Source organism: Nelumbo nucifera, chromosome 3 (assembly GCF_055504915.1).
Source record: "Nelumbo nucifera cultivar China Antique chromosome 3, China Antique-T2T, whole genome shotgun sequence".
Lineage (NCBI taxonomy): Eukaryota > Viridiplantae > Streptophyta > Magnoliopsida > Proteales > Nelumbonaceae > Nelumbo > Nelumbo nucifera.
This window is the reverse complement of record NC_142651.1, coordinates 93,597,149-93,741,327: the sequence shown is the minus strand read 5'-3', so window position 1 is coordinate 93,741,327 and position 144,179 is coordinate 93,597,149. Positions and strand designations below refer to the sequence as shown.

Here is a 144,179-nt window from a genome sequence, read left to right as displayed (position 1 = left end):
AGAGAAATACATCAGATTTCGAATCTAGAAAAAAGCAAGAAAACTCATTGCGAATTGAGATTAGATCTCATACAAAACTTCAGAGAGAAGAGAAGCAGTTCAGCCCTCTTCGTCCCAGGAGTTCTTCTCTAGCCGCCGCCATTCCCTCTTGCAAGATTTGATCTTTGCAGCAATAGGGAGTCAAGAAATCAGTTCTTGGCATTAGTCTTGCGAAAAAGACTGAGAAAGATTCAGTGTTCAGAGTTTCCAGAGGATTCTTGTGAAGGATCCAGTGTGTAGGACGCACCCTGCTGGTTCCGTAACATCCACAGCTGTGTCATCTTCAGTAGGAGCGGATCTTGGTTTCTTCTTTGGGCGTGAACACCAACTTTGGGAGATACTGCTTCTCCGGATCAGGTATATTCCTCCCTTTTTCTTTTTGGTTCAGATCTGGTTCGATTATGGTTCAAGTAAGATCCTTGAATAGGGTATTCTAAATTTAGGGAATATGATTTCTAGTTGGAAGAAAGTAGGAAAATTTTTGAAATTCGCCCATCCATTCCGCACCCTTATTGGCGTCCATTAGATGGATCCTACCATTCTTCAGTGGTATCAGAGCCACAGGTTCGAATTTTGAACCAAAAGAAAATCATATCTGACCCTGCGCAGATGGATAGAAGTTGTTCTGCCAAGATTTGCGCAGATTGCTTTCTTTTTTTTTTCAAGAAATGGTTTCTTGTTAAGGGCGATTGATCTAAAATTAATCCAAAATTTATTTAGAATTGTTCTTTATTTATTGTGATTTAATGGACTATTCGAACCTGGAGATCGCAGTGCAGATTTGGCGTAAATAGTCTGCGCACCTTTTTTCATTTATTTCATTCAATTCGGTCTGTAAATAATTTTTTTTTTATTTTCTAGACTGAATGTATAGAATTTGATCAAGAATGTAATTATTTAATAGAAATAGGAATTCTGTTATTTATTTTCTTGATTAAAGAAGAAGGAAGAAGATGGCGGCGCTGGAGATTTGCAGATGGAGAAATCGCTTCCTGCGATTTGCAGTTTGTGAAACTGCAACATTAGTGATTAACCTCTGTTTTGCAGGTGGTGCAAACAGTCCATAGTTGATTTGTGATTGTTTAAAATCAAGATTATTAATTTCAGATCTTTCATGAATTAATTCTTGAATTAAAAATCAGTTTTGGACCATTTCGGACTAGATTGGACCAAAACTGTTTGGACTGAATCTAGGGTTCGAATGGGACTGTTTTTCAGTCCATATTTCTCACACTTGCTGTTCCAAATCTGATGTTCAATTACAATGATTAAGTCGGCCCACCTGTAAAGCCCAGTTTTAAAGGGTTAAAACTGCAAGAGCCCATTATTGTGAGAAAAGCTGTATGCGCCGAACTGCTTACTGCGATTCAGCCCATACACCTAGTAGACATTAATTGTTAATGATTTAGATTTTAAATGGGCTATTTGATGGGCTTTACAATAGTTAATTGATTGAATCAATTCCTCCTTTACATGTGATGTTTGGACGTTTGATGTGCTGCGACCATGGGCCATAAACACTTGGCCCATGATGACTCGTTAGTGGCTCTTGCACACACCATGGCTGAATGCACATCATTGCTATGGTGTCCCTTAAGGTCATTGGATGACCCCTCCTTGCTTGGTGGGCCCCACAACCCTGCAAAGAGATGCGTATGGAACCCCTAGCTGATTAAGGCCCACCAGAAATCTGACTTTATGAAAGTTAGTGGGAGCCACTCTAGTTTGACCTAAATTAGAACTAGGGTGTAATCTCATTCCCTCCAGCAAATATGAACATGTGATAGGGAGATCCATATGATGGACTCTCTAAAGGCCTTCCGTCATTAGCACAATGATGGGTCCTTCAGTAATGAAGAAACACACCATAAAATTGGGCTATCTATTTGCTGTTGGATCTGTCAGAGTGTTTCATAAGATGATAGGGGCATCATAGACCGATGTGGGAGGGGCTTCACCAGAAATTGGGAACTCTCTCACGGTACCTTGGCGTAACCTGAATGTGATGGGTGAGCACTCACTGGACAGAAAGGTTTACTTGAAAATGGCTCTGAACCTTGTCTGACAGAGGCCAAAGGGATACTCATTTGATGAGTGGATATGATCCGTCACAGAAGGGTGGTGGGGTTTTGCAGCTGAAACAGTTGGCTTCACGCACCCCATGTGATTTCCCACTTTTCCAAAGACATTTCGTCATCTTCATCACTGAGAAAGGAGGGAAATCTCAGAGATGAATAAATGGGAATAGAACATAGATTTAAAACCATATCTATGTAGGTAACATGAATCAAACTAAGGATGTGAACTAACATCTTTGCTGATTTATCAGAAAATGGCAAACGATCAATTTGCAAAGCTTTTAGACGATAACAAGCTTAAGGGCCCAAACTATGCCGACTTGTACAGAAATCTTATGCTGGTCCTAACTTCCGAAAAGTTAGATAAGGTGGTGAAAAATCCTGCCCCGGAGCGTTTGGGTGATAGAGCTTCTGAGGCTCGTAGGAGGGACTACCAAGATTGGTAGGATAAGAACTCCCTAGCCCGCTGCTTTGTCATTGCCTCATTAGAAAACTCAATACAGAGGCAGTTTGATCAAATCGAACTAGCCAAGGACATATTGGACAGTCTAAGAACAATGTATGAAGAGCAGAACTGTTATACTCGATAGAAGGTCCTGAAATTGTTCATGACCGCGCAGATGTTCAAGGGGCAGAAAGTTTATGACCATTGTCTTCGTATGGTGGGATACATTAACAAACTAGAAGCTCTTGGATCCGGGCTAGATCTTGGCACGCAAGTGGATGTCATCTTGAACTCTTTGCCCTCTTCCTTCAATGCGTTCACAATGAATTACAACATGAATAAGCTGAATGTCAGCGTCTAGGAACTCAGCAATATGTTGCAGAGGGCCGAGGATCTACTCAAGAAGGATGAGCATGCGGTTATGTTTGCTGAAGCTAACAAATGGGGCAAGAAAAAGAGAAAGGCAAAGAAGCCCCAGAAGAAGACTACCAAATCCAAGAAGCAGAAGAAGAACAAGGCATCTAATGTCTGTCACTTCTGCAAGCAGACCGGCCACTGGAAGAGAAATTGTCCTGCCTACCTAGAATCTAAGAAAGGTAACATTGAAACTTGTGTCATAGAAACTAATATGTTAGTTATTTCTATGTCCTGGTGTGTTGACTCCGGGGCTTCAACTCATGCATGTAACTCACTGCAGGGGTTCAAAGTTAGCAGAAGATTGAGTAAAGGCAAAGTGACACTATTCTTGGGAACGACTACAAGTGTTGCAGCTGCGACAATAGGAACCGTAGAATTAGTTTTTAGAGAAGAAGTCCTTGTACTTAAAGATTGTCTTTATGTACAGAACTTGAGAAGAAATTTAATTTCTGTTTCTAAACTGTGTGCTGATGGATATACTGTTTATTTTAGTAATATGATTACTGTTAAATGGAATAACAAATTCATCGCATGCGGGGAACTGGAGAATGGTCTCTATGATCTACATCCGTCTTTGGAAACTAACTTAACCGAAACTACGTCGGTCAAAAATCCCAAGAAAAGGAATCGTGATACAGTAAATCCCACGTGCCTCTGGCATTACTGACTTGGCTATATCGGTGTTGACCGAATCACAAGGCTGGTAAAGGATGGTCCTTTGGATTTTCTAACCGTAGAAAATCTTCCCACTTGTGAACCTTGCCTACAAGGTAAGATGACTAAGCGGCCATTTGACGGTAAGCCTGAAAGATCTGCTGTCACACTTGACCTAATACATACTGATGTATGTGGTCCCCTAAGTGTTAGGACACAAAATCAACACGTGTATTTCATCACCTTTACAGATGATTTTTCACGATATGGTTACGTGTACCTAAGTTTGAATCCTTTGAAAAGTTCAAATAGTTCAGACAGGAAGTCAAGAAACAGTTAGGGAGAGATGTTAAGGCCCTTCGATCGGATCTAGGTAGCGAGTATCTCCCTGACGAATTCAGGGACTACTTTAAGGACAATGGGATAGTGTCACAACTAGCTCCTCCTGTTACACCTGAACTCAACGGTGTTTCAGAGAGGAGGAACAGGACCTTGTTGGACATGGTCCGGTCACTTCTTATACGCTCAGAATTGAAAGAATGGTAGGATCCATCTAATGGACGCCATAAAGGTTGCGGAATGGGTGGGGCGAATTTCAAAAATTTCCTACCTTCTCCCAACTGGGAATCATATTCCCTGAATTTAGAATACAATATTCAAGGATCTACTTGAACCCTAATCAAACCAGATCTGTACCAAAATAAATGGGAGGATTATACCTGATCCGGAGAAGCAGTATCTCCCAAAGTTGGTGTTCACGCCCAAAGAATGCTCCAAGATCTGTCCCTGCTGAAGATGACGCAGCTGTGGATGGGACAGAACCAGCAGGGCGCGTCCTACACACTGGATCCTTCGCAAGAATCCCCTGGATGTACTAAACACTGAATTCTTTCAGTCTTTCTTGCAAGACTGATGTCAAGAACTGGTTTCTTGACTTTCTTTTCTGCAAAGATCAAATCTTGCAATAATGCAGATGGCGGCGGCAGGAGGAGATCTCTAGAAACGAAAAGGCTGAACTGTTTTTTTTTTTTTTTTTTTTTTTGGAGAGTATGAGATCTAATCTCAAATCGCAGGAACCCCTTCTTGCTTACCAAAACCCCTTGGATCGAAATCTGATTTCTCTCCCTCTTGGTTCATTCGAAAATCTCCTCCTTTCTTCTTGATTAAGAAATCTCCTAATTAGGAGTTATCCCAATCCAAATCAGTATTTGGATAGGGGATAATCTTAATCCCTTTCCCAGATAGAGTTAGCTTACTCCTGATCTTATCAGGAGGTTACCAGATTCAAATCTGATTTGAATTTGGTCTCTAAGAGTGGATAAGGCTAAGAGCCCAATCCTTTTTGCTAACTGCAATCTCAAATTCGCCCCATTGATGGGTGATCATATCAGCCCACTTCGAAATGGGCTTTTGGCCCATTAAGTATTCAGTGTTTAATTAGTTTCCAATCTGCTGCCCAGTTGGGCTTCTTTGTATGGCGTGGGACCCAAGCATTGATCTACACACCAGCCACATGGGTTCGGCCCAGCCTTTAATACAAGGCCCAGCCAAATTCACTGAAAATCTCAATGAACCCCTTGAGTCCATCGTATGAACCCTATGGGCCCAACACTTACATTAAGTGGTCCCTGGGCCAAGCCATCTTATAAAAACCCAGGGACTGTGGGTAGGTGCAAGATTAGCCCATCAGGTATTATCCTAAATGGTCTTACACTTAACCTCTCAGCCCTTAATGATCAAGCACTGCCCGACAAGAGAGGACCTCTCCCTCGGCTGCAAGGAACAGTGCCGCACTCTCCTCTCACATGGATCCCGGGAATTAAAACCATTTGCAAACATTTTGAAACCGTACATATATATGTAAATATATTAATTTTGCAAAAACAAAATTCCAACGATTGAAATCAACTGCCGGCAGTTTGGTTTCCATCAGAGAGAGTGCATTCCCGATCATTACCCTTTGTCCGACAAAGTGGCTGATTCTGTCACTATGACCACCCACTCAGATGAATTCTCAAACTGCCCCAACATACCCAGGTTTTGATCCCCACTAAGGATCTCACTGATTGGCATATCAAAGGCAGCCTGATCCAGCACCTAGTGAAGTGTCATAATCGAGTCTAGGGGTCAGGTGTAACTTTCCAGTTTTGCCCATCTATCTCCAAGGTCCAGGGCAAGACTGGAAATCTGGTCCGGTTCAAGGATTCAAGTAATCCCATGCTGTATGTGCCTCGGGTCTTACCCTGATGGCTGAGACAGGCCATCCCAACACTTGGTGGCACACCAGTATCAGCCTTGGCAGGATAAATCTCCCCAGACTTAACCAACGGCTGTGAACATTTAAAACTAACATGAGTCTCTACAAATGTCCAGTTTTAGGGTTTTACACAGAATTAAACCAAACAACATGAATCAAACATGCACTTTATTTATTTCCACTAAATAACAAAAGTACATCAAAATGATTGAAGCTAAGGGCATACAAAACTGTCTAACAGCTCCCACTTGCACTTAGGTCCAATCTGGTACAAGCCGGAGTCCCATACTTTCCACGTGTTTCTCAAACACCTTCTGTGTCAGTGGCTTAGTCAATGGGTCTGCCACATTATCCGCTGATGCTACCTTTTGAATTAGGACGTCCCCTCTACCAACGATCTCCCGCAGTACATGGTACTTCCTCTCGATGTGCTTTGACTTCGAGTGGGCCCGAGGCTCTTTAGCCTGGGCGATCGCTCCATTGTTGTCACACAACAACGGGATGGGTGATGTGCTGGATGGAATCGCTCCCAATTCGTGTATGAATTTCTTCATCCACACGGCTTCCTTGGCAGCTTCACTTGCGGCAATGTACTCGGCCTCGGTTGTGGAGTCTGCAGTGGACCCCTGTTTGCTGCTTTTCCAGCAAACAGCACACGATCCTATCGTGAAAACATACCCAGATGTAGACTTTCTATCATCTGGATCCGACTGGAAATCGGCATCGAAATACCCTAGAACTTGCAGTGAACTACCATCGAATACCAGACAAAACTCTTTCGTCCTTCGAAGGTATTTGAGTATGTTCTTCACAGCAGTCCAGTGCTCCTGTCCTGGGTTTGCCTGGAATCTGCTTACCACACTCACCGCCTGAGCTATGTCCGGGCGAGTGCACAACATGGCATACATGATGCTCCCCACAGCTGAGGCATAGGGAACGTCTCTCATGCTCTCAATCTCCTCAGAAGTCTTGGGAGACATCTTCTTGGAGAGAGTGACTCCGTGCCTGAAAGGAACGTTTCCTTTCTTGGAGTTTTCCATGCTGTATCTTTTGACAATTTTGTCAATGTAAGCAGCCTGGGATAATCCAATTATCCGCTTCGATCTATCTCTATAGAGTCGAAGACCCAGTATGTATGAAGCTTCTCCAAGATCTTTCATGGAGAACTGCTGTGATAGCCATACCTTGACCGAAGTCAACATTCCTACATCATTCCCAATGAGTAGGATATCGTCCACATACAAGACCAAAAAGGTGATCTTATCCCCACTGGATTTCCTGTAAACACAGGGCTCATCCGGATTCTGCTCAAAGTCAAACGTTTTGACTGCAGAATCAAAACGGATGTTCCAACTCCTAGAAGCCTGCTTAAGTCCATATATGGATCTATTAAGTTTACATACCATGTGTTCCTGACCAGCAGCAATGAAGCCTTGCGGCTGCTGCATGTAGATATCTTCACTAAGATCTCCATTCAGGAACGCTGTTTTGACATCCATTTGCCAAATCTCGTAATCATGGTACGCTGCTACAGCTAGCAGGATCCTAATGGATTTAAGCATGGCCACCGGTGAAAAGGTTTCCTCATAGTCGATGCCTTCTTTCTGAGTATACCCTTTCGCCACCAAACGAGCTTTAAAGGTCTCAATCCTGCCATCGGGGCCCTTCTTCCTCTTGTAGATCCATTTGCAACCAATTGCTTTTACCCCGGAGGACGGATCCACTAGAGTCCAGACTCCATTGGTCTCCATTGAGTCCATCTCGGCTCTCATGGCCTCCACCCACTTCTGGGAGTCTATGTCTAACATAGCTTCCGCGTAAGTCACGGGATCCTCTTCACTAGTCAAGGCTTCCACCAGGTAACTATCCTGGTCATAACCATATCGGACTGGTGGTCTGGATACCCGGGTGGACCTTCTAGGTTGGTCATTACCTGGAACTTGTGGGACATCTCCCACTGCTCCTGAGCTCTCCTCATCAAGAACTATTTCCTGACGATGGGTGTCCAGGATGTAATCGGATTCTAAGAATCGGGCGTTTCGACTGCAGAACACTTTCTGCTCACTTGGGTCATAGAATAGATATCCCACCGAATCCTTTGGGTAGCCTATAAACAGGCAACGGCTGGTTTTAGATTCCAACTTGTCCGCACTTGTTCTTTTAACGTGTGCAGGACAACCCCAAATCTTCAAGTGTCTCACACTTGGCTTCCTTCCGGTCCAAAGCTCATATGGAGTTTTCGGAACTGATTTGGTTGGAACCCTATTCAGCACGTAGATAGCAGTCTCTAATGCGTATCCCCAAAAGGATGTGGGTAATTCTGAGCGTACGAGAAGTGACCGGACCATGTCCAACAAGGTCCTATTTCTCCTCTCTGAAACACCGTTGAGTTGAGGTGTAGCAGGAGGAGCTAGTTGTGACACTATCCCATTGGCCTTTAAGTAGTCCCTGAATTCGTCAGAGAGATACTCGCCACCTCGATCTGATCGAAGGGCCTTAATTTCTCTCCCTAACTGTTTCTCGACTTCCTGTCTGAACTCTTTGAACTTTTCAAATGATTCAGACTTATGTCTCATTAGGTACACATAACCATATCGTGAAAAATCATCTGTAAAGGTGATGAAGTACACGTGTTGATTCCGTGTCCTAACACTCAGGGGACCACATACATCAGTATGTATTAGGTCAAGTGTGCCTGCACATCTTTCAGGCTTACCGTCAAATGGCCGCTTAGTCATCTTACCTTGGAGGCAAGGTTCACAAGTGGGAAGATTTTCTACGGTTAGAAAATCCAAAGGACCATCCTTTACCAGTCTTGTGATTCGGTCGACACCGATGTGGCCAAGTCGGTAATGCCAGAGGCACGTGGGATTTACTGTATCATTAGTCCTTTTCTTGGGATTTTCGACCGACGTAGTTTCGGTTAAGTTAGTTTCCAAAGAAGGATGCAGAACATAGAGACCGTTCTCTAGTTCCCCGCATGCGATGAATTTATTATTCCGTTTAACAGTAATCATATTACTAAAGTAAACAGTATATCCATCAGCACACAATTTTGAAACAGAAATTAAATTCCTTCTCAAGTTCTGTACATAAAGACAATCTTTAAGTACAAGGACTCCTTCTTTAAAAACTAATTCTACGGTTCCTATTGCCGCAGCTGCAACACTTGCAGTTGTTCCCAAGAACAGTGTCACTTCACCTTCACTCAGCCTTCTGCTAACTTTGAACCCCTGCAGTGAGTTACACGCATGAGTTGAAGCCCCGGAGTCAACACACCAGGACACAGAAGTAACTAACATATTAGTTTCTATGACACAAGTTTCGATATTACCTTTCTTAGATTCCAGGTAGGTAGGACAGTTCCTCTTCCAGTGGCCGGTCTGCTTGCAGAAGTGACAGACATCAGATGCCTTGTTCTTCTTCTGCTTCTTGGGTTTGGTAGTCTTCTTCTGGGGCTTCTTTGCCTTTCTCTTTCTCTTGCCCGATTTGTTCGCTTCAGCAAGCATAACCACAGGCTCATCCTTCTTGAGTAAATCCTCGGCCCTCTGCAACATATTGCTGAGTTCCTGGACGCTGACATTCAGCTTATTCATATTGTAGTTCATGGTGAACGCATTGAAGGAAGAGGGCAAAGAATTTAGGATGGCATCCACTTGCGTGCCAAGATCTAGCCCGGATCCAAGAGCTTCAAGTTCGTTGATGTATCCCATCATCCGAAGACAATGGTCATGAACTTTCTGCCCTTTGGTCATCTGCGCGGTCATGAACAATTTCAGGACCTTCTGTCGAGTAGAACGGTTCTGCTCCTCATACATTGTCCTTAGACTGTCCAATATGTCCTTGGCAAGTTCGATCTGATCGAACTGCCTCTGTATTGAGTTGTCTAATGAGGCAATGACAAAGCAGCGGGCTAGGGAGTTTTTATCCTCCCAATCTTGGTAGTCCCTCCTACGGGCCTCAGAAGCCCTATCACCCGGACGTTCCGGGGCAGGATTTTTCACTACCTTGTCTAACTTTTCAGAAGTTAGGACCAGCATAAGATTTCTGTACCAGTCGGCATAGTTTGGGCCCTTAAGCTTGTTATCGTCTAGAAGCTTTGCAAATTGACCGTTTGCCATTTTCTGATAAAACAGCAAAAACATTAGTCCACAACCTTAGTTTGATTCATGTTTACCTACATAGATATGGCTTTTAATCTATGTTCCGTTCCCATTTGTTCATCTCTGAGATTTCCCTCCTATCTCAGTGACGGAGACGACGAAATGTCTCTGGAAATGTGGGAAATCATATGGGGTGCGTGAAGCCAACTGTTTCAGCTGCATAACCCCACCACCTTTCTGTGACGGATCATATCCACTCATCAAATGAGTTTCCCTTTGGCCTCTGTCAGACAAGGTTCAGAGCCGTTTTCAGGTAAACCCTTCTGTCAGTGAGTGCACACCCATCATATTCAGGTTACGCCAAGGTACCGTGAGAGAGTTCCCATTTTCTGGTGAAGCCCTTCCCACATCGGTCTATGACGCCCTTATCATCTTATGAAACACTCTAACAGATCCAACAGCAAATGGATAGCCCAATTTTATGGTGCGTTTCCTCATTACTGATGGACCCATCATTGTGCTAATGACGGAAGGCCTTTAGAGAGTCCATCATATGGATCTCCCTATCACTTGCATTCATATTTGCTGGAGGGAACAAAATCACGGCCTAGTTCTAATTTAGATCAAACCAAAGTGGCTCCCACTGACTTTCATAAAGTCAGATTTCTGGTGGGCCTTAATCGGCTAGGGGTTCCGTACGCATCCCTTTTCAGGGTTGTGGGGCCCACCAGGAAAAGAGGGGGTCATCCAATGACCTTCAGGGACACCATGGCAATGATGTGCATTCAGCCATGGTGTGCGCAAGAGCCACTAACGAGTCATCACGGGCCAAGTACTTATGGCCCATGGTCGCAGCACATCAAACATCCAAACATCACATGTAAAGGAGGAATTGATCCAATCAATTAATTGCTGTAAAGCCCATTCAACAGCCCATTTAAAAACCAAGTCATTAACGATTAATGCCCACTAGGTGTATGGGCTGAATCGCAGATAGCAGTTCGGCCCATACAGCTTATCTCACAATAATGGGCTTTTGCAGTTTTAACCCTTTAAAACTGGGCTTTACAGGTGGGCCGAATTAATCCCTGTAATTGAACATCAGATTTGGAACAAAAGTGTGAGACAATTGGACTGAGAACAGCCCCTTTCGAAACCCAGATTCGGTCCAAACAGTTTTTGGTCCAATCTAGTCCGAAATGGTCCAAAACTGATTTTCAATTCAAGAATTAATTATTGAATGATCTGAAATTAATAGTTTTGATTTCTAGCAAACACAAAACAATTATGGACTGTTCGCACCACCTGCAAAACAGAGGTTAATCACAAGGGTTGCAGTTTCATAAACTGCAAATCGCAGAGAACGATTTCTCCATCTGCAAATCTCCAGCGCCGCCATCTTCTTCCATCTTCTTTAATCAAGAAAAAATAACAGAAATCCTATTTCTATTAATTACATTCTTGATCAAATCCTATACATTCAGTCTAAAAATAAAAAAAAATTATTTACAGACCGAATTGAATGAAATAAATAAATAGAAAAGAAAAAGGGTGCGCAGACCATCTGCGCTAAAACTGCACTGCGATCTCCAGGTTTGAACAGTCCATTAAATCAAAATAAATAAAGAACAATTCCAAATAAATTTTGGATCTAATAGAAATTAATTTCAGATCAATCGCCCTTAACAAGAAACAGTTTCTTGAAAAAAAGAAGACAATCTGCGCAATCTTGAAAGAGCACCTTCTATCCATCTGCGCAGGGTCAGATCTGATTTTCTTTTGGTTCAAGATTCGAACCTGTGGCTCTCATACCACTGAAAGAATGGTAGGATCCATCTAATGGACGCCATAAAGGTTGCGGAATGGGTGGGGCGAATTTCAAAAATTTCCTACCTTCTCCCAACTGGGAATCATATTCCCTGAATTTAGAATACAATATTCAAGGATCTACTTGAACCCTAATCAAACCAGATCTGTACCAAAATAAATGGGAGGATTATACCTGATCCGGAGAAGCAGTATCTCCCAAAGTTGGTGTTCACGCCCAAAGAATGCTCCACGATCTGTCCCTGCTGAAGATGACGCAGCTGTGGATGGGACAGAACCAGCAGGGTGCGTCCTACACACTGGATCCTTCGCAAGAATCCCCTGGATGTACTAAACACTGAATTCTTTCAGTCTTTCTTGCATGACTGATGTCAAGAACTGGTTTCTTGACTTTCTTTTCTGCAAAGATCAAATCTTGCAATAATGCAGATGGCGGCGGCAGGAGGAGATCTCTAGAAACGAAAAGGCTGAACTGTTTTTTTTTTTTTTTTTTTTTTGGAGAGTATGAGATCTAATCTCAAATCGCAGGAACCCCTTCTTGCTTACCAAAACCCCTTGGATCGAAATCTGATTTCTCTCCCTCTTGGTTCATTCGAAAATCTCCTCCTTTCTTCTTGATTAAGAAATCTCCTAATTAGGAGTTATCCCAATCCAAATCAGTATTTGGATAGGGGATAATCTTAATCCCTTTCCCAGATAGAGTTAGCTTACTCCTGATCTTATCAGGAGGTTACCAGATTCAAATCTGATTTGAATTTGGTCTAAGAGTGGATAAGGCTAAGAGCCCAATCCTTTTTGCTAACTGCAATCTCAAATTCGCCCCATTGATGGGTGATCATATCAGCCCACTTCGAAATGGGCTTTTGGCCCATTAAGTATTCAGTGTTTAATTAGTTTCCAATCTGCTGCCCAGTTGGGCTTCTTTGTATGGCGTGGGACCCAAGCATTGATCTACACACCAGCCACATGGGTTCGGCCCAGCCTTTAATACAAGGCCCAGCCAAATTCACTGAAAATCTCAGTGAACCCCTTGAGTCCATCGTATGAACCCTATGGGCCCAACACTTACATTAAGTGGTCCCTGGGCCAAGCCATCTTATAAAAACCCAGGGACTGTGGGCAGGTGCAAGACTAGCCCATCAGGTATTATCCTAAATGGTCTTACACTTAACCTCTCAGCCCTTAATGATCAAGCACTGCCCGACAAGAGAGGACCTCTCCCTCGGCTGCAAGGAACAGTGCCGCACTCTCCTCTCACATGGATCCCGGGAATTAAAACCATTTGCAAACATTTTGAAACCGTACATATATATGTAAATATATTAATTTTGCAAAAACAAAATTCCAACGATTGAAATCAACTGCCGGCAGTTTGGTTTCCATCAGAGAGAGTGCATTCCCGATCATTACCCTTTGTCCGACAAAGTGGCTGATTCTGTCACTATGACCACCCACTCAGATGAATTCTCAAACTGCCCCAACATACCCAGGTTTTGATCCCCACTAAGGATCTCACTGATTGGCATATCAAAGGCAGCTTGATCCAGCACCTAGTGAAGTGTCATAATCGAGTCTAGGGGTCAGGTGTAACTTTCCAGTTTTGCCCATCTATCTCCAAGGTCCAGAGCAAGACTGGAAATCTGGTCCGGTTCAAGGATTCAAGTAATCCCATGCTGTATGTGCCTCGGGTCTTACCCTGATGGCTGAGACAGGCCATCCCAACACTTGGTGGCACACCAGTATCAGCCTTGGCAGGATAAATCTCCCCAGACTTATCCAACGGCTGTGAACATTTAAAACTAACATGAGTCTCTACAAATGTCCAGTTTTAGGGTTTTACACAGAATTAAACCAAACAACATGAATCAAACATGCACTTTATTTATTTCCACTAAATAACAAAAGTACATCAAAATGATTGAAGCTAAGGGCATACAAAACTGTCTAACAAGAATTACCCACATCCTTTTGGGGATACGCATTAGAGACTGCTATCTACGTGCTGAATCGGGTTCCAACCAAATCAGTTCCGAAAACTCCATATGAACTTTGAACCGGAAGGAAGCCAAGTGTAAGACACTTAAAGATTTGGGGTTGTTCTGCACACGTTAAAAGAACAAGTGGGTTATCTATTCTATGACCCAAGTGAGCAGAAAGTGTTCTGCAGTTGAAACATGCAATTCTTAGAATCCGAATACATCATGGACACCCACCGTCAGGAAATAGTTCTTGATGAGGAGAGCTCAGGAGTAGTGGGAGATGTCCCACAAGTTCCAGGTAGTGACCAACCTAGAAGGTCCACCCGGGTATCCAGACCACCAGTCCGATATGGTTATGACCAGGATAGTTACCTGGTGGAAGCCTTGACTAGTGAAGAAGATCCCGTGACTTACGCAGAAGCTATGTTAGACATAGATTCCCAGAAGTGGGTGAAGTCCATGAGAGCTGAGATGGACTCGATGGAGACCAATGGAGTCTGGACTCTAGTAGATCCGCCCTCCGAGGAAAAAGCAATTGGTTGCAAATGAATCTACAAGAGGAAGAAGAGCCCCAATGGCAGGATTGAGACCTACAAAGCTCACTTGGTGAAGAAAGGGTATACTCAGAAAGAAGGCATCGATTATGAGGAAACCTTTTCGCCCGTGGCCATGCTTAAATCCATTAGGATCCTGCTAGCTATAGCAGCGTACCATAACTACGAGATTTGGCAAATGGATGTCAAAACTGCGTTCCTGAATGGAGATCTTAGTAAATATATCGACATGCAGCAGCCACAAGGCTTCATTGCTGCTGGTCAGGAACACATGGTATGTAAACTCAATAGATTCATATATGGACTTAAGCAGGCTTCTAGGAGTTGGAACATCCGTTTTGATTCAGCAGTCAAAACGTTTGATTTTGAGCAGAATCCGGATGAGCCCAGTGTTTACAGGAAGTCCAGTGGTGATAAGATCACCTTTTTGGTGTTGTACGTGGACGATATCCTACTCATTGGGAATGATGTAGGAATGTTGACTTCGGTCAAAGTATGACTGTCACAGCAGTTCTCCATGAAAGATCTTGGAGAAGCTTCATATATACTGGGTCTTTGACTCTATAGAGATAGATCGAAGTAGATAATTGGATTATCCCAAGCTGCTTATATTGACAAAATAGTTAAAAGATACAGCATGGAGAACTCCAAGAAAGGAAACGTTCCTTTCAGGCACGGAGTCACTCTCTCCAAGTAGATGTCTCCCAAGACTTCTGAGGAGATTGAGGGCATGAGAGACGTTCCCTATGCCTCAGCCATAGGGAGCATCATGTATGCCATGCTGTGCACTTGCCCGAACATTGCTCAGGCGGTGAGTGTGGTAAGCAGATTCCAAGCCAACCCAGGGCAGGAGCATTGGACTACTGTGAAGAACATATTCAAATACCTTTGAAGGACAAAAGAGTTTTGTCTGGTATTTGATGGTAGTTCACTGCAAGATCTAGGGTATACCGATGCCGATTTCCAGTCAAATCTAGATGATAGAAAGTCTACATCTGGGTATGTTTTCATGATAGGATCGTATGTTGTTTGCTGGAAAAGCAGCAAACAGGGGTCCACTGCACATTCCACAACCGAGGCTGAGTACATTGCCGCAAGTGAAGCTGCCAAGGAAGCCCTGTGGATGAAGAAATTCATACACAAATTGGGAGCGGTTCCGTCCAGCGCATCACCCATCCCGTTGTTGTGCGACAACAATGGAGCGATCGCCCAAGCTAAAGAGCCTCGGGCCCACTTGAGCTCAAAGCACATCGAGAGGAAGTACCACGTACTACGGGAGATCGTTGGTAGAGGGGACGTCCTAATTCAGAAGGAAGCATCAGCGGATAATGTAGCAGACCCATTGACTAAGCCACTGACGTAGAAGGTGTTTGAGAAACCCGTGGAAAGTATGGGACTCCGGCTTGTACCAGATTGGACCTAAGTGCAAGTGGGAGCTGTTAGACAGTTTTGTATGCCCTTAGCTTCAATCTGATTTGATGTACTTTTGTTATTTAGTGGAAATAAATAAAGTGCATGTTTGATTCATGTTGTTTGGTATGATTCTGTGTAAGACCCTAAAACTGGACATTTATAGAAACTCGTGTTAGTTTTAAATGTTCACAACCATTGGATAAGTCTGGGGAGATTTATCCTGCCAAGGCTGATACTGTTGGGCTACCAAGAGTTGGGATGGCCTGTCTCGGCCACTAGGGTAAGACCCAAGGCACATGCAGTATGGGATTACTCGAATCCTTGAACCGGACCAGATTTCCAGCATTATCCTGGACCTTGGAGATAGATGGGCAAAACTGGAAAGTTACACCTGACCCCTAGACTCGATTATGACACTCCACTAGGTGTCAGATCGGGCTGTCTTTGATATGCCAATCAGTGAGATCCTTAGATGGGGATCAAAACCTGGGTATGTTGGGACAGCCTGAGAATTCATCTGAGTGGGTGATCATAGTGACAGGATCAGCCCCTTTGTTGGACAAAGGGTAATGATCGGGAATGCACTCTCTCTGATGGAAACCAAACTACCGGCAGTTGATTTCAATCGTTGGAATTTTGTTTTGCAAAATTAATATATATATATATATATGTATGTATGGTTCCGAAATGTTTACAAATGGTTTTAATTCCCGGGATCCATGTGAGTGGAGAGTGCGGCACTGTTCCTTGCAACCGAGGGAGAGGTCCTCTCTTGTTGGGCAGTGCTTGATCATTATGGGCTAAGAGATTGAGTGTAAGACCATTTATGATAGTACCTGATGGGCTAATCTTGCACCTGCCCACAGTCCCTGGGCTTTTATAAGATGGCTTGGCCTAGGGACCATTTAATGTAAGTGTTGGGCCCATAGGGTCCATGTGATGGACTTAGGGGTTCACTGAGTTTTTCAGTGAATTCGGCTGGGCCTTATAATAAAGGTTGGGCCGAACCCATGTGGCTGGTGTGTAGATCAATGCTTGGGTCCCACGCCATAGAAAGAAGCCCAACTAGGTAGCAAATTAGAAACTAATTATACACTGAACACTTAATGTGCCAAAAGCCTATTTCGAGCTGGGCTGATATGATCACCTATGTATGGGGCGAATATAAGATTAATGCTAGTAAAAGGATCGGGCATTTAACCTTATCCACTCTGGGAGACCAAATTCAAAACAAATTTGAATCTGGTAACCTCCTGATAAGATTAGGAGTAAGCTAACTTAATCTGCAGATACGATTAAGATAATCCCCTATCCAAATACAGATTTGGATTGGGATAACTCCTAATTAGGAGGTTTCTTAATCAAGAAGAAAGGAGGAGAAACCTAAGAGAATTACATCAGATTTCGAATCTAAAAAAAAAAGCAAGAAAACTCCTTACGAATTGAGATTAGATCTCATACAAAACTTCAGAGAGAAGAGAAACAGTTCAGCCCTCTTCGTCCCAGGAGTTTTTCTCCAGCCGCCGCCATTCCCTCTTGCAAGATTTGATCTTTGCAGCAATAGGGAGTCAAGAAATCAGTTCTTGACATTAGTCTTGCGAAAAAGATTGAGAAAGATTCAATGTTCAGAGTTTACAGAGGATTCTTGTGAAGGATCTAGTGTGTAGGACGCACCCTGCTGGTTCCATTCCATCCACAGCTGTGTCATCTTCAGAAGGAGCGGATCTTGGTTTTTTATTTGGGCATGAACACCAACTTTGGGAGATACTGCTGAAAGAATGGTAGGATCCATCTAATGGACGCCATAAAGGTTGCGGAATGGGTGGGGCGAATTTCAAAAATTTCCTACCTTCTCCCAACTGGGAATCATATTCCCTGAATTTAGAATACAATATTCAAGGAACTACTTGAACCCTAATCAAACCAGATCTGTACCAAAAGATAAATGGGAGGATTATACCTGATCCGGAGAAGCAGTATCTCCCAAAGTTGGTGTTCACGCCCAAAGAATGCTCCAAGATCTGTCCCTGCTGAAGATGACACAGCTGTGGATGGAACAGAACCAGCAGGGTGCGTCCTACACACTGGATCCTTCACAAGAATCCCCTGGATGTACTAAACACTGAATTCTTTCAGTCTTTCTTGCAAGACTGATGTCAAGAACTGGTTTCTTGACTTTCTTTTCTGCAAGGATCAAATCTTGCAACAATGCAGATGGCGGCGGCAGGAGGAGATTTCCAGAAACGAAAAGGCTGAACTGTTTTCTTTTCTGGAGAGAATGAGATCTAATCTCAATTCGTAGGAACCTTTCTTGCTTACCAGAACCTCTTGAGTCGAAATCTTATTTCTCTCTCTTGGTTCATTCGAAATCTCCTCTCTTTTCTTCTTGATTAAGAAATCTCCTAATTAGGAGTTATCCCAATCCAAATCAGTATTTGGATAGGGGATAATCTTAATCCCTTTCCCAGATAGAGTTAGCTTACTCCTGATCTTATCAGGAGGTTACCAGATTCAAATCTGATTTGAATTTGGTCTCTAAGAGTGGATAAGGCTAAGAGCCCAATCCTTTTTGCTAACTGCAATCTCAAATTCGCCCCATTGATGGGTGATCATATCAGCCCACTTCGAAATGGGCTTTTGGCCCATTAAGTATTCAGTGTTTAATTAGTTTCCAATCTGCTGTCCAGTTGGGCTTCTTTGTATGGCGTGGGACCCAAGCATTGATCTACACACCAGCCACATGGGTTCGGCCCAGCCTTTAATACAAGGCCCAGCCGAATTCACTGAAAATCTCAATGAACCCCTTGAGTCCATCGTATGAACCCTATGGGCCCAAAACTTACATTAAGTGGTCCCTGGGCCAAGCCATCTTATAAAAACCCAGGGACTGTGGGCAGGTGCAAGATTAGCCCATCAGGTATTATCCTAAATGGTCTTACACTTAACCTCTCAGCCCTTAATGATCAAGCACTGCCCGACAAGAGAGGACCTCTCCCTCGGCTGCAAGGAACAGTGCCGCACTCTCCTCTCATATGGATCCCGGGAATTAAAACCATTTGCAAACATTTTGAAACCGTACATATATATGTAAATATATTAATTTTGCAAAAACAAAATTCCAACGATTGAAATCAACTGCCGACAGTTTGGTTTCCATCAGAGAGAGTGCATTCCCGATCATTATCCTTTGTCCGACAAAGTGGCTGATTCTGTCACTATGACCACCCACTCAGATGAATTCTCAAACTGCCCCAACATACCCAGGTTTTGATCTCCACTAAGGATCTCACTGATTGGCATATCAAAGGCAGCCTGATCCAACACCTAGTGAAGTGTCATAATCGAGTCTAGGGGTCAGGTGTAACTTTCCAGTTTTGCCCATCTATCTCCAAGGTCCAGGGCAAGACTGGAAATCTGGTCCGGTTCAAGGATTCAAGTAATCCCATGCTGTATGTGCCTCGGGTCTTACCCTGATGGCTGAGACAGGCCATCCCAACACTTGGTGGCACACCAGTATCAGCCTTGGCAGGATAAATCTCCCCAGACTTATCCAGCGGCTGTGAACATTTAAAACTAACATGAGTCTCTACAAATGTCCAGTTTTAGGGTTTTACACAGAATTAAACCAAACAACATGAATCAAACATGCACTTTATCTATTTCCACTAAATAACAAAAGTACATCAAAATGATTGAAGCTAAGGGCATACAAAACTGTCTAACAGCTCCCACTTGCACTTAGGTCCAATCTGGTACAAGCCGGAGTCCCATACTTTCCACGTGTTTCTCAAACACCTTCTGTGTCAGTGGCTTAGTCAATGGGTCTGCCACATTATCCGCTGATGCTACCTTTTGAATTAGGACGTCCCCTCTACCAACGATCTCCCGCAGTACATGGTACTTCCTCTCGATGTGCTTTGACTTCGAGTGGGCCCGAGGCTCTTTAGCCTGGGCGATCGCTCCATTGTTGTCACACAACAACGGGATGGGTGATGTGCTGGATGGAATCGCTCCCAATTCGTGTATGAATTTCTTCATCCACACGGCTTCCTTGGCAGCTTCACTTGCGGCAATGTACTCGGCCTCGGTTGTGGAGTCTGCAGTGGACCCCTGTTTGCTGCTTTTCCAGCAAACAGCACACGATCCTATCGTGAAAACATACCCAGATGTAGACTTTCTATCATCTGGATCCGACTGGAAATCGACATCGGTATACCCTAGAACTTGCAGTGAACTACCATCGAATACCAGACAAAACTCTTTCGTCCTTCGAAGGCATTTGAGTATGTTCTTCACAGCAGTCCAATGCTCCTGTCCTGGGTTTGCCTGGAATCTGCTTACCACACTCACCGCCTGAGCTATGTCCGGGCGAGTGCACAACATGGCATACATGATGCTCCCCACAGCTGAGGCATAGGGAACGTCTCTCATGCTCTCAATCTCCTCAGAAGTCTTGGGAGACATCTTCTTGGAGAGAGTGACTCCGTGCCTGAAAGGAACGTTTCCTTTCTTGGAGTTTTCCATGCTGTATCTTTTGACAATTTTGTCAATGTAAGCAGCCTGGGATAATCCAATTATCCTCTTCGATCTATCTCTATAGAGTCGAAGACCCAGTATGTATGAAGCTTCTCCAAGATCTTTCATGGAGAACTGCTGTGATAGCCATACCTTGACCGAAGTCAACATTCCTACATCATTCCCAATGAGTAGGATATCGTCCACATACAAGACCAAAAAGGTGATCTTATCCCCACTGGATTTCCTGTAAACACAGGGCTCATCCGGATTCTGCTCAAAGTCAAACGTTTTGACTGCAGAATCAAAACGGATGTTCCAACTCCTAGAAGCCTGCTTAAGTCCATATATGGATCTATTAAGTTTACATACCATGTGTTCCTGACCAGCAGCAATGAAGCCTTGCGGCTGCTGCATGTAGATATCTTCACTAAGATCTCCATTCAGGAACGTTGTTTTGACATCCATTTGCCAAATCTCGTAATCATGGTACGCTGCTACAGCTAGCAGGATCCTAATGGATTTAAGCATGGCCACCGGTGAAAAGGTTTCCTCATAGTCGATGCCTTCTTTCTGAGTATACCCTTTCGCCACCAAACGAGCTTTAAAGGTCTCAATCCTGCCATCGGGGCCCTTCTTCCTCTTGTAGATCCATTTGCAACCAATTGCTTTTACCCCGGAGGGCAGATCCACTAGAGTCCAGACTCCATTGGTCTCCATTGAGTCCATCTCGGCTCTCATGGCCTCCACCCACTTCTGGGAGTCTATGTCTAACATAGCTTCCGCGTAAGACACGGGATCCTCTTCACTAGTCAAGGCTTCCACCAGGTAACTATCTTGGTCATAACCATATCAGACTGGTGGTCTGGATACCTTGGTGGACCTTCTAGGTTGGTCATTACCTGGAACTTGTGGGTCATCTCCCACTGCTCCTGAGCTCTCCTCATTAAGAACTATTTCCTGACGATGGGTGTCCAGGATGTAATCGGATTCTAAGAATCGGGCGTTTCGACTGCAGAACACTTTCTGCTCACTTGGGTCATAGAATAGATAACCCACCGAATCCTTTGGGTAGCCTATAAACAGGCAACGGCTGGTTTTAGATTCCAACTTGTCCGCACTTGTTCTTTTAACGTGTGCAGGACAACCCCAAATCTTCAAGTGTCTCACACTTGGCTTCCTTCTGGTCCAAAGCTCATATGGAGTTTTCGGAACTGATTTGGTTGGAACCCTATTCAGCACGTAGATAGTAGTCTCTAATGCGTATCCCCAAAAGGATGTGGGTAATTCTGAGCGTACGAGAAGTGACCGGACCATGTCCAACAAGGTCCTATTTCTCCTCTCTGAAACACCGTTGAGTTGAGGTGTAGCAGGAGGAGCTAGTTGTGACACTATCCCATTGGCCTTTAAGTAGTCCCTGAATTCGTCAGAGAGATATTCGCCACCTCGATCTGATCGAAGGGCCTTAATTTCTCTCCCTAACTGTTTCTCGACTTCCTGTCTAAACTCTTTGAACTTTTCATATGATTCAGACTTATGTCTCATTAGGTACACGTAACCATATCGTGAAAAAATCATCTGTAAAGGTGATGAAGTACACGTGTTGATTCCGTGTCCTAACACTCAGGGGACCACATACATCAGTATGTATTAGGTCAAGTGTGCCTGCACATCTTTCAGGCTTACCGTCAAATGGCCGCTTAGTCATCTTACCTTGGAGGCAAGGTTCACAAGTGGGAAGATTTTCTACGGTTAGAAAATCCAAAGGACCATCCTTTACCAGTCTTGTGATTCGGTCGACACCGATGTGGCCAAGTCGGTAATGCCAGAGGCACGTGAGATTTACTGTATCACGAGTCCTTTTCTTGGGATTTTCGACCGACGTAGTTTCGGTTAAGTTAGTTTCCAAAGAAGGATGCAGAACATAGAGACCGTTCTCTAGCTCCCCGCATGCGATGAATTTATTATTCCGTTTAACAGTAATCATATTACTAAAGTAAACAGTATATCCATCAGCACACAATTTTGAAACAGAAATTAAATTCCTTCTCAAGTTCTGTACATAAAGACAATCTTTAAGTACAAGGACTCCTTCTTTAAAAACTAATTCTACGGTTCCTATTGCCGCAGCTGCAACACTTGCAGTTTTTCCCAAGAACAGTGTCACTTCACCTTCACTCAGCCTTCTGCTAACTTTGAACCCCTGCAGTGAGTTACACGCATGAGTTGAAGCCCCGGAGTCAACACACCAGGACACAGAAGTAACTAACATATTAGTTTCTATGACACAAGTTTCGATATTACCTTTCTTAGATTCCAGGTAGGTAGGACAGTTCCTCTTCCAGTGGCCGGTCTGCTTGCAGAAGTGACAGACATCAGATGCCTTGTTCTTCTTCTGCTTCTTGGGTTTGGTAGTCTTCTTCTGAGGCTTCTTTGCCTTTCTCTTTCTCTTGCCCGATTTGTTAGCTTCAGCAAGCATAACCACAGGCTCATCCTTCTTGAGTAAATCCTCGGCCCTTTGCAACATATTGCTGAGTTCCTGGACGCTGACATTCAGCTTATTCATATTGTAGTTCATAGTGAACGCATTGAAGGAAGAGGGCAAAGAATTTAGGATGGCATCCACTTGCGTGCCAAGATCTAGCCCGGATCCAAGAGCTTCAAGTTCGTTGATGTATCCCATCATCCGAAGACAATGGTCATGAACTTTCTGCCCTTTGGTCATCTGCGCGGTCATGAACAATTTCAGGACCTTCTGTCGAGTAGAACGGTTCTGCTCCTCATACATTGTCCTTAGACTGTCCAATATGTCATGGGCAAGTTCGATCTGATCGAACTGCCTCTGTATTGAGTTGTCTAATGAGGCAATGACAAAGCAGCGGGCTAGGGAGTTCTTATCCTCCCAATCTTGGTAGTCCCTCCTACGGGCCTCAGAAGCCCTATCACCCGGACGTTCCGGGGCAGGATTTTTCACTACCTTGTCTAACTTTTCAGAAGTTAGGACCAGCATAAGATTTCTGTACCAGTCGGCATAGTTTGGGCCCTTAAGCTTGTTATCGTCTAGAAGCTTTGCAAATTGACCGTTTGCCATTTTCTGATAAAACAGCAAAATCATTAGTCCACAACCTTAGTTTGATTCATGTTTACCTACATAGATATGGCTTTTAATCTATGTTCCATTCCCATTTGTTCATCTCTGAGATTTCCCTCCTATCTCAGTGACGGAGACGACGAAATGTCTCTGGAAATGTGGGAAATCACATGGGGTGCGTGAAGCCAACTGTTTCAGCTGCATAACCCCACCACCTTTCTGTGACGGATCATATCCACTCATCAAATGAGTTTCCCTTTTGGCCTCTGTCAGACAAGGTTCAGAGCCGTTTTCAGGTAAACCCTTCTGTCAGTGAGTGCACACCCATCATATTCAGGTTACGCCAAGGTACCGTGAGAGAGTTCCCATTTTCTGGTGAAGCCCCTCCCACATCGGTCTATGACGCCCCTATCATCTTATGAAACACTCTAACAGATCCAACAGCAAATGGATAGCCCAATTTTATGGTGCGTTTCCTCATTACTGATGGACCCATCATTGTGCTAATGACGGAAGGCCTTTAGAGAGTCCATCATATGGATCTCTCTATCACTTGCATTCATATTTGCTGGAGGGAACAAAATCACGGCCTAGTTCTAATTTAGGTCAAACCAAAGTGGCTCCCACTGACTTTCATAAAGTCAGATTTCTGGTGGGCCTTAATCGGCTAGGGGTTCCGTACGCATCCCTTTTCAGGGTTGTGGGGCCCACCAGGCAAAGAGGGGGGTCATCCAATGACCTTCAGGGACACCATGGCAATGATGTGCATTCAGCCATGGTGTGCGCAAGAGCCACTAACGAGTCATCACGGGCCAAGTACTTATGGCCCATGGTCGCAGCACATCAAACATCCAAACATCACATGTAAAGGAGGAATTGATCCAATCAATTAATTGCTGTAAAGCCCATTCAACGGCCCATTTAAAAACCAAGTCATTAACGATTAATGTCCACTAGGTGTATGGGCTGAATCGCAGATAGCAGTTCGGCCCATACAGCTTATCTCACAATAATGGGCTTTTGTAGTTTTAACCCTTTAAAACTGGGCTTTACAGGTGGGCCGAATTAATCCCTGTAATTGAACATCAGATTTGGAACAAAAGTGTGAGACAATTGGACTGAGAACAGCCCCTTTCGAAACCCAGATTCGGTCCAAACAGTTTTGGTCCAATCTAGTCCGAAATGGTCCAAAACTGATTTTCAATTCAAGAATTAATTATTGAATGATCTGAAATTAATAGTTTTGATTTCTAGCAAACACAAAACAATTATGGACTGTTCGCACCACCTGCAAAACAGAGGTTAATCACAAGGGTTGCAGTTTCATAAACTGCAAATCGCAGAAAACGATTTCTCCATCTGCAAATCTCCTGCGCCGCCATCTTCTTCCATCTTCTTTAATCAAGAAAAATAACAGAAATCCTATTTCTATTAATTACATTCTTGATCAAATCCTATACATTCAGTCTAAAAAATAAAAAAAATTATTTACAGACCGAATTGAATGAAATAAATAAATAGAAAAGAAAAAGGGTGCGCAGACCATCTGCGCAAAAACTGCACTGCGATCTCCAGGTTTGAACAGTCCATTAAATCAAAATAAATAAAGAACAATTCCAAATAAATTTTGGATTTAATAGAAATTAATTTCAGATCAATCGCCCTTAACAAGAAACAGTTTCTTGAAAAAAAAGAAAACAATCTGCGCAAATCTTGAAAGAACATCTTCTATCCATCTGCGCAGGGTCAGATCTGATTTTCTTTTGGTTCAAGATTCGAACCTGTGGCTCTGATACCACTGAAAGAATGGTAGGATCCATCTAATGGACGCCATAAAGGTTGCGGAATGGGTGGGGCGAATTTCAAAAATTTCCTACCTTCTCCCAACTGGGAATCATATTCCCTGAATTTAGAATACAATATTCAAGGATCTACTTGAACCCTAATCAAACCAGATCTGTACCAAAAGATAAATGGGAGGATTATACCTGATCCGGAGAAGCAGTATCTCCCAAAGTTGGTGTTCACGCCCAAAGAATGCTCCAAGATCTGTCCCTGCTGAAGATGACACAGCTGTGGATGGAACAGAACCAGCAGGGTGCGTCCTACACACTGGATCCTTCACAAGAATCCCCTAGATGTACTAAACACTGAATTCTTTCAGTCTTTCTTGCAAGACTGATGTCAAGAACTGGTTTCTTGACTTTCTTTTCTGCAAGGATCAAATCTTGCAACAATGCAGATGGCGGCGGCAGGAGGAGATTTCCAGAAACGAAAAGGCTGAACTGTTTTCTTTTCTGGAGAGAATGAGATCTAATCTCAATTCGCAGGAACCTTTCTTGCTTACCAGAACCTCTTGAGTCGAAATCTTATTTCTCTCTCTTGGTTCATTCGAAATCTCCTCTCTTTTCTTCTTGATTAAGAAATCTCCTAATTAGGAGTTATCCCAATCCAAATCAGTATTTGGATAGGGGATAATCTTAATCCCTTTCCCAGATAGAGTTAGCTTACTCCTGATCTTATCAGGAGGTTACCAGATTCAAATCTGATTTGAATTTGGTCTCTAAGAGTGGATAAGGCTAAGAGCCCAATCCTTTTTGCTAACTGCAATCTCAAATTCGCCCCATTGATGGGTGATCATATCAGCCCACTTCGAAATGGGCTTTTGGCCCATTAAGTATTCAGTGTTTAATTAGTTTCCAATCTGCTGCCCAGTTGGGCTTCTTTGTATGGCGTGGGACCCAAGCATTGATCTACACACCAGCCACATGGGTTCGGCCCAGCCTTTAATACAAGGCCCAGCCGAATTCACTGAAAATCTCAATGAACCCCTTGAGTCCATCGTATGAACCCTATGGGCCCAACACTTACATTAAGTGGTCCCTGGGCCAAGCCATCTTATAAAAACCCAGGGACTGTGGGCAGGTGCAAGATTAGCCCATCAGGTATTATCCTAAATGGTCTTACACTTAACCTCTCAGCCCTTAATGATCAAGCACTGCCCGACAAGAGAGGACCTCTCCCTCGGCTGCAAGGAACAGTGCCGCACTCTCCTCTCACATGGATCCCGCGAATTAAAACCATTTGCAAACATTTTGAAACCGTACATATATATGTAAATATATTAATTTTGCAAAAACAAAATTCCAACGATTGAAATCAACTGCCGGCAGTTTGGTTTCCATCAGAGAGAGTGCATTCCCGATCATTATCCTTTGTCCGACAAAGTGGCTGATTCTGTCACTATGACCACCCACTCAGATGAATTCTCAAACTGCCCCAACATACCCAGGTTTTGATCCCCACTAAGGATCTCACTGATTGGCATATCAAAGGCAGCCTGATCCAACACCTAGTGAAGTGTCATAATCGAGTCTAGGGGTCAGGTGTAACTTTCCAGTTTTGCCCATCTGTCTCCAAGGTCCAGGGCAAGACTGGAAATCTGGTCCGGTTCAAGGATTCAAGTAATCCCATGCTGTATGTGCCTCGGGTCTTACCCTGATGGCTGAGACAGGCCATCCAACACTTGGTGGCACACCAGTATCAGCCTTGGCAGGATAAATCTCCCCAGACTTATCCAGCGGCTGTGAACATTTAAAACTAACATGAGTCTCTACAAATGTCCAGTTTTAGGGTTTTACACAGAATTAAACCAAACAACATGAATCAAACATGCACTTTATCTATTTCCACTAAATAACAAAAGTACATCAAAATGATTGAAGCTAAGGGCATACAAAACTGTCTAACAACTGCTTCTCCGGATCAGGTATATTCCTCCCTTTTGCTTTTTGGTTCAGATCTGGTTCGATTATGGTTTAAGTAAGATCCTTGAATATGGTTAGATAGGAATTTGACCCTCTTCTTTTCTATTTCCAGAATCTTTCTCTTCCTTTCTTATGAAAACCAACTCACCCCTATCCACTAATTAAGCTTTCCTACTAAGGTGGCATTTGATAATTCTGAAGTTTGATGTTTGAAAAGTTAAGAAAACAAAAAACTAATTAAGGTTTGAAGTCTGCAAAGTAGCAAAATAATTTTCTACTTTTTATATCCTCATTGGATCAATGCTCCAACATCTGAAAATCAAATTTTACCTTTTAACCTCATTATTCATCTCTGTGAATGCGCATTCACATACCAAACCATGAACTACCTGAATTACATAAACAATAATTAACATTCTATGAATGTTAATTTTCAAAACCAGTAAATTAGATCCGGTATCCATGAACACATTATAATCTCTAGAGTGTATTTTGATCTATACAAATGTAAAATTGGGTTAGTTTTGCATTGAGAAATTTACCTTCTTACCAAATGAATTTTTGCTGTAATGGATATAAACCCGAATCCAAATAAAATAAGATGTCCTTTTTAACAAAAATTCACTTTGAATACAAATTTATTTCTTTTTTATCGATGCATCTCATTTTTTATGTAAACATGCTTTGGAATGTGTTTTCTGTTATTGTCAATGAATAAATGCATTATTGCCAAACACTAGCAAAACTGAACCATAGTGCATATTTACACTGAACCGCATTTGCACTCTTTCCAGAGCCTTGGGCTCAGCTTAGAAAGAGTATATATACAAATATGTACAGTGCAAGTACATACAAAAATACAAGGTTTTGCACTCACATATTTGTATTTGCACTCTTCCTAAACTGAGCTTATACAAGGTTATGCTCAGTTTGGGAAGAGTGCAAAAACAATGTCTAAAAATACCTTATACAAGGTTTTGCACTGATGATATTTTGTATTTGTACTGATCACATACGGGTTTTAGTTAAATGAAGATTTGGAGATGTAATAATAGATTATGTTATTATCAGTGAACTTTTCAGTGTTAAATGGTAATGGCAATCTTCTTTCCAGTGGTAATTGTGATGGAAAAAGCAAAGTGAACCGTAGATATGAAATCTCAAGCTAGTTATTTAAGATGGTAATTTTGAAATTGTCACTTTGCCATCTGCTCTTATTTTACTCTAGTTGAGTGGTCCGTGCATTTGCACGAGAGAGATTAATACCAATTAGCTAAGCCAGAAATTTTGCACGAGAGATTAAGTGAACTAAAAGTTTTGGGATGACCCCTTTGGACGTGAGGCCAAGGCAAGTATCTGCATATAGTAAAGATTAATACCAATTAGCTAAGCCAGAAGCCTGCTTCCAGCTGAAAAAACTCTGCTTTCTTCTTTGTTCTCAAAAGACACAGAGGAATCAACCCACGATCCTTCCACCGACGTGCTGTTTTGTATCCAACTTCCTTGAGATGTGCCCGAGACATTTGATTGGCTTTGGCTGTAATTGTCATGGGAGACCAGCTCAAAGGCTTTAAATTTCAAACCCTCCTTCACTGAGCCTTGCTTGTGTAGTGACTCTTGGACTGAAATCTTGCCCTCGAGCATTCTCACCACAGTAGACATGAGTGGCCTGAGAGAAGGAGATGGATTTGTGCATAAGAGAGCCAAATTCAGCATTGTCATTGCCTCTTCTTTGGAATAGTTTGACTCAAGGATAGGGTCAACAAGATGTAGGAGATTCCCCCGCTCTTGTAAAGCATAAGCCTGCAAATTCCATAAGAACAGAAATTAAATTTATCTGTGTCTTGTCAAACTTTTATCCATCGAAGTGTGCGTGACACTAGAATTATTTATCCAACCAATAAAAAATAAATAAAATATAATCTATTGTATGATATTCCTTGTTGTAAGTATAGTAGTACAATTGTACAACTAGCTCAGCTGTTAAGGTCTGTGGCTGGTTGTAGCAGAGACTTAGAGAGAGAGAGAGAGAGAGAGAGAGAGAGTATTAGCACAACAAATCAATGACAATTTCTTCTCATAATGCCAAAAAATCTATACATGTTAGTTGTGAAACTGTAGAGATTGTGAGAAGATCTAGCCGCAGGGCTAGTTTTGTACTTTTACTTTTATTTGTTGTATAACTATCCTTTGTGTAGAGAGACTCGGCTGAATCTAGCTCATTTGTGTCTTTCTTATTAGTTCTTTTTTGTTATGTTTTCTTATTGGGCCTTTTTTATGGGCCTTTCGCTCTTGTTTATTTTTTCTAAATATAGTGCTGATGTGGATGAAAGAATGGTAGGATCCATCTAATGGACGCCATAAAGGTTGCGGAATGGGTGGGGCGAATTTCAAAAATTTCCTACCTTCTCCCAACTGGGAATCATATTCCCTGAATTTAGAATACAATATTCAAGGATCTACTTGAACCCTAATCAAACCAGATCTGTACCAAAAGATAAATGGGAGGATTATACCTGATCCGGAGAAGTAGTATCTCCCAAAGTTGGTGTTCACGCCCAAAGAATGCTCCAAGATCTGTCCCTGCTGAAGATGACACAGCTGTGGATGGAACAGAACCAGCAGGGTGCGTCCTACACACTGGATCCTTCACAAGAATCCCCTGGATGTACTAAACACTGAATTCTTTCAGTCTTTCTTGCAAGACTGATGTCAAGAACTGGTTTCTTGACTTTCTTTTCTGCAAAGATCAAATCTTGCAACAATGCAGATGGCGGCGGCAGGAGGAGATTTCCAGAAACGAAAAGGCTGAACTGTTTTCTTTTCTGGAGAGAATGAGATCTAATCTCAATTCGCAGGAACCTTTCTTGCTTACCAGAACCTCTTGGATCGAAATCTGATTTCCCTGTCTTGGTTCATTCGAAAATCTCCTCTCTTTTCTTCTTGATTAAGAAATCTCCTAATTAGGAGTTATCCCAATCCAAATCAGTATTTGGATAGGGGATAATCTTAATCCCTTTCCCAGATAGAGTTAGCTTACTCCTGATCTTATCAGGAGGTTACCAGATTCAAATCTGATTTGAATTTGGTCTCTAAGAGTGGATAAGGCTAAGAGCCCAATCCTTTTTGCTAACTTCAATCTCAAATTCGCCCCATTGATGGGTGATCATATCAGCCCACTTCGAAATGGACTTTTGGCCCATTAAGTATTCAGTGTTTAATTAGTTTCCAATCTGCTGCCCAGTTGGGCTTCTTTGTATGGCGTGGGACCCAAGCATTGATCTACACACCAGCCACATGGGTTCGGCCCAGCCTTTAATACAAGGCCCAGCCAAATTCACTGAAAATCTCAATGAACCCCTTGAGTCCATCGTATGAACCCTATGGGCCCAACACTTACATTAAGTGGTCCCTGGGCCAAGCCATCTTATAAAAACCCAGGGACTGTGGGCAGGTGCAAGATTAGCCCATCAGGTATTATCCTAAATGGTCTTACACTTAACCTCTCAGCCCTTAATGATCAAGCACTGCCCGACAAGAGAGGACCTCTCCCTCGGCTGCAAGGAACAGTGCCGCACTCTCCTCTCACATGGATCCCGCGAATTAAAACCATTTGCAAACATTTTGAAACCGTACATATATATGTAAATATATTAATTTTGCAAAAACAAAATTCCAATGATTGAAATCAACTGCCGGCAGTTTGGTTTCCATCAGAGAGAGTGCATTCCCGATCATTACCCTTTGTCCGACAAAGTGGCTGATTCTGTCACTATGACCACCCACTCAGATGAATTCTCAAACTGCCCCAACATACCCAGGTTTTGATCCCCACTAAGGATCTCACTGATTGGCATATCAAAGGCAGCCTGATCCAGCACCTAGTGAAGTGTCATAATCGAGTCTAGGGGTCAGGTGTAACTTTCCAGTTTTGCCCATCTATCTCCAAGGTCCAGGGCAAGACTGGAAATCTGGTCCGGTTCAAGGATTCAAGTAATCCCATGCTGTATGTGCCTCGGGTCTTACCCTGATGGCTGAGACAGGCCATCCCAACACTTGGTGGCACACCAGTATCAACCTTGGCAGGATAAATCTCCCCAGACTTATCCAACGGCTGTGAACATTTAAAACTAACATGAGTCTCTACAAATGTCCAGTTTTAGGGTTTTACACAGAATTAAACCAAACAACATGAATCAAACATGCACTTTATTTATTTCCACTAAATAACAAAAGTACATCAAAATGATTGAAGCTAAGGGCATACAAAACTGTCTAACAGTGGATACCTACTTCAGGGAAATTTTGTAAATTATGTAACTTAAGCAAGTTTATTAAAAGATTAGTGGGAAAAATAGGAGATTGTAAATTATATAACTTAAGCAAGTTTATTAAAAGATTGTGGAACGAAACATGGTATTTGAGTTCCTTACAGGACTCAATCCTGAATTTTATATTACAAGGTAGAATATCCTAGCCAATGATGAAGTGTCACTTGCTCAAGCATACTCTATGGTGAGCACTGAAGAGAGCAAGTAATAGGTACAGCTATAGACCCCACTTCCTCCAGAACATTTTGCACATGCTGGAATAAAACCAAAGGGGCTAAATGAAAAAAAACAGGAGGTGATATGTGAATACTGCAAGAAGCCGAAACATACTAAGGATTCTTGTTGGAAGCTTCATCCTGATCTTCTTCCTGAGAGGTTTTGAAACAACTTTAAGAAGGGTGGTCACCTAGAAAGCCCAAGAATGCAAATGTTGCTACAGTATTTGAATGTGAAGAAAAATCTACTATGGAACAGCTAGCAGCAGTGAAGGCAGAATTTGAGAGATATGGGAAGTTCATAAACCACTTGGAGTCTACTGTTGCATCTTCCTTGTCAAGCACCCCCTCTACATCTGCTTTTTCCCATTTAGGTATTCATGCTTCTGCAATTCATGCTAAGCCTCAAGTAATTGTAAAATTCCTTGGATCATAGATTCTGGTGAATCAGACCATATGACTAGCATACCCAACCTTTTTTGTTCATAACAGCTCCTCTCGGGTAGAGAGAAGATTTCTCTTGCCAATGGGTCTCTTGCTCCCATCTCTGGTAAGGGGAATATTAAAGCCTCTGACTCATTTGTATTATCCTCTGTCCTTTATGTTCCAAAACTTAGCACTAACCTTTTATCTGTTAGTAGTTTAACAAAATCAATGAATTGTAACATAACCTTCTTTCCTACTTATTGTGATTTTTCAGGACCTGTAGTCTTAGAGGACGATTGGGAGTGGCCATGAGGCGAATGGGATATACTTGCTGGAAGTCTCTGATCAAAGTCCTTGATTACCTAGTGGAGTAGCTTTGGAATTTGTTTTATCAAAGTCAGTTAATAGAGTCATGATATGTCATTTCAGATTTGGTCATTTTCTTTTTCAGCTTTGAGAGATTTGTTTCCAGAAGTTTAAGGGAATATCCCTATCGAATGTTTACTGTGAGTCATGTGAACTTGTAAAACATTGTTTTATCAAAGTCAGTTAATAGAGTCATGATATGTCATTTCCAGATTTGGTCATTGTCTTTTTCAGCTTTGAGAGATTTGTTTCCAGAAGTTTAAGGGAATATCCCTATCGAATGTTTATTGTGAGTCATGTGAACTTGTAAAACATTGTAGACAATCTTTTTTCAGTGAGTAATAAAAGATATGTTTCTCCTTTCTATATTGTGCACTTTGATGTATGGGGGCCATATCATTTACCTACTATGGGAGGTTAAAATTATTTCATTCTTTTCATTGATGATTTCTCTCGTTAACCTGAATTTACCTCATAAAATCCCAGGATGAAGTACCAAATATTGTACAAAAATTTCATGAACTTATACTTACACAATTTAACACTCAGGTCAAAATATTCCGATCTGATAATGCATAGGAATATTTTGAGAAGAGTCTTTCCTCCTACTTTAATACCTTTAGAGTTATTCATCAGAATTCCTATTCCTACACTCCTCAACAAAATGGAGTGGCGGAAAGGAAGAACAGACATGTGGTTGAGGTTGTGAAGAGCCTCCTTTTTGCTTCCCATGTTCCTATTAAGTTTTAGGGTGATGCTGTCCTTACAACTATATACTTTATCCGAATGTTTTCTTGGGTTCTAGGGTTTAAAATTCCCTTTAGTTTGCTTTTCCTAAATAAAGATCTCTTCTCTCTTCCTCTCAAGGTGTTTGGGTGCACTTGCTATGTTCATGTTCATAGTCATCAAAGACATAAGTTTGAGCCTAAAGCACACAAGTGTGTCTTTTTGGAATATGCCTCCACATAGAAGGGGTATTGTTGTTTTGATCCGATTCGTAGCACTTGCTTTGTTTCTAGAGATGTCACATTTGCAGAGTCTATTCCTCTCTTTGGTACTTCTCTTGAGGGGGAGCATTCAGAGGAGTTGTTTGCATTATCACCATTTGTTCCTCTTCTAATTCCCATTGAATCTTCCAATTCCCATCACTACTGAGGTAACAGCTCTGCCCTCTTCTACCACTTCGGATACCTTCCCTGACCTTGATCTCCCTATTGCCCTTCACAAGGAAAACAAAAATCTATAGCTTATTGCATTTCCAAACACCTGTTTTACAACCTTCTTTCCCCTTCCTACTATTCCTTCCTTGCCTCTGTTTCCACATGTGTGACTCTCAGATCTGTCCCAGATGCCTTGTCCAAACTAGAATGGAGGGATGCTATGATGACTAAACTAGATGCTTTGCATAAGAACAATACCTGGGTGTAAAGAGACTGGGCCGAATGGGTCCTAACAGCCTCTCTTGTAATATCTTTTATTTTATGTTGATGGACCTCACTTAATGGGCCTGTTATTTATTCTTGTTTTATTTTCTTTATGTAACTGCCAAGCTGGCCGCCCACTTAAGGGTATTCTTGTCATCATCAAATATTTAGATATTAATAAAATAGGGTTAGAGGAGAATGGAGAATTATTCAACTCCTTCTTCTCTTACCTCTTCTCTTCGCAATCTTCTTCTCTTGTACAACTATTCAGACCTGTTTTATTCTGCTAATCACTAAGTTTAATCTTGATATTAGAGGACTGATTTGCATCTTGGTATCAAAGCGGGTTTAGTTCCTCTTCTTTCTTTTTCTTCGTTCCTGTACACTCTAAAACCAAGAGAGTGTATGGAGAGATAGGTTCTCTATAGTATAGAGAATTACTTGCCTAGTTGGTAGAAGGGTTTGGAGAGTTTAGTTCTGGCTGGATTTTGTCAAGAAGTAATGCTGTTCTGCTGCTGCCCAAAGCCCTAGCCAACTAGAGATTTTCGATATTACCAGGAAAGGTGAAGCTTGGCAGTTACCTAAAGAAAATAAAACAAGAATAAATAACAGGCCCATTAAGTGAGGCCCATCAACATAAAATAAAAGATATTACAAGAGAGGCTGTTAGGGCCCATTCGGCCCAGTCTCTTTACACTCCCCCTCAAGCTGAGCATAGATGTCAATCATGCCCAGCTTGCTCATATAGTGTGTCAATTTCCCCCTTGGAACTCCCTTGGTCAAGATATCAGCCAATTGCTCTTCTGATGTGATGAATGGTAAACAAACTTCTCCTGAAGAGACTCTTTCCCTTATGAAATGCCTATCAACCCCAATGTGCTTAGTTTTGTCATGTTGAACAGGATTATGTGCAATGTTGATAGCAGCTTGGTTGTCACAATAGAGCATCATTGGTTTCTCGTAGTCCACCCCGAATTCCTTTAGAAGGGATCGTAGCCATAGTAATTCTGACACACCATGAGCCATTGCCCTGTATTCTGCTTCAGCTGAGGATCTAGCAACTACTGATTGTTTCTTACTCCTCAAAGACACAATATTCCCAACAACCAGAGCACAATAACCAGAGGTGTACCTTCTGTCATCAATACTTCCTGCCCAATCTGCATCAGTAAAGGCTTCTAGCTTCATGTGACCATGCTTAGCAAATAGAATACCTTTCCCTGGAGTACCTATCAAGTAGCACAAAACCCTTTCTGCAGCAGCTAGATGAGTATCTCTGGGAGTATGCATAAACTGACTAATAACACTTACTGCATAGGAAATATCTGGCCGAGTCATGCAAAGGTATAACAACTTTCCAAGCAGTTTCTGAAACACTCCCTTATTAGACAAAGGTTCACCATCTGTGGCAGAAAGCTTATGATTAGGATCAATGAGAGTGGAGATGGGTTTAGCTCCAAGTTTACCAGTTTTAGCAAGAAGATCAATGACATATTTGCGCTGAGATATGAATATACCATCCTTAGATCGAGCAACTTCAATGCCCAAGAAATACCGAAGATCTCCCAAAACTTTGATTTCAAATTCAGAGTTGAGAAATCCTTTTAGTTTACTGGCCTCTTCAATGTCATTACCCGTGACCACAATATCATCAACATAAATAATCAAGAAGGTCACCAGAGAGTCATTTCTCTTCAAGAACAGTGTATGATCAGATTGTGTTTGAATGTAGCCAAAGGAAACAAGAGCAGCCCGAAATCTCTCAAACCAAGCCTGAGGAGATTGTTTGAGACTGTTTCGAATGCTGCTACAGTAACTCGAACCAGGAAGAGAAGGAAGAAGAAGAGAAGAAGAAGAAAGAAAATAAGGGTCTTTCAAAATCTGATGGGCAACCCATATAGTTGACCCCCTTAATCTTTATTAGATTCTAATAACCTTTACAAAGACTAAATTGCCCATACTTAAGTGTGGGGCAAAGTACTCTAATAAAACTGCCACATAAGCAAACTACTTAACACACATAAGATGACTAAACTACCCCTATTCGGCTCACTTTAACACTCCCCCTCAAGTTGGAGAATATATGTCATATAATCCCAGCTTGTTACATAGGTAGTTCACTTTCCCTGAGTTTAGAGCTTTTGTAAACAAATCTGCCACTGATCATTCGAGCCCACATGTTCTGTATTTATCTCTCCAACAAGAACTTTCTCCCTCACAAAGTGGCAATCAACCTCTATGTGCTTTGTTCTCTCATGAAAGACAGGGTTGGATGAGATATGGAGTGCATCTTGATTGTCACAGTACAATCCCATAGGTTTATCCATGTGAAACCCAATTTCTTTTAGGAGATTCCTTAACCACACTAATTCACAGGTAGAGTGTGCCATGGCCCTATACTCGGCTTCAACACTGCTTCTGGCCACAACTGTATGCTTTTTACTCTTCCATGTCACAAGATTTCCTCCAAGAAATGTGCAATAACCTGTAGTAGATTTTCTGTCATTCATTGGGCCTGCCTAGTCTGCATCTGTATACCCAACTACTTCAAGTTTTCCTCCTGGTTTATACAATAACCCACGGCCTGGAGCTCCTTTCAAATACCTTACAATTCTAAGAACTGCATCCCAGTGAGGTATGCGAGGGCCCTGCATGAATTGGCTCACCACACTGACTGCAAAGGAGATGTCGGGTCTCGTAATAGTCAGATAGCTCAGCTTTTCCACTAGTCGTCTATACCTTTCAGGATCTTCAAATACTTCTCCTGTATCACTGCTCAACTTAACATTTAGTTTCATAGGGGTCTCAGCCGGTTTTGCACCTAACAGTCCTATTTCTTCCAATAGATCAAGAACATATTTCCTTTGGCACAGATTTACACCTTGTTTTGACCTGACAACTTCTATTCCCAAGAAATACTTTAATGTTCCAAGGTCTTTTGTTTGAAAATGATTTTGCAGAAATACCTTTAGTTTGCCAATCCCCAATTTATCACTGCCAGTAATGACAATATCATCCACATAGACCACTAATAAGATCTTCCCAGCTTCTGAGTCATAGCTAAACACTAAGTGATCAACCTGGCATTGCTTCATTCCAAAACTCTTCACCACTTCGCTGAACTTCCCGAACCAAGCACGTGGTGATTGCTTCAACCCATAAATTGCCTTCTTCAGTCTGCACACCTTACCATCCTCCCCCTGAGCAACAAACCCAGGTGGTTGCTCCATATATACCTCCTCCACCAGATCACCATGGAGGAAGGCATTTTTTATGTCAAGCTGAAACAGAGGCCAATCATACATAACTGTCAGGGAAATTAGTACACGAACAGAACCAATCTTAGCCACCGGAGAGAATGTCTCTATGTAGTCCACTCCATACAACTGTGAGTAACCTTTAGCAACAAGTCTGGCCTTTAGACGTTCCACACTACCATTTGGAAAGTATTTCACAGTATACACCCATTTACAGCCCATAGCATGCTTACCAGGTGGGAGAGTAGTAAGTTCCCACGTTTGAGTATGTTGAAGAGCAAAAAGTTCCTCCTCCATTGCTCACCGCCATCCAGGTGAACTAAGAGCTTCTTGAACATTGTTAGGTATGGAAATAGAGGACAAAAGTGAAACAATCTGGCAATGTGAGGTGGAAAGACGAGATAATGAAACAAAATTGGAAATGGGATGGAGGGTAGAACTGCGTTTACCTTTCCGTAAGGCAATGGGTAGGTCAAGGTCTGAAGGTTCAGCAATAGGAGCCATGAGAGGATCCACAGATGAGGTAGAAGCTGAAGGAGGGACTGGTGTCATTCGACGTGTATACACTTATCGGATCGGTGGTCGTTCGGTGGTGATTTGCACTGGATGAGGTGATGAGTCTACTCCAACAACAGCATCTGGAATTGGATCACTGACAGGAAGAGGAATAGGAAGTAAGGGTGGAAACGAAGGAGCTTCAGAACTTGAGAAGAAGGGTACAGACTCCAAAAATGTGACATCAGGGTAGACATAGCACTTTCGGGTAATGGGATTATAACATTTGTACCCTTTTTGAGTCCGAGAGTAGCCAAGGAAGACACATTTAATTGAGCATGCATCTAGCTTGTCTATTTTCCAGGACTTAGATTGTGGACAAAGCACACACAACCAAAGACACGAGGAGTTAATGGAAATGGAGATAAAGTGGGAAACAAGATAGAGAAGGGGGACCGACCATGAAGAATGAAGGAGGGCATCCGATTAATGAAAAAACATGCAGTGAGTACAACATCACTCCAAAACCGTTTAGGAACATTCATGTGGTGAAGAATAGACCGAGCAGTTTCAAGAAGCTGACGGTTCTTCCGTTCAGCTACCCCATTTTGTTGAGGGGTGAATGCACATGAGGTCTGATGAATAATGCCATGTTGTTCTAAATACTGTTGAAATAAAGTAAGAAAGTATTCACGACCATTATCTGAACAGAGAATTTTGATTGGAACACCAAATTGTGTGCATATTTCAGCATGGAATGTTTTGAAAAATGGAAAATAATTCACTTCTTTCTTTCATTAAGTAAATCAATGTCATTCTTGAACAATCATCAATAAAGGAGACAAAATACTTGTACCCATTATAAAACTCTATTTTGATTGGACCCCAAACATCTGAATGAACTAAAGAAAAAGGACTCAACATACGACTCTCAACTTTTGGACTGAAGGACACATGACGATGTTTCCCAAACTGACATGACTCACATTGCAAAACTGACAAATGATGGAACCAATATCTTGAGAGCCGTGAGAGATGGATGTCCCAGTCGGCAATGCCATTGTAGAGGAGCAAGTGAAGTCTGAAGAGCAATTGAAGATCCACCACCGTCAATATAATACAATCCACCAGCTTCATGCCCCCCACCAATCTTCTTCCCTGTCTTGAGATCCTGAAAAACACAAGTGGAAGGAAAGAAGGTAACAGAACAGTTAAGAGCTTTGGTTATTTTACTAATAGACATAAGATTGAATGAAAACTTAGGTACATATAAAACAGATGATAAGGGCACAGAAGCCATGTCAACATTACCAACACCACAGATGGGAGATGAAGATCCATTGGAAAGTGTAACGGTTTGTGATGTGGAGGTTTCAGAAAGAGAAGAGAACACACCCAGAGTCCCGGTCATATGATCTGAGGCTCCAGAGTTAATAATCCAAGGAGAGGTTTTAGATGACATGCAAGCAATACCTAAGTGGGCAAGTGTGGCAGTGGTATGCTGTGAAGTAGTTTGAAGGAACCGTTCATACTCATCACGCGGTACACTTACCATCTCCCTCCTAGAAGTAGATGTAGATGTGAGGGGAGTTCGGTCTACCTGTTTACTATCACTGATGTCAACCTCACCTGCTACAGCATGATTAGCCCATTTGGAGGGAGGGCCATGTAGGTCATAACAGAAATTCACTGTGTGTCCTTCCCTACCACAATGAGTACACTTCCTTGTAGAGTTATTCTTCCCTCTGCCACGACCTCCCCCTGAGTCACGACCACCCCGACCAATCATGGAACTGCCATAGCCACCTCGGGAGGCATGTCCTCCCCCTCTTGTACTGTGTTCACCTCCTCTAGCTGTCACAAGTGCTGATCTATCAAACTGTGTGAGATTCTCTGTCTGTCCCAAAGAAATTCTGCCAAGCCATGAGAATACTTCCTCAAGTGTAGGAAGGGTGGAGCTCCCTAATATTTGCACTCTAACTGGTTCAAACTCCGATTTCAGCCCCACCAAGAATCTTGTAACATCTAGTTGTTCCCTTTGTTGTTGCTGAACTTTAATATCTGGAGTGAGGGGATGATAGACATTGAGTTCATTCCTTATATTCTTCATGCTGGCATAGTACTCTTCTAGTGTTTTGTTTCCTTGTTGCAAATCAAAATACTCCTGATAAAGCTGATATACTCTTGTTGTATTATCTTGTCTAGAATACAACTTCTTAGCATGTTTGCAAATATCCTTAGCCGTATCAAGAAACATGAACTTGGCACTAATTTTTGGTTCCATACTGTTCCATAGCCAAGTCATGACTTGAGCATCTTCTTGTTCCCAATCATCAAACCCTGGGGAGTCAGCCGATGGTTTCTCATCTTTTATGTGCTTCACTTTCCTCTTTGCCTTGAGGAAAACTTCCATAGATTTAGCCCATGGAACATAGTTCTCCCCATTCAGTTTAATTGAGGTCATCTGTACACCTAGGTAGTCAGGGGAAACCACCACACTAGGTTTCTGATCATTACACCTATCTCCTATTGCTGCCATGGTACCTTTCACAGTTGCCTCTAACCTGAATTCTCAGCAACAAGCTGACTGTTGTTATCCAAAAATTGATGTTCCAACACCTATAGCAACCCCTAAACACAACAGTGGATACACACACCTTGTTCTTATTCACACTACTGCTGATTTCACAACACCATGAACCACATAAGAATCAATTTAACACTCATTAATCACATGTAAGCCCTCTTACAACCACTCAATAAGGATTGTGCAACACAAGCACCACAACATAGTCAAACCTGTTACACCCAGTTCAGACTAGTTTAACACTTTTAAGAGGGCACTACACAACCACAAAAGTTCGGCTAGGTCACAGCATTACACCTTACACCACTCAGCCACTTACAACAGCCCTAACACCACTCAACAACTTACAGCAGCCCCTACACCATTCGGCTACTATACACACAGCCCGTTCTAGGGCAACAATGAACCTAGTTCTCTAGGTTCTGATCAGTACTAACAGTCTCTTGAAGGGTTTCTACCCAGAAATACCAGCAACACAAGAAGAAGAGATAACCGATCTTCCTTTGAGAGTCTCAACCAACCATTCACTGCTGAAGTCACTTTTCTTGATGAAGAAGAATATGCGCAGCAGAGAAAGACAAGTTGTGAGGTTTCAGGCCTAGGGCGAACCAGTTCTCTCCATTGACTGACCAGAAACGCAGGAAGAAGAGTCACGAACATTGCTGAGGTGCTTTACCAACTGAAGTAGGTCAGGAACATGGCTCTGATACCATGTTTCGAATGCTGCTATAGTAACTCGAACCAGGAAGAGAAGGAAGAAGAAGAGGAAGAAAAAGAGAAGAAGAAGAAAGAAAATAAGGGTCTGTCGAAATCTGATGGGCAACCCATACAGTCGACCCCCTTAATCTTTATTAGATTCTAATAACCATTATAAAGACTAAATTGCCATACTTAAGTGTGGGGCAGAGTACTCTAATAAAACTACCACATAAGCAAACTACTTAATACACATAAGATGACTAAACTACCCCTATTCGGCTCACTTTAACAGAGACCATAAATAGATTTGTGTAGTTTACACACCTTGCCTTGAATTTCTTTCCCATACACTCTTGGAGGTAGAGACATATAGACCTCTGCATGATGGTCTCCATTCAAGAAGGCATTTTTAACACCAAACTGGTGTAGGGGCTAGTCAAAAGTAGCTGCTATAGAAAGTAAAACCCTGACTGAAGTCATCTTAGCTACAGGAGCAAATGTCCCAAGATAGTCAATGCCATACATTTGGGTGTAACCCTTAGCAACCAACCGAGCCTTAGACCTCTCAACAGTGCCATCAGAGTGATATTTAATGGTAAACACCCATTTACAACCCACTGGTTCCTTCCCTTCTGGCATGTCCACAATATCCCAGGTATGGTTCTTATGCAATGCATCAAGTTCGGTCATCATAGCATCCCTCCATTCAGCTTGAGATAATGCTTCCGGTACAGACCTGAGTATCACATGGGAAGAAACAGAGGCAAGAAAGGAGTAGTAGGAAGGGGAGAGAAGGCTGTAAGATAAGTGTTTGGAGATACAATGGGCTGTACACTTCCGCTTGCCCTTGCGAAGAGCAATAGGAAGGTCAAGGTCTGGGACAGTCAAAGATGGATCAGTAGAGGGCTGACCTGTTTCCTCAGGAATGATTGGAGTGGCAAGATGCTCTTCTGGAGGAGTGGAAACAACTTGCACATGTCTGAATCTCTACCTTTGGTACCACCTTTGGAGAGCAGAAGCAGAAGTAGGAGGAGGAGCAGGGATATCAGAGGTAGGTCTAGTGGAAGAGGTGGACACCCCATGATCGGACTCACAAGGAATGAGAAGAGGAAAAGTTGGAGACATAGCAAAGTACTCATCAGATTTCTCCCCCTCAGGAGGAATACTAAAGAAGGGAGTCAACTCGGCAAAGGTGACACCCCGAGATACAAAGCGGGTGCCACGAACTGGATCAAAATAGCAATAACCCTTCTGTGTGGAAGCATATCCCAGAAACACACACTTATGAGCCTTAGGCTCAAACTTGTGCCTTTGGTGACTATGAATATGCACATAGCAAGTACACCCAAACACATGGAGAGGAAGAGAAAAGAGATCCTCATCCAGGAAGAGAAGACTAAAAGGAGTTTTAAAGCCAAGGACCCGAGAGGGCATACGGTTGATCAAAAAGGTAGCAGTAAGAACATCTCCCCAAAACTTTATAGGAACATGGGATGCAAATAAGAGGGATCTGGCAACCTCAACCACATGCCTGTTCTTTCTTTCCGCCACTCCGTTTTGTTGTGGAGTGTAAGAACAAGAACTTTGATGAATAACCCCAAAAGTTTCAAGATAGGAGGAGAGGGTTCTCTCAAAATAATCCTTAGCATTGTTAGAGCGGAATATTTTGATACTGATAGAATTCAGGTCTGCCTTAGAGTTCGTCCTGACTGAGTTCAGTTATGTAGAAGAAAAAAAGGTGATAGAGAGAGAGAGAAAGAGAGAAGAGAGAATTCTGGTTCAAACTGAAAGAGTCAACTTGACTTCTCCTAGTCGGCCAGTAAGTATTTATATTATTATTAAAACATAACTAAAAAGACCTATGTGCCCTTACTTAAGTTAAGAGCACTTGTTCCAACACAACCTTATAGATCAACAACATTAATCAAGGTTTAAAGACAGAAATACCCCTATGCTAACACTCCCCCTCCTGTATAAGGTTCCTTAGCCACACTAATTCATAAGCGGTGTGCGCCATAGCCCTATATTCTGCTTCTACACTGCTTCTTGCCACAACTGTCTGCTTCTTACTTTTCCATGTCACCAGGTTACCTCCCAGAAATGTGCAATAGCCTGTAGTAGACCACCTATCAGACATAGACCCGGCCCAATCAGCATCAGAATACCCTTCTATTTCAAGTTTTCCCCCACTCTTGTATATCAGACCGCGACCCCGAGCCCCTTTTAGATACTTCACAATTCTCAGAACTGCATTCCAATGAGGAATCAGAGGTTTTTGCATGAACTGGCTTACCACACTAACTGCAAATGAGATGTCTGGTCTGGTAATGGTTAGGTAGTTCAGTTTGCCCACAAGTCGTCGGTATCTGCCAGGGTCTTCAAACACTTCACCCATATCACTGCTTAGCTTGGTATTTGTGTCCATGTTCAGCTGGTTTAGCACCCAACAGGCCTATTTCTTCCAGCAAATCAAGCACATACTTCCCCTGACACAAGTTAATCCCATACTCTGATCTCGCTACCTCTATCCCCAAGAAGTATTTCAGTTTACCCAGATCCTTTGTTTGAAAGTGATCCTGTAGATAAGTCTTCAGCCTGTCAATACCAATGTTATCATTCCCAATAATAACAATATCATCTATATACACCACCAATAGTATTTTTCCTCCCGGAGAGTCATGACTAAATACAGAATGGTCAACTTTGCACTGTTTCATACCAAACATCTTTACCACCTCACTGAACCTACCAAACCATGCTCGAGGAGACTGTTTAAGCCCATATATAGCCTTCCTTAGTCTATACACCTTACCATCCTCCCCCTGAGCAACAAACCCTGGAGGTTGCTCCATGTAGACCACCTCGAGTAAGTCACCATGCAAAAAGGCATTCTTGATATCAAGCTGATATAGTGGCCACTCATACATGGCTGCAAGAGAGATCACAACACGAATTGACCCTATCTTAGCAACCGGTGAGAAGGTCTCTGTGTAGTAAATACCATAGGTTTGGGAGTACCCTTATGCAACTAATCGCGCTTTCAGGCGTTCAACACTACCATTAGGCAGATACTTAACCGTATAAACCCATTTACAACCAATAGCTTGCTTCCTAGGAGGAAGAGCAGTGAGGTCCCAAGTATGATTATGATGAAGGGCTGAGAGTTCTTCCATGGCACGGAACCACCCTGGAGATGTTAGATAGTTTTGTATGCCCTTAGCTTCAATCAGAATGATGTACTTTATGAGTTTATTGTAAATGAATAAAGATACATATTTGATTCATGTTCCCTTGGTATGTTTTTGTGTAATACCCTTAAACTGGACACTTAATGAGACTCGTGTTAGTTTAGAATGTTCACAGCCAGTGGGTTGGTCAGGGGAGACCTATCCTGACAAGGCTGACACTGTGGTGCCACCAAGTCGGTTGGGGTTGTTAGACAGTTTTGTATGCCCTTAGCTTCAATCATTTTGATGTACTTTTGTCATTTAGTGGAAATAAATAAAGTGCATGTTTGATTCATGTTGTTGGGTTTAATTCTGTGTAAAACCCTAAAACTGGACATTTGTAGAGACTCATGTTAGTTTTAAATGTTCACAGCCGTTGGATAAGTCTGGGGAGATTTATCCTGCCAAGGCTGATACTGGTGTGCCACCAAGTGTTGGGATGGCCTGTCTCAGCCATCAGGGTAAGACCCGAGGCACATACAGCATGGGATTACTTGAATCCTTGAACCGGACCAGATTTCCAGTCTTGCCCTGGACCTTGGAGATAGATGGGCAAAACTGGAAAGTTACACCTGACCCCTAGACTCGATTATGACACTTCACTAGGTGCTGGATCAGGCTGCCTTTGATATGCCAATCAGTGAGATCCTTAGTGGGGATCAAAACCTGGGTATGTTGGGGCAGTTTGAGAATTCATCTGAGTGGGTGGTCATAGTGACAGAATCAGCCACTTTGTCGGACAACGGGTAATGATCGGGAATGCACTCTCTCTGATGGAAACCAAACTGCCGGCAGTTGATTTCAATCGTTGGAATTTTGTTTTTGCAAAATTAATATATTTACATATATATGTACGGTTTCAAAATGTTTGCAAATGGTTTTAATTCCCGGGATCCATGTGAGAGGAGAGTGCGGCACTGTTCCTTGCAACCGAGGGAGAGGTCCTCTCTTGTCGGGCAGTGCTTGATCATTAAGGGCTGAGAGGTTAAGTGTAAGACCATTTAGGATAATACCTGATGGGCTAATCTTGCACCTGCCCACAGTCCCTGGGTTTTTATAAGATAGCTTGGCCCAGGGACCACTTAATGTAAGTGTTGGGCCCATAGGGTTCATACGATGGACTCAAGGGGTTCGTTGAGATTTTCAGTGAATTCGGCTGGGCCTTGTATTAAAGGCTGGGCCGAACCCATGTGGCTGGTGTGTAGATCAATGCTTGGGTCCCACGCCATACAAAGAAGCCCAACTGGGCAGCAGATTGGAAACTAATTAAACACTGAATACTTAATGGGCCAAAAGCCCATTTCGAAGTGGGCTGATATGATCACCCATCAATGGGGCGAATTTGAGATTGCAGTTAGCAAAAAGGATTGGGCTCTTAGCCTTATCCACTCTTAGAGACCAAATTCAAATCAGATTTGAATCTGGTAACCTCCTGATAAGATCAGGAGTAAGCTAACTCTATCTGGGAAAGGGATTAAGATTATCCCCTATCCAAATACTGATTTGGATTGGGATAACTCCTAATTAGGAGATTTCTTAATCAAGAAGAAAAGAGAGGAGATTTTCGAATGAACCAAGACAGGGAAATCAGATTTCGATCCAAGAGGTTCTGGTAAGCAAGAAAGGTTCCTGCGAATTGAGATTAGATCTCATTCTCTCCAGAAAAGAAAACAGTTCAGCCTTTTCGTTTCTGGAAATCTCCTCCTGCCGACGCCATCTGCATTGTTGCAAGATTTGATCTTTGCAGAAAAGAAAGTCAAGAAACCAGTTCTTGACATCAGTCTTGCAAGAAAGACTGAAAGAATTCAGTGTTTAGTACATCCAGGGGATTCTTGTGAAGGATCCAGTGTGTAGGACGCACCCTGCTGGTTCTGTTCCATCCACAGCTGTGTCATCTTCAGCAGGGACAGATCTTGGAGCATTCTTTGGGCGTGAACACCAACTTTGGGAGATACTGCTTCTCCGGATCAGGTATAATCCTCCCATTTATCTTTTGGTACAGATCTGGTTTGATTAGGGTTCAAGTAGATCCTTGAATATTGTATTCTAAATTCAGGGAATATGATTCCCAGTTGGGAGAAGGTAGGAAATTTTTGAAATTCGCCCCACCCATTCCGCAACCTTTATGGCGTCCATTAGATGGATCCTACCATTCTTTCAGTGGTATCAGAGCCACAGGTTCGAATCTTGAACCAAAAGAAAATCAGATCTGACCCTGCGCAGATGGATAGAAGGTGTTCTTTCAAGATTTGCGCAGATTGTTTTCTTTTTTTTTCAAGAAACTGTTTCTTGTTAAGGGCGATTGATCTGAAATTAATTTCTATTAAATCCAAAATTTATTTGGAATTGTTCTTTATTTATTTTGATTTAATGGACTGTTCAAACCTGGAGATCGCAGTGCAGTTTTAGCGCAGATGGTCTGCGCACCCTTTTTCTTTTCTATTTATTTATTTCATTCAATTCGGTCTGTAAATAATTTTTTTTATTTTTAGACTGAATGTATAGGATTTGATCAAGAATGTAATTAATAGAAATAGGATTTCTGTTATTTTTCTTGATTAAAGAAGATGGAAGAAGATGGCGGCGCTGGAGATTTGCAGATGGAGAAATCGTTTTCTGCGATTTGCAGTTTATGAAACTGCAACCCTTGTGATTAACCTCTGTTTTGCAGGTGGTGCGAACAGTCCATAATTGTTTTGTGTTTGCTAGAAATCAAAACTATTAATTTCAGATCATTCAATAATTAATTCTTGAATTGAAAATCAGTTTTGGACCATTTCGGACTAGATTGGACCAAAACTGTTTGGACCAAATCTGGGTTTCGAAAGGGGCTGTTCTCAGTCCAATTGTCTCACACTTTTGTTCCAAATCTGATGTTCAATTACAGGGATTAATTCGGCCCACCTGTAAAGCCCAGTTTTAAAGGGTTAAAACTGCAAAAGCCCATTATTGTGAGATAAGCTGTATGGGCCGAACTGCTATCTGCGATTCAGCCCATACACCTAGTGGACATTAATCGTTAATGACTTGGTTTTTAAATGGGCCGTTGAATGGGCTTTACAGCAATTAATTGATTGGATCAATTCCTCCTTTACATGTGATGTTTGGATGTTTGATGTGCTGCGACCATGGACCATAAGTACTTGGCCCGTGATGACTCGTTAGTGGCTCTTGCGCACACCATGGCTGAATGCACATCATTGCCATGGTGTCCCTGAAGGTCATTGGATGACCCCCCTCTTTGCCTGGTGGGCCCCACAACCCTGAAAAGGGATGCGTACGGAACCCCTAGCCGATTAAGGCCCACCAGAAATCTGACTTTATGAAAGTCAGTGGGAGCCACTTTGGTTTGACCTAAATTAGAAGTAGGCCGTGATTTTGTTCCCTCCAGCAAATATGAATGCAAGTGATAGAGAGATCCATATGATGGACTCTCTAAAGGCCTTCCGTCATTAGCACAATGATGGGTCCATCAGTGCGGGTTGTCCTGCACACGTTAAAAGAACAAGTGCGGACAAGTTGGAATCTAAAACCAGCCGTTGCCTGTTTATAGGCTACCCAAGGGATTCGGTGGGTTATCTATTCTATGACCCAAGTGAGCAGAAAGTGTTCTGCAGTCGAAACGCCCGATTCTTAGAATCCGATTACGTCCTGGACACCCATCGTCAGGAAATAGTTCTTGATGAGGAGAGCTCAGGAGCAGTGGGAGATGACCCACAAGTTCCAGGTAATGACCAACCTAGAAGGTCCACCCGGGTATCCAGACCACCAGTCCGATATGGTTATGACCAGGATAGTTACCTGGTGGAAGCCTTGACTAGTGAAGAGGATCCCGTGTCTTACGCGGAAGCTATGTTAGACATAGACTCCCAGAAGTGGGTGGAGGCCATGAGAGCCGAGATGGACTCAATGGAGACCAATGGAGTCTGGACTCTAGTGGATCCGCCCTCCGGGGTAAAAGCAATTGGTTGCAAATGGATCTACAAGAGGAAGAAGGGCCCCGATGGCAGGATTGAGACCTTTAAAGCTCGTTTGGTGGCGAAAGGGTATACTCAGAAAGAAGGCATCGACTATGAGGAAACCTTTTCACCGGTGGCCATGCTTAAATCCATTAGGATCCTGCTAGCTGTAGCAGCGTACCATGATTACGAGATTTGGCAAATGGATGTCAAAACAGCGTTCCTGAATGGAGATCTTAGTGAAGATATCTACATGCAGCAGCCGCAAGGCTTCATTGCTGCTGGTCAGGAACACATGGTATGTAAACTTAATAGATCCATATATGGACTTAAGCAGGCTTCTAGGAGTTGGAACATCCGTTTTGATTCTGCAGTCAAAACGTTTGACTTTGAGCAGAATCCGGATGAGCCCTGTGTTTACAGGAAATCCAGTGGGGATAAGATCACCTTTTTAGTCTTGTATGTGGACGATATCCTACTCATTGGGAATGATGTAGGAATGTTGACTTCGGTCAAGGTATGGCTATCACAGCAGTTCTCCATGAAAGATCTTGGAGAAGCTTCATACATACTGTGAAAAACATACTTAAGTACCTTCGAAGGACAAAAGAGTTTTGTCTAGTATTCGACGGTAGCTCACTACAGATCCAGGGGTTTACAGATGCCGATTTCCAGTCAGACCCAGATGATAGAAAGTCTACATCTGGATATGTTTTCACGATAGGATCGTGTGCTGTTTGCTGGAAAAGCAGCAAACAGGGGTCCACTGCAGACTCCACGACCGAGGCCGAATACATTGCCGCAAGTGAGGCTGCCAAAGAAGCTGTGTGGATGAAGAAGTTCGTTCACGAGTTGGGAGTTGTTCCGTCCAGCACATCACCCATCCCATTGTTGTGTGACAACAATGGAGCCATTGCTCAGGCTAAGTGCAAGTGGGAGCTGTTAGACAGTTTTGTATGCCCTTACCTTCAATCAGAATGATGTACTTTATGAGTCTATTGTAAATGAATAAAGATACATATTTGATTCATGTTCCCTTGGTATGTTTTTGTGTAATACCCTTAAACTGGACACTTAATGAGACTCGTGTTAGTTTAGAATGTTCACAGCCAGTGGGTCGGTCTGGGGAGACCTATCCTGACAAGGCTGACACTGTGGTGCCACCAAGTCGGTTGGGGTGGCCTGTCTCAGCTGCCAGGGTGAGACCCTAGGCACATACAGTGTAGGATTAATTGAATCTTTGAACTGGACCAGATTTCCAGTATTGCCCTGGACCTTGGATATTGATGGGCAAAACTGGAAAGTTACACCCGACCCCTAGACTTGATTATGATACTACACTAGGTGTCGGATTGGGCTGTCTTTGATGTGCCAATCAGTGAGATCCTTAGCGGGGGTCAAAACCTGGGTATGTTGGGACAGTCCGAGAATTCATCTGAGTGGGTGATCATAGTGACAGGATCAGCCCCTTTGTCGGACAAAGGTAATGATCGGGGATGCACTCTCACTGATGGAAACCAAGACTGCCGGCAGCCGATTTCAACCGTTGAGATTTGTTTTGCAAAATATATTTTATATAAGATATAAAAGTATATATGTATGGTTTCTAAATTGTTTGCAAGAAGGTTTTAATTCCCGGGATCCATATAAGTGGAGAGTGCAACATTGTTCCTTGCAGCCGAGGGAGAGGTCCTCTCTTGTCGGGCAGTGTATGATCATTATGGGCTGAGAGGTTAAGTGTAAGACCATTGAGGATAATACCTGATGGGCTAATCTTGCATCTGCCCACAGTCCCTGGGTGTTACAAGGTGGCTTGGCCCAGGGACCACTTAGTGTAAGTGTTGGGCCCATAGAGCCCATTTGATGGGTTTCAGGGGGTGCACTGTCATTAACAGTGTATTCGGCCAGGCCTTGTAACAAAGGCTGGGCCGAACTCATGTGGCTGATGTGTAGATCAATGCTTGGGTCCCACGCCATACAAGGAAGCCCAACTGGGCAGCAATTTGGAAGCCTTTTGAGTACATAACCTTAAATGGGCCTTAAGCCCATTTCGAACTGGGCTGATTTGATCAGTCATTTAAAGGGGGCGAATTCTGAAGTGGGTCAGCTAAAAGGATTGGGCTTAGACCCTATCCACTCAGAGAGTCCAAGATCTAAATAAGATTTAGATCTGGAAACCTCCTAATTAGATTAGGAGACAGCTGATCTGATTTGCAGATAAGATAAGGATTATCCCTTATCACTAAGGGACTTCTAACCCAAATATGATTTGGATTAGCAACTCCTAATCTGATTAGGAGCTGATCGCTTTGAGATTATAAAAGGGGAAGGGGGCGGCAGCCTTTCACAACATCATCAATAGCATTCTTCTCTTCAAGAAAGAGAGATTAAGAGATTTCCTGCATACTGCGAATTCTCTTCTGCCGCCACCTTCCTGCCATTGCCATTCCTTCAGTTCGATCTCCAGTTCTTGGGAGCAATCAAGATTTGATCTTGATCTCAATCTTTTGGGAAAAGATTGGTTGGAGCTGTACTCACAAGCCGTCCAGTTGATTCTTGCGAAGGGTCAAGTTCTTTTGAAGAACATTGCTGATTCTGCTCCATCCTTCACTGCGCCATCTTCAGTGGGAGCAGATTTTGGATCCTTCCTTGGGCGTGAACACCTCCATTGGGAGATAGTATTTCTCCGTATCAGGTATAATCCTCTCCCACTCCTTTTGGTTCAGATCTGGTTCAGTTTATGGTTCAAGATTGATCCTTGAAAATATGATTTTCTAAATAGGGAATACGATTCCCAGTTGAAGGGAGAGATACAATTTTTGAAATTCGCCCCTTATTCTACAATCTTTGGGCGTCCATAGGATGGATCTCTCATCCCTTCAGTGGTATCAGAGCCATGGTTCAAATCTTGAACCAATTTGTTTCAGATCTGAACCTGCGCAAATGGGCAGAAGGTGTTCTACCCGATTTGCGCAGATATGGGTTTTGGGAAATTTTGTTCCCAAAATTAATGGGCGAATAATCTGAAATTAATTTTATATAAATCTGATTATTATTTAGAATTGTTCTTTATGATTTTCTTGATTTATGGGCTGTTCGTACAAGAGGAGATCGAAATCTTGGTTTGCGCAGGGAACCTGCAAGATTTGTAGTTTCTTGATTTATTTATTACATTTGGTCTGTAAATAATTTTTTTATTTTTCTAGACTCAATGTATAGGTATTCAATCTGATGTAATTATTAATAGAAATAGGATTTCTATTTTAATTATGGATCGAAGATGGCAGCGCAGAAAGGGAGATTTCGCAGAGAAGAAGATTTCGTAGATGGGAGAATCGCCATCTGCGATTTGCAGTTTGTGAAACTGCATTCTGTGATCTAACCTTTGTTTTGCAGGATGGATTGTGCGAACAGCCCTGATTTACTGATTGTTGTTTTTTTTCTTTTATCAGTAATTAATTTCAGATTATTTTCTTGAATTAAAGATTTAATTAAAAATCAAACCCTAGACTCATTCGAACCAAGATTGGTTCAAACTGTTTGGACCGAATCTAGGGTTTAATCAAGGCTGAAAGTCAGCCCTAATTTTCCCACTAAAGGGCCTAAGGATTGATATTTAATTGAATGGTTAATTCGGCCCAACCTGTAAAGGCCCAGTTTTAAACAGTTAAAACTGCTAAAAGCCCACTTAACCCTTAAAGCTATATGGGTTGAACCGTTCGGCCCATATACCTAGATAATGTTAATGGTTAATATTATGGATTTAAAATGGGCTTCAAATGGGCTTTACAGATAATTAATTGATTGGATCAATTTATCCCTGCATGTGATGTATGGATGTGTGATGTGCTACGTACATGGGCCATAAGTACTTGGCCCATGCTCAATTGACAGTGGCTCTTTCGCACACCATGGCTGAATGCACATAATTTCCATGGTGTCCCTTTTGGTCATTGGATGACCTCCCTCAGTGGTGGGCCCCCACACCTCATCATGAGGCCTCGTGCGGAACCCTAGCCGATTTAGGCCCACCAAAATCTGGCTTTATGAAAGTCAGTGAGAGCCACTTTGGTTTGACCTAAAGATAAAACTAGGGCGTAATTATCAGTTCCCTCCAGATAATATGAGTGCATGTGATAGGGAGATTCATATGATGAACTCTCTAAAGGCCTTTCATCATTAGCACAAGGATGGGTCCTTCAGTAATGAGGAAACGCACCAGAAAATGGGCTATCCATTTGCTGTTGGGCTTGTCTAAGTGTTTCATAAGATGATAGGGGCGTCATAGACCGATGTGGGAGGGGCTTCACCAGAAAATGGGAACTCTCTCACGGTACCTTGGCGTTCACGAACATGATGGGTAAGCACTCACTGGATAGAAAGGTTTAGCTGAAAACGGCTTTGAACCTTGTCTGACAGAGGCCAAAGGGAAAACTCATATGATGAGTGGATATGATCCTTCACAAAAAGGTGGTGGGGTTATGCAGCTGAAACAGTTGGCCTCATGCACCCTATGTGATTTCCCACATTTCCAGAGACAACCTGTAGTCTCCGTCACTGAGAAAGGAGGGAAATCTCAGAGACGAATAAATGGAAATGGATCGTAGATTAAAATCCATATCTATGAAATGAACATGAATCAAATTAGGTCGTGGACTGATGTTTGCTCTTTTATCAGAAAATGGCAAACGGATCTTTTGCAAAGCTACTTGATGACAACAAGTTGAAGGGCCCAAACTATGCTGACTGGTATAGAAACCTTATGCTGGTCCTTGCTTCTGAAAAACTTGATAAAGTGGCAAAGAATCATGCCCCAGAGCGTCCGGGAGATAGGGCTTCTGAGGCCCGAAGGAGAGACTATCAAGAATGGGAGGAGAAAAACTCCCTTGCCCGGTGTTACATCATTGCCTCGCTGGACAATCCGATACAGAGGCAGTTCGATCAGATCGAACTTGCCAAGGACATATTGGACAGTCTCAGGACGATGTATGAAGAGCAGAATCGTTCTACTCGACAAAAGGTCTTGAAACAGTTCATGACCACACAAATGTCCAAGGGCCAACAAGTTCACGACCATTGTCTTCGGATGATGGGATACATCTATGAACTGGAGGCTCTTGGATCCGGGCTGGACCTTGCAACCCAGATAGATGCTATCCTTAACTCTTTGCCTCCTTCCTTTAATCCGTTCATCATTACTATAACATGAACAAGCTGAATGTCAGCTTACAAGAGCTCAGCAATATGTTGCAAAGAGCTGAAGAACTGATTAAAAAGGATGAGCCTGTAGCCATGCTTGCTGAAGCTGGCAAGTCAGGCAAGAGAAAGAGGAAGGCAAAGAAGCCTCAGAAGAAAGCCACTAAAAGCAAGAAGCAGAAGAAAGACAAAGCATCGGATGCCTGTCACTTCTGCAAGAAGACCGGCCACTGGAAAAGGAATTGTCCTGCCTACCTGGAATCCAAGAAAGGTAACTTCGAAACTTGTGTTATAGAAACCAATTTATTGGTAGCTTCTACGTCCTGGTGTATTGACTCCGGGGCTTCAACTCATGCGTGTAACTCACTGCAGGGGTTCAAGGTAAGCAGAAGGCTGAATGAAGGAGAAGTCACACTCTACTTGGGGACTACTGCAACTGTTGCAGCCGCGGCCATAGGAACCGTGGAATTATATTTTAGAGAAGGAAAAATTATACTAAAAGATTGTCTTTATGTACAAAATTTAAGAAGAAATTTGATTTCTGTCTCAAAACTGTGTGCAGATGGTTATTCTGTCTTCTTTAGTAATACGATTACTATTAAAAGAAACAACAGATTCATCGCATACGGGGAACTGGAGAACGGTCTCTATGTTCTACATCCTTCTCTAGAAACTAACATAACCGAAACTACGTCGGTTGAAAACCCCAAGAAGAGAGCCCGTGATACAGTTAATCCCACGTGTCTGTGGCATTACCGACTTGGCCACATCGGTGTTGACCGAATCACAAGGTTGGTAAAGGATGGTCCTTTGGATTTTCTAGCTGTAGAAGATCTTCCCACCTGTGAGCCTTGTCTACAAGGCAAGATGACGAAACGGCCATTTGACGGTAAGCCTGAAAGATGTACAGGCACACTTGACCTAATACATACTGATGTATGTGGTCCCCTGAGTGTTAGGACACGAAATCAACACGTGTATTTCATCACCTTCACAGATGATTTTTCACGATATGGTTACGTGTACCTAATGAGACACAAGTCTGAATCCTTTGAAAAGTTCAAAGAGTTTAGACAAGAGGTCGAGAAACAGTTAGGGAGAGAAATTAAAGCCCTTCGATCCGATCGAGGTGGCGAATATCTCTCTGACGAATTCAGGGACTACTTAAAGGACAATGGGATAGTATCACAATTAGTTCCGCCTGCTACACCACAACTTAACGGTGTTTCAGAGAGGAGGAATAGGACCTTATTAGATATGGTCCGGTCGCTTCTCATACACTTAGAGTTACCCACATCCTTTTGGGGTTACGCATTAGAGACTGCTATTTACGTGCTGAATCGGGTTCCAACCAAATCGGTTCCGAATACTCCATATGAACTTTGGACCGGAAAGAAACCAAGTGTCAGACACTTGAAGATTTGGGGTTGTCCAGCACACGTTAAAAGAACGAGTGCAGACAAGTTGGAATCTAAGACCAGCCGTTGCCTATTTGTAGGCTACCCAAAAGGCTCTGTAGGTTACCTTTTCTATGACCCAAGTGAGTAGAAAGTGTTCTGCAGTCGAAATGCGCAATTCTTGGAAACCGACTATATCCTGGACACCCATCGTCAGGAAGTTGTTCTTGATGAGGAGAGCTCAGGAGCAGTGGGAGATGTCCCACAAGTTCCAGGTAGTGACCAACTTAGAAGATCCACTCGGGCATCCAGGCCACCAGTCCGTTATGGTTATGACCAGGATAGTTACCTGGTGGAAACCTTGACTAGTGAGGAGGATCCCGTGACTTACGCGGAAGCTATGTTGGACATAGATTCCCAGAAGTGGGTGGAGGCCATGAGAGCGGAGATGGACTCAATGGAGACCAATGGAGTCTGGACTCTAGTAGATCCGCCCTCCGGGGTAAAGGCAATCGGTTGCAAATGGATTTACAAGAGGAAGAAGGGCCCCGATGGTAAAGTTCAGACCTTCAAGGCTCGTCTGGTGGCGAAAGGGTACACTCAGAAAGAGGGCATCGATTATGAGGAAACCTTTTCACCTGTGGCCATGCTTAAATACATTAGGATCCTGCTAGCTGTAGCAGCATACCATGATTATGAGATTTGGCAGATGGATGTCAAAACTGCATTCCTGAATGGAGATCTTACTGAAGATATCTATATGCAGCAGCCGCAAGGCTTCATTGCTGCAGGTCAGGAAAACATGGTATGTAAACTTAACAGATCCATTTATGGGCTTAAGCAAGCTTCTAGAAGTTGGAACATCCGTTTTAACTCTACTGTCAAATCGTTTGACTTCGAGCAGAATCCGGATGAACCCTATGTCTACAGGAAGTACAGTGGGGATAAGGTTACCTTCTTGGTTCTGTATGTAGATGACATTCTACTCATTGGGAATGATGTGGGAATGTTAACTACGGTGAAAGTATGGCTTTCGCAGCAATTCTCCATGAAAGATCTTGGAGAAGCCTCCTATATACTGGGTCTTCGACTCTATAGAGATAGATCGAAGCGGATAATAGGATTATCCCAATCTGCTTACATTGACAAAATAGTCAAAAGATACAGCATGGAAAACTCCAAGAAAGGAAATGTTCCTTTCAAGCACGGAGTCACTCTCTCCAAGAAGATGTCTCCTAAGACTTCTGAGGAGATAGATGGCATGAAAGACGTTCCTTATGCCTCAGCCGTAGGGAGCATCATGTATGCCATGCTGTGCACTCGTCCTGACATAGCTCAGGCAGTGAGTGTAGTAAGCAGATTTCAGGCCAACCCAGGGCAGGAGCATTGGACTGCTGTGAAAAACATACTTAAGTACCTTCGAAGGACAAAAGAGTTTTGTCTAGTATTCGACGGTAGCTCACTACAAATCCAGGGGTTTACAGATGCCGATTTCCAGTCAGACCCAGATGATAGAAAGTCTACATCTGGATATGTTTTCACGATAGGATCGTGTGCTGTTTGCTGGAAAAGCAGCAAACAGGGGTCCACTGCAGACTCCACGACCGAGGCCGAATACATTGCCGCAAGTGAGGCTGCCAAAGAAGCTGTGTGGATGAAGAAGTTCGTTCACGAGTTGGGAGTTGTTCCGTCCAGCACATCACCCATCCCATTGTTGTGTGACAACAATGGAGCCATTGCTCAGGCTAAGTGCAAGTGGGAGCTGTTAGACAGTTTTGTATGTCCTTACCTTCAATCAGAATGATGTACTTTATGAGTCTATTGTAAATGAATAAAGATACATATTTGATTCATGTTCCCTTGGTATGTTTTTGTGTAATACCCTTAAACTGGACACTTAATGAGACTCGTGTTAGTTTAGAATGTTCACAGCCAGTGGGTCGGTCTGGGGAGACCTATCCTGACAAGGCTGACACTGTGGTGCCACCAAGTCGGTTGGGGTGGCCTATCTCAGCTGCCAGGGTGAGACCCTAGGCACATACAGTGTAGGATTAATTGAATCTTTGAACTGGACCAGATTTCCAGTATTGCCCTGGACCTTGGAGATTGATGGGCAAAACTGGAAAGTTACACCCGACCCCTAGACTCGATTATGATACTACACTAGGTGTCGGATTGGGCTGTCTTTGATGTGCCAATCAGTGAGATCCTTAGCGGGGGTCAAAACCTGGGTATGTTGGGACAGTCCGAGAATTCATCTGAGTGGGTGATCATAGTGACAGGATCAGCCCCTTTGTCGGACAAAGGTAATGATCGGGGATGCACTCTCACTGATGGAAACCAAGACTGCCGGCAGCCGATTTCAACCGTTGAGATTTGTTTTGCAAAATATATTTTATATAAGATATAAAAGTATATATGTATGGTTTCTAAATTGTTTGCAAGAAGGTTTTAATTCCCGGGATCCATATAAGTGGAGAGTGCAACACTGTTCCTTGCAGCCGAGGGAGAGGTCCTCTCTTGTCGGGCAGTGTATGATCATTATGGGCTGAGAGGTTAAGTGTAAGACCATTGAGGATAATACCTGATGGGCTAATCTTGCATCTGCCCACAGTCCCTGGGTGTTACAAGGTGGCTTGGCCCAGGGACCACTTAGTGTAAGTGTTGGGCCCATAGAGCCCATTTGATGGGTTTCAGGGGGTGCACTGTCATTAACAGTGTATTCGGCCAGGCCTTGTAACAAAGGCTGGGCCGAACTCATGTGGCTGATGTGTAGATCAATGCTTGGGTCCCACGCCATACAAGGAAGTCCAACTGGGTAGCAATTTGGAAGCCTTTTGAGTACATAACCTTAAATGGGCCTTAAGCCCATTTCGAACTGGGCTGATTTGATCAGTCATTTAAAGGGGGCGAATTCTGAAGTGGGTCAGCTAAAAGGATTGGGCTTAGACCCTATCCACTCAGAGAGTCCAAGATCTAAATAAGATTTAGATCTGGAAACCTCCTAATTAGATTAGGAGACAGTTGATCTGATTTGCAGATAAGATAAGGATTATCCCTTATCACTAAGGGACTTCTAACCCAAATATGATTTGGATTAGCAACTCCTAATCTGATTAGGAGCTGATCCCTTTGAGCCACCCCATTTTGTTGTGGGGTGTAGGTACACGAGGTCTGATGTATAATGCCGTGTTGGTATAGGTATTCCTGAAATGATGAGGATAAATATTCGCGGCCATTATCAGAACGAAAAACTTTGATGTGGGTACCAAATTGGTTACGAATCTCAGCATAAAATTTTTGAAAAATGGTAAACAATTCACTTATTTCTTTCATTAAATAGAGCCACTTCATCCCTGAAAAATCATCCACAAAAATGACAAAATATCTGTATTCATTATATGACATCACTTTATAAGGACCCCAAACATCTGAATGAACTAAAGAAAAAGGACTCGACACACGGTTATCAACCCTAGAACTAAAGGGAACACGATGGTGTTTCCCAAACTGACACGACTCACAATCCAAAACAGAAAGCTGACTCAAGGTCGGGACCAAGGACTTCAAGACTTTTAGCAACGGATGACCAAATCGGCAGTGCCACTGGAGAGGAGAAAGAGATGACTGAAGAGCTGTTGAAGTTCTACCACCACCACCGTCAAGATAATATAGTCCACCTGCTTCATGCCCTCCACCCATCTTCATCCCCATCTTGAGATCCTGAAAAACACACATAGAAAGATAAAAGGTAATGGAGCAGTTAAGCGATTTGGTCAGCTTACTAACAGACATAAGGTTAAAAGGCAATTTAGGAACATATAGAACTGAAGAGAGGGATACAGGATCTAGGTCAACATTACCAACACCACAAATTGAGGATGTAGAACCATTAGCAAGGGTGACAGATTGTGATGTTGAGCAATGAGATAAGGAGGAAAACACACCTAGAGTTCTAGTCATGTGATCGAAGGCTCCAGAGTCAATGATCTAGGGATCGGGTGTAGATGCCAGACAAGCCATACCTGAGTGAGCAAAAGTCGTCGTGTTCTGTTGTGATTGGATAAACCTTTCATATTCATCACGGGGAACACTCACCATCTCCTTCATGGGACCATCTGTGGATGTAGGAGGCATCTGGTCAGATGAATGATTCTCCTGTCTAAAGCTGGAACTTGAGTCACCGGTCGCGGCATGATTGGCCCAGGTTGAGGGAGGACCATGTAGATCATAACAATAGTTGGTGGTATGTCCATCCATACCACAATGAGTGCACTTCCTCGGGCCTGAGCTACGTCCTCTACCACGGGCTCCCCCTGAATCTTTGCTCCCAGTACGACCACCACCACGATTATGAGTAGACCCACCATTGCCACTTCGGCCATATGCAGAACCACTACCACCACCACGACCAGACTGAGCTCCCCGAGCTCCACCTCTAACACCACGGCCTCTCGATGCAGCAAAGGCAGATCTATCTGAGATATTCGAGTTCTCAGTAGATCCGATAGAAATCCTCCGGAGTCGAGCAAATACCTCTTCTAGGGACGGAAGAGCTGATCCCCCTAATATCTGAGCCCGTACTGGTTCATATTCAGACTTTAGACCCACCAAAAATCTAGTCACATCAAGCTGCTCTCTCTGTTGTTGCTGAATCTTGACATCAGAAGTGAGAGGATGATAGACATTCAACTCATTACGTATGTTCCTCATGTTGGCATAGTACTCCTCAAGACTCTGATTGCCCTATTGCAGGTTAAAGTACTCTTGATAAAGCTGATAAACTCTAGTTGTATTGTCCTGCCCCGAATACAATTTCTTCGCATGGTCCCACACATCTTTGGCAGTATCAAGGAACATGAAGTTCACACTAATCCTGGGTTCCATATTGTTCCACAACCATGTGATGATCTGAGCATCCTCTTGCTCCCAGTCTTCATACTCGTGAGAGTCAAAGGAGGGTTTCTCCTCTCTTATGTGTTTTACCTTCTTCTTTGCCTTCAGAAAGACTTCAACAGATTTAGCCCAAGGCACATAATCCTCTCCATTTAATTTAATGGAGGTCATCTGAACATTCAGGTAGTCTGTAGGCACCATCACACTAGGTTTATAATCATTATTGTCTCCCATTATGTTATCACCGATTCTGCACACTTGCTGAATTCTATTATCCCTGAGATCTGCACACTACACACCACTAGGTCACACCTGTCACACTGATTGCAACACTTATTGTTGCTGAAATGTGTGCTCTTTACACCACAAACCTTAGATCAAACCTGTCACACTGATTTCAGCACTTGTTGTTGTTGAAAAGTGTGCTCACATCACAAACCCTACTCCTACAACTACCTGGAATCTCACCACTATATGATCATATCTCTTCCTTCAAAATGCACAAAGAAACCAGCATAAACCCTAGCACTTACTGGTCGAAACCCTAGCATATGGTCTGAAACACACCTATTTAATCCATAACAAATATCATGCACTGAAATCTCTTACCTTATCGCTGAAGTAACACCCATACGAGCAGGAAAGCAGTCCACACGCGACAGCCACTGCACACACAACAGCCACACACAACAGCCACTGCCCACATAGTTCGGCCCTCTATTCTTCCTCTACTAGGAGAGGGCAATCTCAGAAATTACAACAACCAACCACATACGACCTGACTGGAGGCATAGAGACCTCCAAGGCAAGAGGGCGATCACTCCTTTTCAGCCCTTTCCCTTATCTCCAATCAAAAACAGAAAAAAGAGGAAAACCCTAGATAGGGTGTGCAGAGAATGAACCCTAGGCAAGTAGAAATCTAGGCAGATTCAAGAAGCTTTGATACCATGATAGAATTCAGGTCTGCCTTAGAGTTCGGCCTGACTGAGTTTAGTTATGTAGAAGAAGAAAAGGTAATAGAGAGAGAGAGAGAGAGAAAGAGAGAAGAGAGAATTCTGGTTCAAACTGAAAGAGTCAACTTGACTTCTCCCAGTCGGCCAGTAAGTATTTATATTATTATTAAAACATAACTAAAAAGACCTATGCGCCCTTACTTAAGTTAAGAGCACTTGTTCCAACACAACCTTACAAATCAACAACATTAATCAAGGTATAAAGATAGAAATACCCCTACGCTAACAGATACGAGTATTAAACTGGGTGAGGATGAGCTCATGAAAATTTTTCACAATAGCTGGCAATTCATCCCTGGATTTCATTAGATAAATCCAAGTGTAATGTGAATAATCATCAATAAAAAGGATAAAGTACCTATAACCCCCCATGGTTGGCATGCGATATGGTCCCCACACATCAGAGTGAACAATATGGAAAGGAGAAAATGATCTTTTATTGCTAATTGAATAGGAATGTCTACAATGCTTTGCCAGCTCACATAATTCACAATGAAGACTCGATAAAGACACTCCTTTAAACATATCTGGGAACAGATGACTCAAAGCAGAAAAGGACAAGTGACCAAACCGAAAATGACATAATAAAATTTTGTTAACAAACTCTAACACGACTGACTCTAAGGCAACTCCATGAGGTGGTCCCAAAGCTTGATCTGGTGTGTCCAGCAAGTATATTCCGTTCGCTTCATAGCCACTTCCAATCATCCTCTGAGACTGCAGGTTCTGAAAAACATAATGAGTAGGAAAGAAGGTTATGCTGCAATTCATTGACTTTGCTAAGCTACTAACAGATAAGAGGTTTATGTTAAGCTTAGGGACATGAAGAACAGAAGATAAGAATAGGGTGTCAGAGGTCTTTATATCACCTTTACTAGAGATGGGGGCAAGGGACCCATCAACAAGGGATATTTTCTCTTTCCCAGAGAGAAGGTGATATGAGCAAAAAATGTTAGATAGGCTGGTCATATGGTCTGATGCACCGGAATCAATAATCCAAGGGATTTTTTGATTACCTGAAACTGAAGCATGATTTGCAGAAGCACGAGTACCTGAGTGAGCAAAAGCCGATGAAGATGATGTATTGTTGGAAGGGTGAGCTGAAGAAACCGCAGCTTCTAGGTGATTTAGGAGCCTCCCATACTTCTCAAAATCCAGCTTCATTGTAGCCAACTGCTCAATGGTTGATTTTTCTTCACTCTTTTTACTTCCCCCTTTAGACACTGTAGCAGCATTAGCAGTTTGGGTTTTCCCACTTGACTGCCCTTCTTAGGGTTATTATTGTTCTTAAACCTATCAGGAAGAAGTCTAGGATGAAGCTTCCAGCAAGTGTCCTTTGTATGCCGTGGCTTCTTGCAATATTCACACACCTGCTCTCTTTTCTCAGTAGGGCCCTTTGGTTTCATTCCTGCATGTGCAAAATGTTCTGTAGGTGGACTCTGCAACTGCACCTGCCGCCTACTCTCCTCACTACTTATCATAGCATATGCCTGTGAAAGAGTAACCTCATCCCTAGCCAAGATATTTTGTTTGATAATATCAAACTCAGGGTTGAGTCTAGTGAGAAACTCAAACACCCTGTTTTTCTCCACTAGCTTTCTATACATTTCAGCATCCTTTTTACTCTCCCATACCACTGTCTCCATAACATCAATTTCCTACCATAGGGATTTTAGTATAGAGTAGTAGATTGTCACACTCTTCTCCCCCTGTCTCAAGTTCTTCACATCACTTTTCAATTTGTATGCTCTAGCTACATTCATTTTCTGTGAATAGGTCTCAGTTACACTGTCCCATAGCTCCTTAGTCGAAGACATCCAGAGATAGTGCTGGCTTATATGGGGTTGCATAGAGTTGACTAACCATCCTATAACAGTATAGTTCTTTTGCATCCATTTTTCAAATTCAGGGTCTATCTCTTCGGGTTTCACCTTACTACTTGTGAGATACCCAAGTTTTCCTCTACTACAAACATAGATTTTTATAGACTGTGCCCAAGCAAGATAGTTCGTTCCATCTAGCTTAATTGTGGTAACACCAGTCAAAACGGAATCTATTGAGGCAGGTCCAGAAACCGGCACCTGCTTGAACTCACTTCCGTATGCCTCTATTAATCAAACAGAAATCAAAGAACAGAAATTTTGACTATGTAAACTTACTTGAAGTCAAACCAGAACTTGGGTGCTTGAAAAAATAGGGTTTTGCTCCATCTAGCAGATGAAAGGAAGAGAGAAGATGCTGCCGCACCTACCAGACTAACCCAAACTCTTCCAAACCTGAACCGCCCTCCTTTATTCTTGTTTTATTTTCTTTATGTAACTACCAAGTTGGTCGCCCACTTAAGGGTATTCTTGTCATCATCAAATATTTAGATATTAATAAAATAGGGTTAGAGGAGAATGGAGAATTATTTGACTCCTTCTTCTCTTACCTCTTCTCTTCGCCATCTTCTTCTCTTGTACAACTATTCAGACCTGTTTTATTCTGTTAATCACTAAGTTTAATCTTGATATTAGAGGATTGATTTGCATCTCTGGGAAATTGTGAATTTGCCTAAGGGAAAGGAACTGGTTGGTTGTAAGTGGGTGTTCACTATTAAGTATCATTCTGATGGTACTGTTGAGAGATATAAGGCTCATTTGGTTGCTAAAGGATACACTCAGATGTATGGTATTGACAAATTAGAAACTTTTGCCCCAGTAGCCAAGAAGACTTCAGTTCGAGTTTTGCTATCTTTAGTTACTACTTTTGATTGGCCTCTTCATCAGTTTGATGTAAAGAATGCTTTTCTGAATGGGGACCTACATGAAGATGTTTACATGTTTTTATCTCCAGGGGTGTATGGAAAGGAGATGCAAGGAAAGGTCTATAAATTGAAGAAGTCTCTTTATGGCCTCAAGCAATATCCTAGAGCCTAGTTTGATATATTTCGGGCTGCTCTTGCTTTTGGGTACACACAGACTCAATCGGATCATACTTTGTTTGTTAAAAGGAGAGATTCCTTAGTGACCCTTCTGATTGTCTATGTGATGATATCTCAAAAGTTTTCTTAACTCTGAGTTTCAAATTAAAGACTTAGGAGAACTCAGATATTTCTTGGGAATTGAAGTTGCCAGATCTAAGGATGGCATCTTCATTTCTCAACAGAAGTATGTTCTTGATCTCCTTGCTGAGACTAGCAAACTGGGGGCTCAACCTACTTCTACTCCTATTGACCTAAATCATAAGTTGTCAGCTACTAAAGGTGAACTAATGCCTGATAAGGGAGTGTTCTAGAGACTAGTTGGGAAGTTATTATACCTTTACATGACTCGGCCAGATATTTCTTGTGTAGTTAGTGTAATAAGCCAGTTTATGCATTCTCCCAGAGATACACATTTAGCAGCTGTTGAGAGAGTTCTGTGCTATCTAAAAGGGACTCCAGGGAAAGGTATCTTGTTTGCTAAGCATGGACACAGGAAGCTGAAAGCATACACTGATACTGATTGGGCCGGATTGATGATAGAAGGTCAACTTCAGGTTACTGTGCTATGGTAGCAAGATTGTATCATGGAGGAGTAAGAAGCAGTTTGTAGTGGCAAAATCCTCAGTTGAAGTGGAGTACAGGGCAATAGCAAATGGAGTTTTTGAACTTTTGTAGTTGAGACCACTTTTAGATGAATTGGGTATAGACTGTGAGAAGCCAATGATGTTATATTGTGACAACCGGGCTGCTATCAACATTGCACATAATCCTGTTCAACATGATAGAACTAAGCACATTGAATTTGACAAGCATTTTATAAGAGAGGGAGTTGCCTCAGGAGAAGTCTATCTACCATTTGTTGCTTCTGAAGAACAGTTGGTTGATGTTTTGACAAAAGGTGTTCCTAAAGGAAAGCTGGTTCATTATATAAGCAAGCTAGGCATGATGGGTATCTATGCTCAGCTTGAGGGGGAGTGTAGAGAGACTAGGCCGAATGGGCCCTAGCCCATTTGTGTCTTTCTTATTAGTTCTTTCTTGTTATGTTTTCTTATTGGGCCTTTTCTTTATGGGCCTTTAGGTCTTGTTTATGTTTTCTAAGTATAGTACTGATGTGGATGCCTACTTAAGGGCAACCTTGTAAATTATGTAACTTAAGCAAGTTTATTAAAAGATTAGTGGGAGAAAGAGGAGATTATAGAACTCCTCCTTTCTTTCTCCTTTCTTCTCCAATCTTCCTTCTTCTTCTTGCTATCTTCTTCTTCCTTGCTTTCTTTTTCTTTAATCAAAAATATTTTGCTAATTTTATTGGTTTGAATCACATCTCTTTGTACACTAAGGGTAGATTAGTCCTTTAATCTTTTTAGTATAAATATATCCTTTAGGGTGTCAACTGACACATTGTGTCACACCCGTCAATCTGCTGTGTTTTCTTCTCTCTCTCTGACTTCTCGATCTGACTCTAACATGGTATTAGAGCAGGTCATGATCTAATCTGCATATAACCTCTTCATAACCCCTTTCTTCTCTACTATCTAGAGTACTCCCTAACAGTATTTTGGAGGTTCTCGAGTGCTCTTAAATCCCTTATCTGAGGTTGCATTAGATCAGAACTCTATAGACACTTTTATTGGACTGTTGTGCCATCAGATTTCTCTTTTTTATTGGATCTCCCTCTAGAGGCATCGGATCAGGCTGAAACTTTGGATCTAGTGTTGACCAGAGCAGATCTACTAAGTCTAATTGGTTTGGTTCGAATTGGATTTGATTTAGAAGGGTTTTGAGCCACTTTTGAGTTCAGTAAACCCTTACAGTTTCCTTTTCTAGACGTCAGCTGAAAGGTACCTCTTTCTTTCATCTGTTTTGAACCCTACTCTTTGTGGTTTTCTTGCTCTTGTAATTCAATGGCATCAGAAAGGATGCAAGTTCTCCCTATTAAGTTTAACAGTACGAACTATGCACTTTGGAAATTTAATTTTCAATTTCATGTGGAGGCAAAAGGTCTCTGGGGATATCTGGATGGATCTGTAGTTAAACTTGATGATTTAGACATTAAGGGTCTTAATCAGTGGAGAATTGATAATGGGAAAATCGCATCATGGATCCTAGGATCGGTTGAAATTGATATCGTAATTCCTATGAGAGGATACATGACTACCTATGAGATGTATGAGTATCTCGAGAAAGTATATCAGCAATCGAACACCTCGAGATAGTACTAGATAGAGGTTGACATCTTCTCATATGATCAAGGAGAGAGGAAGGTCTTGGAGTATTATGCTGGGTTTATTAACCTTTGGGCAGAGTATGAGCTTGTACACTTGGGAAAGGATCCATTAGAATGTTGTGTGAAGTATATGAAGGAACATTTTGATAAAAGGAAGATTATGCACTTCCTAATGCATCTCAAACCTAGGTTTGAAGTTGTTAGATTTAATATCCTAAGCCGAGGAATGCTTCCTGACCTAGATACTATTCTTGGAAAAATTCAGAGGGCTGAAACCAGATTTTCCACACAGACTACTCTGGATGGAAGAAAAGAGTCCAACATTGATACTGTCTTCCTAGTAACAAAACCAAAGGGGAAGAATGACTTCTCTTAAGTACAATGCTATGAGTGTAAGGAGTTCGGGCATGTTGTCTCCCACTACAAGAAAAAGAATACCTGCACTTACTGTAAGTAGTTCAGCCATATTATTACTGAAAGCCCCACTCGGCCTCAGAAAGGCAGTTGATCAAATCAGAAGAAAGGAAGCTACAAGGCTTATCAAACTTCTGTAGATGGATCAAATGCAATATCCTCCATTACTTCTGTGGCTGGCCAAAATGACACTTCAGGTGGCATGTCTAAAGAACGGATTCGATAGCTCGTCCTCGGTCATCTCTTCAGCCTTCTATGCTATTGGTCTATTTGGCAAGTCACTAACCTATTGTCCCTCACCGAATCATCTCTGGTATGTTGACTTAGGAGCCTCTAACCATATGAGAGGGGCCACACTTGGTCAGTGTCCCAAACCCCATCTTCCCAATAAATACATTGTTACTGATAATGGTGAGAAATTAGATATACTTGGATGTGATGAATTGTATTTATCTACTTCTAAGTTATCTCTATTTCATTTATCCAAAACTTTATTTGTACCTAAGTTTACCACCAATTTAATTTCTATTGGCCAACTTGTAGAAGAAGGTAACAATGTCTCATTCACTTCTGATGGTTGTTTGATAATAGGACCAGCAAATTGGGGAGGTGAAAGGGAAGGGGCGTAGAGTAGGAAGACTATTTGCTTTGGAATTTGAGAAGAATAAGACTGCACATGCTTCTACTTCGTGTTTGATTTCTACTACTAGTTTTGAATCTATTAACTGTAATAATGATTGGCACTTATGGCATAAACACCTGGGCCATCCATTCCCTAAGAAACTTGATTAGTTATTTTCTTCTGGTAGCTTACTTGTTTCTACTGTTTCCTTTAAGAATGTGAATAAAGATTGCATCACTTATGGTTTATGTAAGAGTCATATTTTACCTTTTCCTTCTCACTTTGAGCATACAACAGTTCCTTTTTATTTAATACATAGTGATGTCTGATCGTCTCCAGTTGTCTAACGGCTAGGATATAAGTACTTTGTGACCTTTATTGAGGATTGCACCTGTTTCACTTGGGTTTATTTCCTTCGAAAGAAATCTGAAGTATACATAGTATTTAAACACTTTCACACCTATGTTACTACCCAATTTGATGCTTGAATATGTGAAGAAGTGTGCTACGATCGGATTTAGGGGAAGACTATATTGATGGAAATTTCTAAAATTATTTAAAACAACATGGAATTCAACCCCAAAAGTCTTGTCCAAGAACCCCACAACAAAACGAGGTAGCAAAAAAGGAAGAATGGGCATATCTTGAGTATAGTCAAAACACTTATAGGATTCCCATGTACCCTCTTGGTTTTGGGTGGAGGCGGCCAGCATTGCTGTGTATCTCATATATTGTCTTTCGTCATCTGTTTTGAATAACTCTTCTACTTTTCAATTTCTCTTTCACAATTCCCCAGACCTATTCATGCTTAGGGTTTTTGGTTGTGCTTGTTTTGTCCATCTCCCACCTCATGAACGCATGGAGTTAACTACACAAACAACTTTGTGTGCCTTTATGGGGTACACTTATGAACATAAAGGGTTCCTTTTCTATGATCCTTCGGTTCGTTGTCCTAGAATCTCTCGTAATGTAGTTTTTCTTGAAAGTGTGTCATTCTTTGAGCATATTGTAAAATTCCTAGCTGCTTTCATTTCCTTGTTGCACAGTTTTGATTTTATAGGTACCTCGGACATTCCTTTGTCAACCCCACAACAACTTTAGATCTACTTCAGGAAGCAATAGTCACTCCAGTTGTCTCAGTAAGTGTACTTAACCTTCCCCTGAACCTATTGTTCCCACTCTACGCCGTTCTTTTAGAATTTCTCACCCACCTGACCGTTATGGTTTTTCACTTGACCATAGCTATTTTTTTGCCATTTTATCTACCACAGACATTCCTAGATCTTACCAGTAGGCTATAACAGAACCACACCGGAAAGATGCCATGGATTCTAAGATTCGAGCCCTTCTTGAGAATGACACCTGGGACTTGGTTAAAGCTCCACTTGAGACATCTCTCATAGGAAGTAGATGGGTCTACTTTGTGAAACTAAAATTTGATGGAAGCCTAAATAGATACGAAGCTAGGCTGGTTGTACAAGGCTACAAATAGGAATATGGGATATACTATGAGGAGATTTTTGCTTCTGTAGCTAAACAGTGGACAATCCATCAGATGGATGTCAAGAATGCTTTTCTCTAAGGGGAGTTGAAAGAGACAGTCTATATGAAGCCTTCTCCTGGATATTGTACAGACCTACAACATGTTTTTCGTCTAAAGAAGTCACTTTATGGCCTGAAGCAAGATCCTATGGCCTGGTTTGAGAAGTTCAGACCTGTCATCACTGATGTTGGCTTTATCCAGAGTTCTTCTAATTATTCTTTATTCATCTTAAGGCGGATGTAGGGAGTAACGATATTACTCCTCTATGTCGATGACATTTTCATTACAGGAGATGATACAAAAGGAATTTCTAGGCTACAACAATTACTCAGTGAGTCCCTTAAGATGAAAGAGTTGGGGCCTTTGACATACTTCTTGGGACTTGAAGTGAGTAAAAACTCTGGGGCCTACTTTATTAACCAACGAAAGTATGTGGCTGATCTTGTCAAACTGGCAAATCTTAGTGACTCTAAAATTGTGGATATCCCACTAGGACTAAACTTGAAACTCAACAAAGATGATGGTTCTCTCCTTGAAGATCCTACCCTTTATTGTTAATTAGTGGGCAGTTTGATATATCTCACCATGACTCGGCCAGATATATCTTATGCAGTTCAGATAGTGAGCCAGTTTGTGTCTTCCCTAAGACAACCTCATTTATCTGTAGTTCATCGTATCATTAGATATGTGTGAGGCACCTTGTCACACAGGATATTCTTCTCTTCCTCATTCTCTATTAGCCTTATAGCTTATGCGGATGCTAATTGGGTTGGATGCCCTAACATCCAATAGTCTACTACTGGCTGGTGTGTATTCTTAGGCAACTCTCTTATCTCGTAGAAGTGCAAGAAATAAGCTATTGTGTCCAAATCTTCTACTGAAGCTGAATACAGGGCTATGTCTTCCATGTGTAGTGAGATCATATGGCTTCGGGCTCTTCTATTTGAAATACTTCATGAACCACCACCGTTTGTTCCTCTCTATGCAGACAATGTTAGTGCAATTAAAATTGCTCCCAACCCTGTCTTCCATGAGCGCACCAAACACATAGAAGTTGATTGCCACTTCATCCGCGACCTCCTTCTTGAGGGTACCATATCTCTTCCTCATGTCTCCTCCGGGCTCCAACTAGTAGACTTGTTGACTAAAGCAATGACTCGAGCTCGGTATCTATTTCTCATGGACAAACTGATGCTTATTCCTAGGTATCAGTTTGAGGGGGAGTGTAGAGACTGTGAGAAGATCTAGCCGCAGGGCTATTTTTGTACTTTTACCATTTTTTTGTTGTATAACTATCCTTTGTACACTCTTTCTTTTGTACACTAAGGTCAGTTTTGTCTTTTTACCTTTTTAATATAAATATATCTTTTAGGGTGTCGACTGACACATTGTGTCACACCTACCAATATGTTGTGTTCTTTTCTCTCTCTCTCTTTGACTTTTCGATCTGACTCTGACAAAAACTACTAAGACATAAGACTTCGGAATATGTATTATGTAATATCACTTTATAGTTTAAATAATCAGGCAAGTACCTAAGATTAGAAAGACAATTAATCAAATTAGTATGGCATATATTTTAGTTGAGCAGGTCTAGCGTAGAGACCACCATGCATACCTCTAATCTCAACAAACCTATATGCACTCACAGGGAGAGATATGCATAGCCAATGATACCTTGTACAGATTTCTAAATCAATCAAAAATCCAAGTTCTGAATAGAAAATTACAAAGCATTATGATTTGTATAGAATGCAAAATGATACTTGGCTTACCCAATCAAGAAGTTGAACAAAATCCTCCTTTAGCAAATGACTTGTATTGCTCTTTCCACTGACAGTCTCTAACATGACAACTCCAAAGCTATAAACGTCTGCTTTGTCAGTCAAATAGCCCCTTGTTGCATATTCAGGTGCCATATATCCTCTACAATAAAAGGAAAAACAGAAAATTATGTTATATTATACAGCTTAGAGCCCGCATTTATATACGATACGGGTCGATACGTGTCGTGTCTATGGCTTCCCAATACGCCCCTCCAGGGGTTGTATCGGGTCAGACCATGGTTCAGAGGGTAGTCGGGCCTTAAACCGACCCCTCTGAACCGGTTTCAAAAAAAAAACTAAAAAAGAGTACTGATACAGGCTGATACGCCCAACCGGCATATCGATCAGTGTCGATACTTTGAACCTTGGCAACATGGTATGCATATATCTGCACTGACACTGACACTGGATGGGACTTTACTTTTTGGCTGTATTTAATTTGATAAACAATAAAAGAGAAACAAAGAGTTGAGGAAAAGTTCTTATGGAACTTTGTCTCTTATTTTCTATCAAACCAGACATAGCCTTTGGGTATTAAGGTAGTAATTTTGTAACTGTCATTTTGCCAATGGTTTTAGCCTAAGACTAAAACCTACAAAGCTAGAAATTTCATATTAATAATATGATGCTTTAACTAATTGAGCTATAGGGTCTTGTGAGTTTTTTATTTATTTTTGTAGAGAACACTGATGTGAGCCCCACAGCTACGGTCCCACTGTGTTCGTAGGGTAGAAGATGTTGTAGTCTGCCTAGGGTTAGCTATTGATCATTTAGTTGTTTCAGTTGTTATTTATTTCAGTCTTATTTTTTGCTCTATTTGTTATGTAAAGACTAAGGGCAGATCTGTCCTTTCCATGTAATGAGCATAACCTATAAATATTATTTAAAGTAGCGGCGGCAGAACATTAAGCTTCTGCTCCTCCTTTCAACTCTTGTGTTCTACTGCTTCTCCTCCCTTTTCCTCTTTTTCCTTCTTACCTTTCTTCTTATTTTCGATCCTGAAATCCATTAGGGTTCAAGACTGATAACAGTCCTGAACTTCTACTATTTTAAATTTTAGATTTTCAGATTCTTGTATAATATATATATTTTAATTTTTCAGCATCAACATTTAACTTCTTTCAGGCATTTACCTTGCCTTGTACTTTGTGCCTTAGGCTCTAGGGATTCTTTACACTTTATTTGTGCTTCTTGCTTTTAAAACATTGCCTCAGATTAACAGCCAAAAAGCACTTAATTTAAAAGGAAAACAAATATTCCTGTGCATTTAATTTTATCATTATAAAGAAATATGTATTTTGTCTTTTCATTGTGCATGTGACTGATCACAAAAATGTAGGGGGTGTTAGCCAATAATCATACATATTGGCAAACAACCCTATTGTATTCCCAAATTAGAACCCTTTTTCAATTTTATCCATAAATGAGGCCTAGATGTAGGAGGATTGCATCAAGTTCGTATCCATCTGTACAAAAAGAAAAAAAAAAACAATAATCTGATTTGATAACAATGAGAAAGAAGAGAGAGAGAGAGAGAGAGAGAGAGGGTTCTTAGTGAGAAGAGAAGAGAAAGAGAAGAAGAGATGGGGAGAAACCAATAATGATCTGGCTGCCCCTCTCATTATCTTATATACTCATAATAAAGATTAATTACAAAGACTAATATGCCCTTACTAGGGCGGCTACTGCTAGTAACTTAAAAGCAGTCTCAAAAGGCAACACAAACTGATGGGCCTTGGGTCCAACACCACTAACTAATGGCCCAATGACACTAACTACTGATTTATGTACAAGAAAAGGCATAAAAAATGCTGAATTTCAACACCATCCAGAAGAATTCTCCCCATCCTTTCCAAGAATATTGATTCCTTATTCTATAAATTCATGCTTGTATGAGTTTTGGGCTTCAGGCCCTCAGCTAATGTCAAATGGTAGGGAGGTTTGTATAATTATATCCTTAAACAGTATGTAATAGGCTTGGAGATGATCCATGTAATTAGTTACTAGTGTATATTGAAAGACTGGTCGTATTATTCCAAACCTCATCACATGCAAAGAAGAAAAAAGTAGTGGGAATAAAACACATCACTCACATAGTTCCAGCTATTCGGGTGATGATATGGGTTTTCTCCTTTTCATCAAGTTTAGCCAAACCAAAGTCAGATATCTTAGCATTGAGATCCTTATCAAGAAGCACATTGGTTGTCTTTATGTCTCTGTGGACAATTTTCAACCTTGATTCTTCATGCAGATAAGCTAGACCCCTAGCCATCCCTAAGCAAATCTTATGCCTTGTTGGCCAGTCTAAGTTTGGTTGATGTTCCTCTTTTCCTACATAAAAACCAAATGTATTAAGAATATATATTGTTGGCTGAACCAAATAGAACAGGCAGTGGTAGTATTAAAAGGATATACTTTTTAATGGCTGAAAGAAGGACAAAGGGACTTACCAAAGAGAGCATGGGCAAGGCTATTGTTTTCCATATATTCATATATTAGTAGTAGTTGGTTTCCTTCAACACAACATCCGAAAAGCTTCACAAGATTTGGGTGTTGTAAAGCAGATAACATGCCTATCTCATTCATGAATTCACGGTTTCCTTGCATTGACTTAGAGGATAGCTGCTTGACAGCAATGGCTGTACCATCTGGCAGAATACCCTAAAAACAAAAATGCAAATTTGAGAACCTTGAGTTTATGGAAAAAATGAGCATATGAGACATGGCAAAGCAAAAGCAATAAAATTCGAAATTGCATCTTTTTTCATATGCAAGAATGGGATCATTGATCTTGAGGTTGCAAAACATATTTTGCCAAGTTAGAGCTGTCAATCCCAAGAACAAGACACAATGATGATAATAACAGGAAAAAAAGGATATACTCTCAATCCAGAATTACCTTATAAACTGGTCCAAAGCCACCTTCACCTATTTTATTTGCAGAGTCAAAATTCCCAGTTGCAGCTTTAATTTGTTTGAGAGTGAAATAACCTTTTTGTAGCTTTAGATGTCTAAGTTCTGCAAACCAGTGAAAGCTCATATTGAAGTTAAAAATATAATCTGAGAAAAGAATACTGCATTATTTTGGTGCTACAGGAGTGATGTGAAAAAATTTACATGGCTAACCAGGATTATAAGTTAAGGATACAATGGGTGAGGATATCAGCAAATGGGATGGCGGATGCTTTGGCTAAGTATGGGATGAATAGATCTATTTTATTCAGGGCACAATTCTAATGTGTTTTCTTTTTGTATGAGAGGTAGCAGCTCATGCCTTTCTAGGGGATGCTTGTAAAGATTACATAAAGTCTATTAATAAAACTCAAATTATTCTTCAAAAAAAAAAATACTGCATTAATCCTTCATGGATAATGATTTAAACAGAGACGGACACCTAATGGCATGTGACAACAGTGTCAACATGGACACACATGAACAATGTCTTATCTCTGTATAAGAAGATGATGAACAGTGTTTTGAAGGGTAATTTTGTCATTTTTAAAATATTTAATTTGCATATGTCATCATGTGATACATATAACTGACAGTAGGTACTAGATTGACACATTTTGAAAGTTCAGGTACTGAATTGTTGCATTTTAAAGTTTGGGGACCAAACTGGCACTAGGACCAAAGTACAGGGTACTAATCGGGAGTTTTCCCAAAAATTAAATAATTTTTATTTCAAAATTACAAAAAAAATAAATGTTTTACAAGAAATTTCAATAGATCTATGGATATGATAGATCACCCATAGATCTATGGCACAATTACTCTTCATTGGCGGATTACACCATAAATATAAAATTTTCTTTGTTTTTGTTATTTCATTTTTTTTGAATTTTCTTCAAAAAATTACATAGATCTATTTAAAGTCCAAAAAAATATAGGATTTTCAATACAGGGAGAGTATATCAATGTATATAGAAGCATTTTGAAGTATCAAAACAAAAAGAAAGCATAAAATATTGCTACTTATTATGAAATAAATTGAAAAAATACCTACCTTTGCAAATTTTGAAGGAAGTTGAAAAAACTTCAAAAATCTTGAGTTTTGAAGTTTGTTTTTGGGTCTTTTGTTAAAGATCTTGCAACCCAAGAATGTGTAGGGATGATTTGGTGAGTTTGGTAGAGAAAGAAGGCCTTTGGAGAGAGTTAGAAGTCTTTATTCTCAAAGGTTTTTAATTTTTTTTTTGCCTATAGTAAAGTTGTACTGTATCGGCTGATACACCTTGATACAGTTACAATATGGTCCCAATAGACCCCAATATGGCCCCGATACATCCCGATATGGTCACGATACGGGGTCAGCATAACGAAAAGACACGATATAAAGGATTTTGTAGTGTTTCCCATATCAACCCCTTAAAGATACAATATGTGACGGGCCGATACGTTGCGAAATTTTGAACCTTGGTAGTGATTACTGTAAAGTTAGATGGGACTAACTCTTTGGCTTGGTCTTAATAAAGGAAAAATGGGGGTACCTCACAGCTAGTAAGAAGAACCAAAGGAGGATGATCCTACTTATGAGAAGAGAATTTAAGAAAACTACACTGTTATAGGTTTGTTAGTAAATTTTGTGCAACCTCATATTAGCCAACACTATCCATCGATGGAAACGACAACAGAGATATGGGATAATGTTGCTGAAACTTATTCCTAAGGTTAAAGGTGGCTAGAGCCTTTGAGATGGAAAATGATGTGAACAACTTAAGATAGGGGAGAAGCCTTTGGGCGTGTACTTCTCAATGTTGAAATCTCTCTAGTAGGAGATTGATCTGATAAAGATTGTTGTGTGGGAGAGCAATAAAGATGCCAAAACTCACAAGAAGTTGGTAGAGATAAATAGGGTCTTTGAATTCCTCACTCGACTCTACTTAGAATATGACAGTACTAAACATAATATTCTATCGAAAGATGAGGTGACATTAATCTCAAGCCTATAATCTGGTTAGTAGTGAAGAAAGCAGAAGATAGGTTCAGGATTTGGAAGTGTTCTTGAACCTATAAGAGTTTTGGAGAGGAAGAAGGGAAACTTCAAAGAGAATGGACAGTAGAAAAATCTCTCTCTACCTGACCCTAATTGCTTTTATTAAGACATGATTTGAAGTTACATAAAAATAAAAAAATACCCTTGATTAATAAAACATGAAATGGATCCAACAGGCCCACACGTGTGACTCATCTACTACAACACTCCCCCTCATGTTGAGCATAAATGTCAGTCATGCCTAGCATGCTAAGTAGACCTTGAAACTTTGCTGAAGCAAGTTCCTTAGAAACATCAGCTAGTTATTACTTTGCAGGAGTGTATGGAATAACGTAGTTCCCCAGAAACAATTCCCTCATGCACAAAATGTCTATCAACCTCTATGTTTAGTCTTGTCATGTTGTACTAGATTTTTGGCAATGTTAATTGCAGCCTTGTTATCACAATATAACTTGAGAGGACCATCAGCATCAAGCTTCATTCACAACTCAGTAATTAGGATGTGGATTCTTGGGGTTATAATTGTTTTGAATGGGTGTGGATCCTTGGGCGCTATTTTTGGCTTTGTTTGGAAGGGATTTGGTGGGTGCAGACCCCTTTTATAAGTGATATTAACATTATAAAGAGTAAAATCACAGTAATGTCCATACTAAAGTAATAAAGAATTAACTTAATAACATTGACATCTATATCCTATGGTGCAGAATATATAACTTTAACAATGTGGAACACATTCCTACCAAAAATAAGGCCCTATCACATGAATTAGTTACAAAATTCTAAAATAAATGGTCAGGAAAACTGTATACTATATAAACTTTCTACTAATATACAAAAGCCAAAATCATTCCCAAATAAATAAATAGATAAGTTGAAAATTCATTTATCGTACCTTCGTCCTCAAGGTATTTTCCTTTCTGGTGACATTTCACCCAAACAAACATCACAATCAATACAATAACCATGCAAACAGCAGCTACAACTCCAAGAGTAGCTCCGATAGAATGTCCATGATCAGGATCTACAACATGAAACGATCACTATGGTGAGATTGTTGAGAGGGGAAACCAGGAAAGAGGCCGAGTCATCAAACGTCCAGATAAACTTACTACGTGTCACTGCTATGGCTGATATAAGGGGTCCATATACACCTCTGGCTGGAACAAAGGTAGTGCCTTTTCCTGCCCAGTACAAGTGAATCTCTAGAGTGCTACCACTAACAATGATGTCATTAAATTCCCTAACAGTGTCTCTACCAAAACCTTTAGCTTCTTTGGCAATATTGAAATCTTTCAGTCGCATCTGACCCTGCAAGAAGCAACAGCACATCAGAAGTTTCATCAAGATAAGAACTGTCATCATTATTCTTCAAATACAAAGCATAATTGAACTCAAGAAGTTAAATATATGTTCTATTTTTCATAAACAAAAGGAAGAAACTAAATGCTATCTTCTGTTGGAAATGATTATCAGCACTCAGAGATGACATCAGTGACTCTATGAATGATGGCAATTTATACTAATAAAAAATGAATGCTGGGAATTTTCAACTCACTCACTTGAATTAATACATCAAAAATGCGCTCCCCAACACTGTTAAATGTATGGTCATCTGTATACATAATTTCAGCAAAGTGGAGTTTCACTGTATAGACTCCCTTCAGTAAGCAAATTCCATAGTACCTAAGTGACAGAGGGGCAAGACGAGCTGTCCTGTATATTTCTGGAACAGTCGTGTTCAGTGCATTGTTCGAGGTAATGTAATTAGTAATGTTAGTTTCCAAGTAATCTCCTGTGGTACTACAAGCCCATTTCTCACTAGGTTGGTAGAAGTATGATGGACCCATCTGTGCTGAGTCATCTTCATATTCCTCCCCAGCAAATTCCTTCATTGGGCCACCACAATTAATGAACAAGGAATGATCTACATTTGTAACATGAATTCCATTCAATCGCATTCACAAGTACCAATTCTTTCATGGGAATGGTAAAATATAGCACCAAATATATAAGAACTCAAGGATCTCATAAATGGAAAATTACTTAAAGAGATTACTTACACTTGGATTTACTAGAGCATGGAAGGTCCTTCTTGAAGCACCACTCCATTCTACAGAAGTTTTAAGGACACATATGTCAACATGGTTCCTAAGTGAAGTAAATATAATTCTAAAGAGCTAGGAACTTACGAATTGTTCTTTGAAGATGAATAACTGGCAATCATATTCCTGTTAAACAATATGAAGAGGAAGGTTGTAAGAGAAAGGAAAAAAAATGGGACAAGGAACTAATAAATATCAAATATGGAGAGACTCACATGCTTGGTTGTTTTTTACAGTTCAGAATTGACTCTCCTGTAAAATTGTTGTAAGATATGTCACTGCAAGAATTATCTAACAAGTGTTACAGTAATGAATTTCTTGATGGAACAATGGCCTAAATGGCTAGTAGGAGATATATGGGGTAAAAACTAATTTAACAAAATGAAATAAGGTTTCAAGCTTGCAATAAGAAATACTCACAGATTCCATTTGCTACTCGTATGCACCACCCAATCTGGTACTGTTCCAGATAGTGAGTTGCTGCTGAGATACCTACATATGCATAAATATTATTATGTCTACCTTGTAATTAAGGTATCTACGTATGAAGGAATGCCAATAAATGGTTAAATGCAATAAAAAATAAAAGAACAGGACTTTGAAAATAAATTTAAATTTCTAATGTAAAAAAATTTAATTTTGATTATTTCCTACATGATGATTTACATACAAATATTGTAAATATCGCAATTTATTGAAGCTTTCCGGAATTGGGCCAGTCAATTTGTTGAAGGTCAGGTCTCTGCAATGATAAAGAATCAAGTTATGGTGAGAATCAAAAAATGAGAGGAAGCATATCTTCATAGTTTAATAGACAAGAAACTCATGATACATGTACATATTGGATAAGCCATCTGTAGAATACAAGGTTATCATTACATTCCTAATGCATTATATTTAAGTAAACTAGAACACAGTTGCGAAATATTCCCTGAGCATTTTGGCCTGGAAAAGTAGGTTATCACCTAAGTCAATACATACAGACATACATAAGATTCTTGAATAACCTTCCTGGTTCAAAGTAACAAAGACATGTGAACGTACAAGAAGAAGATTGAGAGAGAATAGGATTCTGAGAAAGATTTTCTTCAATTCTCATGCCCTTCTTTCATTAGAACATATATTAATTTGATGAAATTACAAAAAGGCCATTAATTATGCACCTCATTTGCAGCCTATGAACAATTACAATGTTGCCCTCAACATTCGTAAAAGATCACAAGAGTCTGAATACAACCCCATCTTGATTAAACTCAACTATCATTTGTCAAAATTTGTGTTCTTATTGCAACTGTAATAGGATGTCTGTTCAATGCATGATCTTAATAATCAGGACCTGTAGGATTGTTAGTAATTTTTTACAGACACTGCTGTCTGATTCGTTCATTGGGAACTGGGCCAAACTTCCCGTCTGATTACATTCATTCCATCACTATAATTCTGTAGAATCCACAATCAGAATATAGACAGGAGACGCTTAAAGATTGTAGCTATGATATATATTTCAGGAATTCTCAGAGTCTCACAATGTTCAAAAACCAATAGATAAATGAAGAAGCTATAGAGTAAATAATCTAGAGAAAGGCATCTACCATGGAGACTTACATTTTTTTCATATGTGTCATCACTTCTCCAATGTAGTTGGGGATTTCGCCAGTAATCATGCAATTTCTAAGTATCCTAGAGAAAACAATGAATACCCCATGAGTGAAAAGAACCACAGAGATCACTATACAATTAGACAAATCATATTTCAACTCACAATTCATTTATCTGTGTCAGGTCTTTGAGGTCAGGAAAACTCATATTTGATCCATTCAGGTCAGACACCCTCCTGAAATTTAAAATCCTTAAGATCAGAAAGCTCATAGTGTCATTATATCTTTTGTCTTAGAAATTTACATGTAAAAGAACTCCACTAGACTAATCATAGAAGTCAAATGAGACCAGAATCTTGACTCACAGTTGAATTAAGCTTTTCAAGGAGGAGACTGTAGAAGGAAATGGTCCCTCCAAGGATGTTCCTTGCATATCCCTGCAACAGTTTGAATTAGTGTTGACACAAATTTCGTGTACTGAATTTACACAAAACATGGAGACAAATTACAAATGAAATTTTGTAACGAAGAAAATACAGTAAGATTTAACCCACATTAATTCTGCTTGATCACATAAGCAACCTCTAATTAATAGTCGAAAATGGTGAAGACAAGGGTCATCAGTGTCATTCTCATGGTTCTTGAAGTGTTGATGTAATTTTCTTCACTCCAGGCTTTGTGCTTCGTTGGTTGTGAAGAGTGCTTCTCTAAGGACTTTTCTTGATGGGTTGATCTTCCTTGAAAGTTTGAGTCCAGGTGTGAAGTAGAGACAAGAAATTGTGTTTCTTCCTTCTCTCTCTTGAACTTTAAGTAGTGTTGGGTTTTGCAAGTGCTTGTGATTGCTTGCAATACTCAAGTATGTTTAAAGAGAGCTTCTTCTCCCTAGGCATTGTCATTTACAACCTAGGATTAGGGATGCCACCTCAGCCCACTTGCTGACCAATCCCATGTAAGTGGGATGTTGGTTAGGGTTAACTCCTATACATGCTTCATTATGTAGGAGCTAATGTGATTGCCAAAGGAACCACTCTATTACAATAGGACATGGACCTAATTAAGCTTATACACTTGGATCCTTAGGCCTTGGATCATGTTTACTTAGGCTTTGGGCCTATGGAAGCCCTTTATAGGGCCCATTTGTAAGAAAGAGCCTGTTTGTGGACTTCTAAAATTTTTTATACCTATAAATGCCCCTTCAAGGATGTGGTGACAGAGGTTTGTACATTTCCAGCATCCTCGATAGATGTTTCCAAGGTTGTAAGACTCAAACCATCTCTAACGACCTCCTTATTACTTGGAGCATGTCACTTCATTTCATCTAAGAATTTACAAAAATGAATGCCAGATGTGGTGACCAAATTTAGAAATGTCATGAACTTGTTTGCAAGGTGAAGCTTCAGAAGGCCGTCAGCTAAAAGATTGGCACCTAGAGGCTAGCATTGTAATTGCAATCCTAGTTGACCCGATGACTTTTCATTGCCATAAGTACCAATATTCTTTGGGGTGTGATAGCTGACATGAAGTTGTAGAGTGAATTTCCAAATTGCAAAGGATATCGTGCATTTTATTTCGTTAGAACCACCTCCTTTCTCTTGTGAATAGAGGAAATATATGTAGGTCATTAAATGGACACTTAATCACATATGGAAGGTGTAAACACCAAGTTCTAGTGACATGCCTTTCCTTCTTAATTGGCTAAGTAAATTATTTATGCATGATGCATGTCAACAGCAGGAATCAGTTTGTCTTTGATGGAGTCATGATAAAGAACACATGGCAAGGAATCACATGACATTGTATGACCTCACCCACCTGGGAAGTTAATTGTAGTGTGATCTGCTTGTGACCTGCAACTTTCTTCATCTTGAGTCGTTTCATGTACATAATGCTCTCCACTATGAAAATTTATTGCAAATTGAGTTGAGATAGGATCCTGTTACCGTTTGAATCCCCAGTGTTACAGGTTAACCAACATGAGAACAGTCTCATAGTTTGAATGGGATACAAGATAATGAATGGCACAAGCTTTGAGATGTTTTGAGGTGGGCCCTCCTCTTCTTTTCATCTATCCTCTACTCTTAGTTATGATAGAGTAGAAAGGGGAAGGCCTCCAACACACCTGCATCTACTTCTTGGTTGTACTGCATAACTCTATTGTAGAGTTCAAGTGATAAATGACTTGTTTGACAAGAACCAAATCAGGCACAAAATCTGCTTTATTTATATACCCTCAAACACCCTTTTCTTCTTCTTTGTTTTGTAGTCTCATAGGCACAATTTGTAATCTGTAAATCGCACCCAGCAACAGTAAAACAGCAAAAAGAGAAGCCTTGAAACAGAAAGAAGAAGAGAGAAGAAGAAGATAATGACGGAGAGGAGAAAAATTGATAAGCAGGACAAGAAACTTAACATCTGCCCTAATAAAACACTTAGGGTCCATTTGGTTCATGGTCGGAATCCGAATCAAAATGGTCTATTCCCCTCTCCAGTTTGGTTCAGAACTTCAGATGGGAATCAGAATTGACTGGAATGGGATTCTCATTCCCAAGGGACGAGAAGGGAATGGGGGAATGCCATTCCACCAGGAATGGGAATGGGATTCTGATTCTGCCCAACCAAACAGTTGGAACCGGAACAATAAAAGGACCATCATACCCCTGCTGCCCTAATAGTGGTAAGGTCCCAAATAACTTATACGACAGTTCAAAAATAAAACACCTAAACCAGGCCCATTAACCCAAAAAGAATAAAAAAGACACTAACAAAAGACTAAAAATATACTAGGCCCAACCCATAAACCAGCTGGCCATACAATATAGCCCATTACACCTATAAACTCAACATTCCCCCTCAAGTTGGGTGTGGACAATAATAACACTCAACATTCTAACATCATTCTTCAATTTATTTGTTGCAACTCCCTTTGTAAATGTTGAGTGAGGGCAATTTTGTAATTTTGGGCTTATTGTAATAAGGAGCACTCTTAAGGGGACATTGGTAATTGTCATAAATATAATCTTGTCTAGGGTCTGAGAACAATTCACTCTGTCCGTCCAAATCCCTTCTCCTTTCTTCTCTTCCTACTCTTTCTTCTCATTTCCTCACAAACTCTCTATCTCTAACAACTTGGTATTTGAGCAAGACCAAGGGAAACTTTTGCTCTTCTTCTGCTGGTTGTGCCAGCTAGGATGGCCTGCTGATGTTAGCATGCCACTGGATGATGTTATCAGTTTGTTCCAGTGTTTTCGAACCGTCATTGACCCGGATGGTTGGACCATTCGGCCCAGAAACCATCCAAGCAACTTGTTCCATTTCATCCTTAACCCGTTCCTGGGCTAGAAACCATAGATTTGGTCAAAGAACCACTGACCTGGGTGGTCAAACCGTCAACCCGGACAGCAGTTTGCAGTTTAACAAGGAGGCAGAGGAGATTCAAATATGATGGTCTGAAACAAGAATGAAGAATGATTTTAGATCTGAGATCGTCCTAGAGAGAGCGAGAGAGAGGGTGAGATTGAGATTGCAGGGAAATCAGATCTGAGATCTGAGATCTCAGTTCTCAGATCTCAGATCTGAGTTCAGAGAGAGATTCGATGCTTGGATGCTGCGTTGCTGTTGCCTCTGCTTTCTTCCCTCCTTCCTTCCTTCTTTTCTTTCCTTTCTCTCCTTCCTTTCCTTTTTTTCCTCTCTCCTCCCTCATCTCTCTTTCCTTTCTTTCTTTCTTTCTTTTTTTCTCAGCCGAGTGCCAACCAGATATATCTCTTTCTCTTAATAAAAGACTAAACCGCCCGAACCGTTTGACCCGAATTGTTGAACCGCTGACCTGAAAACCGGTGGCCAGAACGGTTCCGTTTCCGGGTCGGTTTTTAAAACCTTGGTTCGTACGGTAGGTGGCAACTCTGCATAATGAACACTCTATCTAGGGCATTCCTTGATTTTAGACGAATTTTGGTATGGTTTGGTTTGAAGATTAGAGACTGTTTAGTTTTTTCATTCTTCTTTTTTGAATTTTATGGATTAGTAGTAGTGAAAATTGAAGATCTGAAGTTGCAACTTGTGTGATTGATTGAGGCAATGCTAGTGAACGAGACCAGTTGTATTTGATCCGTGCCATATTTCATGACTCTTAAGAATGTGGTTTTGTAATTATCTAAGACTTGGAAATTTTTTTCAAAATTTTTCTTCTCTTGCTTTTCTGCCAGCCCTAGTTTCCCACCTTTTTTGCTGTCAATTTGTACGCGAACCCGGCATTAGGGTTATAGTGTTGGCAGCAAGTGTTGTGATGGTGTTTTGGGTTGGTAAGAGGTGTTTGAAGAGATGTTCAAAATCAATGGATTTCAAAATTTTTTCTTCTCTTGTTTTCTGTCAGCCCTAGTTTCCCACTTTTGGGTATTGTGATGTGGACAGAAAAACAGGTTATATGAAGCAATTCAAGTGTATACAATAAGCAAAAAAATACCAAGATGAAAACAACAAAACTAGTTGGCTTCTTAGGGATTTCAGATCTGAACCTGAAGTAGTACTCCGCTTAGAACAATTCTTCTATAGTAACAATGGTATCAAGCTGGCTTCTCGTTCAAACACATAGTGATAGAGGTATTGGTAAGTGCCAAAATGGGTTGACCCCCCAAAACCCAAGCTCTCAATACTTGAAAACTCTAGCTAGGCCTAAGCTACAACTCAAATAAGAGAGAAAGAACCAAAAAGATCCCCACAGAAGCAGCCCCCCGTCCCCCCCCCCCCCCCCCCCTCCTCTTTTATAAGACTCAATGGCTTGCTAGAGAAGACAATTTATGCATAAGACCCTAAAATGTTCTCCCCTTCACAAAAGCTCCTTAAAAACAAAACTAACTTTAAACAGACCCCCAAAAGATAACTTCTATTACAAAAAGACCCAAGAGACCAAAACCCAACAGATGTGCACGTAACTGCCCTTGGCTAGAATCCGAATTATAAAAGATGGCGGGTGCTGTTCTCAGTTGATCAGAATTCTGATGTAGCTTCAGTAGGAAAAAACAAAAAGCAATAACAGAAGAAGAAGAGAGAAATGAAAGAGAAGAGAAGAAGAATGTGAAGAAGAAAAGGGTGCAGATTAGGATTGGTTTCTGCCGCCCAGAATTAGAATTTATATGCTTCTATTAAAACAATAAACACAAAGACATCTATGCCCCTGCCGCCCAACACACTCCTTAATCAATAATAGGCCTAGTACGGCCCATAAAGACTAATAACAAGGGCCCAAAATACTAATAACAAGTAAATAAAAGAAAAGACAACTGATAATGGCAGGGACTCCACTAAAATACTAAAATACTAGTCTATTTCTCCACACTCCCCCTCAAGTTGGGAATAGATATTAGTCATTCCCAACTTGCATAAATTTGTCTCTAATTTGACTCTTGTAACTGCTTTGGTGAAGAGATCGGCCAGCTGCATATTGGAGGCAACAGAAGGAAGGCACACTTCTCTGGAGGCAACTCTTTCCCTAATAAAATGTTGATCCACCTCAATATGTTTGGTTCTATCATGTTGTATTGGATTATGAGTAATATCGATAGTGGTCTGATTATCACAATACAACATTAGAGGCTTTTCATATTCAACCTCCAACTCCTCAAGTAGTGATTTTAACCACAACACTTCAGCCACCCTATTAGCCATAGATTTGTATTCGCTTCAGCACTAGAGCGGGCAACAACTATTTGTTTCTTATTCCTCCAAGAGACAAGGTTGCCCCCAACAAGGGCACAATACCCTGAGGTAGATCTCCTTATCATCCACACATCCAGCCTAGTCCACATCAGTGTACACTTCTATCTTCATATGATCATTATTCTTGAAGAGTATACCTTTGCCTAGACACCTTTTTACGTAGGCAAGTATCCTCTCGATTGCAAGAAGATGGGATGTTTTGGGAGACTACATATACTGGCTGACAACACTAACAACATAAGAAATATTTGGGCGTATTAGACAGAGGTAGAGAAGCTTTCTAACAAGCCGTTGGTACATGGTTTTATCTTCAAGTAGTTCACCCCCTTCTGCATTTATCTTATGATTTGGCTCAATTGGTGTATCTACTAGCTTAATTCCCAATTTTCCAGTTTCTTCTAAGAGATCAAGGGCATATTTCCTTTGGGATATGAAGATACTATGCTTGGATCTAGCCACTTCAATTCCCAGAAAATATCTCAAATCCCCTAGATCTTTTACCTCAAACTCCTTACTGAGAAGCTTCTTGAGAGAATTAATTTCATCACTATCACTGCTTGTCACCACAATATCATCAACATATACAGCCAGGAGAGTTAAAGCCGAACCTATTTTCTTAAAAAATAGAGTGTGATCAGATTGAGCCAGTGCATACCCAAATTTTTCCAAGGCATGTCTAAACCTATCAAACCATGCCCTTGGAGACTATTTCAAGCCATACAAGGCCTTCTTCAATCGACAGAAGCAAAGGAGACTGGAGGTGGCCCGGACTGTTCATTACTGGAACCAACATGCTTCCACCATCGTTTGTGGAACACTCTCAACTCCTTACACTTTTGACAGCTCTCCTCACTATATTCCCCTTCATTGGCAGGAATAAAGGTAATGGAACTTCCTGAGCAAAAACACCCTGCTCGCCACTCTCTCATTGGGGTGAAGCCCTAGAGTAATAAGGGACATCCTCAAAGAATGTAACATCCATAGACACAAACCTAGTCCCAGAGACTGGATTATAACAGCAATACCCCTTTTGATTTTGTGCATGCCCAAGAAAAATACACTTGGTTGCCTTAGGATCAAATTTAGAATGGTGAGGCCCAAGAATTTGAACAAAGCAAGTGCACCCAAAGGTCTTAAGAGGAATAGTGAATTGGTCTTTATCAGGGTACAATAGGTTCAAAGGTGCTTTCATGTCTAAAACCCATGAAGGAACTTTGTTGATAAGGTAGACAGCTGTGTGGATTACATCCCCCCCAAAAAGCAAATGTTTCTATTCTTTCTCTCAGCTACTCCATTTTGCTAGGGTGTACGAGGATAGGTACTCTAATGGATAACTCCATACTCAAGTAGATATGAGGCCAAGGGCATTGCGAAATACTCCTTGGCATTACCAGATATGAGAATTTTGATCCTTACTCCAAAGTGAGATAAAACCATATGGTGGAATGCACGGGTTAGAGTAGGAACCTCATCTCGAGACTGCATAAGGTAAACCCAAGAAAAACGAGAATAGTCATCAACAAATAGAAGGAAATATCTGTAACCACCCATTGCATTAATGTGATAAGGTCCCCAAACATCGGTATGCACAATGTCAAAAGGAACAAGTTGAAAACAGCCCACTTGAAGTATAGAACTGCTTGAGATTAGATGCAAAACTAGAAAACAAACAAGAGAAGATTAAGAAGATGAGAGAGAGAGAGAGCTGGTGACAATGAGAGTTAGAGAGTGAGAGGTTCGAACTAAACCTCCCTCTAACACTCTAAAACATTTTATTAAGTTAATCTTTGAATTATTACAGAGAGGCCCTTGGGTGGGCAAGAAATTACAAAAACAGAGTATATAAGAGTATGAACCCAGAATAAGGCCCATTACAGAGGAAAACATAAACATAACATAGAATAACAGCCTATGGGCCATTCGGCCCATCTCCTCTACACTCCCCCTCAAGCTGAGCATAGATGTTAATCATGCCCAGCTTGCCAGTGTCATGTTGAAGCCTTGCCTTGGAAATACCCTTGGTGAAGAAATCTGCCAATTGTCCTTCAGAAGTAATGAATGGAAGACACACTTCACCGGAAGAGACTCTTTCTTGAATAAAGTGTCTATCAACCTCAATATGTTTGGTTCTATCATGTTGTACTAGGTTGTGAGCAATGTTGATGGCAGCTTGATTATCACAGTACAACATCATGGGTTTGTCATGATCAATCCCAAGTTCTTTCATTAAGGACCTTAGCCACAACAATTCAGAGACTCCATGTGCCATGGCTCTATACTCTACTTCTGCGGAGGATCGGGCCACAATTGATTGTTTCTTACTCCTCCAAGAGACAACATTACCAGCCACCAGACTGCAATACCCTGAAGTAGATCTTTTATCATCAATATTTTCAGCCCAATCAACATTAGTATAGGCTTCAAGTTTCAGATGACCATGCTTGGTAAATAGAATTCCTTTTCCTGGAGAGCCTTTCAGATAGCACAAAATTCGTTCAGTTGATGTCATATGAGTATCTCTAGGAGCATGCATGAACTGGCTAATACAACTGACAGCATACGCAATATCTGGCCGAGTCATGCACAGGTACAGGAGCTTCCCAAGAAGTCTCTGAAAGACCCCTTTGTCTTCCAACAATGTTCCATCAGAAGCTGAAAGTTTGTGACTCATATCAATGGGAGTTGTAGTTGGTCTAGCACCCATTTTTCTAGTTTCAGACAGCAAATCAAGGACATATTTCCTCTGGGAAATAAGAATCCCATCCTTGGGTCTAGCAACTTCTATGCCAAGGAAGTATCTCAACTCCCCCAGATCCTTAATCTCAAATTCTATACATAGGAAAGACTTAAGGGCCCGAATGCCTGAGGCATCATCACTAGTCATTATAATGTCATCAACATACACAATGAGATACACTGCTAGAGATCCACTTTTCTTCACAAAGAGAGTATGATCTGACTGTGTCTGAATATAGCCGAATTTAACAAGTGCAGCTCTAAATTTCTCAAACTAGGCTCTAGGAGACTGTTTGAAGCCATAAAGTGATTTCTTCAATTTGCATACCTTTCCTTGCATATCTTTCCTATACATTCCTGGAGGGAGACACATGTAGACCTCCTCATGTAAGTCACCATTCAGAAATGCATTCTTTACATCCAACTGATAAAGAGGCCAATCAAAGTGAGCTACCAGAGATAAGAGAACCCTCACAGATGTCATCTTGGCAACAGGGGCAAAGGTCTCCAGGTAGTCAATCCCATATGTCTGTGTGTAGCCTTTTGCAATAAGTCTGGCCTTGTACCTCTCAATAGTCCCATCAACCCTGTATTTAATGGTAAACACCCACTTGCACCCAACTTGATCCTTCCCTTCAGGCAAATCCACCACCTCCCAAGTATCATTTTTGTGTAGAGCATCCATTTCAGACTTCATGGCATCTCTCCATTATGGAATCCCAAGAGCTTCTGACACAGACCTAGGAATGGGGTTAGAAGCAACTAAAGAGAGGTAGGCAAAGTATGAAGGAGAAAGTAGATCATAAGAAAGGTGTTTGGAAATGCAGTGTGCAGTGCACTTCCACTTTCCTTTTCTAACAGCAATGGGGACATCAAGATCTAGGAAAGATGGTTCCAAAGAGGCTGAAGCAGTACCTGATATCTCATCTGTGATTGGGAATGTATGAGTCTCATCTGTTGTAAGGGAAACAACTTGCTCATTCCTGGATCTTTGCCTTTGATACACTTTGGGATTATGGGTAGGACGAGGAGGTAAAGAAATAGGGGCACTAGGACAAGAGGAATGAAGTGGCTGATCCTCCTTTGATTCATTTGGTGAGGATACAGGCTTGTCAAGTGACTCAACTGGTACAGGAAGAGGAAGAGCAAATACTTGTGACAGATTCTCCCCCTGTTGACAATGTCCTTCCTGAGAGGAACCATAAAAATGAGAAAGCTCATCAAAGGTACCATCCATAAAGACATGTCGAGTGCCAGTTTTTGGATCAAAACAACAATAACCCTTTTGTGTGGGGGAGTAACCAAGGAAGATGCATTTGTGGGCTTTTGGTTCAAACTTATGTCTCTGGGCATTTGGAATGTGAACATAACAGGTACAGCCAAACACAGGAAGAGGAATCGGGAAGAGATCCTTGTCTAGATGAAGAAGACTAAAGGGGGATTTAAACCCTAAAACCCTGGATGGCATACGGTTTATGAGATAGGTAGCAGTAAGAACAGCATCACCCCCAAATCTTGTGGGAACATGTGAGGCAAACAAAAGTCTCCTTGCAACTTCAACAATATGTCTATTTTTCCTTTCAGCAACTCCATTTTGTTCAGGGGTTCTAACACAGAAGCTTTGATGAATAACCCCCATGTCAGAGAAATACAAGGATAAACTCTTCTCAAAATACTCTTTTGCATTGTCAGATCTGAAAACCTTAATTCCGGTATCAAATTGAGTTAAAACAAGCTCATGAAATTGCCTCACAAGTCTTGGGACTTCATCACGGGATTTCGTTAGGTATATCCAAGTGAATCTAGAAAAGTCATCAATAAACATGATGAAATATCTGTAGCCCCCCATAGAAGATAAGTGGTAAGGCCCCCACACATCAGAGTGCACAATATGAAAAGGAAAAGAAGATCTTTTATTGCTCACAGGGTAATTGTTTCTACAATGCTTTGACAACTGACATGACTCACAATTGAGACTAGACACACTGACTCCCTTAAACAATTCGGGAAGTAAATGACTTAAAGTAGAAAAAGGTAAATGGCCCAACCGACACTGACTCAACATAATTCAACTGACAGACTTTGAAGAAGTAGAACCAAAGGCAGCATTCTTGGGATGATCAAAGCATTGGCCAAGAGTGTCAAGCAAGTATATTCCATTCGCTTCATGGCCACTCCCAATCACCTTCTGAGACTCCAGGTCCTGAAACACACAGTGAGAAGGGAAAAAGGTTACACAACAATTCAATGACTTGTTCAAGCTACTTACAAATAATAAATTGGTATTTAATTTAGGTACATGAAGAGTGGAAGATAAGAGTAAGGAGTCTGTAGCCTTGACAGTTCCCTTGCCAGAAATAAAGGCAAAAGAACCATCAGCTAAGGTGATTTTGTCTCGACCAGGAAGCAAATCATACGAAACAAACAGAGTGGAAAGGTTGGTCATGTGATCAGAAGCACCTGAGTCTATGATCTAAGGGGTCTTAGGGTTACTTGAGGTGAATTCATGGTTAGCAGAAGCTCTTATACCTGAGTGAGCAAATGCGGTGGTGGCTGAATTTCCAGAAGGGTTGGATGATGAAGTTACACCTTGAAGATGGCTGATCATCTTTCCAAACTTCTCATACTCAGCTTTCATGGCTGCCAACTATGCACAGGCAAACTCAACTTTTGTATCTGTACCCATGGCTGCATTTGCACTTCCTGTCTTTCTACTATCATTTTTCTTCTGGAACCAAACAGGGACAAGACTGGGATGCAATTTCCAGCACTTGTCCTTGGTGTGTTTCAGCTTCTTGCAATATTCACAGACCACCTCCTTCTTTCCTGTGCCACTGGGAGCCCCTATAACCCCTTTGGGTTTAACCTCCATATTTGCAAAATGATCATTGATGCCAACTCCTTGAACCTGTACTTGTCTTCTACTCTCTTTACTGCTGACCAAAACATATGCTTGTGACAATGAAACACTTTCCTTGGACAAAATGTTCTGCTTTGTGATATCATATTCAGGATTCAGCCCAGTTAGGAACTCAAAGACCCTGTTCCTTTTAACTAATTTCCTGTATGTTTCAGCATCATTGGGGGTATCCCATTTTACAGCCTCTATCAGATCAATCTCTTGCCATAAAGATTTTAGGGTTGAGAAGTATGCCGCAAGGGATTTCTCCCCCTGTCTTAGATTCTTCACATCACTCCTCAGTTTATAGGCTCTGGCAACATTCAATTTCTGGGAGTAGGTTTCTGCAACACTATCCCAGATTTCCTTAGCCGAGTTCATCCAAAGATAGTGTTGACTAATCTGTGGCTGCATTGAATTCACAAGCCACCCAATCACTGTGTAGTTCTCTTGCATCCATCTCTCATAAGATGGATCGTCCTCTGGGGGAGCTTTCTTGCTCCCAGAAACAAACCCCCATTTTCCTCTGCTACAAATATGGATTTTCACTGATTGTGACCATGCCAAGTAGTTGGTCCCATCAAGTTTAATTGTAGTTACAGCCAACATACAATTGGCAGAGGTTCCCAAAGTCTGTCCATATTCAGCAGCACTCTTGCTTTCAAGGTCTGAGAAGTCCATCATGAAAAGGTTCCAATTAGGGTTTTAATATGTTTCTCAAAGTGCAGGGATTCTAGATGGACTTGGTTTGAGCTGATTCGGCAACACCACACAACTCACAAAATCAGTTCAGTCTTGACAACCGTGACAGCCAAGCTCGGTGGCAGCTCTTTCTAGAAGAAGAAATACTATTTCAGCCTTCAAGGAGCAACCAGAAGACCTCCAAACACAAAGTATTCCAAGTCCCCAACAACTGTTGTCCCAAAGAGAAGAAATAACAGTCCACAGTCCTTAAGAGGCCTTTTAACAAACACTCTGTGTGTAGTAGTTAACACCCTATTGATAACTAGTAGAAACCACTTCAATAGTATTTCGTATAGGTCCAAGAAAAGGCTGGGCTGAATTAGAGACTAATACCACTGAGTCCAAACCAGTTTCAGCAACTTGACAGTCCAACAACAACCGAACTGCTCCCCAAAATAACCCAGAAATCTCTGAGTTGAATCAGTCCAGCAACAGCGGAACAGTAGGGCAGAATGGAGAGGGGTTTTGAGTACTTTAACAGCCCTCCCAAGCAAAGAAAATAACCCAGCAATAACTGCGGTAACTTACAGTATGTGAATCTCTTATTTGAGCTTCAAATCAGGTCGAACACCTTTCTCTCTGATTCTTCCTGGTCACCGAACTATTCTCCAAGTGGGTAGAGACTTGGGCACCCTCCAATGACCTCCAAGAACCAGGTGAATATGACTTTAAACTTCCAGCCCTAGAACATCCTCATGCAGTTGGCTGGACTAGAACCACATGAGGGTTACGCCAAGCTCTGACCTACTCTGATACCAAGTTGAAAACAGCCCTCTTGAAGTATAGAACTGCTTGAGATTAGATGCAAAACCAAAAAACAAACAAGAGAAGATTAAGAAGATGAGAGAGAGAGAGAGAGCTGGCGGCAATGAGAGTTAGAGAATGAGAGGTTCAAACTAAACCTCCCTCTAACACTCTAAAACATTTTATTAAGTTAATCTTTGAATTATTATAGAGAGGCCCTTGGGTGGGCAAGAAATTACAAAAACAGAGTATATAAGAGTATGGGCCCAGAATAAGGCCCATCACAGAAGAAAACATAAACATAACATAGAATGACAGCCTATGGGCCATTCGGCCCATCTCCTCTACAGAACAATGCTTCTTTTATTTCTCAAAGAATAGGTTGATCTACAATGCTTTGCAAGTTCACAACTCTGACACCTTAGGCTAGGCACTTTGACAGACTCAAACAAAGTAGGAAAAAGACTCTTCAATGACCCAAAAGATAAATTACCCAATCAATTATGCCAAAGCATAATCTGACTCATAGACTGAGACACAAAAAACCTCCCAATATCTTTATTCCTTCCATGTGGATGCTCAAGCAAGTAAATTCCATTCGTCTTATGGCCAATCCCAATCACCTCCTTGTCACTAGATCCTGAAAGACACAATGATCAAGGAAAAAGTTTACTGAGCACAAAACTTTTTGTGCTTTTGAAATTGCTTCACATCCTTAAGAGGTTCACCTTGGCTGTCACTTAACTTATGGTTGGGGTCAATGGGAGAGTCAGCTGGCTTAACCCCAATCTTCCCAATGTCCTTAAGCAAGTCTAGGACATATTTCCTTTGGGAGATGAAGATACATTTTTTTGATCGGGCAATCTCAATTCCAAGGAAGTATTTGGTAGGTCCTAGATCCTTCACTTCGAACTGAATGGCAAGGAAGCCCTTCAAACATTGAATTTCATCCTTCCAGTCACCAGTAACAATTATGTCATCCACATGTACTATTAGGGCAGCCATTTTACCTTCTCCCCTTTTTACAAACAGTGTGTGATCTGACTGACATTGCTTGTATCCCCTCTGCTGAACTGCAGTATGAAATCTACTAAACTAAGCTCTTGGTGATTGCTTCGGCCCATATAAAGACCTCTTTAACTTGCACACTTTCTGTTCATTTCCTTGAGCCAGAAAACCGGGGGGTTGAACCATATAAACTTCCTCTTCAAGGTCACCATTTAGGAAGGCATTCTTGATGTCGAGCTGATGTAGATCCCAATTCAGATTGGCAACAAGAGAGAAAAGAATTTGGCAACAGGGGCAAAGGTTTCTGCATAATCAACTCCATATACTTGAGTAAAACCCTCTACCACTAAATGAGCTTTATACCTCTCTATGGTTCCATTAGCCCCATGCTTAACAGTGAACACCCATTTACATCCAACTGGATCCTTTCCCTTAGGGAGATCAACAAGTTCCCACGTGCCATTCTTATGAAGAGCATCAATTTCTTCCTTCATGGCATTTGTCCATTTTGGTACTGCGAGAGCTTCTGCCACATTCTTGGGAATAGGGATACTGTCAATGGAGGTAAGGAAGGCACGAAATGAAGGTGAGATGTTTTCATAGGAAACAAAGTTGGAAATGGGGTGTTTAGTGGTGCACGACCTAACACCTTTCCTATGGGCAATAGAAAGGTTAAGATCATTAGTAACAGGGAGGTCATGACCATCATTGGGAGTCAAGTTACCTGAGTGAGTATGATCTTCCCCCGAGGAATTTGATGGCACTTGAGGTACAACTTCTGGATTCTCCACAGCTCTTGAACCTGGTTGGCCTTTACGACGACGAGAAAAAACACAGAAAGGTGGAGGATCAGAAGGAGAAGGGGAAGGAGGAGAAGGATTAGGAAGAGGAGGAAGCTGAACCAGTTTCTCCTCATGTCTACACTCCCCCTGAGGAGAAACAGGAAAGAAGGGCTCATCTTCAAAGAAGGTAACATCCATGGAGACATAGAATCTCCGAGAAACAAGATCAAAGCAATGATACCCTTTCTGAGAGAATGAGTAGCCAAGAAATATGCACGGGATAGCACGAGAGTCCAATTTCCCATGGGTGGGAGATAGGTTTTGGACAAAGCACCGACAACCAAAAACACGAGGAGGAATAGAAAGAAGAGGGGCCTTAGGAAAGAGAAGCTGATGTGGGGCTTTGTACTCTAACCAACGAGAGGGCATTCGGTTAATGAGGTATGTAGAACAAAGGACAACCTCAAGCCAAAAACGTTTGGGAACATTCATGTGGAGTAGTAAACCCCGTGCAACTTCAAGGAGGTGTCGATTCTTCCGTTCAGCCACACCATTTTGTTGTGGCGTGCGGGCACAAGAGCTCCGATGAAGTGAGCCATGTGAAGCAAAGAACTCCGTGAGGTCACTATGAAAAAACTCTTTTGCATTGTCTGACTGAAATATTTGAATCTCGGTCTGAAATTGGGTGAAGACCATCCACTGAAAATCTTGGATAATTTTTGGTACTTCCCCACAGGTTCGCATTGGATATACCCAAGTGTATCTGGAATAATCGTCAATGAAGGTAATGAAATACTTGTAGCCACTCTCAGAAGGTAAAGTAACAGGGCCCCACACATCAGAATGCACAATGTGAAAAGGAAACTCAGATTTACTGTTTCTTTGAGGAAATTGGGTTCTACAATGCTTGCTTAACTGACACGTTTGACAAGAAAAATTAGAAATAGACACTGACTTACATAGTTCTGGGAAAACAACTTTCAAGGACTCAAAGGACAAATGACCCAGACGACAATGCCACAAATACATTTTACTTTTTCTAAACTGACTCATGGACTCTGTAACATGAAAGCCAGCCATATTCTCCAGCATGTAGAGTCCATCAACCATACGTCCCCTACCAATCGTCCTCCCCGAGGCCAGATCCTGAATCACACAATAGAAAGGGAAAAAAGTCATAGAACAGTTTAAGGAATTTGTAACACTACTGACTGAGAACAAATTCATAGGGAATTTGGGAACATGAAGAACATCAGAAAGAGTAAGGCCGAAGGGATGAGAGAGAGTTCCTTGACCAGCTATAGAAGTGTATGATCCATCAGCTAGTCTCACTTTATCTCTTCTAGAAAGAGGGTGATAAGTTTGAAAGTAAGAGGACATACCAGTCATGTGTTTTGAGGCTCCAAAATCAATGATCCATGGAGAGTCAAGGTTGTGAGAAGCAACATGGAAAGCCGTGGCAGGATTACCTGGTGTGGATGCAAAAGAGGTGGTGGGAGGAGCGTCCACTTGGCGGATTGCTCTACCATAAAGCTCCAAATGGTCACGGAAGGAGTTTACAATATCCTTCCGAGTAACCATGTGGTATTTGAGTCACAGTAGAAATGTGGCTGATTTTCCCGAGTAACCATGTTGGCCATGTGGTGTTTTTTGGTACCTTGTTGCCCGGGCCTTCTACTTACTCAAAGGCTTGCTTCTTAGGTAGATCCTGAGCCCACTTTGGTTTCCCATGGAGATCCCAACAAGTATCTTCGGTGTGTCGGGGCTTCTGACAATTTGTGCACCATAATTTTTCCTTATCTTCTACTTTCTTCTGTTGAGGTTCAATATATGTGGATTTTGCCTGTTCCCATATCTCATTTGCAGTTTCAGCCCACATGAAATTTCTTCCTTATTTGCGGTTGCATGGAGATCAAAAGCCATGACAAAACCATACTATTCTCCCGATCCCATCTATCATGTTCTGCATTTCCAGAAGGTGGTTCTTTGATTCTTCCATTTATGTAGCCAATTTTTCCCCTTGCAGTTATGTATAACTTGATCCCTCTTGACCACTCTAGGTAATTTAACCCATCAAGAGAAACAACAGCCATAGAGAAGGATAGGTCACTGCTCCCACTCATTCCATTCAGCATTGTGGAGATTCCGGATGTAGCTGAATCTTCACAATTCATGATTCTAGGTTTAGAGGTACACAAAACCAAAGGCACACTGCCTTACAGAGCTGCTACATTCCACAACTAGGCACTTGCTGATTTTCGGTTTCACAGAGAACCAAGCACAAACACTGCAGCTGCAATACTAGTTTGTATGACCTACCTTTGTAGGAGTCCACAGAACAGTATACGAACACTGCACTTGCAGTGTAACCAGGTCTGAATGACCTACAGTTTTACAACTTTCATGAAGCTCTCTCAGTAGGAACAGCAATACAGGTGGTGGTTCACCACACCTAATCGGCTGATATCCACTTTCCAGGGTAGCCGAACAGTCACTTAGGGTTTAGGGGTCATCAACAGTCCCTCAGAGAGCTGATAGAGAAACACAATTGGAGGAGGGAAAAAAAATAGCCGAACAGTCCCTACTCAGATTTTAGGACATGAACAGTCCATCGAAATAGTGCAAGAAGAGAACCATAAACAGAGAAACTTCAGTTCAGTACCTAGGTCACCCGAACTGTGAATAGGCAGTACACTCATGGACCCAATCTTCTCTGCATACCAGAATCCTTCTTCGAACCTCTGGGATGGTTTTCTACAGTCTTCTTAGCCGAGCAACTCCAGCTGGAGAGTGAAGAAGGAAAAAAACTTGTAGCCGAACCCTTTTCTGCGCTAGGAAGTTGAACAGTCAGCTTTCTTGTAGCAGAACCCTATTCGGCAGTGGAGACAAACCGCAACACTAGAGAATGCTTCCTCGTCCTTGTCTTCGAGCATCAGGACTATGGCTTCTACGCAGCAGTGGAGAGAGACCTCAGCTGGTTGTTTTCCAGGCCTGGTCGATTCCGCTCTGATACCATCTTGAGCAGAAAGAAGAAGAAGAAGGAGAAGAAGAAGAGAAGAGGCTGCAGACTTAAGACCTCAAAAGAACAGCTTCAGCGAGTGAAGCATCTGTATTTATACTATACTGGCCGTACAACACAAGACTACAAAATTACAGAAATACCCCTACGGGCACTAAACCTGTGTACAGTACATACAATACATCTGTCAACAATGTTGTAGCTGAAGACTGAGATGATCCTGAGGCTCCAACTTCACACTCTTACTGAGTTAAGGCAGCTCTGATTACAGCTAATGCATCTAGGGATGTGGGTTTGTAGTAGAAAAGGATGAACAATCAGTAGTAACTGCTGCATTGGCATTCCCCTTCTTATTCTTGAATCTTGCTGGAACAAGATGAGGATGCAACTTCCAACAAGTGTCACTAGTGTGCTTTGGCTTCTTGCAATAATCACACACCATATCCCTCTTGTCTTTCCTTATCACCAACAGATTTTGACTTCACTGCTGCCAAGGCCGATTCCATGGGTGGAATTTGTAACATAACTTTCCTTTTGCTCTCTTCACTATGTACTAGCTAATAGGCTTGAGACAAGGTGACGCTGTCCCTGGTGAGCAACTGTTGCCTTGCAATATCATAATCTGAATTCAGTCCAGCAAGAAATTCAAACACCATATTTGTTTCAATCAACTTCCTATAAGTTGCTACATCCTTTTGGCTTTCCCATTCAAATGGTCTCCGAGTGATCAATCTCATGCCATAGAGATTTTAAGGTATAGAAGTAAATTGATACAGGTTTCTCCCCCTGTTTAAGGTTATTCACTTCACTTTTCAGCTCATATGCCCTAGCAACATTAAGGGGCTGTGAGTAGGTTTCCTTCATATTTTCCTAGATTTCCTTAGCAGTCTTCACCCATAAGTAATTTCTATTGATGTGTGGCTGCATAGAGTTGCAAAGCCAAGTCATCACTAGATAGTTTTCTTGAACCCATTCTGCATAGGTTGAGTCTCCCTTTGCTGGTTCTTTATTGTCTCCAGTTTCATATCCAAGCTTCCCCTTCCCCCAATGGTCATCATGGCCGATTGGGCCCATTCCAGGTAATTTGTGCCATCAAATTTAAAAGTAGTGATCTGAAAAGTATTATCTGACATAGTCCCAGACCCCATAGATCCTTCTCCAAAGGATTTTGGTTCCTTCCCACCTATTTCCATACTGATCACACCACAAAGACCTCAAAAAACTCCCTTAACAGATCTGAAACACAACTTAAGCAGTAATCCAGTACAAACTTCAATACTGAACTAATCCCTTAACAGTCCAGAACTGAAAATAGAACAGAAGAAGTAAATGGGATAGGTCGAAAACACTAAACTGACCTGCTCTCAGTAGAAACCCTAGAATCAGTCTAGATAGAGAGAAAAGTAAAAGACCCAGCCGCTCCTTCCAGAAGATTTCAATCTCTTCCTACAGGTTGCTGATCTCATAAAGGGATTGTTTTTAACTCAGAAACTGTAGAGATAGTTAGCAGCTTCGAGTGTATGGTTCCATACCCACACTTAGGTTCTAGTGTGTGTGGTTCCATGCCCACACTTAGTTATTTTTTATCCTTTTTTAAGTTGGGCCGGCTGGCCTTGTTTATCCTAGTTTATGCTTTTGTTTGAGTTTTATTCTAAATAGGATTAGAGTATGATTTTTTATTCTAAGTAGGATTAGAATAACTCATATTCTTGTAAGGAGATTAATCTATATAATAAAAATTATGGTGCGGCAGAATCTATCAACCGAACCCCTTTCTTCTCTCTTATCTTATCCTCTTCTTCTTCTTCTTCTTCTTCTTCTTCTTCTTCTTCTTCTTCTCTTCTTCTCTTCTTCTCTTCGAAGCTTAGTTATTCCTTTCTTTTCTGAATTATAGTAGAACAGAAACCTACTTGCTTTTATTCAAGTTGGTATCAGAGCTATTGGCGAGAAAACCTAGGGTTTTCATGTAAGCTTGATCTGGTCGGCTACATGAGAATCCATTAGATCAAGACTTCTGCAGTGGTTGCCTGGATCTTGGAGGTTACTGGAGCACTGAAGACTGCCCAAGAAGGTGAAAAGATTCTTGGAGGATTACACGGTGACTAGGAAGAATCAGAGTTCAGATTCGATCAAGGTTAGGGTTTCAAACCAAAGTGGATGATCAGAATTCTTTTTTTTTGAGAAAGAGTTCAGGTTCGATCAAGGTTAAGGTTTCAAACCCAAGTGGACGATCAGAGTTTTTTTTTTCTGAGAAAGGTACAACATTTAAGTTAATTCGATCATAGATTGAAGTTATCAAGAATTCTTTTTAGCAGCGGCATAATAAATCTGAGAATACCTTGCTGTTTTCTCCTTGGCATTAAACCCTGGATTGTTTTTTTTTCTGTTTTTCTTAGTGTTTCAACAGAAAATTAGTCTCCTTTAGTCTTCTTCTTGGAGTTTTGTGACCTATTTGTGATCTACATAGTATGGAAAAATTTGGAAGTGAGGTGAAAACACAAGGGGAAGGTTTTTTTGGGACTAGTAACATGACTAAAAATTCGTTCCAGATTACCACTGTTAGGTTTGATGGAACAAATTACTTGGAGTGGGCCCAATCAGCAATGATGGCCATTGGAGGTAGAGGTAAATTAGGGTATGTGACCGGAGACACAAAGAAACCAGCCAAGGAGGATACATCTCATCCAAGATGGGTTCAAAAGAACTACTTGGTGATGACTTGGTTATGTAACTCTATGCAGCTCCACATTAGCCGAAACTACCTTTGGGCAAAAATAGCCAAGGAGATTTGGGACAACATGAAGGAGACTTATTCTCAACCCCTTAATGTGGCTAGAGCATATGAACTGAAGTGTGAAATAAACAACCTCAAACAAGGGGAGAAGTCAGTCTCAGTCTATTTTGCTACTCTGAAATCTCTTTGGCATGAAATTGATCACTTGGAAACTATTGAATGGGAAAGCCAGAGAGATGCATCAACATATAGAAAACTGATTGAAACAAATAGAGTGTTTAAGTTCTTAGCTGGTCTAAATTCAGATTTTGACATTACAAGACAGCAACTTCTCACTAGGGAGAGTGTGACCTTATCTCAAGCCTACTCATTGGTTCACAGTGAAGAGAGTAGGAGAAAGGTTATGCTATCTTTTCAGCCTACAGAAGCAGCCTTGGCAACAGCAAAATCTAAGGTTGGAGGAGACAAAGATAGGGAGATTAAGAAGGAAGACAAAAGAGACATTGTTTGTGATCATTGCAAGAAGCCTAAACACACTAGGGACACTTGTTGGATCTGCACCCTCACCTAATACCAGCAAGATTTAGAAACAAGAAGGGGAGTGCTAATGTGGCAACTACTACAAACAGTGCATCTTCTTCCAGCACAAGGACCACATCTTTAGATGCTTTAGTTGCTGTCTGGGCTGCATTGACACAACTAGAAAGTGAAGCTGGTATTACTAAAACATCTCAGCACTCAAGTACCACATTTGCTTATTCTACTTCAACCCTTGCTCACACAGGTACAAGAGCTACAGCATGTCATGCTTCAGCCCTAGGTAACACTAGACCATTCTGGGTTATAGATTCAGGTGCTTCAGACCAAATGACCAGTTTATCTACCTTGTTTACCACATATTGCTTAACCTCTGAGAGAGAAAGTATCTATTGTCGATGGCTCCCTTGTGCTGATTTCTGGCAAGGGAAACATCAGACTATCTGATGCCATATCCCTAACCTCAGTTTTGCATGTTCCTAATCTTAGTGCTAACTTGCTTTTAGTTAGTAGTATTACAAAAAACCAAAATTGTTCAGTAACTTTTTTTCTTGACCGTTGTGTTTTTCAGGATCTGGAAACGAAGAAGGTGATTGGGATTGGCCGTGAGATGAATGGAGTTTACCTACTTGATCATCCACAGGGAAAGCAGAGCGAGGTTGGGAAATTGTTTGTCTCTCAGTCTTGGAGTCAGATTATACTTTGGCACAATAGATTAGGCCATTTATATTTTGGGTCTTTAAAGAGTGTTTCCGAATTTATTTGAGTCAATCCAAGTGTCTAGTTTGAAGCGTGAAAGTTGTGAACTTGCAAGACACTACAGATCAACTTATTCTTTTAGTTATAAAAGAAGCAATCTTCCTTTTGAAATTGTGCATACAGATGTTTGGGGGCCATATCATACTCCTACCATGGGAGGGTATAGATATTTCTTATTATTTGTTGATGATTATACCCGCTTCTCATGGGTTTACCTTATGCACTGTCGAGATGAGGTCCCTTCTTTGACCCAAGATTTTCATCAAATGGTTCTGACCCAGTTTGAAATCAAGATCAAAATTCTTAGATCTAACAATGCCAAAGAGTACTTTGCAAAACCATTGGCATCATATCTCCTAGATCACGGGGTCATTTATCAGAGCACCTGTCCTCGTACACCTCAGCAAAATGGGGTTGCTAAGAGAAAAAACAGACATCCTAGAGGTAGCCAGAAGCATCATGCTCAACTCTAATGTTTCGATACGCTTCTGGGGGGATGCAATTCGTACAACTGTTTACCTTATTAATAAGGTTCCTTCACGGGTTCTAGACATGAAAACACCATTCAGCCTCCTGTATCCAAACAAGGACCTGTTCACTATTCCCCTCAAAACTTTTGGGTGTACTTGTTTTGTTCAAACCCTTGGACCTCATCGCTCCAAGTTTGATCCAAAAAATGCTAAATGCATTTTCATTGGGTATGCACAAAATCAAAAAGGATATTGCTGATATGAGCCTACTTCCGGGAAATGTTTTGTGTCCATGGATGTCACCTTTTTTAAGGATATGCCCTACCATCATAGGGCTTCTTCCCAGGGGGAGAGCAGTGAGGAAGAGATTTCAGTTTCAGTCCCAAGAGTTTCGTTACCTGTTCCAGTTACTGAGGCGGAGTGTCGTGAAGATGGCTGTCAAAAGTGCATGGAGTTGAGAGTGTATCTCAGAAAGTGGTGGAGGCAGGTTGATTCCCGTCCTCAGCAGCAGTCCAGGCTGATCCCAACATCTTTAACAGCCCCAAATCCAGACACTACCATTGCTCCTACTGTTGAGACAACCACAGCAGATACAACAGATACTTTGCCTGAGCTTGACACTGTTGATTCTCAACCTCCGCCTTCCGATCTTAATCTTCTAATTGCAATTCATAAAGGGAAGCGCCGTTGTACCTCATCCACTACCCATTGTATCTCCAAGTTCCTTTCCTATGATTGTCTCTTAGAATTCTATAGATCTTATTTGGCATCTATTGCTACTATTCCTATACCCAGAACAATACAAGAAGCTTTATCGATACCTGAGTGGAAGGAAACGATGAAAGTAGAAATGGATGCTCTTGTTAAGAACAATAAATGGGAACTAGTAAACCAGCCTGAGGGGAAGAAACCTATTGGATGCAGATGGATATTTACGGTAAAGTATAATGTTGATGGTTCTGTAGAGAGGTATAAGGTTAGACTGGTTGCAAAGGGATTCACACAAACTTATGGCATAGACTATATGGAAACCTTTGCACTAGTTGCAAAGATGAACACTATCAGAGTCCTATTATCCATTGCTGCAAACTTCTCTTAGCCACTATTTCAGATGGATGTGAAGAATGCTTTCCTCAACGAAGACTTACAAGAAGAGGTGTACATGGAGTTATCCCCTGGTTTTTATAGTATAGAAGCATGAAGGAAAGTTTGCCTACTGAAGAAGGCTTTATATGGGCAGAAACAATCTCCGAGAGCTTGGTTTGACAGGTTTAGAGTAGCTTTGGAAAAATTTGGTTACACATAGGCTCAGTCAGATCACACTCTTTTCTTTAAGAAAACAAAGTCTTCCCTGACCCTATTGGCTATCTATGTGGATGGCATTGTGATAACAGGTAGTGATACTGGGGAGATTGAATCACTTAAACAACATCTTCACAAGGAATTTGAAGTTAAGGACTTAGGAGAATTGTGCTATTTCCTGGGAATTAAGGTAACTTGAAGAGATGCCCAGGGAGAGGCATACTCTTCAAAAATAGTGGTCACATGAAAATAGAGGTATATACAAATGTGGATTGGGCTAGATGTGTTGATGACAGGAGGTCTACCTCTGGATACTGTGCATTTGTGGGGGGGAATCTTGTTTCTTGGAGAAGCAAGAAACAAAATGCTGTTGCTCGTTCCAGTGCAGAGGCTGAATACAGATCCATGGCCAATGGTGTTGCAAAAATGCTATGGCTAAAATCCTTGCTTAATGAACTGGAAATTGATTAGCCTTTGATGTTGTATTGCGATAATCAAGCTGTAATTAATATTGCCCACAACCCAATATAGCATGACAGGACTAAGCATATCGAGGTGGACAAACATTTTATCCGAGAGCGAGTTGCATCTCAAGAAGTGTGCCTTCCTTACATTGTCTTAGAGATGCAGTTAGCTGATCTCTTCACCAAAGCAATCACAAAAATCAAATTGGAGACAGACTTACGCAAGTTGGGCATGATAAATATCTACTCCCAACTTGAGGGGGAGTGTAGAGATAGTTAGCAACTTTGAGTGTGTGGTTCCATACCCACATTTAGTTATTTTTTATCCTTTTTTATGTTGGGCCGGCTGGCCTTGTTTATCCTAGTTTATGCTTTTGTTTAAGTTTTATTCTAAATAGGATTAGAGTATGATTTTTTATTCTAAGTAGGATTAGAATAACTCCTATTCTTGTAAGGAGATTAATCTATATAATAAAAATTATGGCGTGGCAGAATCTATCAACCGAACCCCTTTCTTCTCTCTTCTCTTCTCTTTTCTTATCCTCTTCTTCTTCTCCTCTTCTTCTCTTCAAAGCCTAGTTATTCCTTTCTTTTCTTTTCTTTTCTAAATTACAGTAGAACAGAAATCTACTTGCTTTTGTTCAAGTGAAACCACTATGTCATGGGGCTAGTCGTTTGGGCCCCGTGCGGCACTCAAAAGTGACGAGTAAGCCTAAGCAACAAGTAACAACACAAGAAAAGGCAACAAGATTGCACACAAATTAGTCAAAAGGCACTTTGTATTGCATAAATTGGTAGCAAGCACAAGTACACAGTTTAGTGTCGAGGGGATGTCGTGCTTAACATTTACACGCTACTAATTCACTCGATTACCTACCATCCCTCAAAGAGTATGTTAAGCTTTTGGGGGAGTGACAATAAGAAACATGAAAATGGTGAAAAATCATACTAAGGAATTATATGCTTTTATTAAAACAATAAACACAAAGACATCTATGCCCCTGCCGCCCAACACACATCTTAATCAATAATAACATAAATAATAATAGGCTTAGTAAGGCCCAAAAAGACTAATAACAAGGCCCAAAAGACTACTGACAAGTAAATAAAAGAAAAGACAACTGATAACGTCAGGGACTTCACTAAAATACTAAAGTACTAGTCTATTTCTCCACAATAAAAATGACAGATATACCAACCAAACTGTCAACAAAGCTAACCAAAAATAACAATTTGGGATCCTACTACAAAAAACATACAAATTCATAATATATTCACATTTTGCCCTTTTTTATTTTTATTCTTTTTTTTAACAATAACAGAAATCAATATTATTAATAGTAAACAAGATTACATACAAGATTTTAGGGAGAGATAAAATGTCTTAACTCTTCCAAATAAGTAAAAGGAAATTACATTATTGCCTAAAACAATTGATCCCTTCCCACCCCCTATTTTGCCAAGTTATTAGCAAAGGCATTTGCAGTTCTCTTCACCCAATGAATCTGAATTTCTACTCCCCTCATTAACCACTTGGCCCCTCTCCTCTCATTAGCATAGATCCAAAACCCATTACCTTCCCTTACCCAATTTAACACTAGCTTTGAGTCTCCCTCAACGATCAACTTTTGAATGTTCAGCTCCTTTGCCTTCCTAAAGCCTATCAATAAAGCAAACAATTCAGCTCTAAGAGAGTTACCCAACTTAATGGGACCTGAGTGCAACAAGACCACCTTCCCACTTTCATCTCTGATTACTCCTCCAACACTTGATGATCTTGGGTTGCCTTCACTACTCCCATCAAAGTTTAACACTTTAACTTCATACACCCCCGGGCTGGAGGCGACCGCAAAGGACACACCACTGACTGAGCCAGCACAGAGGATGCCACTTCATTCCAATTGCTCAGCAGCATAATCGTGGAGACATCAGTAAACAAATCCAAAGTATCAACCATTGCATCACTTTGATTGTTATGATCTCAATCAGCTCTTCTTTCTTTCTTTCTTTCTCAGAAAAGGTTCTTAGGTTCCTTTCTTCCCACAATGTCCAACAGATGGCAGCTCTTATGAGGCTATATTGTTATGTTGTTATAATCAGACAGCCATGAATATTGCTCAAAATCAAATCAGCCTCCACTCCAATTTCCTGCAACAACTGCTTCTACCAAACAAACTCACAAGTAGTGTGAGTCATCACCTTGTATTTTGCTTCGCCACTGTGTTTGGAAATAACACTCTATTTCTTACTCATCCAAGAATCAAATTTCCCCAAGAAAGGTATAGTAGCTTATGGTGCACTTCTTAGTTGTTACTGATTTTGCTCAATTTGCATCTAGATAACCTTCTAAAGTCAACTCTCTGCTTTTCTTGTTCAACAAACCTCTAGCTGGAGAACCTTTTAGATAATGTAGAACTTTCAAAATACCTTCCCAATGAGTGGTTCTAAGATTCTGCGCAAATTGACTGAGCATTCCCACACTAAATGAGATGTATAGTTTAGTGATAGTAAGATAGATAAGTTTTCGCACCATCCTTGTATCTTCTTGGATCATCCAATAACTCCCCCTCACTATCAGTTACCTTAGTGTTCGGGTCAATAGGAGTTTCAATTGGCTTAACCCCTAGTAACCCTGTTTCTCCCAACAAATCAAATACATACTTCCATTGTAAGAGGGAAATTGCATACTTCGACCTTGGCACCTCAATCCCCAAGAAGTATTTTACCTGTCCCAAGTCCTTGATTTGAAATTTGTGCTACAAAAATTGTTTCAATTCATCAATCCTCAAGGGTTGAGAATATGTATCTAGGCAAGGATATTTTGTCTTTACCTCTTATTTGTTTTCAGATGCCTAGTTAAGGGTAGTCTTGTAAGTTTTTTATCACAATATAATTAGATCTTTTTGGGGTGTGAACAATAACTTAACCTCCTTTATTCATAACATCTCTCTTTTCTTTTCTCCTCTTTCTTCTCTTCACACTTTTCACAACTTTACAAACTTGTTGATATAGTGTTTCCACTCACGCTTGATTGGTTGTGAAGAGTGCTTCTCTAAGAAGGGCCTTTCGTGATGGCTACATGATCTTCCTTTAGAGATTGAATCCAAGTGCACAGTAGAGAGACAAAAAAATTGTTTTCCTTACTTTTCTCTTTTGCACTTGAAATAGAGTTGGAGTTTGCAACTGCTTATGATTACTTGCAATTCTCAAGTGTGTTTGTAAGTCAGAAAGAGAGAGCTTCTTCTCCCTAGGTATTTCTATTTATAACCTACAGTTAGGGCTGCCACCTCAGCCCACTTTCTAACCAATCCCATGTAAGTGTTAGGGTTAACTACTATACATGCTCCATTAGATAGGAGTCAATGGGATTGCCTAAGGGCCCACCTTAGTACAATAGGGCATGGGCATAAATGGGTTTGGTACACTTGGATTCTTGGGCCATGGGTCATGCTCACTTAGACTTAGGCCTTGGACATATGAAGGCCCTTTTTATGGCCCATTTGTAAGAAAGAGCCATTAGTGGGTTCTTAAAAGAACCTTCAAATAACAAAAATCTTTCTGTGGCATTTTTTATTAAACTCACCAAGTGCAAACTGCAGAGAAATGGAATATAATAATATAAAAAAGTACTCACAAGGTTTGAAGTTTGGTCCAATTCCCAATGAAATCAGGCATCCTCCCAGATATGCTGTTTCCATCTATCCTACTGCATGATGTAACCAAACTTAATAATATGCATTTGGAAAATGACAGATGTCAGAATTAGTAGAATTCACTTACAATTCAGTCAAGTTCTTTAGATTTCCAAATGTTTCAGGTATAGATCCCGTAATATTGTTTGCAGAAATAACACTGCATGATTGAGAAAGCAATCTATGTGAGGTTGTTTTTAACAATAACAATTAGTGTTGATTATGATGATGCTGATGATGGAATCATTGATAGCAAAAGAATTAGAAATTAAGAAAGATACATAAATTGGGTCACAAGGACCCACTAAGTAACATTCACCACACAATGCTTTATAAAACATGCATACTCTAGCATGTATAAAATTTCTGTGCAAACCAGAGATGGGGGAAATTAAAAAGCACAAAACAGAAATAAGGGCCCATTCTAGCTAGAGAAGAGAGAGAATTGAGAAGATAGGAACCCTCATATCCTCTTCCAAAGTCAAGAGACTTCACACTGCACATATATCCCTAAACTGTTGACAACTTCAAAAATACACAGTAGATTACTGAAAAGATAATCATTCTACGGAATTAGTTTTCTAATATATACTGGCATGGAAGGAACATGAACAAATCTATATTTTGTCTTTGAGATTGACTCTAATCCTGCAATAACGTCAAAAACTTGCAAAATCATAGGGAGAGTGATGGCATGTGAAGTGTTAGTCATGGCTCGTAGGGAGAGTGATTCTTTAATTGCTCATACTAGATCATGGACCACTTGAACAGGTTGTTCATTTAAACCCTATTTTGGATATAAAGTTCTTCACTAAATGTTGATACAACTATAAATACCTGACAATATGAGAACAAAGGATTGAATTGTGATAAATCTTCAGTAATTTGATACTCTTTCTAATCAGATAAGAGATAGCATCAACATACAATAATTTGATACTCATTCAAATCAGATAAGAGATAACACCATCATGCAACAGCTAGTGTCCTCACATACATTTGAATCCAAGAAAAAGCTTTTTGAGTTATGCACCATGGTGATTTTTAATGGAAGATAGCTGATGAAAAATGCATACTTTGTTGATTGTAGGAGTACCATCTCCAATTACTTAACATCCCATGAGATGGAAAGATGTACATTTATGCTTTACTCGGTCCCTCTCTTTGGAGCTGTTAACCAATACAAACACTGACAATATCATCTCAATTAATAGTTGGTGTGACTCCAAATTTCTCTCATTTTAACAGATTTACAACACCTTTGTAAATCACCATGTAGCCACCCAATGATACAACTATACAGTATTTGGATGGAGAATATGTTTCCAAAGACTTAAAATCTTATCTCTAATCTAATTTTGTAGAAAAGAACTGGTCACAACATTTTATCTATGATTCCCAGATACAGATGTGAACATGGATATGGGTATGGATATTGATGCAGGATCAAAGAAGCAAAAGCTGGAATATTTTGAGTATTTTATGTATTTTTGTGTTCTTAGACAGTTGGGATATTTGGGTCTTTTTATACAGTCTGTGGGGTCCAGCATAATAGTTTGATTTGTCTAGTTTTATTTTACTTGTATTCAAAATTTCAGAGACATCGGTTAATTAGTTTAAGAATTATTTAGCTTTCTTATGACAGTGACAATTCTCTGATTTTCATTTTTCCTAGTTTTACTAGATTGGCCACCCTATAGTATCAATAAATATATGTATAGAGTGCAAAAATGAGGATGGTGAATGAAAGAATATTACTTAAAATCTTAAAGCTGCCAGTGAAAAATTTTGAAGCAACTCCAGATAATTACACATATAGACCAGTTTGAACCAGAGCTGATCAATAACCATCAGATAAGGAGCTGCCAAGATCAGAGTGAGAGGTGAAAAGACCATGTTTGATGGGTTGTAGTTTGAATTCTTGGAGAGACAGCATAACTGTTTGACCTGGGAACTGGTTGTGATTTTGGGTCTGGTTTTGGACTGGACCACTTTTTGAAAAAAAAAAAACGTTGAATTGGTCAGAGAACTGCAGACGTGGATGGTTGGACAACTAAACCGTTCAACCAGGGTAGTTGTTCGCGGTTTAATAAAAAATATTTAATTTTTTTAAGATTATTAACAAAGAGAAAAAGGATATTGAGAGATGAGGAACCGAGACAAGATCTCAGATCTGAGAGAGAGAGAGAGAAGCAAAATCTCAGAAGTCAGATCTGAGATCAGAGAAAGGGAGAGCCATCGTCATTGCCGGTGTTAAGTCCTTAATTTTGCTTGACTAGGAGCATGTTATTAAGCTACTCCCAATCACAGCTTAAAGAAAAAAAAAGAAAAAGGGGCTTTCTTTCCAACTTGAAATTTTAAGCCCAGTCAGTCCTATGGATGGGATGAAATAATTTAAGAAAGAAAGGGGGCTGCAGTCCAGTTTAGTGAACAGCAGGCCCTAAGTTAATTGGGCCTTATTTGTAATGCAATAAGCATTTAATGGGCCTGTAGTAGAGCCCATTTAATGGGAAAGCAGGCCATAAAAAAATTTATTTGTGTTAATTCATAATTTTGTGAGTTGTCACACTTATTTATAAAGGGGATGCTATTTGTTCTACTCTAACAAGAGGGTTATTTTCCCTCCTTTAACCATTTGAAGTGGGGGGACACATGTCACCTTAGGGAAGAGAGTTATTTTCCCTCCTCTAACTATTTTAAGAGGGGGACACATGTCACCCTAGGAAGAAGGATTTATTTTCCCTCCTTTAGCCACTTGAAATGGAGGGACACATGTGACCTTAGGGGAGAGTTATTTTCCCTCCTCTAACCATTTGGGGGGACACTTATCACCAAGGAAGAGTTTTCTTTTCTCTCCTTAACCCATTTTAAGTGGGGTGACACTTGGCACCCTAAGAAGAGAGGGGTGGGGAGTTACTTAACCACCTCCCTCCTCTATATAAACCCCTCTCCTACAAAGAGAAAGGGCTAATGCTATTCAGTTTATAGAATTTACAGCAACAAGAGATAAACCAAAGGAAAAAAGAAAAGAAGATTGTGGTTTGGAAGAAAAAGAAGGTAGGGATTGCAGTATTCCTCCTCTACCTCTTCATTATTATACTCCTACAACTTCCTTTATTAGACCTATGTCTTTCCTTATACTCCTTTCACATTTTCTTTCCTTATTGTTATTATTTTTTTTTTCTTTGTCCTTGTCTCATTTTTAATCATACATGAGGGAGATAACCATTTATAGCATTGTTTATGAAACTTGGTTGATTATGGTTTCTCACAGCATATTAACCTATGTGTGACGGGGAAAACTATCTACAACTTTGTTCATGAAACTTGGCTGATTATGGTTTCTCACATCATGATAATGCACAACCACAATTTAAAGGCCATTTGTAGCCTTATTGATGAAATATGACTATTTGTGATACTTATTTACTTGTTACGTATAAAAAGTTTGTTCATTTATATTTGTTGGCTTTCTCTCAAACAAAGAGGGAATATATACCAGAATTTTCTAAGAAAAATTCTGTAGAAAAATGATACTTAGTTTGTCTATTCATTTGTACTTCTAAATCAAAATCAAAAGGTTTTCTCTGCCCTTAGTAGAGATGTAATTAAGGGAACATCTACGTGATTCTTGAATGGGGCTTACCCAAATAACAAAAAACCCAGTTATTAGTCTAATTGGGTGAATTATGTCATGTGAGAAATTATACTAAAAATTTTTTCCACTAACAGCCAGTGGACGTCGCCTCCTTCTCCTTCTTCTTCGTCGTCGTCGTCGTCATCTTCGTCTTCGTCTTCCTTCCTTCCTTCCTTCCTTTCTTTCTTTCCTTTCCTCTGTCCTTTCTTTCCTTTTGTTGAAATCAGCTAGTTTCTCCTAGTTGTTTATTTATTTTTCTATTCTGTAGTGCCGCATGGGCACTTTTGTAATTTCTCTCTTGTTTATTATAAGTTGGGTCGCCCTAATATAAAAGTAAAAATAGCTGGCGCCGCCAAACACATGTTTTGAATCCAAATTCTCTTCTCTCTTCTCTCTTCTCTCTTCTCTCTTCTCTCTTCTCTCTTCCTCTTCTTCCTTCCTCCTCTCTTCCTCTCCTTCTCTGATATGTCTGGCCTGAAAACATGGTATCAGAGCAGGCCTTCTGAGATTAGAAAGTGTGTGGTAAAGTTTCCTTTTTTGGACTCTCCTTTCTGTGGATCGAATCTGATCAAGAAGCAGATCGGACTGATCTGAAGGGGGCTCTGCTAGTCTCCTTCTCTTCTCCCTTGGTCATGTGCCAAGAAACCCTTAAGAGGAAGGGAAATCTGATGTTGCGAGGATAAACCTATCTTCTGTGGATTGAGTGATCCTCTCTTGTACCCAGGTAAGTGGGTTTTTTTGGAGGTCTAGATGACCTCAAACTGCTAGGTTTCCTTGAACTTTGGATCGTCTGAACCTGGAATATTTTTTTTTACCCAGACAACTAGGCAGTGTAGGTCTAAATGACCTATAACTGTAAGACAGTGGTCAGCTACCTTCTTTGTTTCTGAACTGTCTTTCAGCAATGTATAGACAAGCTGATCTGTGTGGTATTCAAAAAATTTATGACTGAATCTGAACTGGGGACTAAACTGAATTAGGGTTTGAACCTTGACTGAACTGTGACTGAATTGGGGACTGAACTGACTGAATTGTAACTGGACAGAACAATAACTATTGTCCCATTCTCTTGCTCAAAACCTTGATGGTATCAAGGCAATAGAAGTTCCTTTAGGGACCGAATCTCCTTCACTCCTTTTCTCTTCCTTCTACATTTTTTCTTTCTCCTGAAGTTTTGCTAGATTGAAACCCTAATTTGTTTTTGGGGTACCAGAAAGGCTGCACTCCAACTTCCATGGTTTCTACCTTGGAAAGAGACCAAGAGAACCCTAAGTAGCTTCAGTTATGTCATATTAGGGGAAGGTGAAGAACAGTAGTCTAAGGACTGCTAGAGAGACATGAGTTTCAGGTCTAGTTTCTTGACAACAAGCATAAACGACATAGGAGGCTGCTACCTAAAATCAAAAGAACAAATATCTAGACCGTTATTGCAGGTTTTGGACTGTTCCTTTGCATCCAAAAGGTAAGCAGTCAAGTTCTGTTCGCTGGTTTGCAGGTGTTTTTGTTTCAGTGGTGAAGTATCCACCATAAATATGTCTACCTCTAGTGAAGTTTCCTTTAAATAAATCAGATCAGGGGAGGATCTTCCTAGTCTTGAAAACCCTATCCTTCAGATCACCAACGTTAAGTTGGATGACTACATTCATGCTGAGTGGGCTGTTTCAGCCAAGCTTGGTATAATAAGTAGAGTGTTAGTGTCGAGTAAAGAAGGATAGAATAGTCCATTAAGTTCTATTAATATGGTGTTATGTGGGTGCTGATGTGTCCCAACTTAAATAGGAGCATAAAAGTCTTTTTATATTCATTTTAGTAATCTATATATCCTGGCCGACCTAAGAGAGAATGAGAACGCTTGGGTTCGAACAGGTTTTTCTTCTTCTTCATTTCTCTTCTTCTCTCCCTCTCTCTCTCTCTTTTACTTCTTCTTTTCTACATCAAGTTAAGATTTGAAACTGAAATGGTCACATGGTATCAGAGCCAGGTTAAGTCGGTCCAGATCTCTTCTGTTCGTAATCTCTCATTTTTCTTCTCTTTTTTTTTTGGAGTTTCCAAAAAGGGCTGAAAAGGAGTTGCCGTATCTTCATTCTGGAGTTTTTAATGTGTTTGGTTGGGCGTGAAGCTGTGGTTTCAGGTGATTAGTAGAGAACCCTCTACTCGATGGAACGAAGAGGGCTGCAACAGTAGGTTTCGTGGTAGGTGCAGATGTGTGGTTCAGATTAGTATCAGTTGTATGGTGGCAGGTTCAGATGTGTGGTACTCTTGTGTGTGATGTGTTTGTGAGGTGCCGAAAGTGACAATAGTAGAGGTTAACATTGCTGAAACCTGTGACAGTGTATGTTTCAGCAATGGTCAGTCATATGGTGGTGAGTGATTAACTTGAGGAGTGAAGTACAGCGTTCTTAGAGTGCAGTGTAGTGGTTACTCGGGCAGGCAGGTTGAAACAAAAAAATAAATAAATGTATTACAGCCATGGGAGATAATGAACATAAGTCGATTATGATCCCCCAAGACTACTTGAATGTACAGATGACCTCAATTAAATTGAATTGAGAAAATTACATACCTTGGGTCAAATCTGTTGAAGTGTTTCTCAAAGCCAAGAAGAAAGAAAAGCATATAAAAGAAAAAAAAAAAAAAAAAAAACCAGTTGATTCCTAAGAGTATGGTGATTGGGAGCAAAAAGATGCATAGATTATGACTTGTCTGTGGAACAGTATAAAACCTAAGATTAGTGTAAACTTCATATTCTTAGACACAGCCAAGGAAATTCGGGATCATGCAAGGAAGCTTTATTCAGGACAGGATAACACCACCAGAGTATATTAGCTCTATCAAGAGTATTTTAGTCTGCAGCAAGGTAACCGGAGTCTTGAAGAGTATTATGCTAGTCAGAGAAATTTGAGAAATGAGTTGAGTGTGTATCACTCCCTTACATCTGATGCTAAAATTCAGCAACAACAGAGAGAGCAGCTAGATGTAACCAGATTTCTGGTGGGATTGAATCTTGAATATGAACTGGTGAGGGCTCATATACTAGGTGGGTCTGCCCTGCCCTCTCTCGAGGAGGTGTTTGCCTGTCTACGGAGGATTTCTGTTGGCTTTCCAGAGAACCCCACCATATCCGATAGGACTGCCCTTGCAGTCGCTAGAGGGGGCGGCCGTGGTGGTAGAGGAGTAGTTCATCAGGGCCAGCCAGGCCATGGTGGTAGAGGTGGACTCATGTACAGTCGTGGTGGTGGGCGTGTTGGCGGTCGAGATTTAGGGGGAGCTCGTGGTAAAGGACGTAATCATGGTCCGAGAAAGTGTATGCATTGTGGTATGGATGGGCACACTATTAATTTTTTCTATGATCTACATGGCCCACCATCATCCTAGGCAAATCATGCAGTGGAAAGTGGTGATATGGAACAAGGGAGTCAACAGACCGGTCCGACACCTTCACCTATAGTTGCCTCTGGATAGGAGATGATGAGTATTTCTCGTACTGAATATGAGCGGTTGATCCAAACTACTTCTCAGCCGAGTACAGCTACGCTTGCCCACTCAGGTATGGCTTGTCTGGCATCCAAACCCTTCCACTGGATCATTGATTCTGGAGCTTCCAATCACATGACTGGGACTCCAGGTGTGTTCTCTTCACTTTCTTCATCCTCTACAACCAACACTGTCACTCTTGCTAATGGTTTCACTTCTTCCATAAGTGGTATTGGTGATGTTAAAATTGGTTCATTATCTTTGTCTTCAATTCTGTATGTACCCAAATTTACTTTTAATCTTATGTCTATTAGTAAATTGACCAAGTCTCTTAATTGCTCTATCACTTTTTACCCTTCATCTTGTGTATTTCAAGGTCTCAAGATGGGGGATGAAGATTGGTGGAGGGCATGAAGCTAGTGGACTGTATTACCTTGATGGTGGTGGGGGTGGTTCTTCAACAGCTCTTTAGTCGTCTCTCACCCCCCTCTCCAGTGGCATTGCAAACTTGGGCACTCGTCTCTTAAAGCACTTAAACAACTCGTTCCAGCATTGAGTCATCTTTTTACTTTGGATTGTGAGTCGTGTTAGTATGGGAAATATCATCGGGTTTCCTTCAGTCCTAGAGTCGATTATTGTATGTCGAGTCCTTTTTCTTTGGTCCATTCGGACATTTGGGGTCCAAATAAAGTAGTGTCACACAATGGATACAAGTACTTTGTTATTTTTGCTGACGATTATTCAAGGATGACATGGCTTTATCTTATGAAAGAAAGAAGTGAATTATTTTCTATTTTCCAAAAATTTCATGCTGAAATCTACACTCAATTTGGTGTTCACATTAAGATCCTATGTTCAGATAATGGCAGAGAATACTTTTATACACCCTTTTAGCAATATTTAGAACAACATGGTATTATTTATCAAACCTCTTGCTCTTATACCCCCCAACAAAATGGGGTAGCCAAACGGAAAAATCGCCATCTCTTAGAAACCACTCGATCCCTATTGCACCATATGAATGTACCTAAGCGCTTCTAGAGTGATGTTGTGCTTACATCTTGCTTTCTTATTAACAGAATGCCTATGTCCATCCTTGATGGTCAGTCTCCCTTCACTGTTCTGTTTCCTACATTGTCTCCTTTTCCTCTTACTCCTCGGGTTTTTGGGTGTGTGTGCTTTATTCATAATTTGGTCCCGAACTAGACAAACTAGATGCACGATCTACGAAGTGTCTTTCTTGGTTATTTTAGGACCCAGAAATGGTATAAGTGTTACAATCCCGATTCTCGACGTTGTTTTATGTGTCCCGATGTTACCTTCTTTGAGTCGGTTCTGTTCTTTTCTGGCTCAGATGTCTCTTCCCCTTCTTCTTTCCTCCTGCTTCTAGTTCCTGTCGCAAACTCAATTCCTCTTGTTCCAGCTACGCCTAAGCCTTCACTTCCGGTGCCACTTCCTCTTGCATGGCCACCTATCCATCAAGTGTATACGCATCGACATGCACTGGCCCCTCCAACTTCTTCACTATCAATGGATCCAGAAGTGATTTCCGCGGCACCATCACCCCTCGTTTCTGACTTTGACGTTCTCATTGCCCTGCGGAAAGGTAAACGTAGTTGTACCCTTCATACTATCTCCAATTATGTTTCTGTTTCTCACCTATCTCCTTCCCATCAACAATTTATTTCGTTGTTTTCTTTTGTTTCTGATCCTAAGGATGTCCAAAAAGCCCTTATCTCTCCAAGTTGGCGTCAGGCGATGGAAGAAGAACTCTCCACTCTAGCTCATAATCATACATGGGATCCCACCACTCTTCCCCCGGGTAAGCATGCTATAGGATGTAAGTAGGTATATACGGTCAAGTATTTGCCTAATGGTAGTGTTGAAAGATTGAAAGCTCAATTGGTTGCCAAGGGTTATTCACAATTATATGGTATTGACTACACAGAGACCTTCTCTCCTATTGCCATGATTGGTTCTGTTCGTGTTTTGATCTCCCTAACTGCTATACATGATTGGCCCTTGTTTCAGCTTGATAATAAGAACGCCTTTTTGCATGGTGATCTTCTTGAAGAGGTGTATATGAAGCAACCACTCGGATTTGTTGCTCAGGGGGAGGATGGTAAGGTGTGTAGACTCAAGAAAGCTATTTATGGACTTAAACAGTCCCCTTGTGCTTGGTTTGGCAGATTCAATGAAATTGTAAAGAAGTTTGGCATGAAACAGTGTCATGTTGGTCATTCAGTATTCAGCTATAACTCTGATGCGGAGAAGATTTTGTTAGTGGTTTATATTGATGATCATTTTCAAACGAAAGGCCTTGGCAAATTGAAATACTTCTTAGGGATAGAAGTGGCAAGGTCCAAGTATGGTATTAATTTGTGCCAGAGGAAATATGTACTTGATCTATTGGAGGAGACAGGCTTATTGGGTGCCAAACCAGTGGAAACACCCATGGAATTGAATGTCAAGTTGAGCAGTGATACAGGTGAGGAGTTTGAAGATCTAGGAAGGTACAGAAGGTTGGTGGGCAAGCTAAACTATCTAATTATCACTCGGCCAGATATCTCATTTGTAGTGAGTGTGGTGAGTCAATTTATGCAGAATCCTCGAGTTCCACATTGGGACGCAATCCTAAGGATTGTAAGGTATTTGAAGGGAGCTCCCAGTCGTGGCTTGCTATATAAGAGTGGTGGAAATATTGAAATAGAGGGATATACAGATGTTGATTGGGTTGGATCTATATCTGACATACTATAGGTTATTATACTTTCCTTGGGGGTAACTTGGTGACATGGAAGAGCAAGAAGCAGACCGTGGTGGCAAGAAGTAGTGCAAAAGCTGTATACAGAGCCATGGCACATACAACTTGTTAACTAGTGTGGCTGAGAAATCTCTTACAAGAGATGGGGTACTTGATTACCACTCCGATGAAGCTATATTGTGACAACCAAGCTGCAGTTCACATCTCCTCTAACCCAGTTTTTCATGAGAGAACAAAACACATAGAGGTTGATTGTCACTTTGTGAGAGAAAAGGTTCTTAGAAGAATGATAAGTACATCATATGTTAATACAGGGAGTCAATGGGCAAACTTGTTCACCAAAGGGTTGAGTCGGGCAAGAGTGGGTTACATATGTAACAAGCTGAGACTATATGATATATACTCTCCAGCTTGAGGGGGAGTGTTAGTGTCAAGTGAATAAGGGTAGAATAGTCAATTAAGTTTTATTAATATGGTGTTATGTCTTTTAGTGAGTGCTGATGTGTCCCAACTTAAATAGGAGCATAAAAGTCTTTTTCTATTCATTTTAGTAGTCTATATATCCTGGCCAACCTAAGAGAGAATGAGAACGATTCTCTTCTCTTGGGTTCGAACAGGTTTTTCTTCTTCTTCGATTTCTCCTCTTCTTCTCTCCCTCTCTCTCTCTTTTACTTCTTTTCTACATCAAGTTAAGATCTGAAACTGAAGTCGTCACATAGAGGAATGCAGGTACATATTAATGGGTAGATTGTTGAGCTGAAGGAGGATCAGCCTGAATAGAAGACTTCATGTAGAGAGAATGCCAATGTAATGTCTTGGCTTCTCTATTCTATGACACCTAAGATTGCTGGGACAATGCAACACTACAGCACAACTTTATATGGGATAAACTTTTGAAGACCTACAGAGAGAGGAAAAACTTTACATGAATTTTAGGCTGAATAAAAACATTGCAGCCATGAATCAAGGAGAAACTCACTGTGGCCACATATTTTGCAACACTTGAGGTCCTCTGGGAGGAACTTGGTCATCATTTGATATTGGGCTAGGAAAGCACCAAGGATATAGAAAAACATGATAAACAACTTGAAGGAAGAATTTTCAAATTTCTTGCAGGGATGAATCTATCATATGATAGCATTCACTCCCAAATCATAGGGAAGGGAGTGATGAGCTACCTGACCTTTGGCATGCTTTTTACTTATCAGGAATGAAGAATTGAGGAGAAAAGAGATGGGAAGTGAGATTCAGTTTCAGCTCACTGAATAACCAGTTCTTTTATCAGCTTCAAGTAAAGGAAGTAAGGGTGGAGACAACGAACATTTGAAGTGTATTCATTGTGGAGGAGAAAAACATACAAAAGATATGTGCTAGATTCTGTATTCAATCTAGTTGCCTCAAGGAAGGTTAGGAAGCCATATAAAAGTTCTAGTGGTGTTGGTCATGTTTCCAGTTCAAATGTAACTGAAGGTGGTAAAAGAAATTGCTACTCCAAGTGCTTCACCCATTTGGGACAAACCACTACTCCTAACCCTAGCTTTCCTGACTTTACTACTGAGGTAGATCTTCTCAATCAGCTATGGATCAATAATCAATTGAAACAGTCTTCATTTGCTTCTTCTTCATTTTCTAAGACAAGTGTAGGTTCTGCCTTCAATGTCATTCATTCTTCTTCCTCTTTCCCCTGGGTGATTGACCCAAGATCTTTGGGGCATATGACTAGTGTGTCTTCATTGTTCTCATCGTATCATCTTTCTTCTAGTCAAGACAAAGTAAAAAATTGTTGATGTGTCTCTTTTACCCTTCTAATCAAGGTAACTTAGGATGACTACAAGTCCACAATGTAGACAAAGATGGCCAATGACCAAATATTTGAGATTGGTCACTCTCTGTCACTCCAAAAAAAAAAGAGTCATAGGATCAAAGTCATGGAATTGCAGGCTCTTTGCGGTATGGCCAATGGGCCTTACGTGCACCCTTCTCTGTCCTCCCACTCCTGAGTCATCACTAATTTATACTATGTAATAACAAATAAGAAAAAAGAAAGTAGATAAAGATGGTTTGAATATGTGGAATAAAAACCATCTGATGCACTCGTTAGAAGAATTGACTTGGAGCAGATTGAATAATCTTAGTTGAAGTCTTGCCAGATAATCTACTAATAAAACATATGGCCTTAGTGCGGAATGGAATAACATTGTATCTGCTGCGGCCAACGCAATTAGAATGATGATGATGATGTCAGAATTTCAGTGATTCATTATGACTAATGCACAAATTGACTTATATCCTTAAAATAGATGATAACCGGTATGGGAGACTCTCAGGGAACTACGAGACAGTAAATGGATATTCATAAAATAACATAAAAACAAACTAAGGAAATTAGAACTTTTGTTTTACAATCTTCTCAACCGGCTTAGGTTTCCAAGTTTTGGAGGAAGTTTTCCTCCGAGCTGGTTATCTTCCAAAATCCTGCAAAAACCAGTTTGAATCAGAAAAACAGATGGCACTCCCTGCATAATTTACCGAGAGTATTAAGCCATGACTCACAGCTCCTCCAGCGTTTCAATATTGCCAAGAGCCTCTGGAATTGATCCGCTAATGCGATTTCCCAAAAGAGATCTGCGATGCACAATGATGTTTGTAAGGAAATGCCATTAAATGATTCTTTTAGAACCATATAATGACGAAGAATAAGAGTTCTTACATGGTGACGAGAGGGATCCGGGCCCAACTCACGGGAATGGATCCATTGATATAATTGAGAACTAAATCTCTGTTTTTAAGAAGAAGAAGAAAAAAGATCAGCCAGGCCAGAACCAGAAATCTTTCACAATTTCCGCGCGCTCTGTGCGGACTGCGGAGCCCATCTAAACATCTCCAAACTGGAGTAAACTGTGAGACGGTTGTTACTAGGCCCCACGGGCCACGGTCAAGCTAGGGTACCGAAAAGATACATGCAGTACCTGAAATATTGAGAACCAATGGACGAATGAATTCGGATTGGGTTTAGACTATGATATGGAAAAGATATCATATCTGAAAAACTTCTAAACGTGGTAGCCAGTCAGGTGTTATTTATCAAAATTGATGGGTGGTTTTGATTGGTCAAAACTCTTTCCATACCATATCTTTTCCCTATCATAGATTTTTCCATTCGGATTTCATTCTCATACCGTTTTTAGTTTTTACAGCCCTTGCAGCTAAAATTGACTCACAACAAGTCAATGCTAAATGCAAATTGGGATATGCTTCTCATAGACGCACCTCACACCGACCTTACAACACATTTCAGCCGTGCATATAGAACATCTCTCCATGGATAAAAAATTACAAGCTCGGAAATGTTTTAGATTTACGGCCAAAACAACAATGTGCAGTGAGGTTGGTGTGAAGCATGCTCTATAAAGAGCAGAAGGGATTATGAGTATGGACTTGTGTGAACATTGAAGTCAATTTCTCTTCCATTGAGGAATAAATATCACATCTTCGCCCCACAATGCCCTACAGCACATCCCTGCCATGTATTAGGAACATCTCTCAATGACAATGATAACATTATCGGTTCTGATACTATCGTTGGGATGTTCCCAATACATGGCGGGGATGTGCTGTAGGGCGGAGATGTGATCTCTTGAGAATATTTCCTTGTATGACTTTTTTCACGATGAGATATTCTCAATGTAAGCCTATAGTTTTACAATTTTGCATTGGGAATATCTCATCATGAAATAAAATACATAAGTATAGAAATAATCTCAATACAAAACAGTAAAAGCTATTGGAATAGGCATCACATTGACCAAAGCCAAGCTCTAATACAAAGCTGCAAAAGACTGTGCGAATAGTGTGAGCACAATCTTATGAGCATTGAAGTCCATCTTGTATCTGCACCTGTACATTAGTAGGAAGATATTTTTAATGCACGATTGCAGTTGCGGGCTGTGAGGACTAATTTTGTGATTACGAAATCCCAATTCCCAATGAATATTCATCTCAATAGTAACTATAGACTTGATAGGTTGGTATTGGGTTTGTAATTGATTAAGTTATTTACCTTGATAGACTTTTTTTATGGGAAATTGTCTAAAACTCACCATGAGTTTTCAATATTTCTCTTAAACTCACCAGTCACCACAACTTTTCAAAATGTCAAAAACTCACCATGTCACTAACTTTGACGTTAAACAGACTAACGGGTGTTAATATATTACCATTTTAACCTTTATAGAAAAATATAAAATATATACAAAATAAATCAATGGGTGTTAATGTATTACCATTTTAATATTTAGACATGAAAAAAGGAAAAAAGTTCAAAAAAATGTTTTCAAATATAAAATACATAAAAACATATAAATTACAAAAAATATAAAAAAATTAATAGAAATTTCAAACAAAATAAAAAATTATTTTCAAATTATAGAAACTATAGAAATTGAAAAACAAAACCAGAAAATAAAAATTGCAGAAAAAAAACACCAAAAATTATGGAAAAACACAGAAATTGTAAATAAATAACAATAATACAGGAAATTTTATAGATTGTAGAAAATAGACAAATGTAAAAAAAAAACAGAAATTATAAAAAACATTGGAAATTATAATAAAACACTAAAAATGCAAAAAAAAAGAAAATTAAAAACTGAAAAGACCATTTTTTTCTCTAATTCACCATTCAAGGGTAATTTAGTCATGAAAATTGTTATTTATGCTGACATGGACACCTCTGTTAAAAAGCATTAACAGTGCACTAATGGAAGGTGAGTTTTGGAAAATAAAAATTTATTGACATGATGAATTTTAGACATTTTAAAAATTATGGTGAATTTAAAAGAAATATTGAAAACGCATGGTGGATTTTAGACTATTTCCCCTTTTTTTACCTCATTCATGGTAAGGATTACACACACAATTCAAAACACACAAAGGACTCAAGTAATTGGCCCAAAGGTAAAAATGGAAATAAATTAAACAAACAATCAACTTATCGAGAAATTAATAAATGCAAAAGAACATGAATAACGGAAATTATCTTATTTAAACAGATAAATTTTCTAATAAAAGAACTCGGATAAGTGTGCTCCTGTTTAAATAACAAGCCTTTGTGAAATGTCAATGACTTACATCTCTGTCAAATATGGAAGATCCCCAAATTCTTCAGGTAGAACTCCGGTTAAGTTCAAACTCTTTAACTGGCTGAAATGTACAAGGAAGAAAATATAAAAAAAATATTATTATTATTAAACAAAAAACGTGACAATATACAAGGGATGTGTGGATGGGAAATAAAGAGGGGCTAGCCCCTTCCCCAAACCCCCTGTGGGATTTCAATCTCGAATCCTCACTACAAATCTACAGAGATCATTACATCAGCGCCAGCTTGCATTGCCAAATGGAAACATCTTATGTGATATTTTCAATACACGAGTGGGATATGATATGGGGCAGTGTGAGCGCCGATTTGAACTCAAATCTACAAGCCAATTAGTCAAATGACCTTAAACCGGTTGATAGGACGTTCAAAGCTAAAATATGTAACTGTGGATTGTGATATTTGATTGAGCTGATGTTTCTTTTTTTTTTCTTTTATTTTGTCAAGCATTATTTAATATGACCATGTTAGAGATGTCAATAGGTCAAATCTGACAAGGTGGACCATTCTCAAACTAATTATTAATAAATTCTATAAAATAGACCCAAAACCGAGCGGGTTATTAATGGGTGTTTGGTTCTGTTTATGTTTATTCAATAAATGTTTATTGGTGGTGTCACATAGGCGTTATCTCAACATTTTCTCTCTCTTGCTCTTTTGCATGCATAGAAAATGTAAAAAGTGAATTTTGGTTTTTGTGCATACCAATCGTTTGTGGAAATTATTTTTTAAAACTTCCACAAATAATCAAACATTTATTCATTGTTATAATGATGTGGTGCCTGATTGTCATAAATGGTTGCAATTATTGCATTTCTCGATTTTACCAGCAAATAAACTACAAATGTTTATTCAATAAACATAAACGGAACCAAACACATACAAAGTCTGACCAGATGATGAGACCTAATTATACTTAAATGGGCATTTTCATGGTTTAATCCTTCATAGTAACGTAAGTTTAATGGAGTTGAACTTAAATGGGCATTTTTTTTTTTAAATTCAGGTATTACAATGGCACATTTGAAAGTTCAGGCCCTAAAATGAAACTATTCCTATGAAGTACTTGTATGCAATTTACTTTATTAATTAATAAAATAATCAAACTACAAAGGTTGGTCTAATCCAACTATCCAAGTATGATCAGGACACAAAACTAAGAACCAATCAGTTCAAATGGTTTGGTTCTATCATGTGGACCCAACCCATTGACAACTCTAGGCACTAGTTCATGTGGAACCATTTGATGATGGGTCTCCATATTCTTTAGTTGAATACCTAGAAACTGCCATGGCATGTTAGCATGCCTCTACAAAAGTTTCTCATGTAGGGGTAGATGGTGTCCAGGGATACATCAGTTGGGTCCCACTTCATTACCTAATATGAATTCCCCACTCCCACGCTCCCTTCTCCCATCTATTTGTCATCGGTGGATGTTCCCAATACAAGGTTGGGATGTGCTATGGGGCGTTGAATTCAACTGGAGCTCATATTAGCACCCCATAGGGGTGCCCCACATGCACATCTCAGTGTGCATTGGGAACATCTCCTGTACTTGTCATCAGGAGATGTTTTCAATACAAAGTTGGGATGTGACCCTACTCACATATCACTGCAGTTGTACATTGAGAACATTTCCTATATTTGTATGTTACCATTCATAAGAAGATATTCTCAGCATGCAACTCTACGTAGGTGTGGATAAGATTCTTATGGGTAGGAGATTTGGATTGTTCCATTTATAATTCTATTAAAGAAAAATATATTTTTTAGGATACAAAATCTTTAGTGGTATTTTTGAACCGTTGTTGACCTGGACAATCGGGTCGTTCGGCCAAGGAACCTTCCAAGCAACCAATTTCATTTCGACCCTAACCCATTCTTTTGCCAAAAATCATTGACTTGGGCGGTCAAACTATCGACCCGTTTGATTCAAACAACGATTTTGACCATTTTTTATTTTAATTATTTTTAAGTTTTTATTTTAGAACTAACTGTTTGTTTGAACCGAATGATCAAACCATTGACCTAGAAACCGATGGCCAAAGCAGTTATGATTTTGATTAGTTTTTAAAACATTGATATCTATGAAGATAAACACATCAATTTGATTTGTAGAGGAGGTCTTCTTTTCCTCTATCAAAACTTTCCTAAAATAATAATGATCTAGAGGTCAAAGATTTCCATATTATCATTTTAAGATATTATTGAAAACACCACAATTTTCTTTAAAAACAAAAAGAAAACAGCACAAGTAAACTAAAAACACAATTGTTGTGATTGTTTTTAACTTGTATATATGAAGCCTAATTTTAAAATTTCCCCTTTCCCCTCCCTTGGAATATGTGGGTAAAAAGCAGCATCACTACTCAAACCACCCGTGATCATCCTCAAAATTTGTGGAAGCATTACACTTGGATCTTAGTAGCCAAATAAATGCTTGTCAAATAAAGAACTAAAGAAGTTAACCATACAAAGTTAGATAGAATTTTTTTCATGATCTTGAGATGGTTGTCCATTGTTCTTTAAGGACAATCTTATTGTGTTCGGGTAGCAGGGCGCAGCTTGGTATTTGTTTATCTAATAAAGCAAGCAATTCCTAAGATGGTTTTTCATTCTGCAAATAAAAAAATAAAAAATTTCTTAAACTATCCCTTTAACTAATTAACTAATTCTACTATTATTATATTGTCTTGAAATACTTTTATTGTTTCTGAAAATTGACTAATTACCCCCTATTAGTAGGGTTCCACCTATCCGTCATAATCCACTGACATACCACATCACGTGACTGTTATATTTTGAAAAATGATAGTAACTTCACCCCGATGGTGCTTGTTGTCAGAAACGTGGGAGGTGTTGATACCTGCTGTTTGAACCTCAGGAGCGGGTGCTTGCTTCTATTCACCCCCGGCCTCGGTGCTTGCCGTCTGAAGCGTGAGGGTGTGCCAATGCTTGCCATTTAAAAATGGGTTGTGTTGGGTATATAAAAGATTTTTTTTTTCTTGTTTTTCTTTCCAACACCGTCCCTGCAAAAGAGGCTAAGTTCACTATTTATCTAGACTAGGGACAGACGATGGGTCACAACAACAATCTGTTCACCGATCACTGTCAGAGTCACAACAAACAGACGATGGGTCTTAGCAACAAAAGAGGCAGTCATTTCTCTGACGATTTGGTGCTGCCACATCAAACCAAGAAATCCTTAAACCTTGAACCCATTGATGCCTTCTACTTGGAAGCTTCAATAGCTCGTTCGTAGGTGGGGAAAGGAGAGGCGGCGGCCATTTCTCTGGTGAACCTTTTCCGATGTTGTTCCATTTACTCTATTTCTTAGGCGGACAATCAATCGGGTCTGGTTTCCTGCATTTGTTTTTTCCATTCTCCCGCATGGCCCAAATCTCCATAACCCATACAACACCATCAGAACTACTATTGGAACTGCCATCTCAGCCCTCGCCAAAGACCTTTGCAACACTGGTGGTATTATTGCTTTTCCCCATTGCTACAATTCATACAGCTCGAATCTCCACCGTCTACATGAAGATCGTCGTCTAGTTGTCTTAGGCTCATTTGATGTGTCTTTTTGGAAGATTTTCTGGTCGTTCTGATAGTCAAAAGATGCATTGAGCTTTTGCATAAAAATCTAAACAGGCTGAAGCACGTTTGACAGATATATGTCTTTTCGTGTCTTTTTCTACACGAGAATAAAATGCGAAAGCGAAAAACTTCATTTGGAACTTTCTAGAATTAACACAAAATGAGTTTTTTGCATCTTTTCAGCATTCTATCTTTTGGTGACTAGATCTTCCGCACGCTAAATGGAAATAGACTGAAAATTGATCTGCCCAACTTATAAATAGTCAAAAGACTGCACGGAAAGACAAATGGGCCCTATATTGGTTGTCCATCATTTAGAACCCTACACAGCTCAAAAATTGGAGAGACCCAATAGTCGATTTACCATATCTACAATTCTAAGAGAAGGAACGAACCCTAGATTTGGGGATCAAAGGGAGGAAGAAACCCTCCTTTTTTTCCCTTCACTCAGCAATGGAAGACACGACAATCTTGACTGCAAATCCAACCATTCTCTGACCACACCTTTCCATTCCATATCTTCCCATTCTAGAAATCATCCACCACTTGGGTTGTAGTGCACCAATGGCAGTTGTAGAATGGTATCATACATAGGGCTGCTTGATTTAAAGAAATACTATTTTTGTTGCATACCCTTTTCACATATGGAAATGGATACGTTAGTTGGTTTATCTGATTTATATTGGCTCATGGCCGTTAGGAAATGATTTGCAATGATTACAATTAGTGATTATCCATTCTCTCATCAACTCTAACGGTCTCTAGTAGTGCCTATTGGTTTTACATAAATACCCATGCCAGACCCGTACGCGTCAGCAGTAGTAAAGGTAGTAAGCTTTTCATCCCTTGGAACATTAAGGCTCGTAACACTTTTCTATGTCTTCACTTTTATTGGAGAGATTGACAGAGAAAAAAAAGCTTAGAGAGATTTATGAAAATTTTTATTAATTGAGTTTTATTTTGAAATTTTGAAGAATAATAAAGAAAAATTTTAATATTTTATTTTTTTCTGTTAGGATTTAATGATGAAGACAATTGTTAGAAATAATAGGAACATTTTAAAACAATATATAAACAATAAGAATAGAATTTGCCAATTATCTAAACAAATAGTTTAAAAAAAATCAATAGGAACTTAAAGTTTCAAGTTTCAAGAAACAAGTAAATAAGAAAGGGGAAGAGGCATTTGTACAAAAATAAAATAATAAGGGAGAGAAGTACCAATCAGCCCAGATCAGAATTTACCAGACCCAAAGTACAGGGGATGCATCCTGACCGTGAATTGATACCAAATTTATGGGCAGGATGTGGTATATAGAGGGGAGAGAATTCAGAATTTTGCATCGTGTGTATCGTGCGTATCAGTACTTTTTCGAAAATTTTTATGCCTAAAACCCTATATTTTTTAACCGTGTAAACCAGTTAGGGTGTATCCTATGGGAGAGAGAATTGATTTATTAGGTTAGTAAAGAATAGCGCTGAGAAAAGTCAATACGAAAAGATCCGTTTGGAATTGATGTACGTACATGTTTGTCACGTGGCAAACAGTCGATTGATTGAATGAACAGTTGCAGGTGACATTGCTGAGCATCGTAGGCGAATCAAAATTCCGATTGAGGTCCTTTTTAGTACAAGAATCTGGGCTGAGCTTCTTCCAATATGTGTTATTTAATTTTTCTGATATTTGACGAAGCGTCCTTACTGTCAAGAAGAGTCGACAGAAGACATCACTTAAAAGCATTGATGTATCTACTTAGAAAATATAAACAAATAAGCAAATAAAAAAAAATGAAGAAGATCTTTTAATTGCTTTTGAAAGTTTTGAAATGAAAATTCTTATTTCATTCGTTGTGACGTGTGAATCCAACTATTATTTTCTCCCCGTTGTGATGGTAATTTTTTCCCTTTCCTCGTGGGGATGTTGATCTCTACCTCATAGAATCCCCATTAATATATATTAATATATATGTATATGTCTATGTATACGTTATATATGTATATATATATATACATCTATATATTAATATTTTAAAAAATATGGTTGAATATGTTTGAATTTTTTCTACAAATTTTAATTATTTTTTATTTTTTAAATAAAATTAGAAAACAAAAATAAAATGATTAACATTATAAAAAATTAAGGGATGGGGATAACCTTATCTCCGTTAGCAAACACGGGAACGGGGATGGGAATGGAGATTTTCATAGAGACGGGGATGGGGAGAGCATCTCTGCCCCGTTGCCATTCCTACCCTCCCCTTTCATTCCCTCTCCCTACTGCATACTTTCTCCCTTGTAATTATGCTTATACTTTATAGTTGACATTTTCTCTTCTCTCATTATGTTTATACTTTATAGTTGACATTTTTCTATTTGAGGGAATGATAATTCTTCTTCTTCTTTGGGAATGAAATCTCATTTCTGCTTATTTCAATTTGACTTCAATTTTTGTTTGAACTAAACAAATTATGAGAATAGACCATTCTATTTCTAATTCGAATAGATTTTGATTTTGATTCCAACTATAAATCAAATGGACTCTTAGCTCAAAAAAATGATTGTGAAGGGAGGAGATGATCAACCAGAACAAGTGGCATGAATACCAACGGTAGAAAAAAGGGATTTAGAGGAGAAGATACAGGCAATAGTTTTCATTTAACATTTCCATTTTTACTAAAAGAAAGACCGAAGAAAGTTGTAAAGATTTCAAGCATTTAAAGTGGGAGCCCGTGTTTTGTGACTATATAGATGTCACTCCTTGAACGGGAGGACACTGAGATATGATGGAGGATCCCATTCCCTAAAGCACAAGGGATAGCTTTCTAAGGTGGATCTTATAAGGACAGCTTTAAGTTATGTTTGGAAAAAAATCCAATAGCCCAAATTGATTGTCACCTAGTTATTATTTGTGTTGTTTGCTTAGCCTCTTTAAATAACTTAGTAGGAGTGCCTCAAAGCATCTAATTAATTAGCTGTTCAGCTCAGCCCTCCCAAATAGACTCGAGAGTCAGTTTTTAATCAAGTTTTGTGTTGGATCAGGTTGACGTGAACTCATTCTAAACCAATCCATTGCCATTGCATATTGAAATTTAGGGTGAGTAAATGGGTCAATTTTATTTGGAATCAAATGGAACTAACCTTGAATTGGTCTCCAACTGGCTTTATCCAATCTATTACCAGATAGGATTTAGTTCCAAATTCTTCGAACCAACTCCCACCCATGTCAATTTGAGGGTTTAGAGGCAAGGGCAGAGATAGAGTGAAACTAGGGTTTCCATGATACCCCTATTTTCTCCCCCTACCCCCCCCCAAAAAAAAAAAAAAAAAAAGAGAAAAGAAAAAAAAATTAACTGGATTTGCTTTAAAATAAATCCCATTTAAGGATATGAAGATTTGATTCCAAGCACTCATGATTATATATACAAAGACTATAGTCTCACTTAACCATTGTGTATAATAATTAATTTAAAATGTAATACTTACAAAGTTTAAATTGTAATGATAGTTTTGTAACTACATGTTAATATATTATAATAATCTAAAAATTCAATCAGTAAAGGTAACATAAGTTTAGATAGTAATAGTAGTTTTGAAAAACAGGTTTAATTCTTAATGTTATGGAATGTTTAGATAGTAAACATTTTCTGATTGTGATTGTTAATTAATCATATATATTGATAGTACCGTTATCAATAAATATCTATCTAGTTTGATTCTTAATGTATGGAATGTTTGTTTTTTTTTTTTAAGAAAAGGTTTTGTTTTTTTTTGTCTTTTTTTTTTAATTTTTTGGGGGTAAGGAAAGAACAGGTTCATAAGTAGACTCTTGAACTAACAAGGCCAAAATTGACCCTAGAATTGATCTTGATGGGATAGGTTTTGATTCAATAATTCTAGAATTGACCCCTATAAAATAGGTTCCAAGTTTTGCCTTGGAGCAGAATTGAACCAACCCATATTCACCTCTAACATTGAGATAAATCATATCAAACCCAACCAGTTAAGTAAACTGTGTAAATCCTAAGGGCTCGAAGATTCTAGCGTGATGAAGTCAATTAGTTAAGGAAACCATGTAAATCTCAATGGCTAAAAATTAAAGATATAATAGGTAAATTGAAAGAGGTCTAAGAAGCTTAAGTGAAAGTGATTCTCTTTGGGGGAGATGAAGAAAATAAAGATTAAAACAGAGTGGGGAAAAGAGAAAGAAAAGGAAAACGGTGAAAAAAGGGAGGAGAAGAAGAAGGAACAGAGAGAATTATAAAAACCCGGGGGGTGCTCTTCTCGTCTCACTCCTTAATCTCAATGAGCATTTGGATGGTCATGTCTTCACTTGGCCGATTACAGCGCTTGAGCACCATATTTTGCAGCTGAAGCAGCACGTGCTTTTTGAATTTTCAATAATTCTCGACTGAGATGGGCATCGGCTTCAGTGTTTACAAAACTGTATTCACACCGATTGTATAGCATTTTACACTGTGTATTGGGAGTATCTTCGTATTTATATATTTTTTTATATTCCTAATGCAAGACTATAAGGGGCTGTGCGGTGTGAGAATGGTCTTGTAAACACTAAAACCGATTTTGTCTTGATTCTTTAGTGACCTTAATGGAACCTTTCTGTGTATGATATTCTACCATTGGACTTGAAAATTCAAAAAGGAGAAAAAAACTGTTTGATAGCTTGAGCTTTCTCTGTATGATACCCTACGGATTTGAAAATTTAAAAAGGAGAAAAGAAAACAGTTTGATAGCTTCCTTTGTATCTAGATCTGAACCAAATCCGATTGGCTTACAGCCCTAGTCGTCAATGACTTGGCTTAACCTAATAGCCTTGAATTGAGTCCTTATTATAATGAAATTACTACAATGAAGATCGGATGTAATGGAAATTCCCTTGTAAGTATAATAATCATTCAATAAATATTCGAACGGAATTTGTTTTGAACGCCGGTTTATGAGGATTGAAGTCTGAAATACAGTAGCTTCTGATTAGGCCTATTAATGATACCTGAAATTTGATGGATCAATTCGATATTTTATCCAATTATTTTAGACTTGGATGATGGATAGAGTCAGATTAAACCTGAATCCAATCTAAGTCTATTAGAATTCAAATTTATATCTAAGGTTTTAAAATCCGACCAAATTTAGATGCAAGTTTTTAACAATCAGATTGGATTTGGATTTTACTAAATCCGATCAGAATCCAATTCATTTACAATCATACTTCTAACTTTATGACCTTTTGAGGTGGGCCTCTAAGCCATGATTAGTGAAAAATCCGGAGAGCCCAAATTGACTGTCAATTAGTTATTTTTTTGGGCTGTTTAGAGCTTCAACCTCTTCAGATAGATTATCCGAAGCACCATAGAGCAATTAAAACCACCTTAAAAGAACTTAATATTCAGCTCATCCTATCAAATGGGGGCCTGAATTATTATTATTATTGTAATGGATTACACAACAAGGTAACCCGTAACCTTGCCCCAATCCCTTAGACCCTTTTAAACAAGGTGAAGGCAATCCCAGATCTTCATTATAACCAACTAGCATCAGGGCCAGTGGTTTGATCGTTCAGTCCAAACAGATGACCCATTGCAATTTGAAAAAAAAAATTAAAAATTAATTATAATAAAAAATGATAAAAAAACCATTGTCTAAGTCGAATGGATCAATGATTCTATTTTCTAGCCAAATCAATGGATCACTAATCAAATCAATGATTTTTGGCAAAGGAACGGTTTAGGAGTGAAACAAAACCGATTATCTGAATAGTTTCTGGTTCAAATGGTCCCACCTGAGTGTTTTCATGATCCCAGCAGGGTAAGTATTGTTCTTTTTTCCTTTCATTTGTTTGTTAAGGTAAAATGTCATAGAAATTGCGTATATAATTTCAAACAACTCTAAAATTGTCAATCCTATGGGTTTATGGTATAGATCCAGTTAGTTGTTACACCCATCTAATCTCATTAAACTGTTAGTTGTGTAGAAGGATGAGATGCAAAAGCAAAGTAGAATTTTTATACACAATTATCTGTAAAGAAAAAAAAAAACTTAACTATTAAAAAACAGAATTTCTTAACACATTCATGGATCATCGTAAGTCACCGGTATGGCTCACCAGGACGTCGTTGAATAAAATTAGCCAAAAAAGAAAACAGAAGTAATTCTAGGCGATCAACAAAAGATATAACAGAGAGAGAGAGAGAGGGTTGTACCTTCTTCATCCGGTAAGCGTTGTGCTTCAGATCTCAACGCTACGAAGCAATGCAACACAGTAACAATGAGAAGAGCAGCCAACAACTTATATGGGTTCGCAACAATAGTTACTGAAACCATCTCCCTGTCACTACTGCCTCACCCTCTCAAACCCCCAATTGACCAAAAGTGAGGATCTTGTTGATGAAGTGGAAATAACTCAATAACAACAACGGGCACTCAACTTAGGTCTATGTTACAGAAACAACCCGAGAAGATGTGAATAAACGGACGAAACTTCTTACCAAAAGAAACGCTGAAAGAGGGAAAGTATCCAGGGGCTCAAGAATCAAGGATTTTTTTTATACGGTGATCTGCTACCAGCCTACCAATAAACACTCCTTGGGGAATAAATAACATATCGGCAATGATGGAGGTGCATGGCCCGTGGGGCAGTCTTCTCTGTAATCAACTGACAAGGCCAAATGTAAGGTCAAGGTCATCCCGTCGTCGTTGCCTAGTCGTCCCTGATATATAAATTTATTTGTTATCTATATCTTTTATATCTATATATTAAAATGTAATTTGTCAAATTGGTATTTTTCTTTGTGGGATCATTTATTAAAGCACATCTTATAGTTTTAGGAATTTACTAAAAGTTTGTGTTTTACTAAATTTCTCATTAGGTGACTGTGGAAAATGATAGTTGTGACCCTAATGTTCATTTGAATGAATTTAATTAAATAAAAATAAAAATAAAATAATATTATTGTCCCTAGTAAGTTATAAGTAAACATGAGCAACCACTCTATTTGGCTCTTTTTGTTCAATTTTTTTTGTGTGAAAAAGTGTTAGGGGCGTTTTAATAAAATGAAAAGTACTGCTCGGATTGGAAGGAATACAAATACAAATATATATAGTACAAATATGTACAAAATAATGTGAAACTATAGGGTGTTCTAGAAAATTACCCTTTGTTAATTTTAAACTTGAACACAATAACTCGATTGGTAAATCACCATTAGGACTTTTATCTCTCTTTACTAAATCATCATTAGCTTTCTCTCTCTCTACCATTAACTCTTTTAATTATCTCTCATCATTAACTCATCATGCCACTAATTCTCTCTCCTCTCTATTATTTCATTAAATTAAACCAAGTTCATTAATTTTATCTATATTTATATCCATTTCAATTTAATTATAATTATATATATATATATATTAAATTATAATTATTAATAAAATTAATTATATTGAAATGGAGATATTCAATGATATATTATTAATTAGGCTAAATAATCTACTTTCATGAAAAAAGATATTTAATTTTAAATTAATTAATCAAGTAACTTACATTTCAGAATAAGTTCTTTACTTCACTCAACAAATAAAAGTAATGTTTTAAGACTTCAACAGAACAATGGAACTGTTCAACGTTTTTTTTGGTACTAATCAACAACGCCTGAATCCACTTTGGTATGGGTCAATGATTCAATTGTCCGGGTTAGAGGAGTCAAACCGTGACACATCATTGATTATCCATATGTATATAATATAATATAATATAATATAATATAATATAATATAATATAATATAGTATAATATAATTATAGTTATGTGTGTGTGCACACTATTTTTATGAATAGTAAAACATCACATCATTAACCATTTTGATATTTATTCACAACTTTTCTTTTAGAGATGATGATAGTGGGACTTGAATCCACTTCTTTGCTGGGACAAATCATCCAATGTACAACTAAGCTATCCCTCAGTTAACTGTTGAACCTGGGAACCAAAAGGGAATCAGGTTTTTAACCTGTTGAAAATAAATCAGGTTTTAAGATCCAACCTCGGGTTTTAAAATGCAAATGGAAAGACTTAAAACTAAGATCTCATGGTTATGTGTGTTAACATTAAACTATCAAACCATCATTCATTATATGCTTATTTATTTATATGTATTGATTAAATATGTATGTATTTTAATAAAACACAAGTAACAAGACTTAAACCTTGGTTATTTATGCTAAAAAGCAACATATTAACCATTTAGTAGGCATAATATTTGAGAAATAAATTAAAAAATCTATTTTATTTTTTGTAACTTACAATCAAATTGCTTCACTCCTGACCCGCAAAGCTTTCTGGTTTTGTGTCGGATCTAAGTCTTAAAACACATTATAAAACCAGTAGTTTTAGGTATGGGTCAATGGTTCAATCGTCCGGGTTAGAGGAGTCAAACCGTGACACATCATTGATTATAATATAATATCATATAATATAATATAATATAATATAATATAATATAATATAATATAATATAATATAATATAATATAATATAATATAATATAATATAATATAATTATAGTTATATGTGTGTACACTATTTTATGTCTAATTTGTACTTTTATTATAGATTTCAATTATTATAAACAAAAGATACAAAAATGGAAATTTGAAGCCAAAAATAGAGTTTTCTTTTTGTATAGTGGAACCGCAATGATCACAAAAAGTTATCCAAACTATAAAAAAGGTCACCCAAATCAAACAACCGAGCACAAATTTAAGTCCTCTAAACATTTTCAGTGATTGAATGGTTAGGTCAAAAGGGTCAATTATTCAACTACTTACCTCGAACAGGTTCGGACCAAACAAACAATCTTAGACTAAAATAGTGGGTTTTAGAAAACTTGGAATTAGTGGTTTATAGAATTGTTATATGGGGTTTTTTATAATTTTACCTAAAAAATAATATAAAATTAATAACAAATCAATAAATTTTAAATATTAATAAAAAATTTATCATTAAGATACAAAAAACTAATACAAATTTATCTAGAACATAGGAAATTGTTCATTCTAATTAATTAAAGCATAGCTTGGATTGTGACTGGCTAAACTAGACTTAACCTAAAAAATAATGCTTGAAATAGACTTAGATAGTCACAACTTAATTGGAAATTTCATAGAACTCCTTTCTCAATTTTGGTTAATGAGGGCCATGCGTTGCACGAATCCCAACTAACATATATTATATATGATAGGGATTAACTGGTGGGGATAGATAGGGATATATGACAATCATTCGCCCTTTATACACCTCATCCTACAGGGATCCTTGCTTAGTGTAATTATTTTATTTTTAATGCTTTTTAGAAAGAAGTAGAATCGAAAACAAAATGAATATGACATCTTAAAAAGTAGCAGGAAGTGGGGATCTTCATGGGGATAGAGAAACCCTTGTCTCCATTGGTGAGGATGGTGAGAAGGATGAGGAATATATTTGGATATATTTTGATAAGGTTGTAAATTGTAGTTATTTTATTTTTAATATTTTTTGAAATGAAGTAAATAAAAACCAAATGAATTTGACATGATAAAAGAATAACAGGGAGTGGGGACCTTCATGGGGATGGGGGTAACCCTTGTCCCCATTGATGAGAATGTTGAAAAGGATGAAGAATATATTTGAATCTATTTTGATAAGATTATAAATTGTAATTATTTTATTTTTAAAATTTTTTGAAGTAGAATCGAAAACAAAATGAATTTGATATCATATAAAAATAACAGGGAGTGGGAAACTCCATGCGGATGGGGACGGGGAAACCCTTGTCCCAATTGGTGAGGATGGTGAATAGGATGAGGTTTGTCTCGGGGACAGGGACGGGCCCATCCCATTGCCTTTCCTAGGGACAGAGCAGCAGACATGCACATGCACGGTGTCTATTGACCTTATACCACTGAGAGCTTGCAGCTGTTAGCTAGGTTTATCCAATTGACTTTCCTAGGGACGGAGTAGCAGGCAAGCACATGCATGGGGTATATTGACCTTATACCACTGAGAGCTTAATTGCTGTTAGGTAGTAGGTTCATTGACCTTATACAGTACTGAGAGCTTGTAGTTAGGTAGGTTCGACCCCATGACTCTATATTTGGAGGGACGCTATCTAACCAATAACCATCTCGGTTATGGGTCCCTAATATGACTCTATGCTCTATAGAATGTAATAAAATATCTTTGTTTTTACGATTATGGGTGCAAGTTGGGTCAGGTTAGGCTGGGTTGACGTCCACCTGTACAATACCTGTATATTCTTCCTGCATATTCAGTGCCGCTCACAACTCATTACAGCTCATTACAGTTCATCATTTAGTTAGTTATTAGTTTTATATTATTCTTTTATTTTATAGGGTGAGGTGGCAAGTTTGTTAGAGAGTTTGTTATTTTCTACATCATTCTTTTTTGTCAAATTATATATATATGTACCTGCACAACTCAGACCATCCAGGTATGGCTTTGGTCACTGCACCTTTAACTGATAAGAACTTTTTAGCCTGGAGTAGATCTGTTAAAATTGCTCTAGGAGCTAAAATGAAGTTGGGACTTATAGATAGGAGTTATAAGGTACCAGAAAAGGATTCACCAATTTATGATCAATGGAATAAGGTTAACTGTATGGTAACCTCCTGGATTTTAAACTCAATATCAAAGGACCTAGTAGAAGCCTTCTTATACACTTCTAATGCAAGAGAGCTTTGGTGTGAATTAGAGGAAAGGTATGGAGAGAGTAATGGACCTCTTCTCTACCAAATACAGAGGGAAATTAGTTCCATTACTCAGGGAACGATGACTGTTACACAGTATTATACTAGACTTAAGAAACTTTGGGATGAGTTTACTGTTTTAATGCCAATACCTGAATGCACATGTGGATCTACAAAGACAGTAGCATCTCACATCTTTTAATCGTCTGATGCAATTTCTAATGGGGTTGAATGATATTTATGATCATAATAGAAGTCAAATTTTACTAATGGATCCCTTGCCCTCAGTCAACAAAGCATACTCAATGATAACAAGGGTTGAGAAGCAGAAGGAGGTTCAAGTTTCTTATGTGGAACCTAATGAGAATGCAGCTATGCTAGCTAGAACACAGATGCCTAGGAAGGATGGAGGAAACAAGGGAAATACAAAGAGAAATGAAGTGACCAAAGAAGAGAAGAAGCAGCAATATTGAACTCACTGCAACACTAATGATCATCTCAATGAATCATGCTTCAAGCTTATTGGATATCCAGACTGGTACAAGCAACTCAGAGACTAGAAGAGAAAGGAGTCAGGGACAAGAAATGAAATAGGAGGAAAATATGCAGCAAACTTGGTGGATACACCAAACTACTGCAGGAAAATGACTTGACCAGAATGCAAGGCTTGCAAATTTAATTCAGCAGGAGCTTATTAAACTGATGAAAGGGAAGATGCCTGCAACTGCGAATATGGTGAATTTTGCACATCTTGAAGACTGTGCAGGTACTGTTCTAAATCCTGAACTTAATTTTGCTTTAAATACTGTGGATTTGTTTAGATCAGGAACCTGGATAGTAGACACTGGGGCATCTAATTACATGTGCACAGACATTTCACTTTTACATAAGCCAACAATTATAAGCCACATGACACCTGTGTATCTTCCAGATGGAACCATAAACTTAGTGAAACACACTGGAACTGTCCAATTGACCCCAAGAATCTGTCTCACAAATGTTTTGCATGTACCTAGCTTTAAATTTAATCTGCTATCAGTTAGTAGAGCTACAAAGAGTGCAAACCTGAAATTTCTTTTTTTACCTACACACTGTTTGCTGCAGGACCAGCAGAGTGAAGAGGTATTGGCAGTGGGAAAATCAGTAGGAAATCTTTATTTCCTAGATACAAAGTCTTTTCTTCCAAGCACTATATAGAAATATGCCTTTCCTTCATGTAATTCTATTTCATTACCATCTTTACCTTTGCATTGTAATGCAGTTACGAATTCAGGAATAAAGTTAAAGGACAAAGCCAACTCTATGTCACTTTGGCATAAGAGGTTTGGCCATGCTTCAGTTAATGTAGCATTTGAAAATTCTGAATTCTTACACTAAACAATCTTTATTGCCCTGTGATGTATGTTCCTTTTCTAAACAGCATAGATTGCCATTTCCTACTAGTCATATTCATACCAATAAACCTTTTGAATTAGTTCACTTAGACTTGTGGGGACCTTACAAACATGCATCATTGACTGGTTCTCATTATATGTTAACAGTAGTGGATGACTACAGCAGGGCAACTTGGACTTTCTTGTTAAAACACAAGAGTCAAACTTTTCAAACTTTAGTGCAATTTAACATTATGGTTGAAACTCAGTTTGAAACAAAGATAAAATGTTTTCAATCAGACAATGGAACTGAGTTTTTAAGCAATGAATTTCAAAGTCTTTTACTTGAGAAAGGAATTTTACATCAAAAGTCATGTGTATATACCCCTCAACAAAATGGTGTAGTTGAAAGGAAGCATAAGCACCTATTGCAAGTTGCAAGGGCACTTATGTTTCAATCAAACTTACCAAGAAATTTTTGGGGATATTCTTTGCTTATGGCAACTTTCAAAATTAACAGATTGCCAATTGAAATTCTTGATTGGAAGACACCTTTTGAGATTTTATATAACAAAGCACTAGAGTATCATATGTTAAAGGTTTTTGGTTGCCTCTGCTATGCAACAAATACTAAACCAGCAAAAGATAAATTTTCAACTAGAGCCTTTAAATGTGTTTTCATAGGCTATCAGCCTGGACAAAAGGCTTACAAAGTGTATGATTTAACTTCCAAACAAGTTTTTACCTCTAGGGATGTCATCTTCTTTGAAAATGTTTTCCCTTTTAAACAAGAAACAGATTCCATCTTGCCTTTGCCCATGTCAACTGCTGACAGTGAACATGTATTTGAAGAATCTGTTATTCTAGAACCAATTTCACAGCCTGAACCTTCATCACCTGCACCTGATCTTACTCCTGATTTGGATTTAGAACTTACTGACCATTCAACACCAGACCAAATATCAGATGTTGAACTTGCAATTGAAATGCTACCACTTCAACCTGATCTAGACTTTCAACAAACCAGACACAGTACTAGGATTAGGAATAAGCCAACCTGGATGAAAGACTTTGTTACTAATCTATCTTTTACTGATCCAACTGCTACCAGTACTTACTCAGAACCACACCCACTAGTTCCAAACACACCCCTCAGACTTTTCCTTTCATTCACTCACCACTGTTTACATGTGATTACTTGTCCTTTCTAGCAAATGTTACAACTATTCAGGAACCAAAATCTTACAAAGAAGCCAGTGTTAAAGCAGAATGGGTGCAGGCAATGAACAAGGAATTATAGGCTTTAGAATCAAACCAAACCTGGGATTTGATGCCATTACCTGCAGGGAAGAAACCTATTAGCTCTAAATGGGTCTATAAGGTGAAATTGAAACCAGATGGGACAGTTGACAGATGCAAGGCAAGATTGGTGGCCAAAAGGTACAATCAAGTTGCTGGGGTAGACTATTTTGAAAGCTTTTCTCTAGTTGCCAAGTTGGTTACTGTCAAAATTTATTTAGCTGTGGCAACTGCATTTTCTTGGCCAATTCACCAGTTGGATATAAATAACGCTTTCTTGCATGGATTTCTCATAGAAGAAGCTTATATTTGGCCTCCAGAAGGGTATACAAAGGCTAAAGAAGGAGAAGTTTGCAAGTTAAGGAGATCTCTTTATGGCCTTAAACAGGCTTCCAGAGAATGGAATTCAGAATTTTGCAAGAAATTGCAAATTTATGGTTTTCTGCAATCACAGCATGATCATTGCCTTTTTACTTTGAAATCTTCCAAATATTTTCTAGCTCTACTTGTGTACGTGGATGATGTTTTAATTATAGGAACTTGTGAAGAGCAGATCTTAGTTGTGAAGAAGTTTTTGGATACTGAATTCACCATCAAAGATCTTGGTCTTGCAAGATACTTCTTGGGAATTGAGATTGCACGCAGTGATACTGGCACTTATATTAATCAGAGAAAGTATGCCTTAGATATTGTTATAGATGTTGGATTATTGGGTGCCAAGCCTACTGCAAGTCCTCTACCTAAAGGCCATAAATTCTCTTCTCAAGCAGGAGATCTTTTACTTGATCCTAACAAATATCGCAGATTTGTGGGAAGATTATTGTATTTGAATCTTACTTGACCGGATTTGACTTATGCAGTTCAACAATTAAGTCAATTCGTTAATTTACTCTGCAAAAGCCACTGAGAAGCAGCTCTACATGTTGTTAAATACTTAAAGGGCAAACTCAGTAAGGGTCTTTACTTTCCTGTCCAGAATTCTTTCAAGTTACAAGCATTCAATGATGCTGACTGGGCTTCCTGCATTGACACTCGTCGTTCACTCACTGGATTCTGTATTTATCTTGGTCACTCTCTTATCTCATGGAAAATGAAAAAACAAACCACAGTGTCACGTTCTTCAGCAGAGGCTGAATACCGCGGCATGGCTTCCACAGTCTGTGAGTTGCAATGGATAACTTATATTCTAAAAGATTTGCAAATTCCACTTCACCTTCTCATCCTTTGTGGTGTGACAATCAGGCCGCCCTTCATATCACTACCAACCCCGTTTTCCATGAGAGAACCAAACATTTGGAGATTGACTGCCACTTGGTTCGCAATCAATTCAAATAGGGATTTGTTCATCCTCAACACATCTCTACTAAACAGCAAGTGGCAGACATATTTACCAAAGCTTTAGCTCCTCCTCAATTTCATTTGACGCTGTCCAAGTTGGGCATGATGGATTTCCATCACAGTCCAACTTGAGGGGGGGGGGGGGGGGGATGTACAATACCTGTATATTCTTCCTACATATTCAGTGCCACTCATAGCTCATTGCAGCTCATCATTTAGTTAGTTATTAGCTTTATATTATTCTTTTATTTTATAGGGTGAGGTGGCAAGTTTGTTAGAGAGTTTGTTATTTTCTACATCATTCTTTTTTGTCAGCTTGTATATATATGTAGAGAGAAGGACCTTTGTTTTTCATTTGCTTCTGGAATAATATTTTACAAAGCTTTTCCTTCTCTTCATTCTATCTTTGCTCACCACCCCAACCCAACATGAACATTTTGGATTGACTTGGCATCAGATGTGGTGCGGGTTGGCCAATTTCTCTACTTCCTTTTGCCAAATGTTCTTAGAAAACTTCCTAAATTGAAGGGTTGAGGTCAGTTCAATTTTAACATCACATACGTGAAATGGACCTAATTATCATGCTTTTGAAAGATTTTACCTTTTGATTTTTTTTGACAAACATACGCACAAAAACACACATAAAGATGGATGCATAATATATTTTAGGCATATCTATAATACAAAAAATTTGTAGAAAATGTTTGAGTATCTCTCTAATAATTTATAAGAATCATATTAAAGAAAAATAAGTATAATGAACAAGAATTAGTTTTATTAATGATAAAAATGAAATGCAAATTTATAATTAAACCAAAAGTGAAATTATTTTCCTACTTGATGGTAGATGAATATATTTTTTCTCAACCTCGGGTCACCTAGCTAGACCGAGGCCTAGGTAGCTCAATCACATGCATCGACCTATCGAGGTGCCACATAGTCCCCTTCTAGAAGAAACCCACTTGTCTCTAATCTCCTCGGGATCACAACATACGTCAATGGACCTTATCTCCTCCCTGCCCGATTCGGACAAACCTGGATAAGCCTTATTATCTTACTCAGAGTCCATCTCCGGGTGTGGATCTAACTCCGGAATAGATGAGCCGATGATCTCAAAGACACATCATGAGGCCCACGGATAAGGGCCTCACCTCTAGTCTCACAAGGTACGTACGATTTATCTCTCTAATTTCATTGCTATTAAGATCTCAACTCTCTCAAATTTCCACATTGCTAACTTAAGCATCGGAGTGCCCACACCGGGTAAAGCACCCCAAACACTCTGACAACATTGTTTTGTAGCTCAACCAGGCGACATCACCAGCCTAACGTTCGAGCTATCCTCCAATAGGGAGCTACCAAATCGTGCTACATCAATTGGCATCGTTTGTTCGAACACAACAAAAATCCCTCACTCTACTTTCTCAACTTCTACAAATCTTAATGGTTTCTACAAGAAACCAACCTGTCAACAACAACAAAAACCAGGTCACAAGGGGGCAAGACCAACCTGGAGCACATCCAGAAGTCCCCTTTGTAACCATCAGGTAGCCCACAGTGCTCTTAACCCTACCAGGCATTCCAGTAATGCCAAACCCAACCTTTCCCCTGCACCAAGTGAACGCGCCTCTCCCTCCAATCGAGCCATCAGTGGTTCCTACTGGGGTCGATGTGCACCCGTACAATGAATTGGTGCAGTATGTCCGCGACATGAATCTGTAGATGAGGAAGTGGTAAGAGAGATTTGCCGCCCTGGTATGAATGTAGTAGCAGCCACACTAGCAACAACCCTAACAACAACAACAATAGAACTAGTAGCCCGACAACCAGATCCCGGACCATGTCCCGGTTGAAGAGCATAGCCAAGGCACAACTTTGATTAGGATAGAAGGGAATAGCGAATAGCTCAACCGAGGTGTCGAGGAGGAGGTGTCGCCCACGTGTATGCTACAACACTAGGAGAAGCCACCTCGCTTCCACCAACAACGAGGAGGTAGAGAAAAAAGGAGAGGTGAGCCAAGTCGCCATCCAACCAGCAACACAACAGGTGACTCGCACCTCCCTACTTGCACCTGAGATCCTTATGGCCTCATGACCTAACGCAGTTACATGGGGCAAATGACGCAAGCCTCTACATGGCCTTCACAACCACTTTTTGGGGCATAGCTCGGATGTGGTACTCAGGGCTGGCTACGAGCTCCATAAAAAGCTGGAACCAGTTCGTGAATCTTTTCACAACGCAATATGCCACCAGCAAAAGGTGCTTGAAATCAGCGACCTGCCTACTGAACATGGTCCATCAACCAGACAAGACGCTCGAGATTACATCAAGCAGTTCAACTTGGAGCACCTTTTGATCCCAAACCTCGACCCAACAGTCTAGCTCACCACAGCGGTCAACGGCGTCCGCCACCCCGACTTGCACTAGAAAGTTGAGTTGAACCCTCCATCTTCTATGGAGGAGTTCCTCCACTAGGCCAACAAGTTCACCAAGGCGAAGGAGGCGCTCGAATCCCGATTAGAGCTAAGCGGGAAGAGGAAGCGAGCAGAAGAGGAAGCAGGGAACAGTAAACAAAGGCGCAAGAGTAAGTTGCCGAAGAGAAGCAGGTCACCCCACAATAGGTGAAGCAGGTCGCCTAGAAGGAAGAGCAGGACCCCCCACCAAAGTTCCAGATAGTCAGGCTGGTGTTCAAGAACTCCTCAAGTCCAGAACCAGAATTACACAACCCTCAATGCCAAAAGAGGGGAAATTTTAATGCACATCAAGATGACTAAGTACGTCAAGTGGCCCCTAAGGATGAGAGGCGGCCCAACCAATAGAAACCCAAATAAGTACTGCCACTTCCATTGCGATATAGGGCATGACACTAAGAACTATCGTAACCTAAAGGATGAGATCAAAGAACTGATCCGTCATGGCTACGTGAAGATGGTAGCCTAAAATTAATAGAAGATGGTAAAAGTACTAAAATTAAACCAAAATTTACATACTGATGCTGCTCAATCCGAGGTAGTGCACGAACCGAGGATAGCAATCAGATAGTCCTCGCTGGCAGGTCAGGGCCGAGCTTCAAGGATGAGGCTGTGCTTCAAGATCTGCGATCAAGGAAGAAGTCAGAGGCCCGAGGAATTACCCCCGGGTAAGTACTCCGACGCTCAAGTCAGTAGGAGGTGGTGGATGGCCGGGCCGAGCTATAGGGATGTTGGTCAGGGCTAATTAGCAATGTTGGTGTTCCAAGTCAAAAGTCCCTTACCTCGAGCATGGAGTACCTTTTTATAGCCAAAGGGTATGTATCCTAATCAGAGTAGGTTTCCAGGGAAATTGGGGCAGACTTCCCCGCCGAGGTTACAAGGGGTAGAGTCCTACTCCTCGACGGAGTTGTCTTCCCATCCCTATCCGTTAAGTGGGCATATCCGTGGGGCGCAGCTGATGTGGTCGGTGGAATCATGGCAATGCCATAGCCCGGCCACACTGTGCCGACGTGGCTGAGTTGTGATAGATGGCCAGGGGCCTCATGGCCAGCTCAGCCATGTCCCCAACACCACTCCCCCAGTTCCGAAGCCGAGGGACGAGGTTTCCTAGGTTCGTTTCCCGGATGAGGAACTTTCGAGTATGTGTATCATCCATGCCATGTTGGTTGTTGCCGAGGAGTCCTCCGATCGTCGGCTGCAGAACTTAAATAAGAACCAAAATTTCGGTTCCTGAACCACACCCCCAGTTCTGCTGTCAAGGAGGGGGAGTGCTCGGCCAGACTATTACACGACCTTGTGGTCGTAAATTGCCTAGCTCGAGGATTTGAGTGACCTAGCCGAGGATCCGCATTGAAGGCTGGACCAGTACGGCGGGTCTCCGTGTCGAAGGTTGGACTGGTACGGTAGTTGAACTGGCGCAATTAATGGGCACAACCGCTGCCTGCCCAGGGTGCCGCTTCGGTTTCCGAGGCTTCTTATCGTACGTATGAGACATAGAAGAACCTTATTTTGTCCCCTTAATTTCATCCTTTTACACTACTTTAGCACTTAAATGCACTCACTACTCTTGTATTTCGATTCAGGGCAATAAAGAAGGCAATTGGAAGGAAACAGGCCAATTCGGGTGATTTTGCACAGTTTCGGCGACAATCAGTGATGTGGGCCTAACTCACAATTCCAGACTCCGAATTGGGCAATTCAAAAAGCATTAGAAAGAAGAAAGAAAGGCCCACAACTTTTGTTTTGGGCTTTGACTGATTTGGTCCGCATCGAGTATGAAACCGGGCCCGAAG

General features: G+C 40.2%; 2 protein-coding genes across 2 annotated transcripts; one reads left to right on the top strand and one right to left on the bottom strand.

The window, feature by feature from the left end:
* Positions 1 to 28,443: 28,443 nt before the first annotated feature.
* Positions 28,444 to 131,778, bottom strand: LOC104589775 (putative LRR receptor-like serine/threonine-protein kinase At1g53440). The gene is made up of 24 exons (XM_088902302.1): positions 131,368 to 131,778; positions 126,676 to 126,850; positions 121,522 to 121,593; positions 119,102 to 119,170; positions 118,945 to 119,016; positions 118,795 to 118,866; positions 106,605 to 106,676; positions 106,459 to 106,530; positions 79,280 to 79,351; positions 79,079 to 79,150; positions 78,922 to 78,996; positions 77,987 to 78,058; positions 77,737 to 77,808; positions 77,532 to 77,594; positions 77,404 to 77,442; positions 77,275 to 77,324; positions 76,774 to 77,138; positions 76,324 to 76,522; positions 76,107 to 76,235; positions 73,121 to 73,239; positions 72,672 to 72,882; positions 72,315 to 72,552; positions 70,171 to 70,321; positions 28,444 to 28,942 (listed from the first exon to the last, which is right to left on the bottom strand). Exons 1-24 carry the CDS (start codon positions 131,486 to 131,488, stop codon positions 28,526 to 28,528), a joined length of 3,069 nt encoding a protein of 1,022 aa, XP_088758428.1. The 5' UTR covers positions 131,489 to 131,778; the 3' UTR covers positions 28,444 to 28,525.
* A 3,872-nt stretch (positions 131,779 to 135,650) lies between these two features.
* On the top strand, positions 135,651 to 136,377 carry LOC148801732 (uncharacterized). Its single transcript, XM_088900416.1, has 2 exons — positions 135,651 to 136,068; positions 136,193 to 136,377. The coding sequence occupies exons 1-2, from the start codon at positions 135,651 to 135,653 to the stop codon at positions 136,375 to 136,377; spliced, it is 603 nt and encodes a 200-aa protein (XP_088756542.1).
* The last annotated feature ends 7,802 nt before the right edge of the window (positions 136,378 to 144,179 follow it).

Excerpts from the sequence above, each read along its gene's own strand:
- LOC148801732 (XM_088900416.1), top strand. The coding sequence starts at position 135,651 with ATGGCTTTGGTCACTGCACCTTTAACTGATAAGAACTTTTTAGCCTGG. Across the intron at positions 136,069-136,192 it reads GCCAATACCTGAATGCACAT|TCAACAAAGCATACTCAATG; the intron begins GTGGATCTACAA and ends CCTTGCCCTCAG.
- LOC104589775 (XM_088902302.1), bottom strand. The coding sequence starts at position 131,488 with ATGGTTTCAGTAACTATTGTTGCGAACCCATATAAGTTGTTGGCTGCT. Across the intron at positions 118,867-118,944 it reads ATTGAAACGCTGGAGGAGCT|GATTTTGGAAGATAACCAGC; the intron begins GTGAGTCATGGC and ends TGGTTTTTGCAG. Across the intron at positions 77,443-77,531 it reads TGTAAAAAACAACCAAGCAT|GAATATGATTGCCAGTTATT; the intron begins GTGAGTCTCTCC and ends ATTGTTTAACAG.